The 138,781-nt window shown below is 48.6% G+C and overlaps 11 protein-coding genes across 19 annotated transcripts; all 11 read right to left on the reverse strand.

The window, feature by feature from the left end:
- Window positions 1–21,027: 21,027 nt before the first annotated feature.
- HOXA1 (homeobox A1) lies at window positions 21,028–23,477 on the reverse strand. The gene is made up of 2 exons (XM_082755289.1): window positions 22,790–23,477; window positions 21,028–22,403 (listed from the first exon to the last, which is right to left on the reverse strand). Exons 1-2 carry the CDS (start codon window positions 23,400–23,402, stop codon window positions 22,048–22,050), a joined length of 969 nt encoding a protein of 322 aa, XP_082611415.1. The 5' UTR covers window positions 23,403–23,477; the 3' UTR covers window positions 21,028–22,047.
- A 4,107-nt stretch (window positions 23,478–27,584) lies between these two features.
- HOXA2 (homeobox A2) lies at window positions 27,585–30,820 on the reverse strand. Its single transcript, XM_082755431.1, has 2 exons — window positions 29,421–30,820; window positions 27,585–28,694 (listed from the first exon to the last, which is right to left on the reverse strand). The coding sequence occupies exons 1-2, from the start codon at window positions 29,800–29,802 to the stop codon at window positions 27,949–27,951; spliced, it is 1,128 nt and encodes a 375-aa protein (XP_082611557.1). The 5' UTR covers window positions 29,803–30,820; the 3' UTR covers window positions 27,585–27,948.
- A 2,926-nt stretch (window positions 30,821–33,746) lies between these two features.
- HOXA3 (homeobox A3) lies at window positions 33,747–52,967 on the reverse strand. Of its 8 annotated transcripts, none has more exons than XM_082753969.1 (3): window positions 52,838–52,967; window positions 37,364–37,955; window positions 33,747–35,921 (listed from the first exon to the last, which is right to left on the reverse strand). In XM_082753969.1, exons 2-3 carry the CDS (start codon window positions 37,836–37,838, stop codon window positions 35,152–35,154), a joined length of 1,245 nt encoding a protein of 414 aa, XP_082610095.1. In that variant the 5' UTR covers window positions 37,839–37,955; window positions 52,838–52,967; the 3' UTR covers window positions 33,747–35,151. The 8 variants fall into 8 exon arrangements, with proteins under 8 accessions (XP_082610095.1, XP_082610092.1, XP_082610096.1 ...); XM_082753966.1 differs by lacking the exon at window positions 52,838–52,967 and adding an exon at window positions 49,155–49,232; XM_082753970.1 differs by lacking the exon at window positions 52,838–52,967 and adding an exon at window positions 48,667–49,098.
- Window positions 52,917–80,101, reverse strand: HOXA6 (homeobox A6). 2 transcript variants are annotated; one of them, XM_082753976.1, is made up of 3 exons: window positions 74,057–76,875; window positions 66,816–66,919; window positions 52,917–53,042 (listed from the first exon to the last, which is right to left on the reverse strand). In XM_082753976.1, exons 1-3 carry the CDS (start codon window positions 74,490–74,492, stop codon window positions 53,034–53,036), a joined length of 549 nt encoding a protein of 182 aa, XP_082610102.1. In that variant the 5' UTR covers window positions 74,493–76,875; the 3' UTR covers window positions 52,917–53,033. The 2 variants fall into 2 exon arrangements, with proteins under 2 accessions (XP_082610102.1, XP_082610103.1); XM_082753977.1 differs by lacking the exons at window positions 52,917–53,042; window positions 66,816–66,919 and adding exons at window positions 72,430–72,704; window positions 78,572–80,101 and having other exon boundaries at window positions 74,057–74,314.
- Window positions 54,454–56,846, reverse strand: HOXA4 (homeobox A4). The gene is made up of 2 exons (XM_082755290.1): window positions 56,183–56,846; window positions 54,454–55,673 (listed from the first exon to the last, which is right to left on the reverse strand). The coding sequence occupies exons 1-2, from the start codon at window positions 56,787–56,789 to the stop codon at window positions 55,345–55,347; spliced, it is 936 nt and encodes a 311-aa protein (XP_082611416.1). The 5' UTR covers window positions 56,790–56,846; the 3' UTR covers window positions 54,454–55,344.
- On the reverse strand, window positions 67,769–70,370 carry HOXA5 (homeobox A5). The gene is made up of 2 exons (XM_082753974.1): window positions 69,807–70,370; window positions 67,769–68,828 (listed from the first exon to the last, which is right to left on the reverse strand). Exons 1-2 carry the CDS (start codon window positions 70,366–70,368, stop codon window positions 68,578–68,580), a joined length of 813 nt encoding a protein of 270 aa, XP_082610100.1. The 5' UTR covers window positions 70,369–70,370; the 3' UTR covers window positions 67,769–68,577.
- A 140-nt stretch (window positions 80,102–80,241) lies between the features above and the next one.
- Window positions 80,242–83,207, reverse strand: HOXA7 (homeobox A7). The gene is made up of 2 exons (XM_082753975.1): window positions 82,730–83,207; window positions 80,242–81,641 (listed from the first exon to the last, which is right to left on the reverse strand). The coding sequence occupies exons 1-2, from the start codon at window positions 83,103–83,105 to the stop codon at window positions 81,358–81,360; spliced, it is 660 nt and encodes a 219-aa protein (XP_082610101.1). The 5' UTR covers window positions 83,106–83,207; the 3' UTR covers window positions 80,242–81,357.
- Window positions 83,208–89,086: 5,879 nt separating this feature from the next.
- On the reverse strand, window positions 89,087–92,577 carry HOXA9 (homeobox A9). The gene is made up of 2 exons (XM_082754567.1): window positions 91,429–92,577; window positions 89,087–90,332 (listed from the first exon to the last, which is right to left on the reverse strand). Exons 1-2 carry the CDS (start codon window positions 91,997–91,999, stop codon window positions 90,094–90,096), a joined length of 810 nt encoding a protein of 269 aa, XP_082610693.1. The 5' UTR covers window positions 92,000–92,577; the 3' UTR covers window positions 89,087–90,093.
- Window positions 92,578–96,735: 4,158 nt separating this feature from the next.
- HOXA10 (homeobox A10) lies at window positions 96,736–101,800 on the reverse strand. The gene is made up of 2 exons (XM_082754566.1): window positions 100,152–101,800; window positions 96,736–98,729 (listed from the first exon to the last, which is right to left on the reverse strand). Exons 1-2 carry the CDS (start codon window positions 100,969–100,971, stop codon window positions 98,455–98,457), a joined length of 1,095 nt encoding a protein of 364 aa, XP_082610692.1. The 5' UTR covers window positions 100,972–101,800; the 3' UTR covers window positions 96,736–98,454.
- A 7,995-nt stretch (window positions 101,801–109,795) lies between these two features.
- HOXA11 (homeobox A11) lies at window positions 109,796–112,757 on the reverse strand. The gene is made up of 2 exons (XM_082755091.1): window positions 112,051–112,757; window positions 109,796–110,591 (listed from the first exon to the last, which is right to left on the reverse strand). The coding sequence occupies exons 1-2, from the start codon at window positions 112,712–112,714 to the stop codon at window positions 110,359–110,361; spliced, it is 897 nt and encodes a 298-aa protein (XP_082611217.1). The 5' UTR covers window positions 112,715–112,757; the 3' UTR covers window positions 109,796–110,358.
- Window positions 112,758–127,536: 14,779 nt separating this feature from the next.
- HOXA13 (homeobox A13) lies at window positions 127,537–129,029 on the reverse strand (the record flags this gene model as incomplete). The annotated part of the gene is made up of 2 exons (XM_082754792.1): window positions 127,537–127,781; window positions 128,357–129,029. 2 exons carry the CDS (start codon window positions 129,027–129,029, stop codon window positions 127,537–127,539), a joined length of 918 nt encoding a protein of 305 aa, XP_082610918.1.
- Window positions 129,030–138,781: the final 9,752 nt, after the last annotated feature.

Raw genomic sequence — 138,781 nt, forward strand, 5'->3', positions numbered from 1 at the left:
CACAACACTAGCATTCTTGCACATTTATTAGTGCCATGCCTCTCTCATAGACCACAGGCATATACTTTAAAACCTTTGCCATGTCATCTCACTTGCAGGAAAAAAATGAGAGCTAGATTTCACTTTGAAATGAGGATGTCCAGTATGTGTCAAAACATGTTGCCTCTTTTATTAATTTCTTCCCATAAGCATTTCAACTACTCTGGTTTAAATTAAAATTCAAGAGTGAAATGATTTTGAATAAGGCATAGTCAGTACCTGCAAGGACACCGTCTCTTTAAGGTCTTGCAGTCAGCCCCATTAACATTCCAGTTTTATTGCATGTATCTGGTCTGAAGAGAGTCAGTAGCCACTGGGTGTAGCATAAATTTTTGGCCTTCAGCAAAATGAGCAGCTGAAATGCACACGGTACCTGACCATGCTTGTTAGGCTATTTGCTCCTTTAATCACAGGCTGTACTAGTGAATGCCTGCCATTCAATTATCTTCAAAACCTTCATCATGTCACTAGACAATAAAATGTGACAGGACAGGTATTACTGTGTTATGGTCATCTGATATCTAGAAGTGTCTAATTATTTCCTTCAGTGATTAGCTACAATTACTGCTTTAAACTAAGCATTTAAGAACATAACTAAGTGTTTCAAATATTCATCATGGGATGCCTTGTAAGCTGGAGAAGTGTTCACAGGGAAAGGACCACGGTAAGCACACCTTGCCTGTGCTGAATATCAAGTGATACCAGAGCTTTTAGGAAGGAGCCGTATGCAATATCCATCTTGGGTCATTCTTTCTTGCCCTAAACCACTCCAGTCAGGGCTGATGGAATAGTTGGAGGCCAAAGATTCAACTGAAGCACTCTTCTTCCACAGCTAATCCCACAGAAGCCACCAGAAGGTTGCTCCTGTATATGCAGGCTACGTTGGCCCCAAGGAAGCTGTGTTTCTCCTCTCTGGTAAAACAGGCATGCCTTGCCCCAGAGCTACTGCAGTTTCTGTATTTATTTGAGAATTTGTGTACAGATTTAAGATTTAGCCATCTTTTTGGTTAAGCTGGGGCAGTCCTGTCATGGCAAAGTCACTTCAACCAATTTAGGACTAGGGCAGGTTTTCCTGGCATCAGAAAACTGCAATAGGAAGAACAACCAAAAAAAAACAAACAAAAAAACAAACAAACAAAAAAAAAAAACCTGCATGATCCCACATTCCTTGAGTTTGGGTAAATTATGGAACTTCAAAATCTTTGCTTAATTCAAGCCACACCGTTTATGGTGAGTAGCAGGCAGTGGAGTCTTCTGTCTAGGAAGGGAGAGTCCTACAGGCAAGGAAGAGCAGAGGAGGTAGGGCTGGTGTTCCTGCAATAGGAAGGCTGTTTGGCAAGGCAAGGGCATGACAGACCCATGGTCTAACACTTCTCGATAAATCTAAATTACATCCAGGGTCAAACTAATGCTGCCTCTTTCCCTTTCACCCTGCTCAATGTGAGTCAAACTCTGACAAAGTGGAGAATTTATTGTGATCTTCGAGTTCAAAGGCAAGACACACATTTCACAGCAGGAGGTAGAAATAATACCTGCATAAAGCAGTAAACAAGAACAGCCAGCTTTTCACTGGGGAAAGATGGTTTCAAAGGCACATTGCCAATCGAAACCTCTCTCCCACTGCCATCGACAGTGGCTCCTCTGTTTGGTCTGCCTTCACATCATGTTCAATGTGACAAACTAATAACCACAGCTGGCACTGCTGCTGGCAAAGTCAGCCATTACCTCAGGCAGATGACTGGTAGGAACAGCAAAATAGCTTTGCTTTATCTACAGCAGAGCCCTGGAAAGATGAGTGAGGGGATGTAGCAGATGTCCCACCCCAGTGGTGCAGGAAGAGCAAGCTGGGCTCTCCAGGACTGGCCTCGATTCCAGCCCTTCCTTCGTCCTTCCCCATCCAGCAGCAGGACAAGCCCAGTCCTCCCACTTTGGGGCTGTGAAATTCCATTCTGCCAGCACAGCTGAGAGGCTCTGAGCTGGCCCCGCAAATCATGCAGTTCACTGCAAAAGAATGAGTTGCCAATTTTGTTTCTTGTGGTACAATGAAACTTATTTAAATAAAATCCTGATTAAGACAGGCAGACATGGACTTGATTCACAGCAGGGAAAGCTGAAAACTGCTTGCAACATGCCGTTAAATTGCCAATTTCTACCATTTTATTTTTAAAGCAGAGAGCTGTTTCTTTGAACCGGGAACAACACGGCATGCACATCGTTTTGGATAATGTTTATGCAAGGTCACTTTGTACATTTGTTTTTATCGAGTCCAAAGTAAGAAGTGCAGGGGACGTTTTACTCTCCAGTCCAGGAGTATTTTTGGATATGTAGACCTCAATGACCCTATGGTAGGAAAAGATCTGGCCCAAGACATGCTAATGGTAAAGCAAGGCAGCCCACCCCACAGTAGTGACCCATGGGAATCATGCAACTTCCACCAGCCATTCTCCTGTTCCGGGGATGCATCAATGAGGTGAAACAAACTTTGTAGTTCTCCCTTCTATTCCTCACATTTAAGTCACAGCCGCTACAGGGCACAGTTTGTATTTGCAGATCATCGTTTTCTGTCTCAGTTACAGAGGACCTGTTACAAATACCAGGCACAGATGGCAAAAGTTTAATTAGAAACACATTAAGATAGACTAGAACTATGCACCAAAAAATTAATTTAATGCTAACTGCAAATATCTTGTCACATTTTGGCCATATTTTCTCCAAAATCTTATCTAACTAATGACTTACCAAATTTTCCATTGCCCAGCTATGACTATTCTCGTGTGTCCATGCAGCTTTTCTGTAGCTGATCATTTCAGGTCATTTCCATTTCCCATTGGGATAAGCATGTGAGCAATCATGAAGCAAATACTCAAGGGTACTTCGTACAGATATCTACATACTTCATACTAGTGCTATCTAGAGACAGGAACACAAGGGCTTCCATGTGAAATGGCTATAAATAGAGCCCGACCATGAATTTAGAAATGTAACCACTGGAATTCGTATTTGTTAATCCTTTGAGTCCTTCTCAGATCTTCCTCAGAAATATTTTCTCTCTCATCAGCTAGCCTAGCTATGGGTTATGGGTCCTTTTTGTACTCTCTGTATTCAGCTGTGGCAGAAAGTCACAGGAAATGTGTACGATAGCTACTGCTTTGTGCTCATCTGCAGACAAGAGGAACATGTCATACATACTACCCCATGTAACTGTTGTGCTTGTTTTCAGTGCCCAGGCAGAGAATTTATGGTGTTGATTTTGAGATATCTAGGTTTTAAGTAAGTACGTTTTAGATGAAGGTGCAGTGCACAGCACAGAGGAGTTTGCATTGCTGTAAGAGTGAGCACTCAGCCTTTGAAACTCATCCTTGGCCTCTATGCTGATAAACCCTTATAGATGTAGCTGTATCCTATAATAACAATTTTTGGTGAAACCAGCTTCCCTCAGCAAAGCCATACTTTAAAGGATACTGTTATTTAAGTCATGTTCCCTTCCTCTGCAGAGTTACAAGGGGGCAATGCCAGCCCACTATCACCATCCTGCTGCAATTCCACTTGAGTTTATGATGCAGAGCAGTCAGCCCTGGCAGCTGCCACCTCAGAAAGCTTTCATGTTTGAGTCAAGTTAGGTCTTTCAGCAGTCCTAGACCTGGGGTTGCCTAAACAGCACTGATAACAAGCTGAAGAAATCTGAAGCATGCAAATGAAGAAGTGCTGTGATGAAACTGCTTGTTCCCTCTTATCAGATGTTTTTACTGGGCTTTGGGGAGTATCTATAAATCCCTCCTCTGGTGCCTTGTATTGTTATACCCCTGCTCCTTATCTCCAAGACATCTTACATAGCTGTTCATGCAAAATTCTGTTTATTCCATACCAAGAATTCTCAGGTAGCATGTAGCTATGTGTCTGTCTCTCCCTGGGAAGCCTTCTCTCCTCACCAAAAAGCCCTTTCTCCTGTGAAACAAGCAAACAGACAGAGGGATGAAAAAAAAAAAAAAAGAAAAAAAAAAAAAAAAGTCCTAGGAAAGCAGGGAGGGTGAGGTAAAAAAGAGAGGTAAACTTGCCAATGGAGGCCAACAGGGCAACACAAAAACTCCATGTCCTACTAGACACCAAGACACTGGTCAGTAAGTTAATCAAAGAAGTTATTTTCAGCTGACTACACTGAGGCATCTTCTCATCACCATAACAAACAGTACAGCAGCAGTGTTGATTATTTCAACTTAGTTACTTAGTTCTGCATCCAAGTGCTTGGCCGTGATGCCATGGCTTATGTTCACTGTACCTGGAATTTCTGTATGGTCATTTGAGTCCGCTGGTAAGGCCTGAGTGTGCTTATTTTCCAAAGCAGGTGAGAAACAAATTCATTCAGCTCATTATGGGTGAGGCTTGCTGAATTCTTTATTGTAGTAGTGCTTCGGTGGAACCCTGCAGCTCTGAGTGATTCCCAGCTAGGGACTCTCTTTACATGGCACTACTGAGACTTGCATTACAATAATAAGCCATTGGAAAAAGTATTTATTATATGTAATTAAGATGTTGGTTAACCATGACATCCAGAATGAACATTAGAGCAAAGACACTATGCTAAATTTGCAGCGGTATTCCAACCCATCAAGATATCAGTGTGACTGACAGATCAGATAATCTCCTTAGTAATCCTCTGAATTCTAAACACAGACATCCATAACTCATCATCAGATAAGAATATGCTACCGTTATGCTTTACTGTGATGAAGAATGGAGTTTCAGTTGACTGGCTTTATTGCCTTGCTGTTTGCACAAGGTTCTTAGAGCATCTCTGTTTAAAAATAAAGTTTAACTTTAACTTTACTAAAGTCTGGCATATTCATATCAATGACAAGTTCTTGCAGGGGTTCTGCTTTTTTTTTTTTTTTTTTTTTATAAGGCAGTAATGATGTAATAAAGATTAATTAATGTAAGTTATAGTGGCTGAAGTGTATACCTTCAAGCTGTTAAATGTGTCAGTGGAGATCCATTATGACAACAACAGGCATATTATTCTCAATAGGGATTGCTCTATTTGCCAGTATGAGCTGTGTGCTTGTTATTAAGACAAAACCAGTGAGGAGATCTCAGATCTGAATGCAGCTGAAATAAGAGCCTTGCTTTACACAGCATGATAAGCCTTGATTTTGTAAACACTATTACTTTGCTTTCATTACATATTCCTGCTGGTATTATTTCAGATCGTCTGCTATTTTATAGGCTTTTATCTGTCATCATACAAAATCAGGCCAACAAAACATGCTTAGCACTTTGCAGCTACAAAAATAAATAAAAGCATCGTGATGATTTATGAAGGATAAGTAGTTGAATTTCAAATAGGAACTGTGTATCCATATCAATATCTGCCTAGGCCTAGGAGGCCCATCAGATGAAATAGGTTCAAACTTATTTAGTTACTACAGCCAAGAGCACACTAGGGTCTGTTGGCATTCTTGGAAGAACATTCAGACACCAAGATTAGATATCCTTTTCTATGTTTTTTTTTTGTTTTGTTTGTTTGCTTGCTTACTTGCTTGTTTTTAAGTTGTAGTCTGTAAAAAGGCTAATTACCTTACTCTTTTGTGAATTAAAATTGGATCAAAGAAATTTTCTTAAGTCTTCAGCAGGAAAAAAAAAAAAAAAAAAAAAAAAAAAAGTCTTTTTATATCCTGAGATCAAGCATGAAAGCTTTCATGCTTCAGACTGCTTTCAGAGTCTGAAGCAACAGGATAGTTTTCCGTAGGTAGAAATCCAGAGTAATGCCTGTGCTTTGCTGTATATATGTAGGAAGGAATTGCCTGTGCTTTGCTGTATATATGTAGGAAGGAATTGCTAGTGTCACAGCCTAAGCAAGTCTGTAAGATTGGGTAGCACACCAAAAATTATTTCCCAGTACTGTCAGGAATTGAAGAGTTGGTGGACTATGGCTCAACAGAGCTATGAAAACCCAAAACATTGTGTGTACTTTACTGACTGTGATCTGTTTGTTTGATTAAGGTCTCAAGATTAAACCTGTGTAAGGGAGAAACTCTCTCCACAGAATCTTTCCTTCCTCAGAAACAAAGGGACTATTCTGACCTGTATATAATGAAATCATAGCTTCCTGAAAAAAAGCGTCAGGGTAACCAACCCTGCAGGAGCACAGACAGACACACTGAGAGTGGGCAGTGTTTGTAGATGAGGTGAGGGTTCCCCTGTACAGACTTGGCCACTGCAATGTGGCCGGTCCTGGGCCATCAGCCACAGCTCCCACTGATGCTCATTGAGCCACAGATCAAGAATGCTACCAAAGTGCCAGCATCTGGCATGGCTTTCTGTTACAGAAGAACAACTGGAATTACTACTGTGGTATCGATTAACCATCCCATTTGTGAAAGGTACTGAACAAAGAACCAAATATCCTTTCCTTCATAGGTTTAAATTTAAAATAAGACTTAAACTATCATAAGGTTTCCTACCTTGCAGTCTGTAGTCCAGGAATTAGCACATCTAAACTACAGCTCATGCTACTTTCCATATATTCATCATTCCTAGAGTTCAAAATGTTTTTATTTCCTTCATATAAATCCATTAATATACTGGCATGAACATGTATTTACTGAAGATCACATCTGTGCTTTGGCATATTTATAATTAGTTGTACAGTTTATCAGGCACTTACAGAAGATCTGTATCTAGCTCCAACCCACTTAACGATTCCAACCATGTAACTTCCCTTTTTTTTTTTTTTTTTTGGTAAAACAATCTTTGCTACTACTTAGAACTATATATTAAAAAATGCCTGAATTATGTGCATTTCACTATGAATGAACCTATTTCTAATAAAAGCATTGCACCTGTAGTAATTAAATAGCTGTAGAGCTTATAATCACAAGAGAAATTGAATTCTCAGTTAACATATCCAAGGTCCTATTGATGAAGATTCCTACTGATTACAATTCCTATTGATTGAAAATGATTTTAATCAGTTCAGTTGTTTTTCTAGGGGATTGACCACAAAATAAATACTCTTTTCCCCTATGAGAATATTTGCATTGCTAGGATCCATAAAGGGTTGAAGCTTAAAACTCAGTCTTGGTTTACCTTACCTAGCTGTCCCCCCTGAAAAGATAAAAACAATTCTTGTTTGAAGACACTCTGCACCAAATTTTAAGTGCATGGATGTATATATTCTCTATGGATAAAACATCATGAAATTTTAACATTCCATTTCTGGGATTGCAATAAAGCTCAGCCAGTACAAACAAGCCATACTTGCTTGAGTTCCTACGCATTGAGAAAGTATGGAAATTAACTATAAAAAATCAAAGCTAATGGCTTATCAAATTTAAAACTCAATTTCACTATGTAACAAGTAAGCTCTCTAAAGAACAACTAATTTGTTCATATTATATGCCTACAGTATTTTTTTTTTCCTAAGAAACATAAGCCCTGTACTTACAAACCAAACAGCTGCCTAGGAAACAGCTGCCTAGGAGACTTAGAGACAACTCACTGACTGACTCCATTTCAGAGGCATGAATTTCACCTCTGGAGCAGAAGTTTTGCCAGCAGCCTGCCTATTCAGGGGTACATGGAAGTAGGCTTCCTGAAAGTCATTGAAGAAGCAGCACTGAAGTCTCCACACAAATAAAAATTTGTCTTTAAGTCAGTCAGATCTAGCCTGTAGAATATAAGACCATAATATGTGGTAACAGCTGAGCTGATCTTGTCCTAAACCACAACACTTTCCTGACTTTTCCATGATCAGTACAAGTATAGTCAAGTCAAAAATTCCACCACAGCAGGGAGTACTCACCTTCTCTCACTCTTAGGCACAGTAAGAACAGACTTACAAAAATGTCTGTAACTGAAGCCCTGAAAACTCAAACTTCAATAAAGGGCCATTGTTAAAACATGGAAAACTTGTATTTGCCCCTAATATCTTAAATGGTTCCTTTGCATAGACAAATATCTTTGTTTAATAACTATAGTACAAAAGTATTCTTAGAAGGAACTTGGATAAGATGAGATAATGCTCTATCTTTTAATCTTTTTAGTACCTTGATTCCATAAATTGTTATTTGCTGACAACTCCAGAATACTTCAATATTGTGAATTCATCTTAGTGACTAGCACTAGGTGGGGGATGCACTTTGCTTCCCTCGCATTGTAGTGCTATAGCTGAGGACAAAAGGTATAACATCTGTAAGTGTTTTGATAAACAAGGTTCCTCTAAAGATACTTTTTTATTATTAAAAAAAAATATTATTGTTTTTAAATATTGAGTGAATTAAAAGCATTTGGATAGTCTGATAAATTATCAGAGAAACTGTGAAATACAGAAAAGATTCAAGATGCAGAGTCTGTCAATTTCTTTAAAATTTCACACAAGATGACAAACAGATGGTACAGTTAGGAAAATCTAGAAGGCAAAATATAGCCCCCATGTCACTTTAATGATGCCTCTGCTTATCACAGCCTATATTTTAGATCAACTTATAAAGTATTTTTCTAAATCATAGAACTCTCTTGAGCTCTATTTGCTAAAGACAAACTGGTCTGTAAAGATGCATCAGTCAAGCAGAAGATTAATTCCTGTTGTACCAAGTTGTTGTTTTTGGCACAGAAGTCAATATTTATAAGACAGAAAGCAGCTGTAGTGCACAAGTTAGCATAGTGCATAAATCTTTGCAGCAGGTTATAGCAAGATTATGATACTATCCACAGGTAATACGATGGAAGCACTGCCACAACAGAGCCTTCCTAATGGTGGTCATCCATTTACCAGTGTGAGCCGAGCTAATGAGGTCACGCTGAATCACTTTGTGTCGTTCCCCCTTTGGAAGCAATCAGCCCAAATATAAACCAGCCATGTATTAGGAGAGGTCACCCCGCGCAGCAGCTCTGTGAAGAGTGAGCTGTTTGTACAGGACTCTGAGCCAGGTTCAAGCTTGCCCAGAGCAATAGGACGTGTGGCTACTGACATGGGGGCCTGGGAAGCAGATTAACCCCCCATCCCCTCTGAAGCTGTTGGAGGTGAAGAGCCGCTCCCGGCCTTGCCTGCAGTGTGGTACGTCATCGCGCCACTCTCCTCACCCCAACACATCGGCCGGGGGGCAGTGGGGAAGGTGGGGGGTTAATGCTCAATTTTCCTTCTGCTGATTGAAGCCTTTGCCTCCTACCCGGCAGAGCCAGACCCTGGGGCAACAGAGGAACTGGGGCTCCACACCATCTGCGGCTCCAGCAGCCATGGTTGTGCCTTCCTCGCAGAGACTTGTCCTCCGACAGACATGATGCTCCCGCCTCTCTCCTGTACCACACCAGCAGCTTAACCACCTCAGGCATTACTAGCCATTTGGCTTGTTTTGGCAGAGACCGTGCAGCACTGCACTCCTCCTGGGTGCTGAGTGCTGCTCTGAAGCATCACAACACCCAGCCTCCCACACCTCTGTGTCAGAGATGGGACGTGGGCAGCAGCAGAGTCAGGACGTGGAGGCTGGGGACTGACCAGCCAAGTGGCTCAGGCAAACCTCTTCCCTCCCCAGCCTCCAATTCCACATCCTCAACATGGTAATTTCTCTCTTTCATGGCATACGATGAGCTCTACAGAGGGGAGGCTGGAGCTAGTCTTGTTTTTAATGTGCAAGGTTATAGATTACCACTGCCTGTGTCTCCACCAGCTGTTTACCCTGTACTGAAATGGTGGATATCAGATTCCTTGCTACAATATCTTATTCTTAAGAGTAGATGTGAAGGAAGTTCAGTGTGGAAAGTTACTCAGATTTTTCTCCTCCTTCTTGAGAACTCTGTCACACCAAATTGTGTTCTCCTGGCACTGCTCACATGAGCAGTTACACACATACAAGACCGTATGCAGTTTCAAGCCCATGGCTTTCTTTCTCCCCTGCTATTCCATTCATTCTGACATTCCCAGCCTCACTTGACCAAATTATATGTGGTTTTAGGCGAAGATGTTAGAAATCTAATGTCAAATAGATGCAGATTGAGCCCACATGGGAAGCAGGAAATACAATAGAAATGTGCAAGTCCATTATATGAATTTATCAGTGTACATTCTGCAAGCTTTATAAATTTTGCTAGCATGATCATCTGTTTCGTTCCTAGAAGAGAAAAAGCTAGCAAATATGAATTTCTTGAAATAGGCGGCAGAAAGAGATTGACTTGGAATAAACAAAATAGTTGAAATTAAATTTTCTTGGCAAGATTTGCTTGTGTTGTTCATCAAATAAATGTACATTATGTCTTGCACTGTTACTCAGCTGTGATCCTATAATGTGTTCTCTGCATCCTGTCAGACATATGATCCTTTGTCCCATAATAGACCCAACTATCTCACAACCAGCTGAGCTCAGGGTCATCCCAGGGGCAGGCTGGTTAAAGATGGCTGTCAGTTCACCGCCTGACTCACAGACGCACTTTAAATCACCTTTATCTTGCTTGTGCTGATGCTCTCCAGCAGCCGCCGTAGCGGGAGCATCTCTGTACAATGTAGGAAAACATTTCACAGCATCCCTGAAAATTTCTCTTTGGCTACACAAAGTTCAGTGCAACCAGCGTAAAGAAAGTACAGCCTGATGCATAATGTGGATCGAGGGCTATTTCAAACAGCATTTTGCAAAGTGGGTAAACAGTATGGTCATCATCCATCTTGCAAATGAAAACAAAAAATCCAGAGAGTGAAATATCACCTTTCAGATCAGAAATATAATTATTACTCAGCCTGAAATTTCCAGCAAAAAAAAAGAGTATTTGCATAAAAAGGTACGATAATCTAGGAAATGCATCACCTGATGTTTTTATTGTGATAAATACCTCCCTTCAGTTCCTGATGCTATACAACTTCTTAATGTTTGTCACTACTCTCCGAGGTATAGAAGAAAGACAGGCCTTAATTGTAAATTTACACATGCTTTATTGCCGGTGCAATGGCATAAGCACATTTAACAGGATTGTCATTCCAGTTAATTATGCTGATTCTGACATGCACCTATCACTTCTAAAATTGATAGTGCTTTTCGGCCAGTTAGTAGCATCACAATATGTTGTGTCTTTCTCTCTAAGGTTAAGCATGTTAAGGGCCAGAAAATGGCAGGAAAAGGAGTCACTGCATACTAAGCAAGCGCCGCTAGCTCAACCTCATTCTAGGAGAAAAGTAGGTAGCTGGAAACCAGCACATGTTCTGCATTTCTATGCAGAACCCAGCCCACCTGCCCCAGGCAAAGACAACAATCTTCATTATGCACAGTAGTAAACAACACCATCCCAGCCCCTCCAAAACTGTTGGCCCTGTTCACAACATGTAATACCAGGCACCCAAGCAGATGGTAACACTTATGAAAGATATTAAAGCCGAAGAAAGGACAGAAGAAAAGGAGGCAACTATTAGAAAACACATTGTGGCAAGGGAAAAAAAAATGTTTTCTATGTTTCCCCTGCAGCAGGAGTCTGAGTCTGTGAATTACAGCATGAAGGAATGAAGGGAAGTCATGAAACCAACAGCAAACCACAAACAAATATCAAATGAGAGTAAAACACCATCCTTGGCCTCAGCAGAGTTATTGTTGATCAGATCAAAGCATTGCTTTAAAACCATGCACAGAAAAGGCCAATAGATATCTGGGGAAGTACACAGCATCCTTTCCTTCCCATACATACACCCATGTAAATCTTTTGGGGCCTTCCAGAGAGGAAATGGAGGTGCATGCACCTTACATTCACACCTGACTGACTAGGGTAATAGTTTCAAATTGTCTGAAGGGGAGGGAGGGAAGACAGAAGGAAGAATGGCAAAGCAGAAGGAAGGTAGGAAGAAATGAACAAACAAATGAGGGAAGAAAAAAAAATGTTTGCTTTTATTAAAAAAATGGATAAAAACGTCAAGTCATTCATTTTCAGCCACATGACTTTTAAAAAAAAAGCAGTTTTTAAGTTACGCACAAAAGCACAAAACTATGGGTAATGGGAGCCAAGCTAGAGTAACCAGTGCAGAAACCTGGAAGGAAAAACCTAAAAAAATGATAAGATGCATTAAGGGACAACATTGTCTCATGAGATGCAGCTTAGAATACCTGACCATGCATCTCAGCAATTTCAGTGTGACCAGGAAAGGAGGTGATATCTCCTCAACCTGCAAAGTTGTCCCCCTTCTTGACCCACATCAGCTTTGCCTTTTGGCCACTCTAATCCTAACATGGATAAAAGCAATGGAAGTGCTGCACTACGAGCACAGGCTGGAGAAAGTAAGCTAATGAAGTCCTGAAAATACTTGGATCCTGCAAATACTTGGAGCACTGATGAGATCCTGAAGAGCTGGTCTCATAGATGTGGATAAGCATCTGGAAAACATATAGATGAATCTTCCTCCCCTCTCTACCTCCCCCAATTTCTTTTAAATACAAGTGTAAGCTGTATACAAGGAAAAATTCCTTTCCCCCCTCTGTCTCAGTAAGAATTTTTGCAAGTCTTCACCCTTTGAGTGTGTCCAAACTGGACAAGAAAAAGCAGTAATTTTAAGAGTGACATTCTGGCTAAGCGCACATACTCCTCCTCACAACCAAAGGGGTCTTCACACGTGCTGGCTGAAGGAATGTCTTGACATCTAGTTGACAGGATCTTTGGAGCAGACTGCCGTGCCTGCCGTGGGACAAACCCACCTTGGGCAGGTATGTTTCAAGACAGGGCTGCTGACAAGCTTCATTCCTTCCTCCCACCCTCTTCTCTTTGAGATCAGATATAGTTTACCTCACAGACAGTGACTCTGGGGCTACTTCCACTGTCCCATTTCTGACAGTTCCCATTGGAACTTCTGGGCCTTTTATACAGCACAAATAGAGCAGGAGCTAGCCTCTTGTGATGAAAGGGAATTTTCTATTTGATGCCTGCAAGCATTTTCTACTTTAAATGTTTTACTCCAGTGAAGTCCTACCCACTGAGAAGTGAATGATAAATCTTAGATTATTTAATCTTCTCTTAAATGCAGATTGTTTTTGTTTTTGTTTTGTTTTGTTTTGTTTCAAAGGCTGATGCTTATTCCTCGCCTTGGAGAATGTTTAGAGACAAACAAACCTGATTTTGAAGCTCAAACTGGACTCCATCACCTTTAGTGCTGCTACTCTGGACTGATAGGGAAATGCGCTAAACAAAATACCTGCTCCAAGGATTAAACCCAAATCCTAAATCCTGAAAGACACACCCATGCACCCATATATCACTGTTCATTCAACGTGGACCCTCCAGCATGCAAAGTAGCTACCAAAGATGCTTCACAGAGAAGAATGGCTGCTTTAATTTCCCCTATTGCTTAGCAGCTTTCTTCTCCCTCTGAGGCTGCATACCGGGTGCAGACACCAAGGGTGCAGAGGACCTCATGCAGCTGCACATCGACAGCAGGGCCACGGGGATGAATGCACACACTGCCCTCAAGGAAGGGGCCGAGCTCCTTTCGTCTCCCCTCAGCAAACGCACACCTGAATGCAGTTAATATTTCTCAGCTTTTCCATTCATCTCCTGGTCAGGTTTTTTTTCAGTTTCTAAGAGGAAAGGAATTTTATGAAATAAAGATCTAAGGGCTGAAAAAGTGTGTGCGGAGGAGGGGGAGTGTGACAAACCTCACAGCTCATGTGAAAGGTTGTTTTGCTTCTAGACCAAAGGGGAGGAGGCCTGATCCTGCTCCCTTGCTAGATAAGCAGATATCCTGCAGGCAAGCAAAGCTGGCAACAGGCTGAAATCATGGTGAGAGTTGAAAAGCTTGTTTTTCTATATGCACAACAAACCAGAATTGTTGACAGAAAAGCAAAAGAACATCTGCTCGTGCTGATCTATTAAAGCTTTCCCTGGCTCCATTAACCTCCCTTCTTTCTCTGCCTCTCTTTTCCACTAAGCTGAAAATTATCATTTAAGATGTTCGAGGTTTTCATTTCTCTATTAATCAAATTAAATCTCCTTAGCCACAGTTAAAATACTCTGTGAGGTGCTTTGACCAAAGATCATTTGCCTTGCAATTAGAACTCATTTTTAATACAACAGGAGGGAAATAGAGAACCGGAGCTTTAGAATCAATATAGCTATAAATTACATGGAAAAGGAAATGGTAGCATCCTCGCTTGAAACAACAGATTTATTATCAAAGGGGGTAGTATTGTATCGACAGAGTGCATAAGTTTTATAAAGAAAGAGAGAAGGAGACACACAGAGAGAAATCAATGTTAACATGGGCTCACTGTTGCTTTAAATGCTGCATTTGTGGTAACTAATTTTCACTTATTATTTTAAATTGCAAAATGTCACATTGAAAAATGGTTAGTGGCTCAAAAAAACCCTGTCTGCAGTATTTTCTAAGGCAAAACTGCACTGATTGTAATGAATAAGGTCTGCAGAAGAGGGTCCCATTATACATTCTGCATTTAACCCTGGTTAAGACTGGTTACCAAAGAGCCTTCTTCATTCCTGGATTTTGAATAAGATCATAGCTAAGGTTGCAGATCAGATTTTCATTTAAACCTCAATGATTTGCATTTATTTTGAATCACATGCACTCTGTAGGGTGAGCAAAAATGTCTTTTCTGGTAGCAGAAATTATTTTAAATGCTTTATCTTCCCCTTTCCAAGCAGTGCTAGATCACAAGTGCAATGCAATGCAATGCAAAAAAAAAAAAAAAAAAAAGAAAAAGAAAAAACTTGAGGGTCTGACCAGACCAGATTGCTTGTTGGGTTTCCATTGCTTGCAGTCTACAGCCTGCCCTGCTGCCTTCTCAGTGAAAAGCAGAGGAGAAATTTTTGCACATTGTTGAATATGGAGCTTGCAGTAGGTACTGATCCAGAGCTCACTGGAATGGTCATGTCTTGTTCTGTCTCAGCCTTAGTGAAAGTGGGAGGCAACCTATATGGTCAACCAGTCTCAAAACACACCACTGTGTTTTAAAGGGGGCTTTCATGGAGACTTTTTTTATTTCTATAGTCTCTTGTCAAATTTGAGATCATTGGAGAGGTCTCAGCAGAATTTTGTGTTTTTCTTTATGCTCCTTATGTGCTTTATCATGGCATTCAAAACCCTGGGGTGAGAAAGATCTAATCTGAAGAGAGAAAAGGTATCTTTACTGGGGGATTTTCATATTCTCTTAGCCTAATCTTTTGATTTGCAGACCAGTGGGGCTCAGGTGAGCCAAAACTCCCTGGGCAATGGGCCACAGCAGGTCCCACACAACACCACTGTAATCATGGGATCAGGGACAATCCTCTGCTAACATCTAAATATTTCATTTTATGAGCTGATTTTAAAGAAGCTAGGATGATAGCTTGTTAAATTAATCTATGTTCTTTGGGAAAACATGTGTTCATATATATGTGAGCTGGAATGTTTATCTTCATCCTCATCCTCATCCTCATCCTTTTCTGACCAGGGGATGGGCCTTCTCCAACCCTTTTTGCATCACTGTGTTTCCATGATCATTGCTTTGCCTCCTAGCACTGCTGGAAATGCCAAAATAAAATATATGGGGGAGGAGGAGGGAAATGTAATAAATTGCAAAGCCCCACAGAGTCTTACTTGTCTGCAATACCCACCTCCATGTCTAAAGATATTGTTCATGCTAATACTGTTTTCTGGAAGGAGGGTTCCTCCAATATAATATTTCTGCACAGTGAAATATGCATGGCTCTTCAATGGCTCAGCTCAGATGGGATCACCTTTCAGTTTCTAGACAGCCTTATTTTTTTAAACTATTTTTTCCCCAACACAGCATGAGGAACACAGCACTACCCCAACCAACACAGTTTGTTTTATGATCCATCTGTCCCCAGAACTATGCACAAATGTTGAATCCACTGATGTTACAGAGCAATGCTGCAGGGATTTTATTTCTTGCAAAACAGACTGGTTAAAGTCTCCATCTTTGCTGGGTGCTGGAGGGAATATTTTACAATTAAGTCAAGAATGTGAATTGAGGCTTGCATGGCATTTCCAGTGTAACTGATGTTTTGCATGGGAGTTTGTTTAGGTAGTAGACTCGATGCAAAAGTCAAAAAAAAAAAAAATGTTTTATTGGTACAAAGGAATTTCAGTTAAAACTATAAAAGTTCCTACTGTCATGATGGAGCCCCTTTTGACCTTCACCTTCCTAGGAAGCCAGTGAGAAGTCTGGGCAAGTGGTTATGCTCTGAGGCTCTTACCTCCCTCCTCTGCCGTGCTCACCCTGGTTTGTCCCCAGATGCAGTCAGACTCGCACAGATGTGCTCTGCACCTGAAGGCTCCCTGCGTGCCGCGGCACAGATTCCCACTCCCCCCGTTCCCACCGCTAGCCCCATCCTCACCCCCACCTCCTCTCACTGCTTAGCGAACCTGGTCTCCTGTGTTTTCTCTGCTCTTTATTCCGTGTCACCGGAGCTGAGTGACTGCTGAAGATGAGAGGGGATGAGGAGTGTGAAGAGGGAAGCTCCTGCCTTTGGTCTGAGCCTGACGGGGAATGATGAAAACCACATGGGCTATGAAAAAGTCCAGTCCAACCCTGTGTTTACCAAGCTCCCTAGAAACGTCAACATCTGTCACCGAGAAACCCCCAAAAGGGGCACCTCTTGCTGCAGGACCCTTGGTGGCAGGTCCCATCCCTCTTCCCCGAGCCCGGGCCGGAGCTGAGGGGTGTTGACAGAGGGAGAGGGAGGTTATCAGGGATTTGCTGATAGCTGCATTAATACACAAAGGAGCCCAGAAGCGCGATGCCCTTCTCTCGGTTCTGCGGTGCCACTTCGGGCTCAGGCAGCCACCGGGACGGGGACCCCCGGGACCTCCCCGGTCCCTCCCGGCCCGGCTGTACGCCTTGTCCCGGTGAAGACGGTGCATGCACCGGGGATCCCGGCCCCGCCGCCCCTCGGCCGGCTCCCTCGGTTCCTGTCACGGTGCGCACAACGAATTTTCCTTCTATTAGTCACTTCCCGAAGATCAAACCCGAGGACAGCTGTGAATGCAATCGATCCCTCCAAAAGGCGTTAGCGGAGCGTTCAATCAAAGTAGATATTTCCCGGGATTTATTTCTTTTTTATTTTTTTAATAATCGATACCGTATTACTCGGTTTTCCTCTGGCGGCCAGTGGCCTGCCGAGCTAAAACCAGAATAGGCTGGGATTAGCAAACACAGAAATACTTCTGCGCCAAGCCGAGCGCATGGGATGCCAGTAACGGGGAAGCCGGGGCAGGGCTGTCGCTCCCCGGCCGCCCAGCCTCTTCCCACAGCAGTCGCGAAACGCTCCGTGAGCCCCCGTGTGCTCCCCATCCCTCTGCTTTGGGATGCACCGCATCCTAAACCTACGTGAGCTTAGGGGAAAGTTCGTGGCTGAGATTGGCTCCGTGTCCTCTCGCTGTCCCCAAACGGTAGCGCCTCTCTGGGCTCGTTTGGGCTTAAATTTGTTTTTATTTGATTTTTTTTCCCCCGCTTTTACAGTCGTGAATGGAGAGAAAACTTCGCAGCGTTGAGTTTGTATTTATAAACTGAACACCCGCAGAAGGCACGAACTGTTTTTTGCTTTCATCGTCTCTGTTGAGGCTAGTCGTTATCCGGTCACACTTTTATAAGAATCAATAGTCCTGATTTAAATTTACGAGATATAAACTTTCAAGGAATGTAAATCGGAAAGCCAAAATAATTGTAAAAGTAATAGCTGAAACATTCTCCGTGTGGAACAAATGCTTAAAATATGCCACTGCCCTATAAAAAATAGCGCGGAAGCATTTTTCCGGGCCAATTTCTGCTCGTATTACTGAAATGTGTAATCCTTTTGAAGTTATATGGCAAATAGGGCTCCTCACATGATCAAAATCAACAAAGTTTGCCCTCAGATTCTTAAGCACAAGGGAAGACTTTTTTTTTTCCCAGAGCCCCCATTGATTTCAATGGTCTTTCTGAGCCTGAAACAGGAGTAACTGTGACCTGTAATATTTTATGACACATAAACCATAAAAGAATAATGTTAACAGTGCAAGCCGGCCAAGTAGTGTGCCTGGGGGAGAAAAGGAATGTTTGCCTTGGAAAGGGAGAAAGGGAGAAAGGGGAAAAAAAGAAAGATGCAAAGAAAGAAATAATTTGAGTCATTTTCGATATTATGATGTTATTTATATACTATTCATTGAATAATTTCTGTATTTCCTTTTTTATTTCTTGTAGTTTACTAAGCTGGCGCAGAATTGCAGAGGGAAAACAAGCAAAGAACGTTGTTCCTAAGCTTATGAGGAAAATATGCCGAAACGATTATTATTCCCCCCCCCAAAAAAAAAAAGAAAACGTCCCCCGGGCCGAGTGCGAGCGGAGGAGCGGGCGCGGTGCCCGGCCCGGAGATGCTCGGCCGGAGGGGTCCCCGGGCAATACCTCGGGGTGTCAGGGGGTCCTGAGCAGCAATTTGCTGGTGAAAACCCGCTGGCCCCTCCAGCGTGAGCTGCCATTAGAGAGGTACTAATAAATCCCCGTTAAGCATGCATCTATGCAGCGATTGCGTGAACTTTGGCCTCCGAAGGGTCCCTGCAATTAGCAGCGCTGCGCCCGGGTTTCTCTCTCCTCTTTGCCCAGGGAGGACTGAAGGGGGGCAGGCAGCCACCCGGCTCCTCCGGCCGCCCCAGCTGACCCTTATCTCTGCGGGGATAAAGCCCCGAGCATCCCTTCCCTTACCCCAGGACCCCCCTGTCACCCCTCTGGGAAACGCACGGTCCCCGCGTGGGAAGGTGCGGGGCAGCCCCGAGCGGTGCGGGAGCGGCCGCTGCCTCGGCAAAAGAGCGGGTGAGAGCCAAAAAATAGCGCTGGGCTGCAAGGGGAGGAAAGTTGCCGCTGCCGGGGAGACGGCGAGAGGGACGGGGAGAGAGGGATGGCTCTGTAATTGTTGCCTTTGCCGAGGCTGCGAGATTAAGCACTGGGACTTATTTTAAAGTGACCCATCACTGAATTCATTTCTGCTTGAACTTTCGGTGAACCTGAGATTAAAGAGGGGAGAGCAGCTAAGCAGTTTGTTGTTAGCTGCCTTTTCAACAGCCCTTTCAGACTGAGTAAATATTGATCGGTTTCAATCTGATTGCCCCAGAGGAAAACACCAAAGCATCTCAATAGCCTCCAAAAGTAAACTTTAAAGGTGAACAGCAGAATTGGCCTTAAGTATGATAGGAAGATGCTAAACTCCGTTTGACATTTGAACGCGGCTTGGTTGTTTGGTGGGTGGTTTGGGGTTTTTTTTGGTTTGATTTTTTTTTTTCATTTTTCCCCTGAGACTCTAGAGAGAAAAATAGAAAAAAATGGTGTAAAAACAAAAGGATCCCTACAACCTGAAGGCCAGTTGAGTGACTCCGTCAGGCCAAAGCACGCTCCGCTTGCCAGTGCTATTTCTCTGTTAGAAACCCCGCACGTGGGGTGGGCAGGAGGTTCTCGGTCCTCTCGCCCACACCACCTGCCCTGGGAGTTTGAATGCATCGAAATAATAACCATAAAATAAGAAAACGAGACAGGATTGGGAGGTTTGGGGGTGTCGTCGCTTGAAATTATTCGGAGCTGTGGAAAAAAAAAAGGGGGAAAAAAAAAAAAAAAAAAAAACAGGAGAGAGAGAAAAAAAAAAAAAAAAGAGGATAAAGTGAGGTTTCGGCTTGGAAGGAGAGAAGATTCTTTGCCGCAGCCCAGCGCAGATTGACGCACTGACAAGTGTCTCGTCTCCCGCATTTAGGCTATAATTTATGGCCGCTCTTTCTAGCACATTAAGTCAACACCGGGGGAGCCGAGTTGCAGATCCGGATTCCAGCAATGTTTAGATCCAGATTTCGATATTGAAATGCCCTCATTGGCATGCAAATGCCACTTTAACACATCCAAGTCCCTGGAAGAAGGCCATCTGTTTTGCTTTGTGGCTTTACACTAATAAACAAAAGGTAAACTATATGGCAGGCGGGGAAATGAAAGAAATAGAGGCAGTGGCGGGCGCCTTTGGAGACAGCCCCGCTCCCTCGCAGCTAGCTCGGCTCTTGATATGGCCGCCGCGCCTTGCAAATCGGGGCTTGTCTCTTTTGACACCAAAGTGAAGAAAATTTTCCTTGCCTCTCCGCGGGTCCCGCACGGCACAGCCTGCACGGGCACCGACCCCGGCCCCGGGAGAAGCCCGGGAGCGCTCCCCTGCAGATGTGCCGGGTGAAGGAGAAGTCACGAGTGTTTGCCCCGAAATGCGAGGGGCAGCGGTGACTTGAGACACCCTCCCCCGTGCAGCCCAGCAGGTCTCTGCTCTCTCCCGGCACCCACTTTCCCCACACTCACGCTCCCCCCTCCCCGACCCCGCGTTCATCTGACACCTCTTGGAAACCTCAAGCTATTTACCTGCGAGAACTTGCTTTTTATTATTTTTTTTTATTTTATTAGTTTTTTTTTCCCCGAAATAAAAAGTTGGTGTTTGGGAAATGGGCTGGGAGTTGCCAGAAGCAGGCTGCCAAGCACCTGGGAGCCATCTCCCTACCTTGGCAGTCCATCAGGATGGCAGCCGGGGGGGGGGAAGGAGGGAGAAGCTGGCCCAGCTCAGTGCCCGGGCTAATGAAATGTGCAGCCCTTGGCGAGGGGCCTGCGATGTGAGGAAAGACTGGCTGAAGACAGTTTCTGCTTTTGAAGCGTGCTCTGTTTATGTAAGTGTCAACATCCATCCCGAGGTGAAAAGGTTAGCACTTGACCCAGGAAGCTCTCGTGTTTGTGCTTCAGAAATAGATCGGGGTCATAAATTCCTCCCAGTTACAGTGGAGGGAGAGGAGGGCCTTATATCCCCTAAAAATAATATTATTTGAGCATAGAAAAGGAAGAAGGTTTGTGTTATGAGTCAGCCCGGGCAGCCCGGGAGGAGGAACGCTGGGAGACACTTCCTCCCCCTCCGGCCCTACAAAAGGCCCCAGCAGAGGAAAATTGGGGAAACCGAAGTGCTGGGCCCAGGCTGGGGCTCCTCGGTGATGTCACGCAGAGGCAGACACACGAGGTATACCTGAAAGCGGAATATATTTATTACAGACATTGTAAGGACCCGTAAATCCTGCCCTGGGTTCCAGCAGCGGGTAATCCCAGAGCTCCGATGATTGTACAGAAAATCAGGAGGTGTCGCTGACACGCGACAACTGATAGACCTCAGTGTACCCGGGGTACATCAAAGCACGGGGCGTCATGCAACGGTCCAGACACCAACCACAGAAATGATACATTCATTTGGCCATTCGTCACATTCACGAGAAGGTTGAAAAGACATCGAGTCTAAATAATCCGAAAACGGGAAGAGGTGAGGTCTCTCTCGGACGGGTGTACCCTTCGGGCGGGTATAACCCGGCACAGCTTTAGGGCGGGGGGGCAAGCACACCGGGTAAGGGTTACAAAACCTAGTGCAATTGAAGCCTTGCTTGTCACACGGAGAGGAACAGCGCTACTCTTTGAGGTATCTGCTCGAGCTTCACGCGTTTGCTTGATGCGGTCGTCGGCTTTTGGCCGGTACAAAAGTGGATCCGGTTCTGCGAATGCACTCACCCTGCTCAACCTGATCATCTAAACGTCATTTCTAGAAAAATCTGTAAAAAGATAAATCTCTCGGACAAAGTATTTACAAGCAACCAACTCATAGACACGAACAAAGAATACATTAAATTAAGGGATGAAAGTCCTGTAAGTCGTGTAAACACTCGCAATAGTGCAGCTCTTCGTGAGGTCGTGTACCCTATGTAACCTGCCTGTCGCTCGGGGAAGGTCAGAGACCCGTCCTTGAGCGGGTAAGGGGCTCCTCCAGCGAAACGGGACGGGGGGGGGACCGAAAAAGGACCTTTGGGAGGCGAGGTGCGAGCCGGCACCCCGGGGCCCGGCGGCGGGGGGGCGCCCGTGGGGGCCGCGGGCACCCGTGGGAGATGGGGGCACCCGTGGGAGATGGGGGAACCCATGGGAGATCGGGGCACCCGTGGGAGACCGGGGGAACCCGTGGGAGATCTGGGCACCCGTGGGAGATCGGGGCGAGCCCCCCCGTCGGGGCACGGCGGTGTCAGTTGGAGGCAGGCAGCGTGTCCGAGGAGGATGAGGCTGGCGAGGCGCTGCAGGGCGACGAGCAGGACTTGTCCGAGGACTCCTCCGCCTTCTCCTCGCAGCCCGTGGGGGTGGCGGGGGAGATGGGCAGCAGCCCCTCTTTCTCCCTCTTCTTCTGCTTCATCCGCCGGTTCTGGAACCAGATCTTCACCTGCGTCTCGTTGAGCTGGAGGGAGGCGGCGATTTCCACCCTCCTGGCCCTGGTCAGGTACTTGTTGAAGTGAAACTCCTTCTCCAGCTCGGTGAGCTGCTTGGTGGTGAAGTTGGTCCGGACGGTGTTGGGCTGCCCCACGAAGCCGTACTCGCCGGCCTTGCCTGCAAAGGGGACACGCGGCGTTAAGTGAGCGCAAATGATTTATAGGCGACGTAATCAATATGTCCACACCGGCTAAGCGATAGGGAGCGGGGACTTCGCAGGATAAGAGGGAAGCCCCGGCAGGGTGAGTGATGGAGTGCGAGGTGCTAAACTGGAGTCAGCCTCTGGTGTCAGAGGAAACTTGATAAGTGGGTTATGAATTACAAGACGTACGACCAAGGGAGGGGAGCGGGGGGGCGGCAGGGGCCGGCGCTGGCTCCCAGCGCTGCGGGCAGACGGCTCCGGGGCTCCCGGGGGCGCGGGGCACCTGCGAGCCACCCCCGGCACCCCGACGGCAGGGAGCTGCCCCGACCTCCTCCCTTCCCCTCCACGCCGGGCCACTGACCTGTTTTGGGTGGGTTTCTTTTAACTTTCATCCAGTCGAAGGTCTGCGCCGGCGGCGAGGTCTCGGCGGAGGGGGAGCGGGAGTTTTCCTGCTGGTGGCCGGCGTGGAGGGGGGACAGGGCATGGTTATAGGTGCCCAGGGGCAGGCTCTGCTGCTCCTGCCCGTAGGCGGGGGGCACGAACTGGGCGGGCGCCCCCGCGTAGCCCTGGTGCGGGTGCTGCGCGGCGGCGGAGGAGGAGAGGCTGCCCGAGTACACGGCGGGGGCGCAGGGGGGGAAGCCGGCGGCCAGCTCCGCGTCCTGCCCCAGCGGGTAGGGGCCGTAGGCGGCGCCGAAGCCCTGCGAGCCGTACGTCGGGGCGCAGCCGGGGTGCGCGTAGGACACCCCCAGGCCGCCGTGGTGCTGGTAGGCGGCGGGCTGGCCCGGGGGGTGGTGGTGGCGGTGGGGGCTGATGGGCACGCCGCGGCCCACGAGGAAGCGGTCCTCCCCGCTGCAGCTGCCGGCGCTGACGGCGCAGGGCTGGAAAGTTGTAATCCCGTGCTCGGGGTGGTAGGCGCGGGCGGCGCAGGCCCCCGCCTCGCCGCCGAGGACGGGGTACTCGAGAAAGGAGCTCATCCTCGCCGCGTCCCGCTGCTGTCACGCCGCCACCGGGTCTTCAGCGGCCAGCGGGGCCGCGCCAACTTTCCCACATCCTCCATGGGGCCGGGAGGAAAATGACACGAAGGTACCGCGAGCGGGGAGGCACGTGGGGGGCGGCAGCCAATGGCTGCGGCGCCTGCGGGACTTTCCCGGCTCCTGCCGCTGATAGATCGCCGCGTCGGGGGCATTTAAACGCCGAGCGCTCCGACGGCGCGGCACGGCACGGCGCGGCGCGGCGCGGCACCGCGGGGCAGGGCGGCGGCGGCCCCCCGGGGGGCGGGGGGGCCGGGCTGCTGCCCACCGGGGGACGCCCGCCCGCTGAGAGGGGAAGGCTGGAGAGAGCCCGGCGGCGGAGCCCGGCCCGCGGAGCCCGGCCCCTCCAGGGTGAGTGCCTCTGCGGCGGCCCCGGAGCTGTCAGGCCGGTGCCGGGCATCTCCGACGCCCCTCGCCCCCCGGTTTGGGCCCCCCGGGGGGTGCGGGGGGAGGTGGAGGGGGCAGCGCGGAGAGCACCAGCCCAGGGGACGCGGATGGGGATGGAACCGGGAATGGGGACTGCTACTGGGGATAGAGACGGGGACGGGGGTCTTCCGGAGGATGGAGATGGGGCCAAAGGACCTGGGTCCTGCCTCGCCGCAGAGCCCAGCGCGACGCGACGCCAAGAGTTAAAGGGGCTTGTCCAGCCGCAACACCAGGCGGCCGCGGGCATTAGCATGGAAATGAGGCGCTTTTGGGACTGACGGCCATTGTGCTCTCCCGGGCACACCGGCCTCCCCCCGGCCCGCATCCCCGCTCCCCCCGCACCTCCGCCGGGCTCCCCCGCGCCAGCCCGGGACTGGGGCAGGGGAGGGGGAGCCGGGGACAAGGGGGGGACGGTGACGGGGCGGGGACCCGCCGGGCTCCGCAGCCCATCTGCTGGGGCCCCGCGGCGCCGCTGCCGCCCGCCCCGGGCCGGGCGGGGGGAAAGCTGCCCGGGGTGCCGCAGGTCGCAGCCCGGCGGCCCGGGGAGGCGGCCCGGGGCCGGGGCAGGGGAGCTGCGGGAGGTGCGGGGCCCGCCGCCCCGGTCCCTTTGTCCCCGCGCTCCGCCAGCACCCGGGCCGGCAGCGGCGGGAGGTGGCAGATGGCCGGTGGCAGAGGCGGCCCCAGGACCCTTGGGAACCGCGCTGAGCATCGACTACAGCTTGCCCCTCCCCACCACCAACCCTCCCCCAGAAAAAGAAATTTAAAAAAAAAAAAGGTCCGAAAAAGAGGGAGGGCGGTGGGATGTGGGTTGCGACCCCGTATTCGGGTTACGTATGCGGAAAAGGAAAGGGGAGGTGAAGACCAGGCATCCGTCCGCCCCAGGGCACCCATCCGTCTGCAGGGAGAGGGGATGGCACCAACAGTCCTAACGATAACCTCGGGGAAGGACGGATGGGAAGTGGTTTTCCCATCCGCCGGCCCCAGGAGGAGCCGCCTCCCGTGCTCCTGCAGGTGCATTCCCAGCCGGCTCCTCCATCGCTGTGCTCTCGTGGTCGGCTGCTGCTCGTTTGGAAATTCAAAGGGCTTCTTCTAACCCTGCCACTTCTCTCTGCTCACCAACACACACACACACACTCACCCGCAAGCTCCTCCCTCCCATCTGAACCACAACATCCTCTCCTAGGTGCAAGCTCTCCTACTGCTGTTAGGTCAGCCTTTATCCCGTGCCATCTCCAAGGCCTCCCTATGGCCAGCAGACACCGAAGGGCTGCTCCCTCCACCACGCGTCTATCCGGATGCTCCTACTATTTCTATTTGTTCTCATTTACTGCACAGGCACGAATGGTTGAGGGCCCTCTGGAAAGGTTCCTTTTCTTAAACTCCGGGGGGGTCGGGGGGAGGACAACAGAAACAACACTCCAGAGGCGTTTATGGCATTATATTGCATCATTTTGAGCTATGGAAAGGGACATAAACATATTTATTTCATTCCTGTAAACCTGTTGTGATAAATACTGCATAAGGCAGAGGAAAAAAGGCAGGCCGCTGGGACTGTTTACCAATAAAAGAGCTGGCATCTTTTCAGCTTTTTTTTTTTTTTTTTTTTTTTTACATCAGCCGGCCAAGAATAATGTATATTTTACTCCAAATAGATTATTTTTACCCGTAAAATCCGACAAATTACAGCACCTCTCTTACAGGCTCCAGCATCCTGAAATCTGAAATCCTTTTTTTTTTTTTTTTTCTTCCCTTTTCCGTGCCATTTTTGGGAAGAGCCCCCGTCTCTTTTGTTGCATTGTCTCTCTCGCGATGCCTTGGGTTTTTGCTGCCGGTACCGTGCGTGGGGCAGCGGGGTAAGAGCCGAGGGGGCAATCCCCCATCCTCGGCGAGGAGAGCTGCCGCCCCCGGCCCCCGGTCCCGCTCTGCCCTCCGCTACTCCTCTCCGGGCCTGGCCGGGAACTGGCGTTTCCTGTCCGAGACTGGGGCCAACGGGGCGATTCCGGCGATTTAGGCTTTTTCGTGGGAGTTCGCCTCCGCCCCCAGTGCCCCCGCTGTGGCCGCAGGGCTCATGGGAGACTCTGAGGCGAGTCCTGATCTCCGCATCCCCCCATTTATTTAAATATAGAGAGCTAAAGGTTTGAGCCTTGTAGCGTATTTTTTTTCTCCCCCATACCTTTTTTTTTTTTTTTTAGTCCTTTTTTTTTTTTTTTTTTTCTTTTGAGTATTTTCAGCATCCAGGCATCTGGGCACAAAAGCGGCCCTGACCCGGCCGATGCAGCCCCGTGCCACGGGAGTTAAACTGCGGCTCGCCTTCTGCAGGGCTGGGCTGGAGCGGAGAGAAGGACAAGAAGCAGGGCCGAGGTTTCGCCGCGGCCGCAGCTCAGCCAACTGTTGTTTTAAAAGAGCAATAAAAATGAATTATGACTAAACGCCTTCTCACTTAATGGTTTTAGACGGGGATCCCCAGCCCCGGCAAATACGTAAGAGGATTTTTATTTGTGCATGTGTTCCTGCAATTGATCTCTTTGATGACATTCTCATTCATAGAAAGAGTTTGATTTATGACTTTCGGAAGAATTGCGTTCAGCCCTTCCAGCTATAACCCACGCATCCCAGCTCCACAGCGTGTTGCCGAGCTGGGAAGGCAGCAGCACTCCTCGCACGGACGGTGCCTTCCCCGGCCCCCGCTCCAGCCATTCTCTCCGGGATGCCCCCACTCTCTCCGGGATGTCCCCACGCCCTCAGCCCTTCGTGGAGAAGCCCCGCTCGCATCTGTTGCTCGCCCGCCGCCCCCGGACGGGGCTCGGTCCCCTCCCGAGCCCCCCGCCACCGCTGACCGCACGCACTTCGCCGGAGATTTTCTCCAAGCCTGGCTTTGCTGCCCCAGGGTTGGGGGGATGCCCGAGGAAATCTCAGCTTGGGAGTCACACCCGACCCTTTTCGGGAGCACCCCTTCGCCCCACAAGGAAGGGTTTAAACGGGAAAAACCTTCCCTCAAGAGGACCGAGCGGAGGGTGCGATTCCGCCCTAGACGCTTTTTTTCCTCGCTTTTGTGCCTTTTGATTTTGCAAACGCTAACTTCTTCTTTTTCCTCTCCTTTTAGGGCTGATTTCTTGGACCGCTCAGCACGTGAGGACTCACCAAGCGCACCCTCTGTGAGCTCTCGTATCTTTTAAGATCCCTGCATCAGCTTGCTGGCTAAGCGCTGCATTCTAGAAAAATATGCCCCCCCCCCTCCCCCCAAAAAAAGAAAAAAAAAAAAGGTTTTCTTGTATGTAACAGGCTAGTTTCTGCAGGAGACAGCCTCCTGAATCTGCCTCACGTTTGGTCTGTAACAGAGAAAGTGCTCGCTTATGCTTTTGTTACAGTTCAGAATTCCCAAGCTTGGTATCGGCACGGAGATAAGATGCTGCGTTTATACATTAAAGGAAAGAAATCTCCGTCAAATCTGTGAACGGTTTTAGTTTCCTTTTTTTTTTTTTTTTTTTTCCTTGTGAGAAACTCTTGCAATAAAGAATTTGAACGTTTTTTTTTCCTCTCTACTAAATGTCCTAAATTGCCAAAAGGGGAGAGATCGCAGTCAGAATGTTGGATTTTGATTATTAGTAAACAGTGGAAGGGAGTGGGAGAAAAACCCGTAGTGTTATCAGTGCTGGAAGGAGAGAGAGAGCAAGAGAGAGGCAAAAAGGGAAAGAAAAAAAGAGAAAGCTCCTTGTAGCAAACAAGAATTTATTCTACCAAAAATACTTATGACAACGCATCCTAATGCAATACAAAAATAAAAAGAAAGTGACGATACAATTCCTATATGATCACTTTCTTACAGACCTCATATATTGCTTTCATAGAAGGACCTAGAATGTGGCTAGGTTAAAATTGAACACAACTAAAACTTCGTAGGAAACGGTAAAATGGCACAGCAAAAGGGAGGTAATAAACAGAAAATACTGACCGGGAAAAGGGGTGGGATGGGGAAATAAAATTAATTCACTGAAAAAATAAAAATAAAGAGGGAGAATAAGGAGGAGAAGGCAGGACCCTTGGAGAGGACGTCTTTAATTTCTCAGTAATTCAGATGCTGCAAGTCTATTGTGGTGAGTGTGTCTGTAAAAAAGTCAAAACTGTCAGCTGAAATATCTACGGGACTGTCCAGAGATCCTGGCAAACTGGGGGAAACTGCATCTGAAAGCTGTAGGCAGGAATCTGTGGAGAAAACGTTAAAGTCCTGTAAAGAAGGGACATCTAGGGCCTCAGGACTGTCATTGTTTAGGCCAGCTGCACAGTTCTGGGCCATTGTTGAGAGGCAGTTTTGAACAGTGGGTGACTGATGTTGAAAATGTTTCAGATTTTTCTCATTGCTCGTTAAAGGCGAAACGGGGAAACTTTGGGACTCGCCATTGTGCGCATTCTGCGCCTGCTGCTGCGACAGTGCATTCTGCTGGAAAGCGTAGCCTTCCCTTTCCAAAAGAGCGCCTGAGACGTTGCTGAGGGCTTGCTCGAAGAGGGCTTTCTCCTCCTCCTCGTCCTCCGCCGCCTTCTCCGGGTCCTCTAAACTCTTAAATTTCCCCTCACTGTTTTGGTTCTCCTTGCACTGGGTCTGTCTCTTGTGCTTCATCCTTCTGTTCTGGAACCAGACTTTGACTTGTCTCTCAGTCAAATCCAGCAAGGCTGCAATCTCAACCCTCCTCGGTCTACAGAGATACTTGTTGAAATGAAATTCTTTCTCTAGCTCCAAAAGCTGGGTGTTGGTGTAAGCCGTCCTCAGCCGCCTAGATCCACCGTTACCACTATCGGGGATTTCAAGGGGGTCTGTTAAAAAAAAGAAAAAGAAAAAGAAAAACACCACCACCACCACCACCACACGCACACACCCCAAAAGCACCAGCACCAGGAAAGCGAAAAGCCAAAAAAAAAAAAAAAAAAAAAAAAAAAAAAAAAAGCACACACGCACACACACAAAACGGATAAATGCACGGATTGAATTTCAGCATCCGAGCCCATCGCATCCCGGGGGGGGGTGTGTGGAAGGGGGGGGAGCGCTCTCTCCCTCTCTCCCCGCGTTGGAAGCGGCTCTATCTATATGTCCACATAGCATAAACCAGCAACTGCAACAAAATGGCCGCCCTCGGGTGCTGCGAGCCCATTGTGTCGCCCTGCTGAGCGGCCGGTGCTGCGTGCCCCTCGGCCGCCTCCAGCTCGTCGCCTGCAGCTCGCCAACCTCCCCAGGCCAGAGCAAACTTTATATTAGCCATAGCGCAATTTATAATTAATGCATCAGCCGCCGAGCTGAGCGGGAGCAATCTATCACTCTTCATTACTGTCAAATACCCCGAGTCTAGGACAGCGAGACAAGAGAGGTCAGCTCCAACTCAAATAAATCATCCCGCGGCGGGGCAACTTGGGGGAAAAGTTTGGGGTTTGAGCCCAGCCCCGACGGCCCCGGCCGCCCCGAGCCCCCCGTCCCCCTTCGGGCCGGCCCGGGGGGCTGCGGGGAGCCCCCCAAAGCGGCCCGACGGCCAAAGTCTTGGGACTGACCTTTGTGGCTGAGGCAGGCAGGTCCAGCGGCTGAGGCGGAGGCCGAGGCGGGCGGCAGGGCGGATCGCTTGGACGCCTTTTTCTCTTTCATCCAGGGGTACTCCGGGGGCGGCGGGGCGCCGGCGGGGCCCGGGCTGCCGCTGCGGCCGCGGGGGCTCGCCTTGGGGCGGCCGCCGCCGCTGTGGCGAGGGTGGCTGCTTGGGTTCAGGCTGGGGATGGTCTGCTCAAAAGGAGGAGGAATCAGTGTCGAGTGTGAAAGCGTCGAGTTCTTGATTGATGAACTTTGAAATGTATCACCGACAGGGGGAAAAGATGTCAGGCACTCAGCAAGCGATGGCTGACTATTGATAAAACCAATCTCTCGCTCGAATTCGAAATTCATGGCCTTCAACTCGCAGCCCCCGCGGAGAAAAAGTTCCCTCGGATTCAGGGGGCTCGGGGGGGGGAAGGCCCAGGAAAAAGGAGAGAGAGAAGAAAAAAATATATCATAGAAGATCGCTGGTGGGGTGTTTTTTTTCTAATTCACTGATTACAGCCGTATGGGGACCGTGCTACTATTAAACTATTGAATTCATGGAGACAAGGTTGAAATTGGACCGAATTGGCTGTCACATGATTGCCTCTGCCCAATGACAATTTGGGCTTTAATCAAAAGAAGCCACTGTCTGTTTGATTGATCCAAAAAAGTCGGGAAGGAACGCCTCATTGGGGGCCAGAAAGGCTTTATTTACACTTTTTTTAAAGAGGGAAATGATATCTCTAGTATCTATCCCCTTGGCGTCCTAATCCGAAATGATCGGGGGTGGGGAGGGAGGTGCGGGTGCGTCTCTGTGTTTGGAGGGGAGGCTGCGAGTGTGTGTGCGAGTGTTGGTGTGTGTGTGCCAGCGTGTGTGTGTGTGTGTGTGTGTGTGTGAGAGCGGGCGAGTGTGTGTGCGGGTGTGCGGCTGCTTGTCCTGCAGCCTGCTGCCTCCCTCGCTTCCACCCGCGCACTCCTCTCTCATTGTTTGGGACTGTCAGGAAAACGCTTTGCACCTCACAAATCATTTAAGCACCTCAATCTGACGCCTTGAGTCATTAACAAAGTAATCCATTAATCTTCAAAGTTTTGACACCGCCAGGCCCCCACATAAGAAGTTGCACCCAGGCAGGAGTCTGTAGCAGAGAGTCTTGATTTTTTCCTAGGGAATAGCACTTCCTCCAAAACTACTTTATCGCTCCCGACTCAGCCTCCATTGGCTCCTTTTTCTTTTCTTTCCTTCTTTTATTTTTTGTTTGTTTGTGTCTTTTTTCTTTTTTTTTTTTCTTTTATCTTCCTTTTTTTTTTTTTTTTTTTTTTTTGTGGCTATCGGGCGTACAGTACGGAGAACAATTGGCCGCCGGTGCCGAGCCATTGTTTAACTGGATCTTCCTCAGCAACCTTGCTTCTAGGGGAAGAGTCACATAGGCAGCAGCCCTTGCGCTTCGTGACTTCCCTCTCCAGTTGGCTTCCCGGGATTGGACCATAAAACATACCCTAGGAATACCTCTCTGGGCGAGCCAAATCGCGAGGCTGCGAAAGCGTCTGGCTGTTGCCTCTTTAAAAAAAAAAAAAAAAAAAAAAAAAAAAAAAAAAGACCAAAATCCTGTGCCTTAGCTTGCAAACGATACTCCCGTCTGCTGGCATAATTTGCTTAATAACCGTAGTAGGCTGGGTCTGGTGAGTATTTTCGATTACCAGGAAATATATGGGCTGGTAGCGGGTTTGTTTTCACGGGGCCAGGCAGAGCGAAAATGCTGCGGGGGCGATAACTTGAGGCACGGCTCTCGCCTCCGAAGCTTGGCTCTCTGCCGTCGTTTCCATTTTCCTCTGCCAAGTCGAGCCCCGAATTTGGAAGGTTTGGGCACAATTTTCCAACCAGACCGAGGCGAGCGATGACAATGATGGCCATGGGAGCCAGCCCGATGAGTCCTACGGTCAGAGCCGGGCCGGAGCTCGCCTTCCCGCGGAGCCGGGCCGGGCCGGGGGCCCGGGGGGCCGGGGGAGGCCGGGGGGGCCGGGGGAAGGAACATCCGAGCCGGTCTCCGTGTCCTCGAGCAGCCGGGGACCATCGCCTGCGCGATGCGTTGCTGTCTCTCTTTATTTTCGGAGTTGCCAAAAAGGGGTCGGCAAGCGTCTTCGTATTTAAAAATAATAATAATTATAATAAAATAAAGAAGAAGAAGCAGAAGAAGGAAAAAAAGAAAAGAAGACCCCCAAGCATTCAGCGGATCAGTCTCCGTCCAGACTGCACGAAGTGCATTTAAAAAATCGGTTTTAAGTTAATGCACCCACAAGATGTAGCATATCTGCGAAGGCATTGGAGAGAGGGGGAGGGGAGGGGCTGGGAGGCTTTAAATGGGCTTTTTGGTGGTTGCTTGTTTAAATAAAATATAGAACGAGACTTGTCATTTAATCCCTCAAAAGGGATGCCTTACAAATATCGATGCTGTTGGAAAATGCGAGGGGTTTAATTTTCTTGCTTTTAGTCCAAACAAAGCTCTGGTGGTGTCTGCGCGCGATCAATCTTGGCCGCCAAAAGGTTTGACAGCTACTGGCCCTTAAGAACACATTTAAAGCTTCTTGCTCTTTCCAAGATCAAATGTGGCCGAGAAAAGAGGCAGAGCAAGAAACGCGAGTAAACAAGGAAAAAAGCTGCTTTTAAAATATGCTGGCAGAGGACTGCTCTGCTTGTGGGAAAGCCCGGTTTTATTTTGCTTCTCTGCGCCTACCTTGGGGTCGGGCTTTTCTTTTATTTTTATTTTCTTTATTTTATTTTTTTTTTCTGGAAAATATTGGGATTAACAGCAGGATGGCAAATAATAAAGAGAGAGGTTTGGACTTTAACCAGGCTTTGTGAGTAAAAACCTGCGTGGGTGTCTCTATTCTGCACATTTGTTTCTTGTGGTCATTCTAATACAAAAACCACCTGGAACAAAACCTTTGGAGAGGGGACGCGAAATTCTTGGGCAAATCAATTACTTCTGCCTCCAGAGGGATCTTTTAATCGGGAGAATCTTAAATGCAAAAATACAAATTCTTACTGGTAACGTAAAGCCTCTGAAGATGGGGTAGGGAACGGTTTCTGGAAAGAAGGGGCAAAATCGCCTGTATTTTTCTTTCTTCGGAGTGGGAGGGGGAAAAAACGCCAAATTCCTTCTCTTGAACATTTTCAGAAATGTTATTATTGCTGCTAAAGTAACCACACGTTAGGAATTCACCGGCTGTACCGTTACCTTTTGTTTTATCTAACGCAGCTTATCGGGGCGGGGAGGGGGGGTGTTGAATTTTATGTATGTGCGCTTATTTGAAAGGAGCCATGTCTTGTAATGTGGCAAAAAAAAAAAAAAAAAAAACATTTTCTCCTCCAAAATAATCATCAGTCGTTGGTCTGTATTGGGTAATAACCATGTTTCAATGAAAAATATCAGACTAAATAAGCCTCCCTTCCATGGTTACATATCTCTCTATGTAATAAACCGCATGGTATAAATATATTTACAATCCCTTTCTTTGACTGAGCATGCTTTATCTATTTATGCAGAAAAGCTCTATATAGCTTCGTGGATGCATGACAATGTTTCAGCATCAGGCAAGGATGGCTCTGGGAACAAGATAAAGCCCAAAGATTAATAATATTTCAGCATGAGACCAAAATGGCGACATTTTTTCTGTGCTCTGGAAGATACAGATGGTAAACAGCGTGCGTTGTTATCTACACAGCATAGGAATATGTCTTTATAAACGTGCACGGGTATATTTTACCTAGTCTATTAAGGTCCCTTTTGATTTATCTTTCAAGTTTCGATCTAAAAATTACGGACATTTGGCCTGAAAAGGAAGAAAGATGGGATTTAAACCCACGTTTCCAGTCCCTGCCATCCCCCTTGGACCGATTCGGCCCGGAGACCCCGGGGGTGCCCGTTTGGGGCCAGTGGCCCTCCCGCAGCCCGGTGTGCACCCCACACACACCCCCTAACACACGCACGCACACACGCACACCCCCGCGGGGGGGCAAGGATGGAGTGGGAAGGGGGGGGGGGCAGGGAGAGCGGGGCTCCCCTCCCCCACTGCTTCAGGCTGCAGCGGGGAGGGGAGGAGGCTGGGGAGAAGGGAAAGGACCCCAGCATCAAATCAAAAATTAAAAAGGAAAAAATAAAAATTAAAAAAAAAAAAAAAAAGAGAAAAGAGAGAAGCTGCTCGCTTTAGGAAAAGAAGCAAAACGGCAGGAGGGAGGAGAGGTGTCCAGAGGCAGCTGCGCCCGGCAGCCCCCCTCCCAGCCGCCTTTGGGGTTTGCCTGGGGGGGCTCAGGCACCCCCGCTGCCCAGAGCCGGCGGGGCTCAGCCGCCGCCCGGCTCCCCTCCTTCCTTCCCCCCGCAGGGAGCCCGGGCATTAAGCGGTCCCTCCATGCCTGCGCCTGGCTCTGTTCCGGCCTCCACGCCCGTGGGCTCGCCCCCGCGCACACGCGCGTGCACACCCACGCGTGCGCGCACCCATGCCCCGTCCCCCCGGCTGGGCCACGGAGGGGCGCGGGGGGGGGGAAGGATGCAGCCGCTGGCGGCTGTGAAACCCCGATGGGGAAAAAAAAAAAAAAAAGGAATGAAAAAAATGAAAAAAAAAAAAAAAAAAAAAAAGGAAAAAATCCACCATCCCTCTCTCTATCGCTACAACGCTGAAAAGGCGCTACGGAGCCGTTCGGGGGGGAGAGCCGGTCCTCGTGTGAGCTTCCAGACGAGTTACCGGCTCCCCACGTCATGAAGGGCTCTCCCTGCCCTTCCACTGCAAATAACATGTTCTTAACTCTTTATTATTCAGAATAAAAACTTTATTTTTTTTCAGAACGTGAGCAGCAAGGAATGTATAACTTTCAAAACAAATCTAGCCTTTTCAGCTTTACACGCTTTCCGCCTAGCTGGATGTTACAAGCATAAATTATTCAAACTGTGATCTTTTTTTTTTTTTTTTCCCAGATTTTATTGCATCGTCATCATCATCGTTACCATCACTTTGAATAAAGGAGTTATAGTTTCCTTTCAAATGATATTTCCTACGCGTGCCGATATGCCATCTAATGTATGGCCAGGTAAATACCTCCTGAATATTCAGGGTACAGATTTTTTATATATATATAAATATGAACAAATGGGGATAAATAAAATTTTAAACACTTAGATTATTCAATGTTTGCAAAAAAAAATATAAATAAATCTGAATGTTCACCAGCATACACACATTGAAAGACTTACACGTATTAATAATTGTCCAGGGAGTCCCTGTCCAAGCGCTTTTGATGTCTTTCTCGCTATTTAAAAGAAGTGCAATAAAAAAAATTGCTTCCCCGTGGGATCAATCATGTACGAACAAATTCACATTTAAGAATTCCTTTTATAGAAAATTTGTTCATATACCCTGTTTTGATAAAAGTGTAGAAGGTAAAGTATAAAGCCTATGTATACTCCCAAAGTGAGACACAAGGCTACAGTTCAAGAAGATAAATATCCACTAGTGAAACTATAGAGCAATTCAAGCAACAAATATTGCTACGTCACATAAACTAGAAAACGCTCTTACCAAAGGAAACAAAACAAACTAAAACGAACAAAAGAAAGAAGAAAGAGAGGGGAGGGCACATGGCAGGGAGGAGAAAGAGAGAGGAAGGGGTGAGTACTTCTAAAAAGTTGGGGGCTTCGTGTTCCACTTAGTGACTCCTGTCTCTTACAGATGGGTGAGTTTGGGCGCTTCCTGAATTCTTCCCTGAGAAGGATGGTGAGCGGTAAGGTCTGTGTATGTTGGGTGCGGATCGCAAGGTCCGTGGTGGTGATTGTTGCCCATTGGCCCAGCCCCGCTGTAGTCCATGTTGGCAGAGGGAGGATGAGGGAGATGAGTTAGACCAAAGATGGAAGGCCCAGAATTGGTCATGGTCTCCACGTAGTTGCCCCCTACGTAGACGGGGCTTCCCTGTATATGTGGATTCCCATAACCGTTGCCTTGAAGAGGATGAGTATCGTATTCAGGTGTCACAGCTGCTGTCCCCGTGTATCTCTTTTGAGGAGGTGGGCAATTATTAATAGGAGCGGTATACGATGCAGGGATGCCATAGGTGTTTTGATGAGGCTTGTTAAATGGCGGAGGCGACTGGGGCTCGTAGGGGACACTGTTTACTAAAGAATGCATAGAGTTTAGATATCCCCCCGCGGCTGGAGGGACAGGGCTTCTGCTTGGGGACTGTCCTCCTGAAGAGGTCATCATGCCCTTGCCCTTTTGATCCTTTTTGTATTTCATCCTGCGGTTCTGAAACCAGATTTTGATCTGTCTTTCTGTGAGATTGAGCAAATTGGCCATCTCTACCCTTCGTGGCCTGCAAAGGTATCTATTGAAGTGGAACTCCTTTTCCAGTTCTACCAGCTGGGCACTTGTGTAAGCTGTACGGGCTCGCTTAGAGGAGGCTTGCCCTGGAGGGCTTTTATCACCAGCACAACTCTCACCTATGTAAATCACACAAAGAACACAATCAGATGGTGAACCTGGACACAGCAACCACAGACAGCACCCTACAACACCAGCACCTGCACGGTCCAGCTCTTGGCCATGAGATGCCCACATGTGTGATGAGTACTTGCCCTGGCATGAGCTCAGTCATGCCAATCTACAAGCCTCAGTAGATTTTCTTCACCTCATTAACATCATTATATGGCTATCCTTGCTCCCTGTAAGAATGACAGCACGCAACATAACATGAACACTGCATAAAAGAATAAGAGAGGTTCAGAGAAATAAAGCTGAAAGTTTTAGAACTCAGAAGGTGAATCTATGGCTTTGCTTACATACCAGGCTCAAGCAGCTCTTCAACAACTACCTGTCTTCTTCACTACTGTGAAGATCTCCAGCCCTCTTTTTCTGAAAACCCTGATGTATACACATCAGCTACAGAAGTTTGCAGGTCAGGTATCCACATATAAAGTTATAACATATAAAACTGACAGTATACTGTTTCTAGGACATCTAGCATAAACATATGGTAGTAATTGGGAAGTATAATGCACATAAGAACATACGGTGGCTATGCTTGCATAAAGGCATACAGACATATTTAAATGTTATTGCTTTTTAATAAAATAAATACATGATATGGAAGGCTGTAAACAGCAGTGTTACCAGAGCTCTAAAAAGCACACTGGAGAAGACATTCGCTAAAGTTTTGGACTCTATTTCCAAGGCATGTTTAAGAGAAGAAGAGGAAGAGGTTAATATAAACACAACTCCTGGGCATTGGAGCTAGCACTGGTGTTATCGATTTGGGTTTCCTTGAGTAATAAAAGTGTTAATATACACTTCCATCCCTCAAATAATATTTTATGGGCTTACGTTTATGGCACTACATAAGATTTTTGTTTACCAGGCTTGTAACTTTGCCAATCAGCCTGTTAAAATAGGAAGAGGTTCTGACTGCGTGCAGGGCATTGATCCTGACTGCACATGATTATGAGCTATTTTATTTGTGTTACACTTCAGCAGAGATAGGTCACTGTCTTATTAATCTAGCAGCACTGTGCCAACAAAGTACTTGGGATGGGCCTCTGGCTTAAGGCCTGGGCTGCTCCGCACTGACATGATTTACTGGAGTGGGGATTACCTACGAAATGCGATAGACACAGGAGGGCACAAGTACTAGAGCTGCAAGGAAACCGGATCACTTCGGATCCATCCTGCAAGTCTGGGAAAGTTTCCCAGGGGGGTGATCTCTCACTGAGCTCCCACTGCAAGCAGCAGAAGCTCCTCTCCAAGAGCCCAAGGGGGTCAGCTCAGAGAGGAAAAAAGTACCCCTCCCTTCCCTCCCCGTAGTGAAGGTGGCCAGGGCTGCCCTCCTCCCCGCAGGACATGTGGCTAGCCCAGGGGCACCCAGGGAGCAGAGGAGCATGGTTCATACCTGAACTGGAACTGCTGTTTTTCTGCTTTGTGTTTTGCCGAGACTCTTTCATCCACGGGAATATCTGTTTGGACATGGTGGGCGAGTTAAGAGCCGGGCTCTTGGTGGGGTTGGCCGGGGCAGTGTTGCTGCTGGCATTTTGAGATGGCGAGGCGGAGGACGGAGGTGGAGGAGGCTGTGCCTGCTGGGCCGGAAGCGGCTGCGGTGGGGCCTGCGGGTCCGCGAGGCCGGGGGGCTGGAGAGGTTGGCTGGGGAGGGTCCTCATGCAACTCTCACTGATGTCATTGGCCTTGTGGTGGGACACGGAGCTGCCAGGGGACTGGAGGGAGCACGCGGGGCGGTGGTACTCAGTTTCCACAAGTGACGAAGACGGAGGATATTGCTGCTGACTCGCATTATAAGTGAAACCATTTGCTCCTTGGTAGGGGTAGGCACCATAGATTGCAGAGCTGTCGTAGTAGGTCGCTTTTTGCATTTCGTTGTTTCCCAATATTTATTTCGCAAACTGACAGGGTCTTGACACCCTTGGAGAATAACATTGGCACCCCTCTGTCACGTGGCACTCTTCCTCCAATGGCCTCTCCGGGCAGACCTGGGGTGTGGGGAGAGCAGAGCAGGGTGAAGAAATGGTACAAATCCATCTTACTTTCAATAGCTAAGTGACATGAAAGCCATAAAAGAAAAAGTGGTCAGCAATATTTAGCAGCATGACTTGGCCTCAGGCACAGAGCATTTCGATATAAAAGCTGCCTGGATTTACTGGCAGCTACAAATATGTGCTTTGCTGCACCGGGATAGGGGCTTTCTAGGGTTTTTTCCTTTCTTTCTTCCTAAGAAACAGAGCGGGGCACCACACGGCACACGGGTTGATCATTTATCACCGTGAGGCTGTTTTAATACCGGTCTCTGAGATAAGGGTGATCGAGGAATCGCTAATGCAAAGGGGCTGGGCTATGCCTTCATTCCAGCTCCAGGATCAAACCCTCTCCTGTAACCGGCGTCATTTTATTTTTAGCCTTTCTCTCCAGGTTATGGCTCTCCATCCAACTTCAAAGAAATACATGAAATTGTTCCTGTCTACGTGTGGCAGGGGGCAGGAGAGGGGTGGAAAGGTTTTCTAGCCAGAAATATTTACACACGCCGATCCCGAGTGACGGATTTTGGCTTGTCTATGAAACGCTCGATAGGAAAATAAACAAAGCCAGCGCCTTCTCCCCTCCGTGCTCGCACACCACCTCCAGCCGCCCAGGTCAAGCACCCTGGCAGCAGCGGTTCCTGCCCGGGCGAGTCCCCGCACCCACCCCGCAGCGGCTCCTGCACGGCCCCGGAGCGCAGCCGGAGCCCCCGGCCCTGCCCCCGCAGCCCCCACGCCCGCTCCCACCCGCGAGGGGCTCTGGAGCCTCAGCTGGACCTAGCTCCATGCAAAGCCCCTTCAGCAAGGCCAGCAGGGGCAAGTTAGGCGCTTTGGAGGTTGTTGTTTCGTTTTTTGTGATTTTTGTTGTTGTTGTTATTTTCAAGACACTAACTTTTTGTGGAATCAGCCAGATTCTACCTGTTAAAACATGATGGATTGGAAAGAAAAAAAAAAAAAAAAGAAAACAGGAACCTGAAAAACCAGCGTTCATCTCCATGACCACGGCTTGAACTTTCCTTCCAACTTAGCGATAATAGGTTCTGTCTTGGAAACTGCTATGTAATTTGATGTATGAGGGTCACTTGGCTGGGGAGAGGGTGGACACAAACCCAGAGAATGCTTCTCCTGCCCGGGCGAATCCCTTTCTCCTCCCTCTCTTTTCCCCCCAGTCCTTCTGTTCTCACTGCTATTCTTCAAATTAAATTCTACTGCTTACCTGCCTGAAAATAACCAGCTAAAGAATTGCCCGCACTAATGAGAGCAGAGACCTATGCGCAATTTCGGATCTAGCAGCTCTTTCTACATGCACACACATTGTTCCAGAAATTAAATGTGTTGCTCACCGTCCCCCTATCCTCTTGCTGACAAACAACTCCGTCTTTTCGGGAGTCACATCAGCCCTCATTTCTTTTGCCACTTCCCCTGCACTTAAGCAGCTGGATATTTTCCCCAAAAACATCTAACGACGACAAATGCTTAGGGGCGAAAAGACTTACACAACACATACACCAAACGATCTCATTCTAAGCCTTTCAAGTTATACAAGTTCTTAGAAAACAGTATTCCCTTTGTTATAACACAACAAAATTAAGGTAGCACACCTACAGCAGGGCGGCTGCCCTATTATTGCACTAAGCAAGCTCTCTGGATGTTATTAAGCTAATAAGCCGATGGAGATCTGAGGCGCGCACACAATTTCCAGCTCCTCGCCTCCCTTTCCTAATGATATCTTCTGGGCCTGCTGTGATTTTTCTCAATTCCTTTGCTTCCGAAAAAAAAAAAAAAAAAAGAGCACCGCTGCCAGAAGAGAATGAGGAGCCAGCAGCGATTTTTTACAAAAGGCACTCGCCTTGTACGGTCGCGACATCAAATATTTCGCCCTTCCCTGAGCTCTCCAAGTTGGGGCGAGCCCCGCACCGCGCCGGGGGCTGAGCGCCGCAGAGAGCTGCGCGCCCCGAGCGCGAACAATGGGCAGCTCCCCTTCGGAGGCAAAATGCTAGTGAATCTTCGGCCCTCTGCCAGAAAAGGAAAATCGGCACCCGCCTTTGGCTGCGAAAGTTAATCACTTCCTACAAAGTTATAAAGGAGCGGGGTAACCTGAGGAGCGCACGGCCATTACTCGCGAAAAGAGCACTAGCGGGATTTATAGCGCCAGGGATCACGATAATAACAGCGCCCTAGCGGGAGAGGAGGGGGAGAGAAAGTTTGCCACCCAAACTGGTGCTTGGGATGGGAAGAGCTCTCCTCTCCCCCATCAAAGACAAAAGGCCAGCTCTCGCCAACACAGCTGGGCCCCCAAATTTTCCAGTGCCCGTTTCAGCGGCTCCATCTCCATTTGCGCAATACACCTCTCTGCCCTTCACCAACCTCTCCCCCCGCCAGACAGACCGGAGACAGCAGATGAAAGCTGCCTGGGGGAGGCATGTCCCCCCCGTCTCCCCCGCTCCTCAGTTCAGCTCTCCCCTACCCTCTCCTTCCTCCCCCTTGCCCGTCCCTAAAACCACCACATCTTTTCCCTCTAACTCCCAGCCGAGCCCCAAACTCTGACTCCAGGACGAAGAAAAAAAAAAACAGGCAGCCCCCCCGAAAGATTTCCTGAAAGATAAAGACAAAGTTGAGAGAAGGTGGGGGGGTTGGGGGGAGAGGAGAGAGAGCTGCCTGAACACGAAGTGTAAGGGTATCAGTCACTGCCTGGAAGGAAGCCCCAGCTTGTGAACTCTTCTTGAACCGACATTTAAGTCTACGGTCATAAATCACTGGGACATAAACTCCGCCATTCACGACTGATAGCAGCGTATTTGTGGCCTGCTTACCTTAACTTCTGACGACTGAGGCGGAAGCCAGCATGCTCTCTCTCTCTCTCTCTCTTTTTTTTTTTTTTTTTTTTTTTTTTGGAAGCTCGGCGACACAGCCCAGGGAGAGCAAGGACTAGCTGCCCCAGCCAAGTCCCTGCGGCTGCGGGATGGGCACCGGCTCAGCTCCTCCGCACCCGGCCGGGAGGGGCGAGCCCTGCCCCGCAAGGGATGGGGACGGCTGCTCCGGGCACCCGCCTCCCCTGGCCCCCTCCCGCTCCACGCTGCCCACCCTGTCCCAGCCCGTCCCCGGGCTCCCCCTGCGAGGGGCACCGGAGGACGGGGACGTTTCCCAGGGCTGCTCCCCGCGCCTGACGGGGATGGGAAGGAGAGAGAGGAAAAGAAAAAGAGGGGGGGGATAGGGGAAAAAAAAAAAAAAAAGACAAATTAAAAAAAAACAAAAAAAAAAAAAGGAAGGAAGAAAGAAAGGCGGCCGCCTGGGGAAGCCTGGGGGCTGGGGGAAGGAGCGGAGGAGTGTGGCAGTGAAGGAGTGCGGCCCCCCCCAGCACCCGGGCGTCACCAAAGTCCAGGAAAATTATGCTAATGAAGACAAACGGCGCTCACAAAGGGTTGCTCTCACCAGCCTCCGGGGTTGCTGTGGCGGGGTTGTTTGTTTTGTCCCTCTTACGAGTGGGGTTTGGGGGCGGCCGTGGAATAGCCCCGCCGCCGGGAGCCCCACGAAGCCCGGGAGGGGAGAGGCCCGGAGAGCCGGGTCCGGGGAGCCAAGCAAAGCCCACCAGGAGCCCCGCTCTGGGCAATGCTTCCAGAGCCACGCTGGAAATCATTAGAGTTACTAATTATTAACTCATGCATGCGTGAGCGCGCACACACACAGATGGACGCCCGGACACCCCCCTCGCCCCCCCAAATCTCCCCATTGCCCGGGACGGGCGCAGAGGCGCTCACACCCACCCACATGTGCTGCACAGGCGGCCCGGGGTGCCCGCAGCCTCCCGGGGGGGGGCGGGGGGGGCCGTGGGAGCCCTCTCTCGCCTCCCGCTCCTCGGCAGCTCCGGGAAAGGCATTCGCCTTTATTCTTCCAGCACCCCAAGCTGCGGGGGGCGGTGTCCCCCCTTTTTCCCTACAAGAGAAACCCGGGAGCGAGGGCGCAAGCCGGGCTCTCGCACGGGAACTTCAAGCAAGTGGCAGCCGCTGCCCCCCAGGCATGAGGGACTGTGGGCTCCGCGCCCTAAGAGGGGGCTCCGCAGAGTGCCTAGGTGCAAATTTGACGTTACTTGGTTAATGGAGGCATTAAAAATAAAACTTGTCCGTTAAAAGCACGAGGGAGCCCGGCGTCATCTTAAAGCACAAACAAAGCGAGGGGGAAGCGAGAAATAAAAAGCACTATAAGGCTGGGGTGGCCTCTTACGCATACCAATGGTTTTTGTCATTTATGGCTATGCAAGATTTATGACTTCATGCACCAAAGCTGTAAACAGAGCACTAAAACAGAAAACACTTGCTCCTTATGGCATAAGTGAGAAGGCACCACATGAAAGGGGAAGCGGGCAGCGTAGGAGGAGAGGAGAGGCAAAAATCCCGCGTATGCATTTTGCTTCAAACAACCCCTTGAATGTTGCATCGGAAGAAAAGTCTTTTTAGTCAATAATCAACCCCACACTTTCTTCTGAAACTGCTGAGCCGCCATTCGCCCTGTTTGCCGACCAAAAAGCCAGAGGCACCGCTGAGCCCCGACGGAGCCCTCCGGGATAAAGAGGAGAGATTTGGCCAAGGGGGAACCGAGGACTGCAGAAACCTGCGGACGCCGGGGACCGGGCCGGTTTGGGGAGCGCTGCCGAAAGCTTGTGCCATCTTTTCCTAGGAGTGCACTGAACCGTCGGAGCTGGCTATTCGGGCTGCATGTCTGTATTTAAAAGCGGGGACGGGGAGGGGGAGGGGGGCTTTTTAAAACTGGAGGGATTTGCAAGGGACTTTAATTGTAAGAACCGAAGTGGCTCCTCGCAATACTGAAGTATTTCCTCCCTTCGTCTCACTGCCTGCAAAGAGTGTTTGCCTCTTAGTCCCGTTTCCCCACGCCCCCTCTCTCCCCAAAGAGGTCATTTTAAACACGAGAAGATGATTTCTTTTTTATGTGCCTTATGATGGAGGGATAAGTGTCCCAACGCACAGATTCCTGCTGCTTTTATCTGCCTTTCCCTCTCAGAGGCCGAATATTTTCTTTCTGCCACATTCCGCAGGGAGCGATAGGGCTCTGCTCGGGGAGGGACGGGGAGCCTTTGGGGCTGATTCCTGACACGGGAACGAGCCGCGTTTTCTTCCAAAAAGTCTCGTTTTCGGGACTGTCCGCCTTCGTGGAGTTATTCTTAGTTTCCAAATAAAATAATGCCCGGAAAGCGCTTTATCCTGGGATGCTCCGAAGAGCGGCCAGCGCTATAATTCAAGGTTGATATGGGGGAGGCTTTTAGGGATGAAAGGGCAAGGCTGCAGGAGAACGGGACAGACTCTGGAAGCTGTGTCTCTGCGAGTCGTTAGGGAGTTAGCAGGGGACAGTAGAAGGACTGGGCTATCGGACAGTCCAAGCAGACGTGGTTAATCGCGATTATTGTTTATGTTCTCTACCAGCAAAGAATCGCAATGGACAATTCGCTATTCGCTCAGCAGACCGAGGTTATTTACACAAGCCGCCGAAATGCCCCACTCCTACAAAACTCTCCTCGCTTTCTTTCGCTCCAGAGCAGGACTGTATTATTTATGAGTGTTTTAACTGGGTCAATATGCATCCGAACTGGGTCATAAATCAGAGGAAACGCTGCCAAGTAATTGAGCTGCAATTAAAGCTTACATTTTATTTTTGAGGCGCGTTTTGGCCCGTTTCAAAACATGGCAAAGCCAACCTCGGCTTTTAGACATGCTAAAAGAGCAAAGCAGCTCTCCTTCCCTGGCGTAAGAGATACGCTGTGTCTGATAAAGGACAACGTGCTTCAGAATGGTCTGAAGGGGAAATAGGGAGGAATAGGGGGGAATATTTGGGTCAGTTCTGTCCTGAGAGCGGTTTAAGGAGCAAGAAAGCGAGAAATCAGCGCTAGCATCTCGGCCCTGGGGGTCCCTGCACAATGGCCACGAATAGGTTCAAGGGAAATACCTTTTTTTTGTTTGTTTGTTTGTTTTTAGTAGGTTTTTTTCTCATCCTTCTCTTTTCTACCTCTCTCCCTCCCTGACCCCTTAGAAGACGATTAATTGCCAGTACCTGGTAACAGGGGACAAAATGGTACAGCAGAAATAGGCGCTGACCAAATTGGAGGAAAGAAAGCCTCGGCGCTGTGACCTTTCCCAAAGCCGGGACCCACCGGGGAAATGTCTTTTTTTTTTTTTTTTTTTTTTTTTGTAACACTTTGCCCTCCTTGGATAACCACGTAATTCTTCAATACTCGTCATTTTAAGTGCATTCCTTATAATGTAATTACATAGACATATTTATACATACATGCATATACTCAAATATTTATACATACGGGTATGTATATATTTATGTAAAAGACAGTACGAATATGAATTTAGGACTAGTATATGTTATCCTAGAAGATAATTTCCACTGCTATCCCTGTTATTCTCGCTTTCCAGATCCCCGTTCAGAGGGGAAAAAAAAATCAACACCACATTTCCAAGGCTGATTTATTGTTAGTAGCCATGGCTGGCTCTTGGTTCAGCTCCTTCTCACCGAGGAGAAATAAAGAGGAGCCCCTGGCTCATTTGGAAAGGGGAAGCCACAGAGCTGAGCCCTCCGCTCCCGGTAAACAAAGTACCACTAAAGCATCATAAATAAAATGGCAGCACAATTGCATACTCATCGATTTCCAGAGCGGCAGCGGCCGAACAAACACACATAAAACAACAACCGCCGCACACTCGAGCGCGACCCCAGCCGAGGAGCATCCCCCCCGCGCCGTCCTCCCCGACCTCCCCAAATACATCCAGAAATAAACACACAAATATCAAAATTAAAAATTAAAAAATAATTTAAAAAAAAAAAAAAAAAAAAAAGGAGCCCGGCAAGAAAACAATACAAGAGGCTTTCCCATCTCTAGCCGATCATAAATAACGATAACATGGCAATCGAGGGGCTGGAGCGGAGGCAGCTGGCCATCAACAGCCGTGTGGGATCTCTATGGAGAAAAATAAATAAAGAAGCAAACTCTCCCTGCTCCGCTCGCTGCGAGGGGAGAGTTGAATATTTACCGCAGCAAATTGAAACAAAGGGGGAAGCAGCCTGGCTCCGGGTGCACACACACGCACGCACACACACGCACTCGCTTCAGCCTTTTCTACTGACCTTTGCCTCGAACAGCAATAACTCACCACATAAATGAACAATCAACGGAAATACCTTAAAATAAAATCCATCCTTTCTAACGAAGCATTTCGTCCTCTCGGCTCGACAATAATCTTTCCATAAGGAACGAAAGCTGTCAGCGAAATGGCCAGCTCTTGCGGGGACGGTGATGGGGGCAGGAAAAAAAAAAAAATAATAGAAAGCAGTGCTTGCTCTGAACAGAAACTGGAAAAGCGTAATCGCAGACGGAGCCAGACCGGGTCTCCACTCCAAATGCCACAATAATGCGCTGTATTATGTGCTCACGTGGTCATACGTCAACTTAAATCCTTTTATTTGAAATAGGGAATCATTGAAGGAACAGGGTTTCTTAGAGCGAGCCTTGGCTTTTTAAAGCCTTAGCCCGGTATGTTGAAGAAGAGTTTTAAGGGAGGGAAGAAGAAAAAAAAAAAAAAAAATCAAGAGATGTAGCTGACTAAGGGGGGAGATTGGTTTGAGTCTTTTTCCTCCCACATCAATATTTCTTTATACAAAGCCCATTGGAAAGTAAGAGGAATCCTTCTCGTAACATGGGATTACTCTGCACTTTGCTACTTAGCCTAATTAACCGGCATTTGCTCCCCAGGCCCGCCACTCTGCTCCACGTCGCGTGTCCTCTGCAACCCCCCGAAGAAAGCCCAAACCCTAATACCATTATTTCCAGCCCCCTTCTACACGGAACGACCACCAACCTCCCCCCACCCCCAGACGTCTTTACCCTGCCATTGTACAGGGCTTGCTCAACTCCCACACGCTACATCAGGGCTCCTGTAGAAACTAAAAAGACCTATAATTACCTGACAAAGGCAAAAAAGAGTCTCTTCTAAGAGGCTAGTTGATTTTTGTCCTTGTAACACACTATGAAGAATACACCTTCCTTCACTGGCGTGCCTCTGAATTTTGCAAAACCTTTTGGGACCTTGCTGTTAAACCTGTGCTTACGCATTTCCTATACAGCTAGTTTGAGTGATGCACAAAATTATAGGTTTCTAACGATGAAAAAAAAATGGGAAGGGGGAGCTCTCTGCCTAAGGGGGGGAAATAATAATATATATATATATTAAAAAAAAAAAAAAAAAAAAAAAAAAAAAAAGAGCAAAGCTCTATTCGGTCCCCGAGCCAGCCTACCACGCGAGCCAGCTTCGCCTGTGTGTGAACACACTACATCTTTCCTGCAAGATTGTTTAACTTTTGCTATTGACACAATAAGCTAAACAAACAAAAGAAACCCTAAACTCACATAACTTTTCTGGCTAGAGTCAAAGAAAATCAGATAGTTCACGCTTTTAACGTGTTTCTGACCAAGTTCTGTGAGTCCAGCATTTTGCATCATGATGTATATACCTTATCCTAAATCTTTCCACCACCCCCCATAAGCTCGAAGAAAATTTTCAGCTAACTGCATATCCCCTCTTAGTGTTTCACCTGCACTTCCTTGAACAGAATGGAAGGCGATTTCTTTTTAAAGGTAACTTTTACAGTTACAGGCGTGTCTTCCATACCCTCACTTGGACTGCAAAAGTGGGCCACTGGAATTTAAACCCATCAGTAACAGTGTATATGAGTGGACAGTGCAGCAAAGTCAGCGTGACATTACAACAGAGGAAGAATTTGCAATTTTTCATATTGAAGTGAGCTCCTGACAGGAAATACATATATTACCCCTCACTAAGAACTGGAATAAAAATTATATACCTCTGAACGAAAGAGAGTATTATCCACACACAACATGTCTAAGGCTGCAACTATCATCACGACTTGAACTCCATTGCCCTCACACTAAATGCAAACCAAGACTGTTATTTACTGGATGTGATGAATTCGTGGCTCTTTTAAATCCAGTGCGTTTAGATCTCATAAAAGAAACACAGAGAAAAGTTCTTCTGCAACAATGAAACCGAAATTAATGGGGAACGGAGCAGATGTTGAAAAAAGCAGAGCAAGACTTTCTTGGGTCTGTTGTAAAAAGTTATCGACTGCTTTGCGTCAAAAGCAGAAAGATGGCTTTAGAAGTTGCAGTCCTGAGCAAATAGAAACTACAAAAGCAATAAATCACAATCATAAGTCAGCTTAAATGCCTTAACGCTAGCTATGGCTATTGGCTTCAAACCCCTGTTTCTATGAACATCTTTATTAGTATTAATGGTCAAGTTAATGCTAAAACTACTGTTTAACAATTAACTTCGTGTATGTAGCGGGGAAACTAATTAATTCTTAAGAAAAGTAACTTCTTGACGTGTGAATACCTTACACAGGGTGTACTTTGGGAGGGCTGAAGGGGGAGTCTTCCTAACTTTACACTGTCCTTGGTCGCAGCTGAAAATGATTCCCTTCCGCCGAATTTGGAAAAAGCTTTCTTTGCTCTAGTACTATGATTATAAGATTTCAAATACGAATTCAAATGATCTTGTAAGTAGCAGACGCTAGATTTCCCCCGCCAACCCCTATATTGCTTTGTTCCTGTTCCTGGACATTCAACATTGTGTTTTATTACCTCGATGATTTGGAGACCTGAAACAAGGTTTCTAAGAGAAAAAAAAAAATAAAAAATGTGGCGTTTATCAGTAGGTCTGCTTCTGATTTTTCTGCACTTTATACACATGGCTTCGAGCTGAGCTGAAATTCCAAGCTCAGTAACAACAAACAGATCTGGGTTCATAAAGTACATTCATTAGGCGAAAGCCTTTGTGCGAGCTCTGGCACTAATAGCCACTCTTAGCACTAATGCTATTTAAAGTTACCTTCAATACAATTAGATTTAGGATTTTTGCCTTCTTTCATGTTTACGTTTATGCCAGTTGTTAAGAGGTAAGGTGTCACTCCCATGTGGAGAAGACATAGGAATGACCATACGACACAAGCATTTATTTTCTTGCTTCCTCGAAAGACTGGAAATCTGCTGGGATGCAGAACTGTTTACCTACATCTGTGCGTCTGATAGAGATAAAGTTGCTCTTTGATCACTTCGAAGCAGATAAAGAGTAGAGCTATCGACTCTGCCCTCGTGGAAGAAGTTCTGCTGGGAGTCAGCTGAGGCTGGGAGCGCTGGGTCAGTTTAGGAATCCCAAATATCTCTGCACGAAATACCGTGGACGCATGCCACCGGAGGAAGGTTCCTTCGTAGCGTGTTCTCCCTTTTAATTTCCTAACGTAAGCGTGAACAGACATTTGCAGCGCCTTTTTGTAGTTAAGATTTAAGCAGCCCATTAAGCCAACACAAAGAGCCCTTGTAGTCCTGTAATTTATGGCCGCTTTTAAAAGGTAGTAAAATATACTAATTGTACATCAGCGTCCAAAAATAAGCAGGTAAATCTAGCAGGAATTTAAGCTAATTCTCTGTAATCCTCCCTCCTCTGAGGCTGGCTCTAGCAAATGCTCGCTATGAGAAGCATCGCGTTCCTCCTGCCAGCGGAACAACCGCATCCAGGAGGCAGGCACCAGCCACCACCCCACGGCCGGGGCGAGGCAGGCCGGGACGGACAAATACCTGAAACTTATCTGCGGTCCATTCTGGTGCGTGCACTCAGACAAAAGGCAGGTTTTTCTAGGGTCGCCACCTGAACTCAACCTTTTCCCGTCGCCAAGCGCGCAGGGCTGGCGACACCGCTCCTCGAGCAGGAGGCAGCAAGCAGCGCCGAGCCATCCCGCACAGCCATGCCTCCCGCTATCTCCCTCGCCCTTTGATTTGGGAAGGAGCTAAGAAGGGACAAAGGCATTCTCAACCTCTTTGGCTCTTCCAATGACTTGCATCCTTCCTGTCCCCTTTATAAGGCCGGCTATCACTCAGGTCCCGCACGCTTCTTTGTCTGCCCGGACACGCGCATTCACCAGCCGCGGAAGATGAATAGAGCCAATCCAGAAAAATCCCGGCTGGGTTAAATATTTATCACACCAAAGCCCGGCTCCGGGGGGCTTTTCCCTGCGCGCAGGTACGGGGCAGCGTCTCCCTCGCCCCCCAACCCCCGGGGCTCTTACCTCGTCCCACCGCGAAGACTGGGGCTGAGGCTCTCCCGGCTGCCGCCGCCCGCCCGGACCGGCTTTCCTGGGTGCCCGGGCTCTCTGAAAACAAGCAACAAACAACGCCTTAACGGGGAGCGCAGGGGGAGGTAGCCGCTCACTCATAGGCGACACCGGGCTCGCCGGGAGAGCCCCAGCGCCGGGCGGGCACGGCCGGAGCGGGCGCGGGTCCGAGGCGAAGCGGGGCGAGGAGCGCTGCTATCTGAGAAATAAAAGAGGGAGGCTTTTTTTTTTTTTTTTTTTTTTTCCCTTCTTTCTTTTTTTTTTTTTTTTTTTCCTCTTTCCCGTAGACAGCTATGCCTTCTGTCTCCAAGTGTTTGGAAATATTGTCATTCCAAACTCTTGTTACATGAATGTCTGCTTTATTTTCCTCTGGGAAACCTTTGTTTAGGATCATTTAATCAAGAACAGACATTAAACACAACTAGTGGTGTTCATCTCTGTTGAATAAAACGCGGAAAGAGTTCCAGTTCTAATGCGGGGAGTATTGTGGTTGGGCTTTTATTCAAACAGTTAGCCAGGGCCCGATCCTGGCACCACCAGCGCAATAAGAGACTAACAGTTGACTTCACTGAAACAGCATCGGGCCCGAAACTTTCCTTTAAAAAAAAAAAAAAAATACACTGAAAGCCATTGAAGGGGGGTGGAAAACTGGACAGTCTCTCTTCGCCTAAAACAAACAATATTGCACAATCCAAAAAGACAATAGTCAGATTATTCGGATGCCACTTACTGAATCACGTTTACATATGAATTTGTCAGATATAATAACGTACCCCCTGTATTCATTCTCGCTAATAAAAGCCATCTAACGCATCTTAAAATTGTCAGTAAATGTAAATGCTAATAATTAAATAATACAGTTCTTGTGGAAGGATGTCATCTGAGCCTTGGAAATATTAAGTCTGTCTTGGGAGAACTTTTCGAGCAGATACTTTGCTTTGGTAATTTAGTAGTTCCGTAATTACTCTAATAATTTTAAATTTGGTGTTGAACTCCAGTCTACATAAAATCATGCAATAATAGCCTACTAAGCTGTTTATTGCCGTCTCATAAATTTCAGAGCGCTGACTGTTAAAATCTACTGGCAAACACAAAAGAAAATGGAAAGTTCAATCTGCGATCTCTGAGCCCGGGCGCTGTTGCCTGGCGTTGTCCTTAGCTCTACCTTGCTCTCCGCTCAGCTCCGGAGCAGAGGGAACCCCCCTGGCATTTTAGGCTCCAGCTCATACCTTAGCCGTTTTGATCCCTAATCAATAGTCATGTTACAAGCGGCAATAAACATTGATCAAGCACGCCGTGACTGTATTGCCCCACTCGTGTTAAATATGGAGTGTGTATCTGAAAACGGTGCCAGCGACTTTCTGTTATTTATTTTGGAGCTATTAAGCCACACCACCATATTTTACACTGCCACAGTCCTTTAAACTATGCTTCTTCTTGAAAGAGTTGCTAAGTAGCAATAAAGCACTTTACAAACGCTATGACATTTTTTTTTTAATTTGTTGTTATCCCAAACTCTAATATTCATTGCGGCACTTTAAGTTCGTACATAAATCGTTCAGACTAATGAGTCATAGAGAAATTCGCCCATGACTTTTCCTTTACAATGCTCACTGCCTTTCCATTGCTTTTTTGGCCCTGCATTAGGAGCCGGTGATTTATTAACGCCAGGAAAATTGAACAAAGCAGGTCCTCCTGCACTGTGGCACCCAGCCTTCCACAGTGTGAATTAGAACATTATCAAATGTGTTTGCCTCGGTAACGCTTAATCACCAAAAGCCGTAATGTGACCACAAGGCAGCTAAAACAAAGATTTAACATTTCTAAATATTAAACTTGTTAAGCAAATGCTCAGCAGACAAAGCAAGCACAAACAATTAAAGTCATCAAGCTAGAAATACACACTACCTACTTACCAACACAGACCCTACTGCTTGCTTAAGAAGTTTAGAATCTTTCAAGATAAATCAGGTGGGATTTTTTTTAAGGGAAAAAAAAAAAAAAAAAAAAAAGGAAAGAAAGAAAGAAAAACAAACTCCAGTAATAAGGAGTTGAGTTTCACTTGTGAGAGAATCACTCCTAGTGAGGACTGACGGCCACAGATCCATTCCTGACTATCTGCATTAATTATTTAATGAGTCACGTGACCCTAAAGATTAAAATTTCAATATCTCCCCCAGAACAGACGCAACACCTTTATCTGCGAGCGCAGGGATCCTCGTACTTGGGTCCCCTAATCTCTGCTGGCTTTGACAGCTCCTCAGTTTCTAGGGAGAGCTCTCGGACATGAATAATACGGGTTTGTCCTGCTCCGTAGCGAGATGGGGCAGCCTTGCAACCCCCCCACCCCCCCGCAAACACACGCACACACATCAGCGAGTTGAAGCCAGAGCCTCATTGTATGCGGCGTGGTGTACTAATGCCGGGGGGGGTGGGGGGGCTCAGGATGCTGCTGCCCGGGGGAGCATCGGGGCGGTACCCGCTCCGGCCCCCCCACGCCCCCGGGCTGCCCTCCAAGGCACGGGTCAATCCTGCCTTCGTGCTGCCCCGGGCGGAGCCAGGAAGGCTGCCCGGGGCCGGAGGGGGGGGGCGGGGGAAGGCGGCCGCCGAGCTCCCCCTGCCCACGCGGGGAGACCCGGCCCTTGGCCCTGCCGGGACACGCGTGGGCCGGGCTTGCCCGAGGGGACGGCCCCGGGCCACCCCCGCGGGAGGTCCCACCCTCCCCTGGAGAGGCTCTGGCGGGGCCAAGGGGCCCGGACCGCCCGGATCGGGCCCCAGAGCGGGGCCAGGGGGCTGGGGGGAGACACTGGGAAGGTGGGGGGTGCGGTTATTGATGGCGAGGCTGCCAAGATCTCTGCCTGTGTGAGGGCTCCCCCCATCCCTTCCCCGTTATAAACACTGAGGAGCAAGTCCATGGGGACGGCCAGCACCCTGAAAAAAAAAAATATAATATATATATATATAAATAAAATCGCAGGATTGGGTAACCCTCCGATGCAGAATGGGTCTAGTTATTAAATACCGCAAGGCGCTTGTCACAGCTGAGTTCCCCGTGTAATAAAACACCAGGTATAGCAAGAGATTGCGGGAGAAACGGGGAGGGAGACCTTGGAAAACTCCCATTTTTCTTGCTGGGTGGAGGGGAGGTGGGGAGCGGGGTTAACGGCGTGGCGTTCCCTGCGGCCATTAAATTGACTCCGAGGTGATTTTGTCTTTCTTTGAGATATTGACAAACTTCCACTTCCAGCGTTTTGGGCCGCGCTCGCCTTTGTGGCCAGAGCAGATAAATACATGTGTGAGAGACACCGGGAGAGCGAGGGAGAGGGAGGGAGAGAAAGAGACATTTAGGTCCAAGTGCCGGATTAAAAAGAATACTGTCTTTAAAGGTCAAGGGTTTGAAGGGTCAGTCTGCTTCTCTAAAAAAAACAATTAATGGGATAGAAAATTTGTCCTCTCGGTGAACTCCTGGTTGCCCTAGCAAAGGGAGCACAATGCGAGAATTTAAGCTGGACGATGTAATTTTCGAAGTTATTGTAAGACGGGCGGTGTGGAAGCGGGAGCAGAAGGCTCCCAGCCCGGGAGCACCGCGCTGCTCCCAGCGGAGGCGGAGGGGGAAGGGGGGAAAAAGGAAAATTTACCTTAAACGACGAAAATCTGCCATGGGGTATTTTGCAGTCCGCTGTTCAATCTCCACCAAGAGCGTGTACATTTTTTTAGCAGACAGCCAAGATGCTGTGTCTTTACACATGACCACTTTTTTTTTTTTTTTCTTTCTTTTTTTTTTTTCCAGGAAAATCCTTTGCGTCTTCACAGACTTTTCCAAGAGAATGCCTTTCAGAACCGCTGTTGAATTACAAAGAAGTATTTATTGTAGGAGGTGATTAATGATTCTCGCTAAAATTGCTATTTGCAGCGTGATTTCATTTCTCTTTTCAATGGGAGCAAACAGGTTTATACGCATAGGCTGCACACCAAAGAAATCCTGCATTGCCAGTTAATACGTTTCAGCTGGAATTTTGCTCGCTTGTGCTAATGTGGGCTCTAAGTATATGGAGGGACTCTCGAGCAACGCACAATACACGCTTGCAGATAGCAGTCGCCTCACTTACAGCTATATTCTCCCCCTTTATAAGGAGGCAGCTGGCAATTTAGGGTTTAGCAAACAGCAATACGTGAGTGCAAGCGCGCTTTTCAGGCCTGCTTGCTGGTCGGGTTCGGAGACAGCGGTGTTTGCTCAGCGTATTTACAACCGCCATATCTCTGATGCTGAACATACTCTGCCAATGACACGTTAAATTTTTCACCCGGGCGCTACGTGCTCCTCGGACAGGCAGGGATGCTCAGCATAACCAGGGCCTGGTGCAAGGCACCCGAGGGGTGGCGAGGCACCCACTCCTCCGGCCTCCACCACGTGAAGGGTCCAAAAACCCCTCTCGGATGTGTTTGGCTAAGCAACTAAGTCTTGGCCTTCGGTGGTGCTTCCCTGGAAGATTTACTAGCGCTGGAGCTCCTTTCCATGTTTTTTCCTGCCCAGCTCGGTGCTGGTCTCAGAAAGAGCTGTGAAAGCCCGCGGAGGCAGCGAGGGGAGGCTCCGAGCTGCAACCTCTTGGCCCCCGGTTCGCCTCCATCGTTTGGAGGATCTCGGTTAGATAAACGGTTCGAGTTGGTTGTGCCTGGCTTCGTGTCACTGCTAAGGCTTTCTCTAAACGTTTCGAAATGGTCTTAAAAAAAAAAAAAAAAAAAAAAAAAAAAAAAAAAGGAAGAGAAACAGAAAAGACAGCTAGAGAAACTTCAGGTTACCGCCCATGTATTTCCCTTCGAAGTGCTAGCCAATTGAGAAATCACAATCGGATGAAAATGAACGAATAAATCACGACTGGCTAGAGATTTAAAGTGTTATCATGGGGAGCATGTGTGACTTCTCCTCCAGCAAAATCCGCCAGGGGAGCTTATTGGCTCCCAGTAGAAGCTCAGTTTCTCTGTGCTGCGGTCGAAAACAGTCTCAAGCCCAGCGATGAAGAGCCGGATTAATTTTGCCACAAGTCTGCTAGAGAAGACCACTCACCTACACAATACAGCAAGACCTTTCCTCGTCCTACTGTGCCTTTTTTTTTTTTTTTCTTTTTTTTTCCAGGCAGGCACTTAGGATTCAAGACGCTTTGCACTATATTTAAAGCAACCATTACCTTATTGACAATATTAATCCAAGTTAAAACAATGCGTTAAACCGTTGTTTTCCGTTCCTGGTGCCAACACCAGCGAAGCACAAGGTGTAGGAAACAGCACTGAGGGGACTTGTGTGTTTCAAGCGTTTAATTCTTTTGTACAGGATAATCTTTATTACCAGCATTTGGCACTGTTTACATTACACCAAAAATCCACAAAATTGTACATGGACCCAAACGATTGAGACGGTGCCAAATATGAAGACAGCAACAGCCTTTATAGCATTTTTTTGTTTAAATAAATGCAACAGGGAACGTGGAGAAAAACTAATATATCACAGCTACAGCGGGGGCTACACTTAAAACCAGTTAAGTTACCTTTGATACATAAAACACTTCCCTTGAGACAGCGTGAGGGGACAGTTTTCTTAAGTTTTTGACCTCCGTGAACGTGTTCACTCGCTTTCCTGTGTTGGCGTGTGTGCAAACGTGTATGTGTACCCTCACACGCACACACACGCACACGAGAATCCACGACCACGCCACGAAACACCGCTATTCAAGTCAATGCCTTACACAAGTGTCTCACGAGGTCTTGGCTTTGTTTTAACCGTCTTTTTATTTTTTAAAGTGTTCTCTACAAAAAAAAAAAAAAAAAAAAAAAGTCCGTCTTAGGTACAGAGAATTCGTCCGTGACAGCATCCAGCACTCTCTTACACCGAGGGCAAGAGAGTGTTTCCATAAATAGAAAAAAAATGATGGGCATGGAACCATTATCTATATACAATGTAGACAATCGTCCGGGTTTTGGTTTAAACATGTGCCCGTTCTTGGGCACGTCTCGTCTTCCTTTTCTGCTCCTGTTTTATTTTACACAGTTGTTTGGTCCAAGCGGCCAACCACCAGCACGGGCAGCTGGAAAACCCCAATAGATAGGTAAATATATATATATTAAAAAAAAATAATAATAATAACCGTATTTATAGCGCGGCTGCGTTGGGTGTAGACCCATCGAGCGGATGGGGGTGGCCCTGTGTCTGTGCTTTGGACTGCTGGCTCAGTGTGGACTGGTTTGAGGAGCGCATCTTTGTGTTAGGCAGTTTATGGTCTTTCTTCCACTTCATGCGCCGGTTCTGGAACCAGATCTTGACCTGGCGCTCGGAGAGGCAGAGGGTGTGCGCGATCTCGATGCGTCTCCTCCTGGTCAGGTAGCGGTTGAAGTGGAACTCCTTCTCCAGCTCCAGGACCTGCTGTCTGGTGTAGGCAGTGCGAGACCTCTTGGGTTCCCCTCCGTTGTAATTGGGATTGACTGAACGTGTACACACGGACACACACACGCGGAGGGGAAAGAAAAGGGGGGGGGGGGCGATGGAACATAATCATTATATAATAACTTGACACCAGGTTCAAATAAGATACATAACGGCAAGAAAAATTGTTTCGCAGCCTATCGACAGTGGGGACAATCGAGGAGCAATAAAAAATGGTGATGGGCATTTGGGTTAGAAGAAAAGCTTCAAAGACACATGGCCCAGAGCCACTGCAGGGCAATTAAATTTATGGGGGCTATAATTACTGCCCTAACAGTTTGGCGTCTCGTAAATCTTTTGATAAAGGACCCCGGATACAAAAGGTTTCTCACTTTTTTTTTTTTTTTTTTTTTTTTTTTATTAGGAAACGCGGAGGGAGAAGGAGGGAAGGAGGAAAAAAAAAAAAAAAAAACACACGCAACGACCCGTCCCGGCCCCGGCAGCACCCTCCCCCCCTTCCCTCCTCTGCAGGCTCATCCCAGCCTCCCCCTTGCCCGGGGCAACTCACCCGTGCTCACATGGATCTTCTTCATCCAGGGGTACACCACCGGCTCCTTCCCCTTCAGCCCGGCCAGGCTCTTGTCGGGCAGCAGCGGGCACCCGGCCCCGGTGCCGGCCCCGGCGGCGGGGGCCGCTTCGCAGCGGCGCTGCAGGGCATGGCCGGGGAGCAGGGGCTGGGCCGGCCCGGGGTGGCCCTTGGCGGGCGGCGGCGGCGGCGGCGAAGCGCCCGGGGGCGGCTGCTCGGGGCCCGGGGCGGCGCTGCCGGCGCTGCTGTAGCTGTAGGGCGCCTGGGGGTAGGAGGGTGCCTGCGCCGGGTACAGCGCCTCGGGAGGCGGCCCCGGCGGCCCGGGCGGCGCCGCGGGAGCCTGGTAGCCGGGCTCCCTGCGCGGCCGGGGAAAGTACTCGGGCAGCGGCGGGCCCGGGTGCGCGGCGGCGTGCAGGTGCGGCGGCGGCGGCGGCGGCGGCGGCGGCGGGGCGTGCGGGTGCGGGTGCGGGTGCGGGTGGTAGCTGGCGGAGGAGCTGCCGGCGCTGCCGCCGTGCTGCGTGTACTCCTCGCAGGGAGGGAATTTGGGCTCGATGTAGTTGGAGTTTATCAAAAACGAACTCATGGTCATTAATTTGTGAAGTGCAAAAATACTAATTTTTCTCGCGTTGTCGTTTTTCTGGGCTCGACGAGGCCCCTCCCCTTCCCCCCCCTCTCCCTCCCCTCCCTCCCTCTCCCCCTCCCGCCGCTGTCAAGTGCTCGCCGCTGCCAAAGTTTGGGCCTCCAGCTTTCTCCCCCCCCCCCCCCTCCCCTCCGCACTCCCCTCCCTTCCTCTCTTCCCACCCCTGGAGCGCGTACAACACACACACACAACACACGCGCACACACACACACACACACACCCCGACACACCATCACCACCTGACCGCCAGCGCCAATTACCGCGCGGGGCCGCGGACCCCGGATCAGGAAATGGAAGGAGGGCGAGCGGCCGCAGGGCTCGGGGCAGCTCCGCACCCGCGGGCCCTCCGCGGGGGCCGCTCCCGGCGCCGCCGCCGCCTCCGCGCCTCCTCCCGGGGCGGCCCCGACGGGGGCTCCCCCGCGCCCCGCGCCCGCTCCTCACCCCATCCCATCCCATCCCATCCCATCCCCGCCGGCTCGGGCCGTCGCGGTGTCAAGCGAGATAAAACTAATCCAGACCTGACAGTTTCGTGTTTTTTTTTTTTTTTTTTTTTTCCCCACAACACTTTGGGTTCGATTTTTTTTTTTTTTTTTTTTTTTCCCCTATTTAGCGGAGCGCAGCCCAGCTGCGTGATCCGGAGGGAGGCAGGCGTTACACGGGGCGTTGCACGATCGGTTTAAGCGAGCCCATCTCCAAATAGCCTCGAGTCGGGGCTGCCGGGCTGCGGCCACCTCCTCTGCTCCCCCTCCCGCCCCCGGACCGCGGAGGGCCGGCAGCCCCCGGCCCCCAGCGCCTCTGCAGCCGCGGTCGCTGGAGGATGAGATGCAAAAGTTAGCGTGGACGGCGAGGGAAGGCCGAAGACAGCCCCTAAGTGTCTTGTGGGGCAAGGGAGGGATACAGCGAGGCTGGGAATAACGGGGAGGAGAAGAGGAAGGGGGAAAGGCAGGCGGACACGGAGGTCCCTAACACTTCCTACCGGCGGCTCGCTGCTCCCTTCCCGCAGAGCAGCGTTTGCCAAACTACGAATTTAAGCCCGCCGCTTTGGTGTGCGTGGTGCTGGGTTTATTTCTGGATTTCTAATTCCACGAGAAATCGCCTGAGCCTTCGCAGAAGTAACTCAGAAACCCTGGTGTAGGAGGGAGAGGGGGAGAGGGCACTCGGGCACTTCTGCCGTGCTAAAACTGAGGCTGTTAACGATATTTTCAGCTCAGAGGGAGAAGAGGCAACCGCCCTGACCTTAGGTAATTGAAATTTGATGGTGAAACTAATTACACTCTTATTCTAAGGAGAAAAAATACTTATTGAACGCCATCTACTCTCGTAGATTGGGAGTTAGAAGCGAACTTCTCGGATTTTTTTTTTTCACCTTTTCACGAAAGCATAAAACCACGTATAAATATTTACCGCACCCCTCGCGAATATAATTGCTGAGTGGGTAATCTCATCCCCTGGTATGGGAAAATACATCTAATATATCAAGCATAAATACGATACGTTTTAGATCTTGCCCTCCTAAAGATATTACATTAACAGTTAGCCTGGTTTAAATTCAGATTATTGCCTTTTGCAGTTTTATAGATAATGGATACATGCAATAAAATTCTATTTGAATATATATTCTATCTAACTAGACACACAGCGTATCGATTTATATTTTCTACACACGCACACACGCACATTGCAGGCGGCTTGTAATATGTTAGAACATTTCCAGCACTTGGGTATACTGGGGTACTTATCTAAACAATCACTCATTTCCTGCTCATATCGAATGTCTAATTTGTAAAGAGAGTTAAAACACATTTACTTACTCATTTCCAACAGCACATCTATGGAACTCTTTAACTGGTGTAATAGATAAGTTTCTCTATTTACTCTGCATGGAGAGGAAATGCGGTTACACACACGCACCCAGAGAGAGAGCCGCAACTGTGCAGCAGCACCCATTTGACGGGAAAGGCGACATTGTTTTATTAATAAACAAGCAAACAAACAAACAAGCAAGCAAAAGCAACACGGCGACTCATACTGTACAAGACTAAAGCTCCCACCTACGTTACTGTAAAAAATGAAAGATTGTCAGCGACCCCCGCGAGCAGAGAGCAGTTTCCCGGCGTCCAGGAGATGCATGCACGCACACAGACACACACGTACAAATACCTGCTGGCCAGCACCAGATGAATTACACTGGATTACCGTACCCATTATCCTCGGCATAAGGGACAAGTCCTGAGACACTATGGCTAGAACACTACAGCAGATACCGTGCTCCCGAGCCACGGTAAAACACAACGAAAACTGGTGTCCTGATTTGTAGGCTGAGCGCTCTATTCGGAGAGCTGACCGCGTTCTGCTTCCTATTATTTACCGTGATTAGATCTCAAAGTATACTTGTTTCACTGCACCTCTTTCTACTGTGTATCTCTGGCGCTCGGTTAAACGGAGAAGGATGCGATTTTGTATACGACTGTAAATCTGCAAGGTGACCTGAGCTGCGCGGCTGCAGTCTGTTTTTTCGTGTGGTTCTATTAGTCTGCGAAGATGTGCTGAGGCAGGACCTCCAAAAGGCCTGTTCCATGTCTTTGTGGTTTTGTTATCATAAACAAGAACCCAGCCAAGACCACCAAGTGTTATCTTGCACACGGCCATTTCGACATTTTACTGCAAGATTTATGGCTGTAATAAACAATCTCAGAAACCCTTTTTTTCCCCCGGTACTTCCCTTTAACAAACTTGTAGCATCATCCTAACCTCTCAAGGAAAGAAAAGGAGAGGAAAAATAGGCCAGGTCCCTTATTTTTGCAGGAGGATTGAAGGCTCGGTTTCGCTGGTGAAGGAGACTTTAATCAGTTAATAGAGGAGCCAGAGTTTCCTGGCCGAGGCTGGCCGAGGAGGAGATGGGGACTGCACTGGAATGAAGTTGAGAGGGAGAGAGTTAATTGCCATGCACCAAGAAGAGCCAACCTCATGCATACCCAAAGAGGGGGAGAGGGGGATCCCCCTTTTTTCTAGGGAAACGTCTGAGCACCCCTGCTCCCCTCCACGTGCGCGGCTAAACCGTAATGACAACGAAAGAGAAAATAATAACAAGAATAGCAATAACAGCAGCAATAATAGTAATAATAATAATAATAATTCAAGTCAACCTTTCGCCGTGCCCGGGCACCCTCCACAGAGAGAGTGGTAGGAGGAGGAAGAATCGTACTAGCAGCCTGGTTTGAATTTGATTTGAACCATTTTGAATATATTTAGCCCCAGCTTTCCCCTCTTGAATGCGAGGCTGTCCCAAGTTTCAAAGTGACCGAAAAGTGACACCGTGTGCATTTTGTTTCTTATTAATCTTACACATTGACAGTCTTTGTTAAATAACAAGGCGTGCCCTTCACCAGGCGACATTTTCATATTTGTTAGACGCGGTGACCTGAAGTTCACCTCGGCCTTGGACTTAGTTTTTCTAAAAGGTCTATAACAGTGTCTTTTAGATAGCGGGGTGCTTTGCCCAGGTCACTACTTCTAAGGGAAAATTAAGAAAAAATCGCGGGAAAATGTAAACGTTATGGAATGTATCGACTGTATTCCCTCCTTTGTTCCTGGGAATCATAAAGCCCCGAGGCAGCTACTGCCTTCCGCGGTTGCAAGCACTCGCTCTATATGGTCGCTACTGGGGCAATGTTCATATTTTTGCCCAAGTTCATACTTTTGTGTAAGCGGGGACTTCACTGGCACTGGCTCTCTTCTTAACAACTGGATGTTTGGCGGGATTTGCTTGCTCTGTCCTGGCATGGTTAAATAAACACATAGAAAATGTGATTTGTGCCCGGATTTGAAATGAATGGTCTTTTGACCATACCTTCCATACCAGAGAGCAGTGTGCTGAATGCAGAGAGTGAAAGGGGAGAAATAGTTTGTCTCAATTTATTAACTTTTTTTTTTTTTTTTTTTTTTAAGGAATAATCTAGACACCGATTCAGAAGATTCAATATTCGCTGAAGTTTCAGCTTCCTTGAAAATATTCCCATTATTCCCATTGATATTTTTATTCTAGACTGGATTGAAAAATATGGAATTCGAGAGGCTAATTGTTTTGGTAAGGAAGCAAATGAATTTCAGTCACCTTCTCTTGAGTAACCCAGTTATAGCAACAGCTTTCATTCTGGGTGTATCAAAGACGCATTGTTGTTCTTGGAAACAATCTGCCTGCTATTCTTTAACAAAATAGATATTTGGCTATGGCTTTTAGCTTGTTATCAGGCTTCGCTCTTACACCAAATAAATACTCTAGATGTGAAAGGTTAAACAATATCTCCGGTGAGGGAAGGCTCCCCAAACGCGCAATGCCAGGGCTCTCTGCAAGTTAGCAGCAGCAGGGACATGCGAGCAACGTCTACACGCCGAGCAAATACTTGCATGCACACCTTTTCTGCGCTTCGGCAGGTACTTCGGGCAAAATCTCCAATAACAGCATTGGCTAATCTGAAATCTAACACCTCGCAAATTTCTTCCCAAGAAATATCGCCCGGCTGCCACGATCCAGCTGGGTCTGTAGCAAATAATTCACGCGTGCCCAATGCATCGAGGACGGTGTAGCCTCCTGCCTTTGGGGTCGAAAGGCGTGGATGGCGGCGAGGTGCGCTCCTTTTTGTGGATTCCTCATGGCATTGTCCCCTCCTCCACACCTTTCACAGAGGTTTATCAATATTTTGGAATCTCCTTTCCCCCTTCCATCCTCATCATTGCAACCTGAATCCGGCGGCGCCTTGCAGTGCTCTCCCCAAAATGCAGTTCCCTGTGCAATATTGGCCACTTCTCCCTCCAGACCCGCCTAGCCGAGGAGCTAAAGCTTCAACACCGAGGCAGCACTGGGAACAAAAAATCCCAGCAATGTGGAAATAACTCTCTGCGCAAAGAAATTCCTCTAAACTTTTTTTTTTTTTTTTTTTTTTTTTTTTTCTTGGCGGGGGAGAGGAGGGAAAACATCCCTTCCTGCTCCCCATTTCACTGGCAACTGCTGCCTCGGGTAATTCCAGTAGGCTCTGAGGTCCATCCAAATCACGGAGCCGCGCTGGGCGCCAGCTTCTCCACAATATTTTCCATCGGTAGCACAACATGGCCCCATCGCTCCGCGGTTTTAAGCGAGCTCCCTCGGACTAAACATATAACCCGCCTGTATTATCTGCAGCATGTCCTGTTTAAGCACAGTTTAGTGGTCGCTACAGAAACGAGAGCAAAAACAAAGACGCGGCTAGGATCGATACACACGTTAATAGCTTTGCTCCTATCTTATCTTCCTGCCATTTTGCAAAGTGAGAAGGCTTAACATTAAACCTCTTAAAGCGGGTTATTATATAATAAACAAGGGTGAAACATTTTGCTACCTGACTCTCGGAGGAGGCAGCACCAGCGGCTGGCGTGGGGGTAACATGCGTGTTTACCTGCCGCGCCTGAACCCGAGATATTCAGACACAAATGTGGCCGATAATTCAAGATGAAATACAACGTGTATTACTCTTGAAAAGAGGAATTTTCTATCCTTTCCTCGGTAATTGAGGTCATTCAGCCAGTAGGGTTCACCTGGAGTCCATACTGTGATACACACGTAACTCAAAGCTATTTTATCTTTTGTGCTGATAGTCAAGATCTCGGCTATAACATTGACATCAAACTCTGTCTGGGCGAATGACTAAGAGTGGTGCAAAACGTAAACTTTTGACCCTCAACTTTTTGACCTGCAGTTGTAACGCCCTTAACCACAAAGATATACAAAAGCTATGCAGCTTCTTTTAGGAGTAAGAGACTCGCACTGTTTGTTTCAATAGTTCTGCCGTTTCCCCCCGCTTTCTAAGGGCTTTTTTTTTTTTTTTTTTTTTTTTCTTCTTGCTGTTGAGAAATCGGATACGTTTGCATTTTTAATTATTGCTTTTTTTTTTTTTTTTTTTCTTTAATCTGGCAGCTTTGTAAAGTGCTGTTAAATCAGTTTGCACACCCTTTCGGCAGCGTTGGAGGAAAGCCTGTTACTCAAAGGCGCTATATGGTTACAATTGCAGGTGAAATGCTGGGTAAGTTCTGGGCGTGAGGTTGGAAGGATGTAGAGACTGGCGTTGGGGGAAAAGCTGCAGCTCTCTGCTGCTAGGGTCTTAGTCATTTCTCCTTGATTTAAACATAAAGAAACAACTCTAATTGTTTGCGAAGCCTTGTCTAGGCAAACGAGTTGACTGTGAACTTGGTCTAAAGCGAGCTCTGCTGGTGATTCCTAGGGTGTGCAGATTTATCTTTTCTGCATTTACTTAACCTGGCAGTGAACTGCACGGGCTGCCATTTGTTATCTAGAGACAGACTTCACCTCAAGCAAGGACTGTTCCACAAAATTGCAATAATTACCCAATAACCTTCATAGCAAATATTATTATTGAAAAGACATTTTTGGGGGGTTATAGGAAAGATTCCTTATGCGTGCTATAAGGCGAAATCCTAGCAAATTTTACACGCTCTCCGTGTCAGATTTGATATTGTTTGTGCGTGTAGCTACACGAACATGTGACTATGATGGTCCATGAGTATGTGCCTTCCAGAGAGACGTTAGTGGGGATGCTTTCATTTGAAAGGAATAATATTTTCGAAGATGATCAGGCGGCTGTGGGAGCTGTATTTTTTTTTTTTTTTTTTTTTTTTTGCGCTCTGGGTAGCAACTTTAACAACAAATTGAGGATATTTTAAGGGCAGGCAAGAGAAAGAGCTAAGAAAGCAAGGCGATGCCTTGACTTGGTCAGGAGATTTACTTATGTCTGCCTTTAATGCGTTAAATCTGTATTTGCGGGGAGGGAAAAGGCATTGCTCCAGTATCCAGGGTTTGAAATCGAAACCTCCTGATCCGCCCCTCCTGATCTGTTCCATTCAATTTCCCATGGAGCAGATTGCAAACCCTTCTATTGTCACCCTTCCACAGATACACACTTATTAAACGTAAGGAAATGGCAGAATAATAATTTCCCCGTAATGTTCTGCAATTAGGGCGTTTGCGCGGCTTAGGAAGCGCTTCAGAACTGTAATTTACGGATGACTTTCAAGCGAATTGTTCTACTTCTGGTTTAGAGAAAGTTACGACTTACAAAGTCACTAGTTACACACATTAAGAGAGTTGCCTAATCTTTAATTGGCCTAACGCTTAGACATGACACACTACACTCAAGTATTTCTTTCAGAGGATTAAGTAAACTATATTTCAGTGCGCTCAACGCCACTTGCCATGCCTAAAGTAAAACAAACTCGCACGCATTAATCCCCAAAACACAGCAGAAAAATAATGTGCGCAGATAAGACCTCTCTCTCGATTCCAGGCGATTATTCTCCATGACATTTTTCACTCAGAAAACAATTAGGACCTGGGAATATTTTTGTAGAGTTCGGCAGTCTGGAGTTGTTTGAATTTAAAATTTAAAAAGTGGATTATAAAATCTTAATGAGCTTCTGGTTTTGAGTGACTTCGACTGCTCTGCTTAGAACAAGGCAGGGCCAAAAATATTGAGAAGTTGTCATTGCTAGCTAACTTTCTCTTGTTTTTAGTGTGCTTCTTGCAGTACGTGCGTGTTTATATGCTTATGGGTTTCGTGATATTTTTTCTTTCACCATAGTTCTTGAATTTCTGTTCCCATCATTACGAGAATGTACTCTAGAAAGCACATCCAAAAATGTGAAAGTAATAGGACCAAATCTTTCGCTTTAGACCATTACAGCGCGGGGTGATATCCAGGTTCCAAAAATATTAGTTGAAAGGGTGTGGGGGTGTGTTTGTGTATTCACCAGATAATTCAAATAACGCAATGTTGTCGACTATTGAGTAATAGTGAATGGTTCGCGCCTAGTATCATTCTCTGTAACAAGAACAGGATTTTCCTTCAGAAAAGGACACGTATATGAATGAAGCCCAAACTTTTAAAGTCCTTTCATGCCTTTGCCTCGAACTATCAATTTTTTATGGCACATAATATAATATAATACACGCCTATCATAAAAAAACTTTCTGGTATTCCTATTGATGAAACTGTGACAGCTAGTGTACTATAAAATCCCCAGCTGTTTATTACGGAAATAATTTTCAAATCTGTATTTGGATATGCGCTTTTAAAGCCTTTCCCATTTTTTGAATATAAAAACATATGCATGTGTGTTTGTTTAGTGCTCACAGAAAGATCCACAGACACAAAGGCTTCGGACTTCATTTATCTTACACAGGAGGCTGACTACAAATATTAAATATTTGTAAAACTTGGAAATCTTTGAGCTGAGCCAACCTTATATACTACCGTTTCTTTAACATGAAAGGGAGACAGATTTAAGAAAGGGATCAGTCGGCAATGTCAGTCGTGGACCCTGTGCAGACCTTGCAGAGGTACGCGCCAACCTCACCCTCCTGTACCCCTCTGCCTTCCTCTCTTTTTGCTCTCAGTGCCACATATCGTCCAAACTGCAGCTTTCAGGCTGGGTAGCGCTAGCAAAATACAACAAAGCCTGTCTCCCATCTCGCATCAAACCGCCCAGTTCTTCTTGAAACTCGAGTTTATGACACATCGAGGAAAACAATGCAACCTGCAGAAGCGATTGCGTTGAATCCCTTCTGATCCGAACCTGAGCGGAGATACCCACAACTGGTTTGCATACAGAAGTATTTTGGAGCTAATTCTCAGATCTCTTCCCCAGCCCCCGAATAGTCCATCCACACCCCCACGATCCCTCTCTCTAAGGGTAAGGATCAGGCCTTAAAGCTACCCAAAGAGAGACAGAGCTCCTTTCACCCTTTCATTCAAGTCCTGGAAATTCAAAGACTAAAGTTAAATCCGGCCATAAAGTTTATTGCTGAGTAATCACACTCTAGTGAGAACAGTCCACTTAAATAAAAAGAATGTGGAAGTAAACATGCAGCTGGGGCCTACCCCACAATGGCAGCCAGCAATATAAGGCAGAGAGGGAGAGAGCAGAGCTATGGGGATATTTACAATCTTCAATAAACCAAGCCCGTATTTCATAATTTGCAGCACTCTAATGACCTGTAGTCTCTTGTATTAATGCTACAAGTTACAGTCAATTGGTTCGCTTAAAAAAAAAAAAAAAAAAAAAAAACTCGCAGGAACATATATATGTATACACACGTACACACCCTTTGTATGCATAAATACACCGGTATTGGATAAACAGATGCATGTGCCTAGCTTTATACAGGCGCATATGTAGATTTGTACAGGCATGCACACGCGCACGATTCACATATATTTATATTTGTATATTTACACGTAGGAGCTGGAAAAAGTTACAGCAATGTTCTAAATATGCTCACTCACAAGACACTACACACTCGCGGATGGACGTATACACATAGCTAAAGCTTTCTGCACGACCCATCGCAGAAAATAGGAATCTTAAGCACTCCAGTGCAGTCCGTGCCATTTTAATACTCGCTCTGATGTGCAACATATTTTGCCAATCCAAAGATTATTACCATATCAGCACGCCTCCACCTCTATCATGCTTATTTAAGACACTGCCCAGATAATATCAAGCCCTATCTATTTTGTTTCCCTTTTTTTAATCGCCTGCAGTAACTAGTCCTTGCTAAACAAAACCTCTCCAAACTTGGAGAGTCTATTGGAGCAAAGGAAGTAATTATCTTCTGCGGTAGTCAAAGTGATTAAAGCTAGGCCCCAAAATCCATCTCTGCCAAAGTCGCTTATTGTGGTTTACTTTGATTTGATCGTTAAAATACAGCGCTAGCTGCTGCGAGTGAAGGGATGGGGGAATTTGCAGCGCAACCTGTATCATTAGTGGTTGCTCCTGCCTCTCGGGCTCGGTGGGACAGTCCTGAAAGGCTCGAGGCGGACAGAAAGGGAAAGAGAAAGAGAAAGAGAGAGAGAGAGAGCGAGCGAGCGAGAGCCTCGGCTCCCAACTGTACAAATAAACTTTAAGGAACTTGTGCACAAAACTTACCTTGACTTGCAAGGAGCCATTTTTCATACAGTACTGAGAACTTGTGGTTTGGATACTTCTGTACCTAAAACTGACAATTTGAATGGCCAGGAGGCACACGTAGCCTGCAAAAGAGTCAAATGAAGTCCAGCGTCAGTGAGATTATATGTTATGTGGTATATAATGTTGGATGTCAACTCCCCAAAACCATAAAACTTACTTTAATGGCACCACGTGACTTTTTATAGCCAGTGAGCCTATCTGTCTGTGCTATGGATGATTTTACGATCTAATTCATAGACAAAACCCTATTCATTTGGCACCCAAATGTCATATAGCCGGAACTGGGGCTTATAAAGTTTACTGTTTTATAACTTTTAAGGGAAGGCATCAATGTAACCAGTCAGTAAATGTGCAAATCTTTAGTTGCTCTTAGAAGCTCAGAAGAGTTAACCATTCAAGCTCTGATGGGGTAAGTAACATTGCGTTTATAGAAAACTAATCGTAGCGAAGAAAACCAAAAAAATCTGTAAAGGGCGAAAAGTGGGAAAGTGGCTATGGAGTGTTACTAATAGACGCAGAAGGCTCTAACGTGGCTGTCCTGCAAATATACTTAATGAAACCACAGGAGAAAATCTAGAGCGATGCAAACACGTCTTGGAGTTAGCAGGGTGTTTTAACAAAGCACATGTTTTTTCAACCATCAGCAAACAACTAACAGTTGATTCACCCACAAAGGGTGTTGATTGTGGTCCTGCAATGCAGCTTTCCACCTAGCCAGAAACCATTAAGGAGGAACTTATGGTAAAACTTTCAATTAAAAATACTGGTATCGGACAAATGCAGCTCTACCTCTTACAACGTGCAGCGTGAGCCAGGTAAAATATTATTACAAACTCTGCACGGGTTAATATTTCTAAGAGGCAAATCAGGAAGCACAACTTCTTGCTTTGCACAAACCAGATCACGAAAACTTTACAATAGAAAGTTTATTTTTTTTGTTGATTTCCAGTCAGTTTTTTTAAAAACAAATACAAAAAAAAAAAAAGCTGATCACAGTTTGCTCAAACAGCCAGACTTTGACTATATTTGTAACTTTGTTCACAAAAAAACATACATCACAGAAGCTGCGCTTAATAAGAGCCACTTCTAAGAGTTCGTGCAAAGAGTCATATACAAAGGCACAGCAAGGACATACTGCTTGGAATCACAGTTTTCGTCACAGATTCACTATTCACTACACGTAGGACAAGTTCAGTTGATTTCATCATTTCACCTCTACAACAGCATTAATTACACAGGAATTATATAGGTAGTTTGAATAAAAATATTTTTAACAGCTTGGAGCTATACAGACATTAACACTTGACCACACATGCACAGTTAAGCAGGTTGAGTGCAACACATAACATTTGTACTAAACCGGGGGAGGGTTTCTTTCTCTCTCTCTCTTTTTTCCTTTTTTTTTTTTCTTTTTTTGTTTTGCTTTTTTTTAACAGTTACTTCAAGTAACACATCTCGCTTCATATAAATAAGTTAAAACATCTATTATTTTTTTCAAGACAAAGCCATTCAAGACAAAGAAATGTACGATAAAAGCAGATCTACTTATACACGCGAGAGAATGGTAATAAACAGGCTCATGATTAAAAGATGAATAAGGGCGACAAGAACAGGGTTTCTTCACAGAAGTAACACAAGGAAGTTTTAGAAAGTCAACTTAGTACTGACATGAGACGCAGGGTCAGCTAATACTGCTCAGTACTTTTAATTGATCAAATGCTTAGGGACGGAATGCCCCTCCTGCAGCTGCCATGCTCATACTTTTCAGCTTATTATCCTTTTTCCATTTCATTCTCCTGTTTTGGAACCAGATCTTTATTTGTCTCTCTGAGAGGCAAAGAGCATGTGCTATTTCAATCCTTCTTCTGCGGGTCAGGTATCTATTGAAGTGAAATTCTTTTTCCAGCTCCAAGGTCTGATATCGGGTGTAAGCAGTCCGAGCCCTTTTCCCTTCTGGTCCCCCTATGTTGTCTGGAAGAGAAAAGTACATGATTTAGATTCTCAGCAGCGACTTGGAGCCTTCGTGTCTTATTGCAGCCACGAGCCACCAGGACCGTTATTCTCAGCCCTGCTCGGTTTTGGTTCTGGTTTGGATAAATGCTCAACAAGTTTCCCCCTTCAGCCCCTTTCCGAAAAGGCTTGGGGGAGGGGGGCTTTGGTGGTCGTGGGAAGTTTTCGCTCGGATTTTGCTTTCGATTTCCCCCAAAAAGAGAAAACTACTCTTTCATCGAGCGCTTAGTGCTCTCCCCCCCCCCCCCCAACGCCTCCCCCAGCTAAGCTGGCGTGGAGGATGCCCGCGACGCTCGCCGGGCTTTCGGGGCTGGGCGAGCGAGGCTGAGGCTTGCAGCCCTTTCCCACGGCCGAGCTGGGGACGGCTCCGGGAGGCGGCGAGCCCCCGGCTGCTCCCCCGGCCGCCAGGGCACGGCAGGTAGCGAGGGCTGGGGGCTGCTCCGCTCCCCCGCGCCCCTCTGCCCGTTCCCCCGGAGTCTGGGGGGGTGCTCGCCCCCCTCCCCCCTGGCTTCCCGGCAGTGTAAAGTGCCCTCCTCGCCCTCGGCTATTCTCTTTTTACCACGGCTCGGCAAAAGAAAGGGGGTCGGCAGCGCTGTTCCCACTGGAGGATCCCCCTGGAAGAGCAGAGCCAGGGGCAGCCCCCGCTCTCGGTCCCCCCTCCGGGAAGGCGTCTGCTACTCCCCCGCTCCCTGCGAGCCTGGGGCCGGCGGTGGGAGCCGGGCGGGCTGTGTTCGGGGGGCCGTGCGCTTTGCTTTCGGGGGGGACTTGCCCAGACAACGGAGCGGGCTTCCCTGCGAGCGGAGTTGTGCGCGGAGGCTGCACGCTTCTCACGCCCTCCTCTCCCCCTCTCCCCGACCTTGCTCGGCGCAGACACCCGGTTTACATTAAAGGCTGCTTTTCCTCCAGAGAAATAAAGAAAGAACAGGGTATTTGCTTTACCATGACTTATGTGCAGTTTTCGCATCCAGGGGTAGATCTGGGGCTGTGAAGGCTGGGCTGTGCTTTGGTCGGTCGGGGCACTTGCCTGCTCGCTGCTTGCTGGAGTGTCTTCCTCAGTCCCAGACGAGGTGCCAACCCCGTCCCTGCTGATGTGCGTGTTGCTGCTGGAATTGGACGAAGTGCTGGTGGAGTTGGCGAGGGAGTTTTTCACCCCGTGGTGATTCTCGCTGACAGGCGAACCGGCCACGGCGGTGCAGGGCAGAGGGTCAGGGGGAGGCGAGTGGGAAGACGTCGCGGGCTGGTTGTACCTGGGCTCTGTCGAGGCAGAGGTGGTGTTGGCCGGGTAACTGCGGGGTCTCTCATTGGCACCAAAGTGGGTGGAAGCAGAGCGCCCGACGCTGAGGTCCATGCCATTGTAGCCGTATCCGTACCTGCCGGAGTGCATGCTGGCGGAGTCCCTGTATTGCTCGCTCACCGAGCTGTGATCTCCATAATTATGTAACTGGTAGTCCGGGCCATTTGGATAGCGACCGCAAAATGAGTTTACAAAATAAGAGCTCATTTGTTTTTTGATATGTGTGCTTGATTTGTGGCTCTTGGTCGTTTTGTGCGTCTATAGCACCCTTGCACAATTTATGATGAATTATGGAAATGACTGGGACATGTACTTGGTTCCCTCCTACGTAGGCACCCAAATATGGGGTACGGCTTCAAATCACGTGCTTTTGTTGTCCAGTCGTAAATCCTGCCTGATGACCTCTAGAGGTAAACTCGTGCACTGGTGGGGGAGCTGGGAGGGCGCGGGCGGCCCGGGGCGCGCCGCCGCCGCGCGTCGCCGCCGCCGCCGCCCGCCCGTCCGCCGGCCTCGAGCGCCACCCGCTGGCGGCGCGGGGCACGGCGGCGGCTCCGCGGGGTCGGCCCGGGGTGACGGCCCCCGACGGCGGCGCGGAGAGGAGCTCTCCGCCGGGGAAGGGAAGGGGCCGCCGGACGGCGCTTCCCCGCCGCCCCCCGGCGCTTCCCCGGCGCCCCCCGGAGCTTCCCCGCCGCCCCCCGGCCGCAGCTCGGCGGGGCTCCGTGCCCCCCGGCCGGGCGAGGCTGGGCTGCGGCACGCACAGATCCTGCGGGATCCATCGTCGGATGCCGGCCGCGGGCGAGTCCCTGTCGGGGTTCCTATGATCGTCCCCTTTCTCCCCCGCAGCGGGTTTGGAGAGGCGAGCGGGTCCCGCCGGCCGGCGGTGGCAGGTAGCTACGCGGGCAGGACACGGCGTTTTTCCTAGCTAGGGGGGCAAATTCCAGGCGGCTGCACGGTCGCCGAGACTTTTCCTGCCTCCCAGAAAAAATACGAAGCCGGTGGTAGCCATTTTGCATTAGGATTCTCGAGATGTGGCTTTTAAAATGTTTAGAGCGGTCGCCCAAACTGCGCTTCCTTGCAAACAAAAGAGCCTCGATGCGTGTACAAGTGGATTTGTACACAGCTTCACACGCACACTCACACACGCACAATATAATAGGGAGAGCTATAACGTATATATTAATCAAAATTTTCACTGCGCCTATATTACTTACACAGAACTCGACATGGAACCATGTTATCGCAGCTACTTTTCCTTAGAGTATCTATTTATTTTTTTTTTTTTCTCAGTGCGAGGAAATGCGAACGTGAATCAAGATACCAGAAAAGCTGGGGAGAATATCTCCGAGTTAATCCGACAGACACTTTTCTTTTAATTCAAAATAGGAAGGGGAAAAAAAAAAATAAAAAAAAAAAAAAAAAGAAGACCGACCCAAGCCCACAAATCCCCAAGAAACGTAGTCCATAATTCAAAGCCCCTTCAGTGTACAGCCGAGCTCACCGAAATCTCGGTGTAAGCTCAACGGGAACCACAGAAATTCGCCCGCTTCAAAACCTCTTCCCTCGCTCGTCCTAAAGTTGAACGCCGTGCTCTTACTTTAATACCAGTAGTGCAGATTAGAGTCAGTTTAGCGGCATTTAGAAACCTCCCTGCAATTCATTTTTCGCTTTAACTGCAAGCTTATACGCAACTTTTTATACAACGATTTTTTTTACAGTATTTTTCTTCTTTTTTACTATTTAAATATCTTATACGTGTGTAAAACTTATTTTTTTCTCCCCTACAGACCATAAAATCCCAAACATAGCATAACGAGACGGCCCGCCGTAGCGAGAACTAGTAAAAAGATAAAGCCAAGATTTTCTAAAATCTCTCATATTTCTACAATATGCACATTCATAATCACACACACACACAAAAAAAAAAAAAAAATACTAGCTTATCTGTTCTCACACAGGCACGCCAGGGACACTCACCCACACAGACATGCTCCCCTCAAATATGTAAAAATCTGGGCCGTGTCTCTAATACTTTAAGCAACACCATTTACGCTTTGGAAAAGTGGCTATGTATATACATGACCGCAGCTCGAAAGCTAGGACTTCTACGTATTTTAGAGAAAGTCACAGTTGATTGCAAATGTACATCTTTTTCACCAAGCCTTTTGGGAATTAATAGGCTGTGACAAACCTATAGGATTTTAGTAGCAGAAGGAACACAAGGTAAATAATAATAGTAACAGTAAGCGCTAAGGAAAGGCCTGGTAGCGTTTATTAAACATGGTTCTACTCCCCTGACTTTTCCTCTGTTTCTTCGCTGCTGGGTTGTGTGGAATTTATGAATTTGTTTTCCTTTTTCCATTTCATCCGCCTGTTTTGAAACCATATTTTAATCTGGCGTTCAGTAAGGCAGAGAGCGTTTGCAATCTCAATGCGTCGTCTTCTGGTTAAGTATCTGTTAAAATGAAATTCCTTCTCTAACTCTAGCGTTTGGTATCTGGTGTAAGTTTGCCTCCCTCGTCTCCCATGAGTTCCATATACTGTACCTGTAGAAGTAAAGACAAAACGATCGCATTGGACAGGGCCCAGTGATTTCAGACCAGAAAGAGCGGTTAGTATATTCTGCCTCCTTTCGTAGGCACAATCTCATGGGGGCGGGGGGCTGGAGGGGGTGCTCTGATTTTCTGGAGGCTTTTTTTTTTTTTTTTTGGGTCCCTATTTTTTCCTTTTCTCCTGCCTGAACAGCTGTAAAAGCGGACGTGCGTCGTGCTTCTGGGGTAACCGTGATACAAAGCGAGTCAGTAAGGTGGACCTAGGGGAAGCGAGGTAGGTAACACCCTTATAAATCGCCGAGCAGGAGCTGCCCTCTGCATGCAGCCAGCCTGTGCGCACACACGCACACACACAGACACACGTGTGCGGGCCGGGGAGCTGCACGCATGTGTGCGGGTGGCTGCGGGCGTGCATAGATGCGTGTGTTTACACAAACACGCTCTATCGCCGTGGCTATGGCTACGGAGGGTCTGTAATTTAAGTCTCACGATAGACATCAGCTAAAGATCATAGAACAGCCTTTGCCATTTGCTCCGGAATTTATTGCCCTCGACTGCAAAGCAGCATCAGAATGGTCTTGCTGAAAGTTTAACTTTCCAAAAAAGAAAGGCAAGCCACAGTCCAACAAGCGTAAACCCGGGAGGGGGAGAGCGGGGGAGCCATTAGCGAGCACTGCAAGGAAAAGTGTTAATGGGATGATTCCAAATAAGTGCCAGCCCGATGCAGCCCCCCCCCCCCCTCTCCTCTCCACCAGCACCACTCCTAGACGGAACAGTTCGGTTCTGTGAAGTTCACTTGTAAGGCAGAGAAAATCCGCCGTGCCCTGGCGGTGCGCACACGGCCCCAGAAACGTGCTCCCAATATCCAATCCTTCCACGCTAACGAGCTGGGGGAGGGGGGCGAGGAGGAATGTGCCACAAACGCATTGCATCCTCAGCGCAGAGGGCATAGTCCTTACATCGCTCTCTGACAATGAAGGAGCCGAGCAGAAGCTTTGGGGTGGCTTTAGGAGAGGGGCGAAAGCTCTCTGCTCCCTCTCTTGTGGTGGTGTTGTTATTTTTATTTTTTTTTTTTTTTGCCTGCTTCCCAGGGGTACCGCAGTAACTTTCCCCAGCGGACCCCCGAGCAGGGCTCTGGCCACCGCTCGCAGGGTGCCAGTGTGCCAGGGCTGAAATAACCTGGGAGGGTTTCACGTTACACGCTGCCCTGCAGAAGCCATTTCTCTCCAGCAGCCTGGACTCTATCTAAGGGGGAAAAATTTTGAAAAATAACAAAAATCCGGGGGAAAGAAACTTTTCCTGTCCCCCCCCCGCACCTCCCCTCCCCGTTGCATTCAATGCCTTACCAGCACAGGAGTTCATCCGCTGCATCCAGGGGTAAACAGGGCTCGTGTACTTCCGGTCGGTGCCTTCGTCATTTACAATTTTGGCTTGCACGCCGCTCGATTTGTACTGCTGCTCGGGAGAAAAGTGCGGGTAGTCCCCGTGTCCCCTCTGCTTGCCACTGCCGGAGGGAGAGGCGCTACTAATTTCCTTGTCCGAATAAAAACAAGAGGCTCCGTACTCATAGGAAGCCCGATTGCAAGCAAGGACGGTGTTGGACTGTTGGTAGAAACAAGGTGAGGTGTAAGTCTTGTCCTGCAGGCTGCTTGCCCCGTACGAAGCCGGAAAATGCCTGAGAGCATCATAGCCCGCCGGGTAAAGGGGGATCTGCCCGAGGAAAGAGTCCTGGCCACTGGGCAGGCTCCCAGGGAAAGTGGGATTCACGAAATAGGAACTCATTTGCTCTCCCCTCGCCCGGCCCGTGATTTGTTGTGTATTAGTACATCTGGCTATAACTATTAGTAGTCATCGAAGTGGTTTGTTTCTGGATGGCCGAGCGCCAAAAGCGACAGCAGAAAATAGGAGCAGCTGACGGCGGGGCGGCCAATGGGAGAGCGAGCGGCGCCCGCTCCCCCGGGGCCGCCGCCACCGCGCCGCGAAGTTACCGGCAAGCCCCGGCCCCGCCGCGCCGCCCCCGGCCCGCGGGGACCGGCCGCGCCCCCGGCCCCGGCGGCGCCGCCCCTCTCCCGGGGAGATGCCCTAAGATCAGCAATAATAATAATAATAATAATAATAATGATAATAATACAGCGAGCCGCAGCGCGCCGTGACAGCGGAGGATGGGGACGCGACCCCCCTGCCCCCGGCGGTTTAATTAGGGGTGGGGGGTGAAGGGGGGCGGCCGGTAAAAGTTGGCGACCCCCCCCCCCCGCCCCCCGGGAGCCGCGCAGGGTGGGAGAGCCGGCCCCTGGCCCTCGGGAGGAGGTGATGGATGCTGCGGAGGGAAAGTTTGGAGCACGTGAAAAGGGGGAGCTGGGCTCCGCGCAGCACCGTGCAGCGCTGGTGGTTTTTTCTTTTTTTTTTTTTTTTTTTTTTTGGGGGGGGGGGGTCTTGCCGGTGTTTGAGCCCCCGTGGCCGCCGCTTCTCCCTTCATCCCACCGCCATGCCACGGCCGCGACCCTCCGGCTTGGAGGCGATTTTCCGCGGCTGCCCCTCGGCTGAGGCTTCCAGCCCCAGCGCCAGCTTTTGTGTCGGGGGCTGCACCTCCTGCGTGGGTGAGGTCTCGTGTCTTAATGAACGCTCCGGTAATTAACGCCGAGGTTTTGGCTGGGGCAGGAGGCGGCGGCCTTCTGGGGAAGGGGATTTTTGGTTTGCACCAAGTGCCCGGGAAGGCCCTGGGAAGGGCCGGGCGAGCCCTCGGAGCCCCGCAAGCAGCCCAAATAAACTTCCACGTGTCTGCCTTCCCTGAGCCCCCCCCCGCCAAAGTGGAGCTGAGTGAATCAAACATTCAAATTCAAAAACGAGCCAGTAGGACTATTGCTAATTAATATAGCCCCGCTAATGAGTCAGCAGAAGCCAATCGGTTTCGTTGTTGCTCCAAATAATTGGATCAAGCGCGGATGTGTGTCTTTAAGAGGGAAAAAATACATGAAACAAGCATTTCCACGTTCATTTTTCAACATGGCAGTTACCCCATAGCGGAAATATAATTCTTGGCCCAGGGCAGGGACAGTAACAGTGCTGATGAAATTCGCTGAGACGCTTTTAATTCAGCCGTAACCCTGCAGTTCCTGGGGATAGCACGAGGTTGTACATTGCAAGCTGTGTTTACTCATAATCCTTTCCCATTACAACCGATTGAATAGCCTAATTTTAAACGTGCTCTGGCAGAAAGTGGTATTCATGCGAGCCCCGTTTCTTAAAGTAGCTTTAAAAGGCGAATTTTGTTGTTGTTGGAGGACTATTTATCTCATTTCCGGGGGCGGATTACGATACCTATAAAACAGTAGTGAGTTAAAACATCTCTCCACAATAGTTTGTATTGTTCGCAGTCTCAGCTGGACTTTCACATTCAGATGTTGATTGCCTCCGATTTTTTTTTTCAACTTCCTTAACCTCTTCATCCCAGCTAATCCATAAACACACCTGGTAGAATTACATCTCTCTAGCTACAGGCTTTGGGAGGTCATTCGAGCAACGTGTATTTACTGCAAGCCAGCCTTCTCAAAAAAAAAAAATAGAAAAAGAAAAAAAAAAGTTTTATGCTCTCGGCAAACAGAGTTATAAAATGAGGGGAAGGACAGCAAACAAGCACACAACACGGCAAGCACAAAGAGGTTTTAAAACGAGCAGATTTTTGCCAACGTGGGTCAGAACGAAAACGCACCGTGAAAAATCAAGACTTGGGGCAAGCGAAGCCCACCGCCCCTACTTGAAAAAGTTGTGGCCAGACGGCCTTTTGTTTGAATCCATCGCACGGAGACCAAACTAGAAAAATCGCTCAAGGCTTAGTTATATTTACATTTTATAGCATTGCTTACGCACTGATTTATTTCTCTCTCTGTCTTTTTTTTCTTTTTTTTCTTTGACTCTTTCCTTATGTTTCTCAAGTTCTTGCTCGCATCCAAATCAAACCGCCCAAAGGCCGACCGCGGGCAGCGAAAACATTTCTTCGTTGATCCCATAATATTGTAAGGAATTAAACGTGCACGTTTGCCTGGCTGGGTCGTGTTAGAGTGCTTACAGTGACAGCTAAGCAATCTGCACTGCAATCTCCGCTTCGGTCACATTCATGCGTCCTCTCCGCTCCTCCCCCTACCCCCAGAAAACCCCAAATTACACCGACCCGTTACCCCCGAGCTCTGGCCCTCCCGGACACATTTCGCAGCACTTTTCCTTCCCGGAAAGCCAGCCGGCGCGTTTTGCCACCGCCACAAAGTCACACTTTGCCACGGCCACTTATCCCATCCGCCTTTTATTTGTTTGCGGACTTCCCCGCACGGCCAGCGCCTCCTCCACCAAGCATTTCGCCTTCCTCCCCGCGCCGAGATCCCCGCCAGCGGCTCCAGCCACCCTCGGATGCAGGTGCGGGGGCAGTTACCCTCTTAAGCTTCAAAGCCTCCTTCTCCTCGTATACAAATCCACTTTACAAATCCTTCTCATGCTCGGCAGCGTCCCCAAAAACAACCTTTAACTAATAGCTTCTAATCCAAACAGTTTGGGCAACGCGACCCGGTGTTTAGACTGGAGGGGTATTAGGGAGCTCGCTGGGGGGATTCGGGCTCGTCCTGCCCAGCGTGATATTTCGCAGTTGACACACACACCGAGGGAAAAGCGGAGGGGAAGGGGAGGGGGCAGCTGCCGGAATACCCGGGGGCGAGCTTTGATGCTGCCATAGAGGTGAGGTAGGCCGGATTTTTTTTTTAATCTCTCTTTTTTTTTTTTTTTAAGTATGATTTAAATTTCAGTCTTTTTAAAATAATTATTATTTTTTTTTCCCCCCGTGGGCTCCCGCAGGAGCGCTCCCAGCGCTGCCCTTCGCAGGGGCTGCGGGGGCCGCTCCGCTCCGCGCCCGCCTCCGCCGCTCGGCCACGCCGTGGCAGCACTGAGCACCCGCGGCCCCGCAATAAATAATCCGCCGCTCCCTGCAGCTCCACTCCGGCGGATACCGCAATGCAATGCAAATGCGATGCTTTTAGCAGCCCGGCTGCACAAACAGCGCACATTTCCAGCGCTCCGAGCCGCTCACCCGTGATGGCTGGCACCGAGAGGAAGGGAGCGGGGAGGCGGCGGGGTCCCGGGCTCCATCCCGGGGGTCGTTCCCCGCCCGAGCCCCTCTTCCGAGCCGAGGGGAGAAAGGGAAAATCTCCGTCTCCGGCGCTGAAATCGGTTTCACCGCCGCCAAACCCGCTCCGCGCAACCGGGGCGCGCAAAGCTGCCGGGGCGCTGCTCCCACGGCCCCGCCGCGGGGCGCGGAGCTGCTGCAGGCAGCGACCGGGCTGATAAAGAAAATCAAAGCCACATTCCCCGCTCTAGAAATAACCTGAGGAGACATTGTGCTGATTGGTGTGATTTTTCTTTCCTTCCCCCAACCCCCCTCGAAATAATCACAAATAAATTACATCTACAATTCAGCTGCCGCAAATGAACTTTAAGCTAATGCTGCGAAAGACAAATTACAGCTTTTATATTTCTATATAATTTTTTTTTTTTCATCCTGCGGGGGAAAAAATATTAAATATCTCCTCGGATTGATATTGTAAACCTGAAAATAAGCTGAATGTCACAGCAACCCCCAGGCAAATGCAAACAGAAATAAACTTCGTGAAAAATCCACGGCTTCCCTATTAAATAATAGCAAGTAGACATTTTATTTAGGCATATTTTTGCATGCACTGGTTAAACCGAAATAAGCTGAGCTGTGGCCACATCTATTTTTGGCCGGTAGCATTTCCATTTGGTTTAATTGCACATGTCTAATATTTAAACGTATTAAACCATGTTTCCCTGCTTACGGTAGTGTCATATACATTTCTCACCTTTTAGGTTCTGGCTCACAGGAGCCCCTGCGACTTTGACAGCTGTCGCTTTGGCTGCACAGGAGACGAATCGCCCTCCTTTTGGTGCCAGAAGAAGCAGGAAATTAGCCAGGTTGCAAGTTGAAAATCTGCCACGCCAGTGCTTTGAATCCAATATGCCACACCTTCCAGCGGGGGAACTGGAAATTGCCATCCCGGATCTGTGTTCTAGGCGGCTGCTTATGCCGAACCTCCGCACACTTTGTTCACTATTGCCTTACAAAGAACAAATGAAATGGGGATTGAAAGCCAGAGAGATCCGAAGCAGGACAGAGCTCAGCAAAAGAATGCGGCTCTATTCTCGCAAGGGAAATTATAAAAAAGTTCATGTTCACGGTTACCATCCACATGACCGACAACGACCAATGGAAAAACCGAACAACTCATAAAGTTGTATTGCAAAGTTGTAAATTTTCATAAACAACAACGGATTTATGGCCTTTTCCTCATCACTAAGAAGAGGCAGGTCTTAGAGAGGCGCCATCTTACCACAGAGGCAGCTCTGGAGTTTTTTAAAAGACCTGGAGTTTGCACTAATTTTATTAAAATTACAATTAGTACGTTGACCAGGAACTGAGCGCAGCAGAAAAAAGGAACTTCTGCGCAAATGATGCTTTCCTTCTACCTGTATTTATCCGGTCGAATAAAGGGACTTATCGGGCTTATTTTTTTCTTATTTTCATTTTTTTCTTTTTTTAATGATTGAAAATATTTGATCAACTTGGCGTTATGTGGTACACTGAAAAAAAATATCTATTTTTAAAGCAGGCTTGTTTTTCCCCTTTTTAATCCCATTCTCATATCCCCCGCATCTAGAAAGCCGCCGGCGCGTACCCGAGCATTTACACTTGGAAGTTTCGCATCGCACTTTTTGTTCATTACTAAATATTATTGCACTGCCTACGATTTCGGCTTGGTCACGGGCCGCCTGGGCTGGGATCGCGATTTCAAGAGGACACTGGAACACGGTGGAAGGAAGCCCTCCCATACAGAAGGCTTTCCGCTTTATTAATCAACTGCGCTAGGGAAAAAAATCATGAAGTCGAGATAGAGAAATTGACTGATTCCTATCCATTCATCACTTTAGATTTTATTTTTTTTTCATACCGATTACGAAAAAAAAAATAATAATGTGGTCTAATTTCTTTATTTGTCCATGTAAATTATTTTTTTATGCTTCCTTCGAACTGTATCACTAATAAAGTAACACAATTCATTGTCAACAAGCATATTTATTTTCTGTGTAACATAAAACACATTTATCGTGGGAGATACTTGAACACGGTATCACTTCCAAAGAGAGTTCACAGACATTTTTTTTCCACTTCCAATACTTACACGGCATATCCAAATGTTCACAACGAACACATCGAAACACATTGTAACATACAATTTTTTGAATAAACTTTAGCCAACCTTCGAGACGGATTTATACAGAGTTCTTAACGATACATCATGCTACAAACTTTCCCAATTAATTACATACTTCCCAATTTATGACATGATCTTACAAATGAGCTCCAAGACAAATATAAATGACAAAAAAAAAATTGTTCAAATATACAGTATCTGCTATTGTAGGAAAATTCACGGTATTACATATTAACACATTCGGATAATCAGGACAAACAGTTTTTGTTTTTGTTTTTGTTTTTTAAAGGTGGTTACATGGTCATTTAAATTCACTTTTCAAAGAACACTTTCAGCTATATTAAGTAAGATCAGCCTAGAATACGAAAACGGCCTTTAGCTGAGGCAGCCTAAGGTAGAAGCCAACGGAAGATAATAAACCGCTTTGTACAATATTGGCATGTGTTTGCTTCCTCACTCGGAATAGTAAAGATTTGAGAACAAAGATATATTGCAGCATATGGTTTTCATTTATAATTGCTTTGGAATAAATATATTATTTTAAATTTAAATATATTCAGCCTTTTCGGTACCAAATTCTATACCAAAGCTATTGATGCGTGCTTTTCGAACAATTACACTTACGTTTCTAAAAGCATTTTGCGATTCACATTAGTACGTTATCTTCTTTTGACTACTAAAATACAGTATACTTTCGAAGATAGGTAGGCGGAGCAAGATATATAGGTAGTCTGGAAAATAGGTAGTACAAATCATTGCTGTAGACTGTAGTGGTTTGTGGAACATCTTTTATTCCCTCACTTGCTGTTTAACATTTTGTTAGTGTAGCTGTTAGTTATGATATTTTTCTAACAATAATAAAATTAAAAAAAAAAAAAAAGAAGAAAAAAAAAAGAAGTGCAGAGCTACTTATTCAAAATTAGGTAGTTTTTCTTAATGTGAGCCTAATGCACTTTTCCCCTTAGAATATGATTGGGACTGTTGAGTCAGGTAGTTACTTCGGAAGGTCACGTTTACTTTATGTGCAAGCAGCAGTTCTCCCACTGAAATGTCCCCTGGACAAACCCACCCAAACTTGGGTGAACGAAAAATAAAATGATTGTAAGATGCGCTTAGGAGATACTACCGAAGAGTTCGGCACAGGGTAGGTTTGGGGAGGACGGGAGAGTGGAGAGAGGGCTGGAAAGCCAACCCAAGAAACGCTTTAATGTTTGCAAACGCTTGCTTGCAAGATGATTATTAAAGGGAACTGATTTTTTTTTTTTTTAAATAAAAACAGTGAGTGTCTCTCTTTTTTTTTTTTTCTTTAAAGGGAGCTTTTATAACTGTCACGTGCATACATTATAGTAAGAGATTGCTTCCTCGAGTGGGACTCCCTAGTCTTCCTCTTCTTCGTCTTCTTCCACTTTCTCAACAGACGGTGCTGCTGACGTGGGCTCGTTGGGAGCTGGAGTGCTGGAGCTCTCTTCCTTATGCTCCTTCTTCCACTTCATCCTCCGGTTCTGGAACCAGATTTTGATCTGCCTCTCTGTCAGGCAGAGGGCATGGGCGATCTCTATCCTCCGCCGCCGAGTCAGATAGCGATTGAAGTGGAATTCCTTCTCCAGCTCCAGGGTCTGGTAGCGGGTGTAGGTCTGGCGCCCTCGCTTCCTATCTGGACCTGAAAGCAGGCACACACGTCCAGGAGTTAGGCAGGAAGAGAAGAGGAAAGTTTTCTTTTTTCTTCACTATTTCTACTTTTTTTTTAAAAAAAAAAAACAGCAACAACAACAAACCAACTAGCCAACCCACCAAAAATTAAAACCGGCCAAGCGAGAGTGAATAATTTCCTTCTCTCACTTCCACCCCACACACACACTTTACCCTAACAAAGACATTTCAGCTACACGACTTGTCCTGCTCAGGCAGGGCAAAAATTAAGTTGCCTGAGACATAGGAAAAGTGAAGAGAAAGCATTCAGGAGAGGAGGTGGGGGAGGAAATTGCTTTTGGGAGGAGGAACTTTCCCCCAGGCGATGTATTTCCCTAAAACCTTCCAGACTTCGGCGTTTCACAAGGGGAAATAAAAATCTGGAAGGCTGGGCTGTATTTATTTTATTTTAATGTCGGGGGCTCCCTCCACCCCCCACCCCCTACCCCGCCCGGCCCGTAAACAATACATCGCATTTAGCTCCAGAAGAGAGCTCTCGTTTTTCACACACTCTCGCCCCCAGCCTCCCTCCAGCCTCTCCTCCTCCCCCCCCCCCTCCCCGTTTTCCTGTTAGTCCATTTCTATAGATTCTTATCTCCGTGGAAAGGGCAGGGGGACGAGGGCGGCGTGGCTCAGCGGCGTGGGCCGGCGAAGCCCTCAGCAGCCCGTCCCCCGCTCCTGAGCGCCCCTCTCCCCTCTGCCTCCCCCAGCAAGCGGGAGATTTCCTTGCCCGACATGGGCAGAGGGCAGGGGAGACACTCACCCGAGGGGGCTCGGAGAGCACGCAGCCAACTCTCCACGCTCCTCTAGCAAACAGCGCAAATAAACTCGATGCTAAAATTCCATAGCGAATGGAGTTAAATAAATTTACGAGGCTAGAACCCATTAATTGGGCAATAAAAAGTTTTATGATACTCATTTACATACAATGCCACGGGCTTTCTACGCAATGGCGCCTCGGCTATAATTAAAACCATAAAGGCTGTGCTGACAGTAATTTTGGCGACACGCTTTGCCTGGCTGCCACAGCTCCAGCCCTCTTTCTCCGCTTGCCCCTACCTGAAGACCTCATCCAGGGGTATATCCGGAAATTAGCCTCAGCCTGGTTGTGCAGGTTGCTTTCCTCCGCTTTCTCACAGCTGGGTTTGGTTAGGTCATTGCAGAGGACGGGAATGTTCTGATCAAAAGAGGAACAATGCAGGTTGTAGGCATCAGAGCCCAGGCTGTATCCGGAAGAGAACGGGCTTTGATATATGGTACTGTTCACATTGTACAAGCCGGGCATGGAGGAGGCGAAGGCACCCGCGCCTGGTCCATAGCCGCTTCTCTGGGAGTTGCTTGCAAAGGAGCAAGAAGTAGGCTCTGCATTTTGGAAAAGAGAAGCCCCCGCCGTATATTTGCTAAAAAGCGCATTCACATAATACGAAGAGCTCATAATTTTGACCTGTGATTTGTTGTCCGGCAGGCTTCAGTGTCGGTTTTACGAGGTAGCGTGATATATGATAACATTACCCCCCCAGATTTACACCAAACCCCATTTTCTTTTGGACTGAGCTGCCTCCAGCACGTGACCGGTCATATGACGCCGCCCGCCAATCCCCGCCCGCCTCACAGGTGGTGCCGGCCGCGGCCCGCCGGTGCCCGGCCATGGACGGGGCCGCCGCCGCCCCGCGCCGTCGAGGCGCAGCCCCCGGCCCCCCGGCGGTCCCCGGCGGCCCCCGACGGCCCCGCCGCCGCTCCCGGCGCGGGGGAGGGCGCTCAGCACCCCCCCCCCCGCCCCTCTCCGCCGCCGCGGGGAGGGCTTAAGCCATGTGGTCCTCGTTAGACGGGGAGGGGGGATTAAAAATAATAATAATAAAAAAGCTTTAAAGGAGTCAAAGAGCTGGGTGTTGGTATTGCTTAGTCTTATTAGCGCTCTCTCGTCCCTAAAATGCTGGGGGGCTGTTGGGGTGTCCTCCCGGCCCCACCACGCCTGCCGCCGGCGGTCCTGGAGCGGAGGGAGCAAAGAGGGGAGCACTCCTCGAGGGACCCCGAGCCTCCCGTCCCCCCTGGGAAACAGCACAGCCCGCCCCCCCCAACAGAAAAGTAAAACAACAAAAAAATTGAGGAAAGGGAAAGTATGCGGGGAGGCAACTTTCTGGACGCCTTAAAAGAAAAACACACACAAAAAAAAAAGGGGGGGGGAATCCCTAGAAAAAAAAAAAAAAAAAAAAAGGAAAAGCAAACTCCCTAAATTAAAGGAATCGTCTGCAAATCGCCTCACTTTTTATTATTATTATTTTTTTTTCTAAATGTCCCCTTTACCTTTCCGTCGTACGCACCTTCCAGTCCTCAGCGAGAGGCGGCAACGTTACGCGCAGACCGCGGGGAACGTTGCTGCTGCTTTTCTAAACACTCGGCTCCCCAACAATGAGAATGGCTCTCCATTGAGGATGCTGCACCGTGCCCTTCCTTTAAACGGATCGTAAAATGAGTTTCCTTCCCTCAGACAGGGAGTCCTGGTAAAGACAGCTTTTACTGCCTGCCTGTATTGCACATCATAAACTGGAAGGAGCACAATGGAATTGCCCCGGAAATTCTCCTTTCAATTATAGTTTGGTGCCCCGTGTACAAAGACTTTCTCACCAGTTAAAATTGTTCTTGGTGATATTTCGCACGGACCCTAAACTTTACGTTTTGTAAACGTGGAAGCCCCTCTCCCCCCACACACACACCTCCAGCACGCACGCACCCTTTGGGACTCTTTATGCGCGGTTATTGCAGCCCCATGAATATAGGATACTGACAGAAGCGAGTAAATTCTCTGCGGCGAGGTCCCTGAGATATTGGTGCTTCGGAGTATGCAAATGTGGCGGCTCTATCTAGATATTTGCCAAGTGTTAAGCACGTGAAAACGCAGTCGTTATTCGCAGGCGCAAGGGGGAATCTGCAGAAAGAGGCTCCTTCGTTCATTTATTCCAATATTAGACGATATCCCTGCGGTTGCGAAGTGCAAGGGGGGAACACGCCGGCAGAAGAGGCTGCTGGAAAGGAATAAAGGCCCAAGAAGTTAAACGAACGCGAAGCAAACAAGACGACGACTTAGAAGATCAAAGAGGCTGAAGTAGATGACATTAAACCAATAAATTGCTCCTCTGGTGACAACATACCAAGATGCAGGAAGAAAGGAGCAGCAAATATAACCAATGTCTAGACTTAAATATTGATAATATAGAACCGAATAGATTAGTCGGGCGAGTGTATTTCGGGGTCTCTGTAAAATATGCGCCTTCATGTATTTAGCTTTACATGTCTGTTTTGTACCGCCGCCTTTTTTTAATATTTCACTTGCAGCTTTATTTTTTTTCCTTTCTTTTTTTTTTTTTTCTTTTTTTTTTTTCCCTGCCAAGCCGTCAAAAAAATCTCAAAAAGCCTTCACCGAATAAATCTTAAAAGGAGACCCAGACATCGGTCCCCACCGCCTTATTTACTTCCCCCTCCCTTTGCGTGTTGGTCAAACAGCAGCATAACGCTGCCTCTGAAATAGCCCCCCGAAATATCTCATTTTGTCGCCTATGAAACAACGCCGGATCCCCGGCGTCTGAAAATGCACTTTTCATTTGAATGCACTTTTTTATTTTTTTTTTTTTTCAGTCGAGGAAACAGCGAGCGAGCACAGATTGCAAGGTTTCCGTCACCGCAATATTCTCACACGCTTTAAAAATAATCCTCCGGGCGGGATTCATTGTATTTATTTTTTTCGTGGGAGAGCTGGACTACCTCTCTTTGCATTCTGAGCTTTTCCGGGAAGTAAAAGGTAGTGATAAAACGGTGCTCATAAGTTATAAGCGACCTGGGAGCTCCACGGTTATGGCTTGTGTGTTAAGCAGTATCTTGATGTGGTTCCTACTAGACAGGATTTTGTTGTTTTGGAATCTGTTCTCGCCGTAATTTATCCACGATTATAATGGAGCACGCTGTGCCAAGTTATTACTTAGTATGACGATGCATAAACACTTTTTAATTTTAATATAATTTTACTGCCCAAGGAAAAAAAATAATTAATCATAGTAAGTCTAACAATGCCATTGTAGACAAACATTTGATAGGAAGGCTCTTATTAGAAAGCAGGGAGTGGCAGTTACTCTTCATCCCTAGAAAGAATTAAATCTTTGAAATAGGGTGGGGAAAAAATAGCACAGTGCTCGCATTCCTTTCCGATGCTGAATTTCGATGTTAAGATATTGGCTTTGATTTAAGGAAATGTAAATAAAACGCAGAAAAAGTAGTTCTCTTACGGGGTACTATGCAGCGATTTATTTACTTGTCTGACTTTAACTTGAAAAATACAACGTTCATACTTCAGACCACATTTTATGCTTCCTTCCCTCCTGCCTCTATTTTCTTTCCAATTACTTTTTCCCCCTCTCTTTTTGGCAACCAACGTCTGAAAATGCACCAGAGTTCCCACTAAATCTCATTCTCGAGACGCGAAAGCCAACAAAAGCAAAAGGGAGAAAAACTACGAAAACGACCGGGGGAAATCAAAATAGCAGGGCAGCAGAAGTTAGGAATGACTTTGAGAGACCCGTCAAGTTTGTAGAGCATGACTGCTAGCATCTGTATAATATAATTACAACGGGTCCCACAGAGCTGAAATTGCTGAGGACGCAAGCGGGGCTTTTTTATTTGGATCAAAGACAGCTGTTGAAAATTTTCATTCGCCGGTAAATAATTTTCAAATTAAAGCTTTGCAGCGCTGCCGCCTCCCTGCACGGCTGCGTCTCCAGGCACGCCGGGCGGGTTTCTCTCGAAACCCCTTCGCCTTGAGACCCTCTCTGCGGGCAAGGCTCCCTCCTCGTCCCCTCTCCTCCTGGGCTGATCCACGCAGACCCAAGAAGCACCGTGGAGCCGTGATTTTCTTTCCGTCCTGCCCCAAACCTTCAATTTCCCTCAGTTTTCCAATATTTCCTTTTTCAACCAACCCTTCAGGACACCCTATTGGCAGGCTCAAAGCTTCACCAGGGAAGGGCGAAGGTTTGAGGACAGGGGAAGGTGAGCTGGCACTTGTGTGACAGGGCTCCATGCGGCTCTATGAACTAGTAGGTAACGCATGGGGGGCTTTGAGAATAATAAACGCAGGATACGGCCGTGGTGCAGAGCAAGTTTTTACCTTTGCTGTTGCTGCACCGAGTGATGCCATCCCGCCCGTGCCATAATAAGCGGGGAATAAGGGAGAAAAAAAAAATAAGTGGGGAAAAAAAAAAAAAAAAAAAAAGGCAATTATCGGCCTTAGTGGGGAAGAAATGAGCGTGTTCAGCCCGAGTTATGCTCCCGCAAAGTCGACATTTTAGGAGCTGTCGGGGAGGCGGCCGAGCGCTTGATGGCGGGCGGCGGGCCCGTTCCGCGGGCTCGGAGCGCCACCTGCCGCCGCCCCGCCGCCGCCGCAGCCCCGCCGCCGCCGCCCGGCCCCGCGCCCCGGCCCCGCCAGCGCCCGGCAAGATAAATGTCCGCCGCCCGGGCTGGATTTAAGCAGGGGAAGGCCAATAAAAGGTTGTTATTTCCGCTCGCCCGCTTTATCTAAAACAGCCAGACAAAACAAATGAAAAGGCTTTTGTGGAAAATCTTAATTGTGGCTGGACAGTTGTAAACTCATTAAGAGCCGAATTCCAGACAGTTTGCAGACCCGTCATTTATTACACACTCTTAATGCTGATTCTTTGAAGTTGCCTCTGTCTGCAACAACAGAGGGCGTCCCAGCATCCCCAAATACTGGCTCAGGGATCAATTAGGGGCTTTTTGTGTGTGTGCACACCAGAACGAGCTCCCTTTCACTAATTAGAACTCATCAAATCTTAGCCCGGATTTCTTTTATTTTTTTTTTTTTTTTAAGGTGAAGCCGAAAGCATTTTTTTCCCCCCGCAGTTCTGCACATCTGTAAACTTCTTGCCGGTTCCCTAAGTTTTGTCTTGAGCCCTGCAGCGTTTTACACCCCATAAACGGTTACAGCAGTCATTTTCTTTTATTGCACTGTATGGCTCTGAATTTTCCTAACAACAACTTCTGCCAAGACCATAAGTGTGTTCCGTCTTATTTTGCTTTAAATACATACATAGGTAAGTGGACGTCCGTAAACCCAGGCGGCTTTTATTGTTATTCGACATATTTGCAAACACGGGGCGGCGTGGCGCAGGAGCGCGCTGGGGATTAGATTATGGAGGACATTCACCCCGAGCAGTAAGATGTCTGCCCAAAACAAGGGAAAATTTCAGCAAGCTCACAGACTTCGCTATTTTCTTTTGTTGCTGAGCTTGGTTTGGCTTGGGGCGGCGGGGGAGGGGTGGGTGCAATGGGGATGTGTGTGGAAATCTTCCGCTCCGAAGAAACCTTCCTTCTGGTTAAAAAATTAAAATATATATATATATAAAAAATCCTATTTTGCCTTCTCCGCTCTCGATGTCTGCCAGCCCTACTCTTTCCTTCGGCTAAATCACCGAGTAATATTGACACCATAAATTCCACCATAATTGTCAGAAAAAATTATCTGTACCTATATCTATATACATACATATATAATCTGAGGCGCTAGTAAAATGCAACGGGTTGTTTTTATTTGCCACGGGACATTTAAAAGGAAAAAAAAATCCCAAACGTGAAGGCAAGGGAAGGAAAAAAATGGGTGGCGTTTTAAATAGCATATTTTGCATGGGCAATTATGTCTAGAAGGGAATTTAAAATGAGCACACGGGCAAGGCGAGCCTTTCGCAAAGCCTACTGAAGAACACTTAGTTCTGGACATTTTCTCGGATACTAATTAACCATCTCGGTTTAAATGTCGCTGCCTAATCGGATTTACACTACTGTCCGCACTCTAGGAAGTTGGGCATTTTGGTTTGATCCGAGCCCCCCCCCTCCCTGCCAGAGGAATTTATTAAAAACGCGTTAACTTCAGCCTATGCCCCCGCTCCTATCTGCCAGCGCTTCCTTTTTACATCGCTAAACGCCAGCTTACGAAATTGTATCCGGGAGCGCGGAGTTATGTCTCCTCTCCATGAAGGCAAGGCGTTTAGGACCCACATCGGCCCGTTTAGGACCAAAATAAGTCCCATATTTTCCCGAGCTGCGTTTATAGGGCGGTAAATTTGCCTTGGCTGAGGCTTAACGAAAACGCTCGCCTCGCCTCCGCAGCCTTGCCACGTCTGCTGGTGATTTTCGGTGGGACATCGGATAACCCCTTCTTAATAATCTTAAAACATCACAAAATATAAAAGAATCAATATATTTTATTTGGCAAAAAGTTAAATATCATTTCAACACAACGATTTGGTCAGTAGGCCATGAGGTAACCATTTCAAAATAGACAGTGTACGTTCTGCATCGACATCACTTCCCAGATTTATTTTTTTCTAAACGATACAAATTTACAATAACCAAATGTAGGTTTTTATAGCGTATAATTTATTATCAATAAAATTAACCTTCATTACAATAACCATCAAATTATTCGATTAAAATTAAAACGTAAACCATAGGTAGTTACCCTTTTCACATATACGTATAGCTCCGAAATCTGATAACTGCTCACTGGTGCAAAAACAATATTTAAGCTAGTCTGTTTATTTACTTTTTAATATATAGATTATATATACAACTGACAAAGACAGTACTATATATATATCAACTGTGCATACTAAAACGACTTGCTTCGAAATATTTTGAGAACCGTAATTCCCAGACATCCCGGACAAACTTCTTTTCTACTTTTTTTTTTTTTTGTGTGTTTAAATTGGGATATATATAATATATATATTTTACAATCAAAGGTTAACTGTCTAATTATACAGAAAAGACTTAATACACTACAGAGCTATACTCTATGCAATTTTTATAATAAACAACCTGAGTTCAAATTGAATTCTAGCTTACACAATTACATCCGGTACAGCACCCAAGCACATAAATTGAGTCACAAACATAATTACCACAATAAAACACAGTGTTCAAGTATTAAAGCAGAGATCTCTCTGCCGCGCAAAGAGCGAATAAAATTAACTACGTAGACTAAACTATACAGTCCGTAAATAGTTGTGCATTATGAAAAGGTAGTTTTTTCTGTTCTTTTTTTTTTTTTTTCTTTTTTCATAAGTGAAGAAACAGGTAGATTTATACAAGCCAGCTAGACAGCCTTTTCGTGCTAATGCCCCCTTTTTCTTTCCTATTAGAAAATTAAAAGTCTTACTGTACCTCTCCTGGCAAACTGGCCTCTCCATGCTACAGTGACAATCAAGGTACAATCATAAGCAGAATATGCCATGGAAAAAAATGAGGCCTGGACCCAGACGCATTGCATGGCAGGGCTCGAGGGGAGGATTTTTTGTTGTTGTTGTTTTTAACTTTGTTTTTGTTTTACTGTACGCATTTTCAGTGTAACCCGCGTATCACCATCATTCGTCCTTCGCTCGGTCTTTGTTGATTTTCTTCATTTTCATCCTCCTGTTCTGAAACCAGATTTTCACTTGTCTCTCAGTTAAATTGAGGAGTCTGGCCACCTCGTATCTACGGTCCCTAGTGAGATACATATTGAACAGAAACTCCTTTTCCAGTTCCAGCGTCTGATGCTTGGTGTAAGGGCATCTCTTTTTCCTGGTGGACCTTGCGTGGAGCCAGTTTGCAGCGGGGTTATCTGCAAGGGAAACAGCGGGAGAAGTTCAGGCTCGGGGGGGGGGCGAGAGGGGGCTGGCGAGAGAACAGCACGCAGGACCACCGAGGGGTGCCCTGACTTTTTTAGGGTCCCGCCTAGGTGTCCTGATTTGGGGGTTTACGACGTGGCTCTCGTTGCCCCAGACATGCGGGACGGTGGGGCACAATGGGCTCAAAGCAGAGAGAGGTCACACAGAACCACACGCAGCACAGCCCCGCCGCCCCCGCCTCCTCTCGCGCTTTTTTATTGTTAGGAGGATGCAATTTTAAAATCCTCTTTCGCCTCCTCTCCCTGCTAGCTCCCTCCCTCCTTCCTGTCCTCCCCACACACTCCCCCCCCCCCTCAAACGGCCAGCCCGGGGAGTGCCCAGCCAGAGCAGCGTGTCGTCGAAATTGTTTCTCTTTTTAATTTTCGACCTTTTCCCGTGTCATCACTGGCACGATGCAAGGAGCTGGCGAGCCAGTCTGCGGCCGGCACAATTAAAGCCTGGGCTGCTTCAGAGCTTTATTTGCATAGCGTTGTTAGCAGTAGCAATTCCGAGGTGCCCTGCTACCGCTCCCGCAGCCCTGGGAGCACCCGGCCCAGCATTTTCCACCGAGGAGACGGAGCGGGGGGAGGAGGGCACCGAGTCAACGGCGAGGTTTCTGCTCCCAGCCCCGCGATAATCCTTCCCCCCCCCCCCGCCCCCCAGGTCACAAAAAGATCAGATTCACATCCAATGCTTCCCAGGCACCCTCTCCCCGTCCCTCGCTCACACCCGTGAGCTCGGCGCAGCAGGACGATGCGAGCCCGTCCCGCGGAGTTTGCTCGGGTGCTGGGCTGGGGATGAGGGGGGGCTTTATTTATTTTTTTTCCCTTTTAAGTTGCAGGGTGGGGTTTTTGTTCCCCTTGCAGCATGGGAAGCTGGAGCCGTCCTGGATGCCAGCAGAGCCCACGAAAGGCAGCGCTGCCTTTCCCGGGTGGCTCCCAGCTGCAGCAGCCGGTGCTCGGCACGTCATTAGCCCCGGCACCTCGACACCTCCCCGCGGCCGGCGCGGCGCCCTGAATGAAGTCCATTGCCCTTCGCGGTGCCACTTACTTGGATCGATCTGGGGTTTCTCTCCGTTTGCCTCACTTTCTCCATTGCTTTCAGAGAATGCGCCTTCGTGGCTTTGCTTATCCCTATCAACTGGAGGAGAACCACAAGCATAATCAGACAGAGACAAAGTGTGAGTGTCAAACGTGGTACAGTCACCCCTTCTGGCCGCCAGCGGTTCAGGTTTAATGCCGTAATGCCTGCTGGTAGGTAACCCGGGGAAGGACAAGGAGCCCGGCACAGGCTCAAGCCACGAACGCATGTACCTGCCGTCGGGCGGTGCCACGGGCGCCTGGTGGTGCGCGTAGGGGTGGTAGACGGCGGGGACGCCGCTGGCGCCGCCGGGGTGCGCGGGGCTCCAGGGGGGGCCGAAGACGGGCGCCTTGGGCTGGAAGCTGCAGGGGGCCAGCTCGGGGTGCTCGCCCAGCGCCGCCGGCCTCGGAGGAGGAGGAGGAGGAGGAGGCGGCGGCGGCCCCAGCGGCGGGGGGGCGTAGCGGGGCGCCGCCAGCTCGTCCCCCTCCGGCACCAGGAAGGAGTCCACGTAGTAGTTGCTGAGGGTCCCGGGGGCCGACATGGCGCGGCTCGGCGCGGCGGGGGCGCCGGACCCGCCGCAATTCGGGGCTGCGGGGCTTCCCCGCACCAACTCGGTGCCGGCGGAGAAGTAGAGTCAGTAATAAGTTGGGGGCAGCCCCGGCGCCCATTGGCTGCCCCGGTCACGTGGCGGGGGGGAGCAGAACAATAAAGTATAAATCAGTCCGCGGGCTATTAACGGGGCAGTGTTCTCCAGCCATCATTTTTATAGCGAGGCCATATGTTTTTATGCAAAGGGATACGCGAGTTATACGGCGGAGTTTGTTTTAATTGCGGCCAACTGAGATTAAAAGATCAGATTCCGCCTCACGGCCTCTCCCCCTTTTTCTTTGCCTCCTCCCTCCCCCCCCCCCCTTTATTTTATTTTTTTTTTTTTTTCGTTTAAGCGGACTATTTTATATCACAATTAATCATCCCATCAGTGGGTCGTGTTCCCTGCGAAAAAAAAAAAAATAAAAATCACAAAACAAAACCCCTCCCGATCGGAGACCTTCACATAAAATTATACAATAATTGAAGCAATAAAAAAAAGGAAAATAGCAGTTGCGGTATACTGTATTTAAATATATATTTATTATATTTCATAAGGAGTTATTGTTTCGGGAGCCACGGGGTTGTTATTAAGTCAGTAACTATGAGCGCGCTCATTTGCATCGCTGTGTTTCACAGCAGTAAAAATTTACGAGTGCTCGGAAAGGTTAAATTATACCATTGTGTTTAGTTTGGGAGCTCACTGTAAATAATCCCGTTCCGTTCAGTCCCGGGCTAAGCAGAGAAAAGTCAAATTCAACGCATCCCCTTGCCGAGGCCGGAGGAGGACCGGGGCGGCCGGCTGTGGGCTCGCCCCCTCGCCGGGCTCACCGAGGGCAGCAGTGACCGAACCAACTCCTCATCCTCATCACCGAAGCCCCCTCCTCATCCTCAAGACCGAAACACCCTCCTCGTCCTCCCCGTCCTGCCCTTGGACCCCCTCGGGGAGAGGGGCCGCGGGGCTGGCCGGGCTTTCTCGCCACGATTAATCCTTCAATATGCAGCGAAGCAGCGGGGGGAAAGGGGAGAAAAAGCCCTGTCTTCCCCGCTGCCGAAAGGCACCCTGCTTGCCGGGGCGGCTATAAAAAGGGCGCTTGCATTCGCTCGCACCGCATTCTGCCGACCCCAAAATATTTATGTGCGAATATAGTTATTTATTTGCTGCAGGGCACACGCGAGCAGCACCAGCCCCTAGGCACCGGGCTGCGGTCCCCCCGCGGAAGGAGGGGAGGGCGAGCGGGGGGAAAGTAAAGCCGCGGCCAGATCCAAGTCCAGTGTTAGGAATTAAAGCAGGGGCTGAGCTGCTCGCAAACGTGCCCGCGGGTCCGGGCTTCTCTCCGGCGGCCACGCAGCCCGCTTCTCCCCGGGGCTGGCCAAGAAGCCTGCGAGATCCAGATGGGGGGCACGAGAAAAATCTCCTCTCGATTTAGTCGAAATATATTTATTAGAGCCTCGCGAATCGCAGGGAAGGCTGAGGCAATAATTAAAATCACGTGTAAATATTGTGCGTGCAAAAGTGTGGTTCTAATTAGTTTTACATCGCTATGTGGGCTGCCTCTTCCCCTCTCCCTCTCCCTCTCTCCCCTCTCTCTTTCTCGCTTTTTCTTTTCATGTCTTCCCAACGGTTTAATCAGAAATCTTACGGAGATCCTATTTTAACAACGCCCTCTCTCCATTCAGGATTACAAAGGCCCATAATGAAACTATTATCCCATATTAGAGTTAGAAAATTACAGAACAGTTACAAGATCTCCGCAAACAGGGAGCCCGTTATTTTCTAACCATTTAAAAAATGCAAATAAAGATCGCCTCTGTTATTTTTTGTGGCCATTGTATAGACACGCCGTAATAGAAAAAAATAATTGTATTTCTTTCCTGGAAAGACGGAACTCGACGTCATTTGTATTTATTAGTACGGAGTCAGCTGTGGTGAAATGTGATTGTAGAACTTCCTTTTTCCATTCAGAAAAAAATAATCTTAGCTGCAGGAGTCCTGGATGTTTATATTCGAATTTGGGTTCTCAACTTGCAGCGGGTTTCATTTTTTTGGTTCCTCACCAAAACTAATAGCAAATGAATAACAATAACAATAACGTCTTAAAGAACGCGCCTGTATTTTTATTTCCCTGTAAAATTCTGAATTTGTTCACTGCCAGCAGCCAAGCGGCGGGAGAGGGAGTACAGAAAGCAAGAGTTAAAAGACGGCAAATAATTACAGACATTTTTCACGCGGTCATGTTGCAGATAATAACACTGGAGCATTCGCCTCCTTTTTCATCCTTTTAGACCCAGTTTTCCCCAAAGTACATTTTGCATACGAGCCACCACAGCTCGTGGGGGGTACCACGGGCTTCGTACCCTTTGCGTTGCGAATTATTTCGGCATTTTGGCCACTTTACACGCTTGGGCGCAGCACACCCCAAGCAGCCCAGAAATCGCCCTTCCCATCAAATCGCAATACCAAATCGCACTTTCCAGGAACGAAGCCCTGCTGTACCTCTCGCGGCTGAACCCAAACGCTCCCTGAGCTCCATCCCGGCGTGATCAAAATAGTGGAGCTCCCACGCCGTTAGCAGTGAGCCCCAGCTCCGAGAGGAAGGAGGACCCCGGGATTTTTAGGCTGGGGGCATCGGTGCGCACAGCTCCAGCAGCAGCCCACCGCGGAGCCCCGGCGCAGGATTGCGCGGCCGTTTGCGATCTCCGCTGAACGGGAAGTTCAGGATCGCCTTTTCCTGCCGGTGCTACCAGCGCGCAGAGGTATTTTGGCAAGGCGGGCAGAAAAAATGATTCAGAGTTTGGGGGAAGCGGTCCAAAAAATCAGAGTGATGCGATTCAAGTGGACAGAGGCGAACCTGTGTGTAAAGGCTGGAGAGGCACGCACGCACACACATGTGCCCTGTAAATACACCCGCGTATGTACACAGAGCCAAGACAGACGCGCAGTGTGTATAGAGGCAGACACAAACACTTATATTGGACTGCAGCGTAGACATCTGCTGCTGACCCAGCCGAGACGTCTCCTGCGAAGATCCAGCTAGGGTAGGTCTGGCTAAAATCCGCTCTCTAACTACTCCGAGTGCCTGCAGCCCAGTTCGGACTTTCGAAAAAGTTTTTTTTTTTCTTTTTTGAACAGCAAAAATAATCAAAGTTATTAGTTAAAAAAGAAAGAAAAAAAAAAAAAATAAAAAAAGACAACAAGACCCAGACGCGTGACTTTTTCTGCCCTTTTCTGCATCAGCCTTTCCGCTCTCCCGGGCACCCCGGTGGCGGGGCTGCCCCCCGGGCGGGCGGCAGGCAGCGGGCCCGGAGGAGCGGCCGGGAGGCGGACACAAAAGGCGGCGGCGGCGGCGGAGGGCCCGGAGAGGTCGCTGTTGCCCGTTCCGCCGCCGCGGAAGAGCGGCCCCGGGCTCGCCACAATCGTGATCGTAACCGAGGCCTTGTGGGCCGCGGGGCAGCCGCCGCCCCCGGGCGCCCAGCCCGCGGAGAGCCCCGGGGGAGCGGCCCCGACGGCGGAGCAGGGTTTCGGAGCCTTTCCGCCAGGGTTCCCGAGGGAACCAGCGGCCAGCCCGGGGGGGGCTGCGTGGGGGAGAGCCGCCGGAGGGGGCCGGCAGCCCCTGGCACGCGTGGGCCTTGCCGGCGTTGGTGCGCGGAGCGGTGCGGAGCGGAGCGGAGCAGGCAGAGCCGGGCTCTCCCCTCCCCCGGGCGGCCGAGAGCTTTCTGCTGGCTGAGTTTTGATAAATCCGGACACGAAAAGAAAAGCAGCCCCCCCTCCTGTCCCCCTCCCGAGCTCGACCCGGGCCGAGCAGAACGCAAAAACGCACCTGACCTTGAATGCAGCCTACGAGACATATTAAAATCCCGCAAGCAGGCAGGGACTCGCTTAGGAGCTAGCTAACCTTGAAGAACTTGTCAAGCTTCCCCCCTCGGCTGCCGTGTTTATCTGAGGAATCAAAGGAGCCTCCGTTGCAGATGGGGAACAATGGCATTGGGACTTGACGCCTACAGATAACTTCAGCGTTAAGATTTCTTCGGGCACAAAGGACCCTCGCACCAAGCATACCTGGTGATGATATCAACTGAAGTAATTAAGGCAGTTTCGTGCTGTAGAGAGAAAGGTGGAGCCCCAACAACATGAAACTACCTAAACCACAGAGCAGTTCTCAGGCGCTAATTATTACTTTCCCCATAGCCGTGGTCTTTAACGCAAGGATCCCGCTACGAAAATAAAACCAGAGACGTGACTACAGCATCCCTCTCACCCGCCCGCCCGCCCGCACACCCCGCCGGCGCCCCCTCCGCGCCCCCCGGCCAGACTCGGGTGGGTTAATGAAAACGAGAGAGAAATATCATCATAACCTCCCCTCCGGGCAGCTCTCTCCTCTCCATGCAGATGCAAACGGGAAGAAAAGGCCGTGCACGACAATGTTACATCATAAAAAGCTAACGGCTCCCACTAAGCCCGGGTTCAAAGTCTACCCCCCCCCCCCCCCTCCTCCCAGCATACACATACCCGAGAAGAAAGCATTAGCTGTCGCTCTTCTCCCAGCCCTCGTTTTGCCTTTCCTTTGTGCAAGACTCTGCTAGCTAAGCATGCAGCAAAAGAAGGGAGGATGCAAAAAGCAGCCCGGGTGGAGTAAGCTCTCCCGCATGCAGCCAGGTAGGGAACAGCCTTGTCTAAGGGGGGGTGGAAGCGGCCCGGTGGCACGAAGGCGACTCTCATGTCCCCCGTCCCCCCCCCTCCTCCCCATGCGCTCACCTTTACGGTTTCTTCTGAGCCCTGAGATAAAGCTAGGTTTTGTCACCGTCCTCTGGAGCTAAAAGATCTCCGCACACTCGTAGGTGCTTGATTAAAAAAAAAAAAAATCCGTTCCCGACCCTCAAGAAATAGTAATTTGCTTCCTCAGTCTATGCAGCTCCTCAGTCAACTGAAACCACTCGTTCAAGACAGCAACAATCCAGATATACTAGCAAGTCATAAAACTGAACAAAAGCCGACAAACCTTAGAGCACCATCGCTATATGGCCCAGACAAATTACGACCGTCTAGGTAATATTTAAATAGATTCCTAAAGTAATTGCAGGGGGTTTAGGCAACTATTCCTGTTGTAAAAGTTCTTGAAGACATAAAGTAGAACCTGAGGATAAACAGTCACAAAAAGAGGTAAAATTAAAAGGATTCATTCCACTTTTTTTATTCTTCTATGAGAACATAAACATCGTCTTTTTCACGCACAGCAGCATTACAATATTAATTTATTCCGATTTAAGGTAAGAACTAGATATAGCTAGAACTAACATTTATAATAACGATAGAATGCATTTGCTTAAAACAGTATCGGCATTTTAATAATAATAGACATTTATACATATCTGTATTTATAGTTTTTCCCCTTCTTTCTTTTTTTTTAATCTTTTTTTTATTATTTTTTTTCACCTATATGCTTGACCCTTTGATGCATGTAACTTCACAGTATAAAGGAAGACGAACATATTCTCCCTCGCTATCTTAGACTCTGGCTCAGAAAGTCCTTCTGATGTTCAGGATATACACTTTGCAGTGAAATTAGTGAGGAAAAAGTGACTATTTTTTTCTCAAGGGGCAATTGTTCTGTGCTTGTCCTGTGTTACCAAAGGTAACGTTATTTATAGACAAAAAGAAATCACTAATTCCACATATTTAAGCAAAACTACATTAAGTAAATATCTACAACCAGAAAGAGAGAGAGAAATTCAGAGGTAAGTGTCATAACTTAGTCCATGAGCAACACGAACTCTTTTATACCTTTAAAGAGAAGAGATTTCATTTTCCTGGCCAATTTTAAAGCTGTAATGTTGACTTTCAAGGTAAAGGGGGGAAAAATCGCTCTTAACGCCAGTTCCCATGAAGCCCTTTTAAAGGATGCCTGCATTTCATTATTGTAAGTCCTGCTTTTCGAAGGAAAAAGGGGGGAGGGGGGAGAAAAGGAAAGGAAAACAGAGGGGGGAAAAGCTGAGCTCCCAATATATAGAAATATGGCAAGGCTTAAATTATTCATTCTGAAGCTACATACAGTCCAAGTTACACCGCCTATAATTTAAAAGAATGCGCCTTTAACCGAGCTCGTTTACTTTTCGGAGAGATATGAAGGGGAAAGATATTTGCAGCTCCTGAAATCATATTTCTGGGTTTCAAAGCTTGAAAGAAGAATTCGGGCCCGGGGAAGCCTGCAGGAACCAGGGAGGTTCACACATGGCATTTTGTGCATTAGCATGGCTTTCTTTCACCCCCCCGCCACCCCAAAGTAGCTATTAAGAGGTTAAGGACATATTGAGAACGTCTAAAATCGTTAATCCATACAGGTGCAGATGACTACAGCCTAGGAAAATGATACTGGCTCTTTAAACCATAAAGATGTGTTTATAGGTTCATCAAGAGAAATTAAAGTTGGCTGTGAGCTCCCGAATCCTATTCTCTCTGTTCATTTTCTTCAGTTTCATTCTGCGGTTCTGAAACCAGATTTTAACTTGTCTGTCTGTGAGGTGGACTGTGCGGCTGATCTCTAGGCGACGCTCACGAGTCAGGTACATATTGAACAGAAACTCCTTTTCCAGCTCGAGAGTTTGATGCTTGGTATAGGGGCACCGTTTCTTTCGGCCACTTTTTGCGGTTAGCCAGTTTGCTGCATTTTCTCCTTTTGAATTGCCTAGTTTTGAGAAAGTAAAAGAGGGACGTTACCAGCGGGTAGGAGGCAACGAGCTGGGGAGCGAGAGGGGGAAAAGTGTGCGTGTGTGTGTGCGGCTGTGCGCACAGGGGCTCGCTCCTGCAACTGCGGCCTCAGGGCATAGCTGAGATGTGGGGAGCCCCGGGTGGGACCTCGCTTCCGAGAGCTTCAAAGCGGTTTCCTAAAGGCCCTGGAGCTGGCCGGGAACAGCCTTGCCTCTGCTGGGATGCTCGGCGGGGAGCGTGGCCCGCTGGGCAGCTCGTCTCCAAACCCCCAAAATAGGCTTTTACCCGCTCCGACCCCATTGCTGCTGGAAGGCGACTTAGTGGATGTCCTGGGGTCTTTTTTTCACCCTCCCGAGACACCTGTTTCCCCTCAAAAAAACAAACAAACAAAAAAAACCCCTGCAGATCTGAACTTTGTAAATGTGCTCTGGAGGCTGAAAACAAGGTGAGCTGCAGAGCAGGAGCCTCCCTGCGTCCTGCCCCTGCCGTCCCAGGAAGCTTCGCCATGGCCCTCTCTTCTCCAAAGATTTGGGAGAAAAATACAATAAAAATAAAAGAGAAAAAAAAAATAATCACCCGTTGCAGGGTGTTTATTCCTATCGCTGGAAGCGGCTGGGAAAGAGATAAAACCGATCCCTCGGTGGCTCGGAGTGTTTCGTTGTTGTGGGGGCGACTCTCTAGGAGTTTTTTTTTTTTTTTTTCCTTGCTTTTTGTTTTAATCCTATTATTTTCCAACGGGGCGCCTGAAGGAATAACAGGGCGTCTGAAACGCAGCCAGAGGGAAGCGCCTGAAAAGCCTGCAGCCCAGGGAAAGGGAGTTATTTTTTTGCCATGGGGACCAGAAAGGGAAATAAATAAGCAAATGAATAAATAACAAGCCTGTTATCTAGTGTAGACGCTGAAGGATATTCGCGGTGCATTCATCAGTCTAATTTGATAGCAGTTCATAGATGGCACATTTCAGCGCGGCTGTTATTCCGAAAAGCATTCTGGATCGTAAAATATAACTTACCGCGTTAATAGGTTTATTTATTGGCACTGCCTATTGCTTATTTTGGATGCTTTACAAACATCTCTGTTATCTGGTAGGCACCTTCGCATCGCAGGGGAAAGATTGATCTCGCTTTGCTATACGTTTAAGCTGCATGCAGGCTAAAGTTGCCCAGAGCGGAGGCTCTAAGGGTTTTAAACTATAGGACGGACATTAATTTTTACGGCAACCCCATGCCCGAATATTACAAAGTTCACAAGGTCAGTGTGAGCAGCGCTTCTTGGCAGCCCCGCAGGGCTGCTGGGATCCTCCTTTCGCCTTGCCACGCTCCTCGGCCGCTTTTCCTTTCTCATTACCACCGCTACCATTCCTTAAGCCTCACCGCCACCGTCACCGTTATTTGCTTACCTACGGGCTCTTTCTCGGGAGAGGCTTTGCTGCTCTCCGACGGGGCTGGGGAGAGCTCCTCGGCGGTGGAAGACGAAGCCTGGGTCTCGTCCTCCCGCTGGGAGCCGCACGCCAAGGGGCTGGGGGAGCGCTCCTCGTCCTCCTTCCTCCCCGCGTCCGGGACGGGAGGCAGAGATGGAGGCGTCTGGAAGCGGCCGGGGGGCTGCGGAGGAAAGGGGGCAGCCCCGGGCGGCCCCGCGCCGTAGCTCTTGGAGGTGCCATAAGCCTGGGAGAGGCGGAAATAGCCCGGGACGGGAACCCCGGTGCCGTTGCTTGCGGGGCTGACCTCGGCGCTCAGCCTCGGGAAGGGAGCGAGGTCGGTGGCGGCCGAGCCTTTGGGGCATTTCTCTGAGTCATAGAGGCAGTAGGAGCTCTCCTCCTTAATGTTTTGAGCGAAGGAGCACGAGGTGGCCTGCTGGCTCTCCGGCTCTTCCATGCGACAGGACCGGGGGGGGTCTAGCCACACTTCCATCCCTGACACGTAGGGGTGCGAGGTGGGGACCATGCTTTGAGAAGTACCTTCATTGCGTTTGCTCAAAACGGGGAAAAGTCCGCAGCTTTGCAGCCCGTAGGACAGATCGGACGCTTGTGGCAGGTAGATCCCACTGTTGGGATAGTAGCCGCCTCCGCCTCCGCCTCCGCCTCCTGCTCCCGCCGCTTCCCCTCTGCCCGAGCTGATCAAGGAGTCTACCAAAAAAGAGTTTGCGGCCGGGCTCTCTGAGCATGACATTGTTGTGGAATAATTTGGCGAAGGGAGCAGATAGCCCTTTCTGGCTGACATTTCTTGTGCAAAACATGCTGAATATGATTAGAGATACCCCCGCACCACGGCGGACGCTTGCAGCCAATGGAAGCCCGGGCCTCCCCAGCAACCCCTCCCCGTCTGGTTTCGTATGCACCGAGCTGCTCTCAGGTCGACCTCTGAATTTGGGATATGGATGTATATTAATGCGGGAGATGGATTTCCACCCGCACGCGCGGCGCACATGGGCGAGCGCCTGCGCCCATGCGGGAGCTGCGCGCCGGGGAAGGGGCAGGAGCAGGGCTGGGGGGCACCCACCCCGAGCCGTGCTCCCCTGCTATGGCCCGCACAGCGATAAAACAGCCCCGGCCGCCCCGATGTTTATTGTACCTAGGCTGAGGCTGCATCCAGATGAAGTTTTTATTAGCGCTCCTCTCCCCGCGGTTGGGCTTGCCGGAAGCGATGCGCGCTCACCTCCCCGCGCAGCCCGCGTGTGTCGCGAAATTAATAAAGCCGCGGGTTTTATGGCCGGGCTCTGCTCGTTTTATTTGATTGTCTCGTTTTTTAAGGAATAAAAGACGTGTTATTGTTTATCACGGATCATTGGGAACCGTAAAGGGGCCTGGTGTCTCTTGCGTTAAAGTGCCGGGGAAGGGGCTGCTTCCAGCCCAGCATCACCACCACGACGCCAGGCTGGGCTTAAATTTCCTAGAGATAAAACGCTCGCTGCTGCGCTCGGGGATCTCAGAGGGAGCAATGCCACTCCGGGAGGATTAATTGTGCGGTTGCAGCTTCTAATGCTGTAGTTAACGCTGGATTCTTCCCGAGGTCTGATTGCCATTTAAAATCTAAAGCCAGACATATGCCACAGAAAGAATTCAGACGCGAGCAGTTCAAATGGATTCTCGCATGATGCTGCGCACCCTGTTTATTGACGTGTTTATATTTGGGCCGTCGTTTTGATTTCTCCCTCCCTCCCTCCATTAGGGTCATTCACGTTTCGCCTCTTCAAAAGCACCGTCTCTGTCACAAGCACCGTACTAAATAATAGAAAGAAGGATAAGTAGATGAATCCTGAGATACTAGACAGCTCTGTCCAGCCAATATGTAATTGTGGCAGAGGGAGCAGACAGATAGCAGACAGACAGGCACGCAGACAGAGAGACAGATAGATTTTCTAATGAATCGCTTAATGATCGCTTGCTTTCACTTCCATCATCTCTCGCTTATGCCATTTGTAAGTCGCCTAACAGCCTGCCCCGAGGAATTAAGCCTCCTTCAGCCTAAGCGGAGCCTGGGGCTCTCAGGGCTTTTCCAGCGCTCGCTGCCCACCCCGGAGGAGCCGGCCTCGCTCCTCTCCCCCTCGGCAGCCCGGGGAAGCGGAGGCGGCCGGCTCCCCGCTCCCTGCCGGCTGGGCGAGCGGGGGCAGCGCCGGCACCCGCGGGGCCTCAGCGCTGCCCCGGGCGGAGCCACCGGGCCCGGGCACCGGCTCCTGGCTCTGCGCTCTCCAGCCCCCGGTCCCTCGGTCCCCCAGCCCCTCGATCCCCCGGCTCCTCGGTCCCCAGCCCCCGGCCCCTACCCTTGGCTTTCGCAGCGCCCCGCAGGCGGCCCGGGGCAGGCTCTGCCCTCCGCCCCGCGGCTCTGTCACGCCTCACGTGGTCGCCCCCGCGAGCCTTTGCCTTGCCAGGGGGAAATTCTTGTTTGCCACATTTTGATATTGGCCCGGACGAGTCGCTCCGTGCTGGAGGCAGCGGGACGTGCCTGTCAGCTTCCGCAGGCGAGTTAAGCTGCTGGGGCCCTCCCGGGGCTCCGTCCTTCGTCAGCTGGGGCAGGGAGAGGTTGTTACAACTTTGCAGGACCCATAAAACCTTGATGGAAAGGCGTCTTATTTTTCCAGCCTTCTCGAGTGAGCACCAAGGCACCTCTCCTTTCTGAGCGCTGTCGGATGGGGTGATAGGAGCCGGTCCGACAGCCTATAGAAACCCTCCGAGTTTTTCCCCGCATTTCCTCCTGGAATACTGTTTGTGTTTCCCAAAGTCGGCTAAGCCCACGATGTGTTAATGTGTGATGGACAAACCCTTATCAGATTCCTATGAGGGCCGTATCGCTGCTAACAAAATTAATACCATATAAGGGACCGTTTTATTGGCCAGTATACAGGAAGGCCATTATCAATAGGCTTAGCGTTATAAATGCAGATCTAAATAAAATGAAACGTGAGCCCCGACTCCTCGTTCCCAATACATTTCTCTACACGAGGCAGGTATAAAAATTACTCCGGGGAAGTCCGCTCTTGCGGTATGTTTATTTTGCATTTGCCAAATTAAATAGAAATGGATTGCAAACCCAAAAACCATACGGAATCGAGGAGTAACACTTGAAATCCTTCCAAAGCTGTTTTTAAAATAAGCAGCTCCCTTTTAAAAATCGGATTAAAGGGGGGAAAGGCCTATAAAAGCACGTTACGATCCTCGTCAGCCTGAATAAAAAGGACTCAAAATGCATCGCAACAAACACGAGCTGGCTGCTTCTCCTCCTCGGAAGGCGAATGCAGGCAAAATCAGACAAAAGGTGCGGAGGCCGGGGACAGCTCGGAAGAAGAGAACCAGGTTTTAGAGTAACATTCCCTTCGCTCCCCGGCCAGGCCCCCGCGGGTTTCGTAGCCAAAGGTCTGGCGATGCAGGGGCTGGGGTTCAGCCCTCGGTCGCTATGACCTAGGGGAACGCACAGGACCGGCAGGAACCGCCGGTCGGTGCCGCCGGTCGTTGTGCTTAAAATAACGCCTGGTGCCGGCTTGATGGTCAAGGCACTCCGCCTGGATCATGAACTCTGCTCGCCGTTGCATTCTCCCCGCTTTCTTTAATCGCTAACAAGGCCAAGGCAAATAGTAACCAGCATCATCAAAGCCAGTGGAGTAAAACTAATAACGTTCACTTGATTCTTAACTATAAAAGATAATGGTCAATTCTGCCTAAACTGAACTAATTTGGCATGCATTGGGTGTTGCTACCGCATTTCCAGCGCTTAACAATGTGTCCCTTGGAGCTTAACCCCCATTTAAAAGAAATTTTAAAGAATATTGTGGACGCCAGGGGACGAGAAATGCTTTCTTTTTAATTCTGCTCCCGTAAGGAAAGCTATCCCAGGGTCTATAAAACCGAGCAAATAAAATTCTGATAAATATCAAAAGCAGCAAGTAGGTGATTTCGCGCAGAATCTAAATTCGCGGCGTACATAGACAACACTATCAAAATAAAACTTTATTGATCTAAGAAAAATATAATAGATGCATTAATAGCGTCGTTAAGCCGTTTTATTGGTTGGACTAAAATTAAAAACAAAAAGGGAATAAATAAAAACCGACAGCTCAGCCTAAGCAAACTCTGACTGGAAATTTCAAAACGCATCATGTTAAACCGTGATTTATCTTTTTATTATTAGCCCGTATAAACCAAAAGATCAGCACTGTTAATCCAGAGACCCATTTTGTAAGCTAATTAAAATATGCTTTTATTTGTAGACAGGGGCAAACTGCAATTTGCGAAAATGTAAATGGCCTTGCAGTTTGTTGCAGGAGTGCATGCGCCGCCTATCTGAGAATATAGCTGCAGATTACATTTTATACATCTCGAAAAATTAATGCAATCAGGGTATAGTTATTTAATATTGGAACTGTCAGTTGTCAGGAACATGCATGTGTGCCAGATTCCTTCTTTTCTTTCTTTCATTTTTTTTCCTTTTTCTGGATTTGCTCCAAAGAAGGCGGATTTCAAACAGGAGGTTTAGGAACTGCGTCCGTGCCAAGTTAGGTGACAAATGACGGCCCCACTAATTTTATCTTTACTAGAAATTCTTTCACGCTGGGGGGGGGGGGGGGTGTGTAGTGAAGGGGAACTGGCTTGTTGTGGCGGATTATCCTGTTAAAAATTAGGCTGAGATTTAATTTTATTCCAGCCATCCGGAGGCTTGTTCTCCTAACTATATTTCAGACTGTATGTGTATCAGTTTACTCATTTGGATTAGGAACATATTTTGCAAGTAATTTTGACGAGCTCCGAATTCTAGTATGCGGCAGAACAAAATACACCCTGACCAATTAATGAAGGCTTTATCTCCTCGCCATTCCTCCGGCACTGGTAAGGAGAACGGTGCTTTCTATTGTCTGGAGAGCCCCAAACACCGTGCAGAAGCAACAGCGGTATCGGGTTATATCTCTATCGGTAAAATCTTAAATATACAAATCTGTCTTTCAAGTGTACCCTTTTTGTCGAGAGAGATGGGCCGCACAGCTGTATTAAGCGTTTGAAACTGTATCCCCTCTCCTCCTTTTTGTAGCCCTATTTTCTTTAATATCTGGATGCAAGTACAAATATATTTTTTGGTTGCGGTATAGCTTGGCTCTCAGACACACACGTTGGCTTGAAGTTTCGATTTCAGAGCATTTAATGAAAAGATTGTGACAAAAAAAAAAAAAAAAAAAGACAACAAAACACAAACCCAAAGAGCTTATGAAAAAGCCTCCCAGGGGTTTGGATGTGGTATGTGAACTGAAGTTGAGTACACGATTAATTAAACACAGTGTAGACACTGAGTTGGCTTCGCCTCTTCCCTCCAAAACATGCAAACCCAAATCATGTGAAATAATAAACAGTTATTGTAAGAAACAAGCTTGTTTTTTTAAAATATTATCCTATGACCGCGGCCGTCAGTAAACAATTCGTAACCAGAGGGCGCTTTAACTGCTGCTGGGGTCCCTTTGATTTATTCAGTGGAGTATTGAATGGGGCAGGGAAACAACAAGGGGAAAAATAAATATTTGATCAAATATGCTGAGTTTAACTCGACTGGTGTAAAATGAAATGTTGCAAAGGGACCCTCGGCAATTGCCCTGCTCCTTCTCGAGACGTGACTTCTTACGTCCTGGCGTTTCCGAGGGGAGGTCAAAAGAGATCAGCGTGCCCGAGCTTTTAATGGAGCATCTTTGATGAAATCGATAGGTTCCGATAATCATCTGAAAAATGCTCTCTGCCGACTGAACATGTGCTTTTAACTACGCTTGCAACAGTTCCCCAGGAGCACAATTTTAAAGGGCGCTCTTTTAAGAATACTGCAGGCGAGTTGCATTAGTTTACATACGAAGACTCCTTGGAGAGCAAGGACAAAATGATTTTTTTTTTTCCCTCTGATAATTAAATACGGCATACCCTCTCATAGGAAACAAGCGGATTAAAATATGTAGCCAAACCAGTATCTCCATACAATACCACCTTTCCTCCTCCCCCCTTCTCAAATGGAGACATAACAAAAACATGTGAAACTTTTATGGGCGAGAAAAGTAACCTGGAGTTAGGGATACTCGTAGCGAGGATAGAGTTTCAAAGCTACAACCCCGAGCAACCCTGAGTACATGAGAATGTGTGACTGTTGTTTGTTTACAGCACATGGTCTAGTTCGGATGGATAGATGGGTAGATAGATACCCAAATCTGGTCCTGCACGAGCATTGACTTAACGTGCAACCGCATGCGTAGTTTTTAGCACAAATGTGTCAAAACTTGTTTACCACAGGCTGTGTCCAGCTGCGAGGAAGCAGGCTATCCTTTTAAGTTACCAAACGACCCTAACCAAACTACAGTTCAAGTCCAATAAGATCGTCAGAATTGTCTGTCATTTGCAGTCTGGGTTGCCATAGATCTAGTTGATTGAAGACACCTACTGTTCCACACATAAATGTCAAGTTTCATAATATTTCCACCGCTACAATTTTTTATAACTGGAAGAAATCTACAAGTTTCTCTGAAAAATATTTCCAGATCCCCTGGATTTTCCACGCCGCTGGCCAAAACTTTATGAAGAGACAGAAAAAGGTCAGCTGCGACTTCGAAAGTCGCTGAAATATTATTGCCCGGGTTTAAGCCCTGAGTTTTTTTTTTGCCTCGCTCCCCCTGCCCGCGGTTCTCCTCCAAGGTGCCTGACGGAGCCAGGTCGGGGCAGGGGCCACCCCGGCGCCCTGGTGACACCCGGGTGACAACAGCACACGCTTCGCAGGGCACCCGGCGAGCACTTACCTTCGCGCATTTCCCAACCCACAGCCCAGCGGCTCTACCTCTCCACCTCTTCCTCCCCTTGACTTTCGCAACGCGGAGCCCGGAAAGTGCAAAGAATTGAACGTGCGGCTGCAAAGTGAACAAAGGCCAAGATTTCGCAGGGCTGCTCCCCTCGCCCCGGGCGGCTTTGACATTGATCTGAAGATCGCCATCTTGTGGCAAAGCGGCCCCGACGCCGCCGCCGCCGCCGCCGCCGCCGCGGGCGGCCCCGGCTGCAAGCCGTCGGGTGGCGGCGCGGGGCGCCGGGCAGCGGCCGCTCACCTCCCCTCGCCTCCCTCTGATCCGCAGGAGCAGGAACAGCCGCCGAACCGCCGGCCTTTATAGCGGGGCATTCCGCCTGTGCGAGCGGACAAGTCACGGACACTTTTTATGGCCGCATTGTCACAGCGGCACAGAGGATGCGATTTTATTGGGCTAGGAAATCAAACCCCGAGCAGAAAAACTCCATGGTTTAACTGTCTCTGGGATTGGCCATGAATGCCAGTTAATTTTTAACCGGGAAAGGAAGCTCTCTCGCTAAACTTTCATTGCCCTTCAGCTCTCCATCCGTCCCTCTGTCTCTCTCCCGCCGCCTGTCCACGTCTGTCCGTCCATCCGTCGCTTTCGAGCTCGCCTTTCCCCCAGCACGCTGGACAAACAAACAAACAAACAAACAAAGTCTCCTTTCCCCCCCTCGCTCTCCTAACGTTTCCTTCGACGGGACGTCGCCTGGCTGGGTGGCGGTTGTCAGCAGAGGCCCCAAGTCAGTAAGTCCTTCACCTCAAGGTTATGGGTGATGTCCAAGCAATACAGAAGTTCAAAGCCAGTAAACAATGCGAAAACGGAATGTACTTTCTTCTCGCGATTAGGAATAGGGTCAACATTAAAGATCCTAGCCCTCTTCCCCAAACACATTCCCATCTCAGCTATTGTTTTGCTTTGGTTTTCCCCCCTCCTTACTTTCTCCCTCCCCCCGCCCGCCTCAGCCCACCCCCTCCTTGCCTTGGAGATCAAGGACAATTTCAAACAGGCCATTTCCACCACACTGCCATGCGGATTTTTTTTTTTCAAAGACAACAGTTTTCTTAGGGCTCTCACGCTCCTCAGCACATCCATCGGCTGGCCCGGACCTTCCCTTTGGTGCTGGGCACATGAAATATGCCCCAAGCTCTCCCGACACCGCGACCACTTCCAGAGCAGCCCTCCTGGCTGAGGGTGCTGGGGAGCAAACAACAGTGTCACAGCAAGCCCTCCACACAAGACCTTGCCCTACCGGCACTGGCAGGACAAGGGAAGGGCCTAGCACGTAGCCAGCTATGACCATGCTTCATTTTCCATTCCTGAGCCGGCACGGTGCTCGAACAAGCAAGCCCAGGTTCCCTTGTTTACGCTAGAGCAGAAGATTTAGCAGCGAGGGTTCACAAAAGGATAAGCATCTCTCCCGAAATGACTGACCAAGGTCAGGAGGAGAAACTCGGGTCCCAAAGCTCCATCAGGCAAAATAACGTTGCAGTAACGTAACACCAGAATGAAAAATATAAAGTTTCCATTTTTTTATTTTCCTTGTGCGCTGTTCCACTGTATACATGCAACCAAGTACTTTCGCATATTAAAAGAAAACTGTATATACATATAGTCGATACATATTGAAAACAGTGATGTCATATAAAGATACTGCATTTTGTGAACCGAGTCAAAGAAATTACATCCATTCAGTAAATTTATTAATCAAAAAACATTCTTATCACCACTTTGTTGCACATGTAAAGAAACCCCACACCCTCTAGCCCCAAAGGAAAAAAAAATCAGGAAAAAAAAAAAGCATTCGAACAAAATAGGTCATGGGTTCTTTTTTTATTATTTACAAGTCTTGTAAAACACCGTTCCTGTATGAAATATACATTCAGATATTCTCAACAGCAAATTACCTTAACGATAGAACACCGTATCCTTTGTAAACTGATATAGAATTTTAAATATTTTCCTTTTTTTCTTTTTCATTCTTTTTTTTTTTTTTTTTTTTTTTAATTGCATTTTTTTTTTCACGCTTTGGTTCCTGCAGGGAAATATATATATTTATAGATATTTAAAATAACTCCAAACAACTCTCCATTCTTTGCATATGTCGACTGGGCGACAAAGTCGAGCTCGTGACATTTAGAGTAGACAACAACAAAATTACCATATTTACATTGTTTGGCTTCTGATTAAACTCCTCACTAGCCACCTTTAAAAGAACAGGCGATTGAGCTATTTTAATGATCCAATGTGAGTGCATTGCACAACTCCAAGTTTCAATTAAGTGTTGTGTGGTATTTGCTAAACTGTCGTTCTCCACAGGTATTTCCTGAAGAAAGTTTGTGAGCCAGAAGCCAGAAGGTTAGTTTCCTTTATGTATTTTTTTCTTCTAAAACGCTGAAATTCACACTTTTCTTTTGCCGTGTGACTTTATTTTTAGCATTTAAATATGATTTGTCTCCAGAAAGATGGCAACGCGTGGTCAGTTGTCATAAATAAAACGAGAGCTAGTTAAAATTTGCTAAATCTTTGCGCTCTTTTTTTTTTTTTTCAGTGATTGTTTCTTTACGATATATGGCAAATTTATACCTGATTTTTTTCTTCTTCTTCTTTTTTTTTTTTTTTAGTAAATATTTCTTTCACTTAGTTTTCTTTCGTCCCCCTCCCCCCTTGCTCCCACCCCCCCCCAAAGGAAACACTATTATACCCATCACTACATCCATATTACAACTGCTCGTGGTTGGCCTCGTGAAGGTGTAGGCTTGTCACCCCCCCCTTTAATTTTCTCTTCCCCCCCTCCAATTCCCGTCTCAACCCCACGGGCGATGGTGGAGAGTAGCCTGCGAGATAGAAAATCGCCGCCAGGAAGGGCAGGAGATTATTTCGGAAAGTTTGCCTCCTGCAGCGGTCCTGGTTGCGGGAGCAGGGCCCGACGGTGTCCCCGCACATGTTGGGCACCGAGGGTTTGGGGTAGGGGGCCGGGGGCGCCGTCCCCGCCCGCGGCTGCCGAAATCGGGAGCAGGATGGGGCGCGGTGCCTGGGAAGGTAAAAGGTATGGGCTTGGCGCTCAGAGGTGACGTGCACGTTAGAAACGGATGCCATGTGTGTCAAAATCAAACCGATTCCAGTTGATATGTAAATATATCTATATATATATAAAAGAAATCGTCGTGGAAGTCCCAGAGCGGATTTACATGTATGTAAAACCTCGGATTCTTCTAGTCCCGTCAGATACACACCTCCTTCCTCCGTGTAACCCCGTGGCTTGACCTTGTCAAGGGCGAAATCGGAATTTAATCTCGTCTTGAAAAACCCTATGAGTTTTAAAGTAGTGGATTAGCTGAGTAATATTGTAATCGGTCCCTGTTAATTTTTTTTTCTTTCATTCTTCTGTTTTGAAACCATATTTTTACTTGGCGGTCGGTCAGATTGAGCATTCGGGAGAGCTGCAGGCGTTTCTCTTTGTTTATGTAGACACTGAAGAAGAATTCCCTTTCTAACTCTCTAATCTGGTATTTGGTGTATGGGCATCTCTTTTTACGTGTACGTTGTCCACCTGTGGAGCGAGAAAAGGCAGAAGGGTTTGTCACTCGGCGCTGCCGCTGGTGGGGGCCGAGGAGGGCCGGGGAGGGGTTAGGGGGACCGGGACACCGGGACAAAACACATTCATATGGAAAAGACGCGTTTTGCCCGCTCCGAGGCCGCCCTCGGCCGGTCCTCCGCCTGGGCGGCTGCGGGGGGGCCCGGGCCCGGGACCCTCCGGGACCCTCCGGGACTCGGCGGCTCCCGCAGCGCCGCGGCCCCCGGCACCGGGCAGGGCGCGACCCCCGCCGGGAAGCGGGGCTGCGGCCTCGCTCGGCGGGAGGAAGGGGCAAAAGGGTCGAGGGGACGGCGGCCGCTGCTCGGCAGAGCCGGGAGCGAGCCTTTGTAGGCGGCCTCGGCGGGCGCCAGGCTCACGGAGGCTCCCCGGAGCAGCCTCCACCTGGCTGCCTCCAGCAGCGGCCCGGGGGCAGCGGTCCCCCGCCGCCAGCCCTGCCGGCTCCCCGCTGCTCCTAGCTCGGAGCCCGAGCCCTGCCGCCCGGCCCCAGCCCAGACACAGCCCCGGAGCCCCGGGGCTGCAGCTGAGCGCCGCCCGCTCCCCCCAGCCCGCCGCCGCGAAGCACAGTCTCGGCTCTGCCGAGGTCTTCTCGTCGCGATTAGCCAGCACGGTTTTAAAGTTCATTAAGCGGAATATAAAAGGTTTCAGGGTTCAGGAGCTCTTTACATGAAACGCAGCCGCTATCCCTTTAAAAACTTCCTTTTCTGGTACAGTTCATTGTCGAGGTATTTTTTCCCCCAGCCGTATACTAGCTTTGCCTTTTAAAAAGCCCACATAAAAAAATCAGACTTTGACAGATTGAATAACAATTGTAAGTAACAAACTGTTGGACAGAAGGCAACACGTAATTGCCACAGCGCCTTAGTAAAATGGCTTCCTTTAGACAAAAAGGCCAGCTTTAGGTTAATTTGTTTCTTTTAATATATTGCTACAGTTCAGGCGGCTACTTTATCTGTTAAACGCTATTCTAGCGCAATCGTTAAAACGGCGATGGCTTTGAATTCGGCTCCTAACTAGACTCCTGGTGCAACACATGGCTTTTATAAAATCACTGGATTACATCGATATCAAAGGAGTCGGGATCCCCCCTTTTCGCCGCATTTACAGGCACCGAACGTCCGTTATTATATTTTCGAGAGCTGACCGCAGAGCCCCTCTTTCTTCTTATTAAAAAGAAAAGAGGAAGGAGAAAGAAATTTTTTTTAAAGGCATCCATTGCCCGGTGGGTATTTCACGGCCAATTTCAGCACTAAACACGTGATCTCGCCTTTTATAACAAAGTTTTGTTGGGGGAAATCTAAAGGCCCTTCATAAACCTTATATGCTTATAAAACAGCATATAAAAATTTAACAGCGGCGGTGCGCTAGATTTCAACCTCCCTTTCCTAAAGCGCTCGGGCGCTGCCTTTATACGTACTGGAGCTGCCGGATTTCTCCTCATTGTTGCCGGAAGATGACTCGGGGCTGCTGCTGCTCTCCGGCCGCCTCCTCCTCTCCTTCTCCGCGGCCACCGCCGCCGCCGCCCTGCCGCAGCCGCCCTCCGAACTTGAAGTTGCCGCCGTCGCCCCGGCGGCCGCGGGCGCTTTGTCGCCGCTCTTGTCCAGCGAATAGTCCGCTGAGGACAGGTTATCCGCGGTGCCGTAAGCCGTCTCGAAAAACTGGTCGAAAGCCTGGGGCAGGACCCCGTTCCTGCCCACCGTGCTATAGAAATTGGAGGAGACGTTGGCGCTGGGGTGGTAGACGTTAGCTGTGTTTTTGCCGAACATCTCGCCCATGCTAGCAGTGGTGGTGGAAGGCAAGCAGTCTCTGTGCATGATCTCCTCTGCGGAGTAGCAGTGGGGCAGATTGTTCCTGGGGTGCCATTTACTGGAGGGATCAATGGCATATTCCCTGAAGGTAACTTCTCTCACAGGTTGGACCTGGGGCAGGTTGGAAGAGTAGGAGTATGTCATAGGGCGAGAAGACGGGGTCTGGGGCAAAAAAGAAGGGAGGCTGGAAAAATCAGGACCCGAGACGTAGTAAGTACAACTTGGCAAATACATGTTAGAGGAACAAGGAACACGCTCATCAAAATCCATCATTAGGGCTACCTCGGCTTCTCCGCATTAGCTGAGCTTAACATGATTCTCTAACGCAGCTGCCCCTTTGAAGCGGATCCGTGAAGGAGGAAAATTGGGAGACGTCGGCTGACGTGGAGAGCTCGCCCCAGCCCGGCAGGGAGGTGCGGTCACGTGACGCCACGCCAAATTGACAAGCGGCGGCTCCGGGCCCTCGCCCCTTCGGAGCCGGCTCGGGGGATGCAACAGATCGGCACGGCGCCGGGCTCCCCCCCCCCCCCTCCCCGCCTCGGGGTAACGCAGCCCCCCTCCGGGGCATCGCCCCCCGCTCCGGGGGATGCCCCCCCGAAGGGTACGGCACCCCCCCGGCCGCCCTGTTCCCCGGCGGAACGGCTTAGCCATGCCCGCAGGGCTAGGTGAGAGCTCTCTGTTTGTTTGTTTGCTCGCCGGGCTGGAAAAAAAAGAAGAAAAAGCAGGGAGCGAGCAGGAGGAACTCAGCGCCGAGCCCTTCGAGGAGGCTGCTGGCTAGCAGGAAGCTCCTCAAGGAGCGGCCGTGGCTTTTTGCTTTTTTTTTTTTTTTTTTTTTTTCTTTTTTTCTTTTTTTAGCTCGCCTCGGTTCGCTTTGCCTGCCCACCGACCCAAGGGAAAAAGAGGAGAGAAAAAAAAAAAAAAAAAAAAAAAAGCCCTCGCCCCGCAGGGTTTTGCTGGAAACGTTACTAGGAAGAATGTGCCAGGGTCAAGTCTGTACTGATTTTCATGGTGAATAGATTACATGCTTGCATTCATGTTCACTTCCGAAGCGCTTAGTGTCTTCCTTCCCTTACTTACATATTAACCTCAAATACCCCGCGCGGCTTCATCCCAGCTTTACTAGAGGTAGCTCCCGAGATTTCACTCCCCGATCGCAGGTTCCCTTCCCTCGCCCCCCCAAACCCTCGCTCGCCTACGTGCGACGCCAGAAAGCCCTTTAAACTGCAGACCGCTGAGCTCGAAAGTGTTTGCTGATCTCTTCGCCTCCGTGCTGCTGCTAAATACTTGGGAAACCAGGGGATGTTGGGCTGCCCCGCTTTGACAAATATTCGGGGTTTAATTGCCAGAAGCCTAGTTAAAATGATTTGACATACTATTAACCCCTAGGAACAAACTCGCCGTACCGAGATACTTTCCTTTTAGCCTCGTACCGTCGCTAAAGGCTGAGACCCAGGGAGACCTATTTTAAAAACGTGGTTAAACTTTTACTATTGTTGCATGAAAGGGATGATATAGAAAGCGGATTGTACAGGGCAGAGACTAAAAAGCACTTCTCTGCCAATAAAAATGCACACCCCACCGAATGAGCAGAGCCAAAGAAAACAGAGAAATACGCCAAAGAATACAGCACCTTTTCAGGCATGGACATCCCTCGGCTGTTGGAAAAAAATATTTTTTTGCTAGTCTGATGCTCGATTTCAGAAAAGAAATATTTGGGTTCCGGCTGGATTTAATCAAAATAGAAAAACAGAACGGCAGAAGGCTATTGTGAAGTCGGTGCTCTTATGAAATTAGACGTGCTTTGAGATCCGTCCCCCCGTGGGCTTGGGAGGCTAGTGGAAGGGAAGCTAAAATGCTAGGGAAATAATATTTGGATTTTCCCTCCCCTCTTCCTCTGCAGTGCTGTGGAAGTATTTATATATCCGGAGAAAGTTCTATAGTAAATTCTGGAGATCTTCGGTATTTAAATGTCAACATCGATTTGTTTATTTATTGCTTAGCTTATCGTAACTGACTCAATAACAAATCTAATCATGTTGTGCACAGAAAAAATATTCTCATTATGTATTTTCCTTACATTATAGTTAACTATTACATTTGAATTCAAGCTGTAAATTCAATATTATCAAGTAATTACTTTGTAGTGGAGTAAACTAATTTATTAGCATTAATGTTTATATGCCTTTTTCTTATTTTACAAGGGTTACCATTCACAAATCAAATGCTCTGGACGTATCCCCGTAATGAACTCTTTATTTTGGTTTGCTGCAAGAACTTCTCATGCTTGCTGCATGTCTGCGAGCTGAACTTGAAATTAATGAATTAATCTTCAAGCTTGACATATTTGCTAGAAAGTGGATGGAAAGAGATTGCATGTCGTCAAAACCGCCAGCAGAAGACTGCATTGTCGTTTAGGGATTGTAAAAGCGTTTGGGGATTTTCCCTCCCTCCCTCTCTCTCTCCTCTCTCTCTCTCTCTCCCCCCTCCCTCCCCACACAACTTGGGCTTGTGGGGGGGTGCAAGATCTCTGGTTGGCTTTTTCCTTAACTCTATACTTCTGCTCGCATCTCATTTCTCCCCCAGCTTTTGTCGGGGGGTGGGGTGGGTGGGAGTCCTCTTTTGGTACCCGAGCGCTGTTTATTTTTCCTCTGTCCCCCCACCCTCCGACTCTGTCCACGAAGAAATCTCCCCCCACACCCTGCTCTCACACAGACACCCCCCCCCCCCCGAAACAAAAAGGAATGTATAAGGATTTCAGTGACTTTGAGATAACAAAGGCGCCACCATTGCAGAGCCTCGCCCCGCCTCTGTGTGATGGCAAACAAATTCTTGCACTTGTATTAGGGCTTTTAAGGCTATAATTGAACACGACGCGTCTAGGAGAACCGAAAACAGTTCTAGACTGACCTGCGGTTTTATAGCACTTTGGCAGTCAACTTCAGCTTGTGTCAGAGCAGACATGACAGAGCTGCCCGGCGCTTAATCGCGGGACGCCACCTACTTGGACTCACTGCAGCCCCCCTCTTGCACTAAATAAATTTTAGGGCTAGGAGTGGGGAGCAAAAAGCTGGCACAGGTTTGTATGCGGCTCTTTCCTGCACCTCCCTGCGGCCGGGGCTGCCGAGCCGTGCGGGGCTCGGCCGTGCCAGAGGTCGGGGCTGCCTCCGGGAAACAAAGGGAAATTAAGGCAAGAGGGGCGAGGAGGCACCAGCAGACCGGCCACCCTCCTGCGAGACCAGGCGTGTGTGGGAGAGTGTGTGGGCATATGTGTGCTTGCACAGCCTGCACACGTGCAGCCCCGATGCCTGCTTTTGTGTTGCTCTCGGGCTGCACCCTCCCCCCCCCCCCAAAAAAAAAAAAAAAAGGGAAAAAAAAAAGGAAAAAAAAAAAAAAAAAAAAAAGGACAACCACCCCAAGCAATGTATTTACTCGATCCTGCTTGCAACGCGAGGGGACCCCAGAAATCAGGGAGGGTGATGGGGAAGGCTGCGAGGGGCGCAGCGCGTCTGGGAGCGAGTAGACACCCAAGGCACACAGACTTCTCTGCTTTATTTGCTGTTAAGTGAAACAGAGATAATGTACGCTTAAAGCCCCGGAATGTGTGGGTAATTGCAGGGAGCCTGCTGTTAAGTTGCTGTGTTCAGCACAATTATCAATGTTGATTATTTGGTCTAATGTTGAATTGCTCTTTTAATACAGTAATTGGGACTTCCGCGTTGAGGAAGGGGGGAAAATCGAGCCTTCCCCTTCCTAACCTCAGTGAAAACAACATCAACAAAGGGAGGCATTTCGTTTTGAGAAGCAAAATGCATTCGTTACGCCTTCCCGAGTATTTCGGCCGGATTAGAGAGGGTAACGTGGCTAAAAACGCTATGAATTTTGCAGCTCCGCTGCAGCACATTTTGTGCAGGACGAACGTGGCCAAGAGGTGGGGAGGCTGTGAGCACATTTACCCATTTAGCTAAGCTAAACAAAGCGAGGAAAAAGCTACATCTCTCCTTTGGAGGAATATAAACAGAGCTTGGACGCCTCGATAGCCCAGCTTTTATATATACAGATCGCGTGCAAAGGGAACTGTTTAACTTACTACCGCTGTTCTCCAAAAGGTCAAGTTCTATAGTATCCAAATTGTTGTCTTTTTTTTTTTTTTTTTCGTACTGCGTTTTCTTTTAAACATTTTCAGCCCACCGTTTACCGTGCCCATAGGGTGGGTGCCTGTAATTAACAGGGGAAACGTGTGCTAAAAGGAATTTGTGTCAAGAAGAGCTAATTAAAATATTGCCCGACCACTGCTTTAACTTTCTTACTCTCCCTTCGCCTAGGCACGGCGAGGATTGCTGCGAGTCAACCACAGGAAAGTATCTCAGGAATTAGGACAGCGTTTTGCAAACTTACGAGACGATTACAGTGTACAAAGACTTATAGGAAAAGTGTAATACGAGGGACTTCAGAGCGTTTTTGCCTACGAAAGGCACGTCCCCTCCCCTTTTTTTCCAATGAAAATAAGGCCATAAGGCGATAATTCTTCTCAAAATTTGCCAGGAATGTAGCTTCAGAAACGCACGGTGATTGTTTAGATTTAAAATATTTCGGGCTCTGAAGGTCTTCACCGACGTTTTTTCTTTTCTGTGCGCTTTTTATATTTTTTTAATGTTTTTTTTTTTTTTTTTTTCCTGTTATGGAAAGGAGCTATACGAATCCATCTATTAGAAAAAAAAATCTAAATACTTTTCCTTCAGCACCGTAATAGAAGGAAGTGTAACAATAGCTATCTACGATTTTTCAAATATTAATTTACCTCATAATTTGAAGTGATTTTTGATAACGGCAAGGGGGAACCCTTGTGCTGTGATACGGAACAGGCTATGTATTGTCCCAAACCTGAAGCAGTATGGTTGTTATTTTGCTAGGAAACTGCAGAATACGTGTAAAGAGAAAGGGCAGATTTAAACAGAATCCAAGGCAAGGTTATTCTGACTTTTTTGTTGTATTTAATCTGATTGCGTTATTTCAAAGACTTGAACTTCTCTCGAAAGGCTGTGGTCATCTGGGAGTAGAAAATTTTAGATTGTTTTTTAATATCAGTTACCAAAACCCTTTATTTACTCCGTCACCTCTCTTTTTAGTCGCAGAGATGGATAAGTTTTAGGTGGGTGTTGATTTTTTTTCTTTCAGCCTCCCAATCCTACCATTTAGTTTGAACATTACAATAAAATGGCTTCGGACCGAAAGAAAGAAATCTACCCTGGTCTGGAGATAAACCACGGTAATTTGCATCCCTTTGCAACGATGGACCGGTCCATCTACAGTCAGACTCCGACTCCTGTAGTTGCAACAAGCAAAAATATTGGGGGAGTTTTTCAAAACAGGAAGCTTTTTCCAGCAAGATAGCTTCTCTTTCTCGAGCACTATTTTCTTTCCCTTTAGCAGCCAAACTATTTGTTGTTCTAACACACTCTCAGCATCTTTACAAGCGCGGAGGGTTTCTCATAACGCTGTGTGTCCTAAAACCCTGCCTCTCCAGCACTCTGTGCCCCCCCGTTCTGCTTCGCTGAAGCCCTTCTAAAATTTAGTTTGTATTTACTGCTCGTAGCTTGCTGCTGGAAGACAATAGAGGCAGATTTGTCAGTAAAGGGGGCGTAAGGAATTATTATCGTAGACGGTCAAATATTTCAGAAATTGACCGACTGGCGATGCTGCCATAAATGTCTCTTTTTCTGCACATGAATGCTCTGCGAGGCTTTCCCGACACGTGAAAGTGCGCACTCATTCGTTTCTTTTTTTTTCCTATGTACCCAGATACAGGTGCAGGAGACTTCTGACAAAGCCAGGGTGCGGGAGAGGGATGTCTGGACCCAGCGGCGGGCTCTAAAACGGGTGCGAGAGCCAATTTCCCTGGTTATCGCCTCCCGATACCGAAAACCAGCCACTTCCTACCGATTCCCACCCAGACCCACTGGGATCTAGGTCATTAGCGTCGGTGGCAGGAAGCAGGTTCCAGTCACCTTTCATGTGCCAGTATTTTATGTGGGATTAATCCGAGCGGTGGAGGGAACATCCCCAGCGATTCCTTGAAAGTGCGGTGCTATTAAACAATGAGGTTATCCCTGCGGCCGGCAACATCTCGGGCGATGTTCCCATGCAAAGTTCACCCGCAGCCTGGAATGCCGCTTTACACGTTTAAAAAAAAAAAAATGAAATGAAAAAAAAAAAAAAAAAGAAGAAGAAAAAAAAAGAAGAAAAGCCCGCCCAAACATTCCCATGTCGACTTACATTTAAAAGTATTGCTACAACTGATGCCTTGAACTTGACCTTAGATTTGTTAATCCAGGAAATATATTCAGTTAAGGAAAAAAAAAAAAAAAAAAGAACTCCAATCGCGTTGCCTCTGACAAACGGGGATTCTTCTGCCTCCAAGCTCAGGATGCAAACAACGCAGGCGGGTTATGAGATATATGACGTGCCCTCTGCATTAAGGGCAGAAAGCTACAGAAAGCGAACTGCCCCAACGCCGAGACAAGCTTGTTGTAGTTAGGGTTTTCTGTGATGCCAGGCTCCAGAGTTTGCCGCACTCGGTACAGAAATTCGAGTCAAGGTAATCGACCGGGATTCTCAGCTTAATTGAATTTTATAGGATATAATGTTCTCGCTAACGCACACTGAATGTTAACAGTGATTTATAAAGGCTCTTTATTTTTTATTTTTTATTTTATTTTGCCCAACTCGCCACGAAACACATCGGATTTTACTGTACCACACCGCTAACTTTATAGGAGAGCCCTTTTCCCATATCGTGAAACCCACCGAGGTAAAGAGGTTTCTCCATCAGGATAGTTCCCGGGGGCGGGTACAGGAAGTATCACTGTGCCGGGGCTGTCAAATCAACGACTTCAAAGCCCCTACTTCATATTTTGATAGACTTTCCGAAGTGCATTGTAGCGAAGGTACCTGTACGTGGGTAACCTTTACAGGGATGTATTTGTCTAACACGAGCTGAAAACATGCGAGGCGATTCGCAACGCGGTGCACAGAGCCCTGGGAGAGCTGCTCGACGCCTAGTTTGTGATATGTCCCGCAAAGATACCCATCCAAAGAGCTCTCCCTCTAAGCCTAACATGGCTGCTCTCGGCCGTGCCGGGGTGCGCACAGGCTCAGGGCAGCGGTGCTCGCCTTCCCCGTTAAGATACCGCCACCGCTCCGGGTGGTACCGCCACCGGTCCCCGGACAGCGGCGGCGGAGGCTTGGCACCGCCACCCGAGGCCGATCCGGCGCAGTGTGCGGCTCATGCCTCCTTTCTCTTTCGTTTTTGTTTTCCCTTCGAGTGCCCAGAGAGCACGGGGTTTGCATTTTGCAAAACCGGGTGTATTTAAGCCTTAGCCAGTCACTAGCTGGAGACGGAGCAAGATCTCTTTGTATTAAAATCTAACATTTTTCATGCCTATCCGAACGCACGTCGAAGCCTAAAATCAGAGTGCCTTAAAACACCCTGCTTTTCCATTACTCCTAAACCAAGCCGGCTGTAGAGGCCGATTTATACGGTCAGGAATAAAAAAAAGCACTTTGCTGGATGCGGAATGGAGGCGATTACGACGCGGCTCGGATTAATTCAAACTGGCAGGTTACACCGCCCGGCTGGCATTTTTTCCCTCTGGATACACACACGCACAACAGCAGGCAGGTTAAATAGCCTCTCCAAGGGAACACATCCTTCCCCCGCTTCCACACAGACCCTCCTCCCCGTCTCGCGAAAGAGTAAAATCATTTCGGAGGCGACCACGCACAGACGGCCGGGAATAAAATCCGGGATAAATTTCCAATGCAGCCCGACCCAACTTTGCAAGGCGAACCAGCACAACACAAAGCACAAAGCCAAGCAAGCAGCAGCTCTATCTGCGAGTCTGCCCGCATCTTGGGCGCTCACCCCAGCCTCTCCTGGCCCACTTGCCTGCCAAGAGGCTTCTTTGCTTCCCACCTATGCTGGACTGGGAAACAGCATCGCTGGGAAAGGTTGAGCCAGGCTAGGAGAAGCAGTCTTACTTTTCTAAGCGGGCTCCTCGTCCCAAATAGCATCACCCCAGACAGCCTTCCTCCTCTCTCTCCCAGGTCCCCGCGGCAGCAGCGGTCCCACTGCTCATAACAGCGTGGGAGAGAGGGAGCCGGGTGGGTGGGTGGGCTCGGGGAGGACCGGGGGCCTGGGAAACCCTCCACAAAGGCCTTCCGAAGGACTTCGCCCCAGCCATGCACGGGGCTTTGCGGGGGGACAGGGTGGGTGTTTGTTGTTGGCTTCTTTGCTTAATTCACCACCGAGCACGGGGAGAGGACAAACATTCAGCCGCTTCCAGGAAGAGCACGCAAATCTTACCCCAGCATCCAGACGTCTCTCGCCCGTGCAAAAATATATCCCCACGGAGACTGACAGCTAGGATCCCGCGCTGGGCTGGAGACCTCCAGATCAATGAGGATGGACTGCACAGTTTTTGGTTTCCTTCCCTACAGCTTAAACATACCCGGTCCACAAAACATTCCTTCTCTTCTCCCATTGACTTGGGTTGCTGTTGATTTGGGTTTTTATTTGTTTTCTGCTCTAATTCTCGGTTGTCTGCATTTGAGCGGAGAGAAATGTAGCCACTAGGGCACATCGTCCTTCCTACCAGCTCCAGGCTGTCTACAAAATGCAGCAATATGACAGGCTAATTATTATTATTGCTGTTATTATGACTGCTATTATTGCTGTTTATTTTTTTCCTCTCTCTCTGTCTCTCCTGGTCCCCTAGGAATTCCGATGGCGATTTGCACACAAACAAGGTGATTGCAGGAGGCTAAAATGCTGTCTAATTCCTCGGATTCCCATCGCACGAGAAGGAGGGGAAAGAAAAAAAAAAAAAAAAGAAGAAGAAGAAAAAAAAAAAGAAGTCCAAGTGTTTTTGATCACGGGACACCCGGCCGTTCCTCCCCAGTACACCCCGGGTCACAGTACAGTAATGACCGTGGGTTGTGCGTTGTAGGACTTGACCTTTCCTACGTAGAAGAGGGCGCTTTCCTCTGCGCTACGGGGAGGGGAGGGAGGGGGGAGCGGCGGGAGGAAGGGAGATGCTCTCTTTGGGGATGTTTAATCACAATTCAGATCTAGGAACGGGCAAAGCTTCTGCCTTTCAGCACGCCATGTTGAAGCTATTCACTGGAAAAAAAAAATCCTTTTTTTTTTTTTTTTTTTTTTTTTTGGGGGGGGGTGGGTGGGAGACGAGAGGGAGGCCGGAGGGAGGAGGAAAGACTTAATGAACATTTGCATTTCGTAGCCTAGTTCATGAATCAACTGCATTCAAGGGGGAGGGGGCCCGGGGTAGTGAGGCAGGGGGCAGGGAAGGGCTCGCAGCGTGGTTAAAACACCCGCGGCCCGGCCCGGCCCCCACGGCCCCGCCGGGCCACGAGGGACAGCCGCCCCCGAGTCCCCCCCTTCTCCTTGGACTCCTTTACCGGCCGAGGACGCGCAGGGCCATCTCTTCAAATCATCATTAAAGTGCATTAAAACGCATCTAAAAGTTATGAATGGCAACAACCGACCTTTTAGCGCCTGCCAATATTTTTTTTGTATTAAACGCTGTCTTGATTTTATTGCTAACCCTGCCCACGGAGAATGCTGAAATGCACGAGGAGTGGGGTTTTATTTAAGCATTAGCCAGTTCTTTTTTTTTTTTTTTTTTTTCCTAAACTTTAATTTATAGGCTAAAGGCCGAGATGCTTACCCGTTTCGTTCTGACGAATACAAAATAAAGTCGCTGCTCTGGAAACGCGGGGCGTTTTTATTTTTTATTTTTTCATTTTTTTATTTTTTTTTTTCCCCGAGTATTTCAATATTGAACACCATATTTTTTTCCCTTCGCTTCAGAAGGACTTCTCAGCTAGCTAGCATTTTTAAGCGGAAGTCTTTCTGAGAAAAAGAAGGCGAAAAAAGATACAGCTTTGCAGTTCGACTTATCATTCTTTTTCGGAAATATGCTCCTGTCAAGGTTTATTTCCCATAGCAAACCACCTTTGCTACTGCCAAGAGCTCGAGGCGCGGATAGATTAAATACCGGATTATTCTCTTGGTGGGAAAAAATACAAAACATTTGCTCTGCCCTTCTGTCCGCATCCAAAACGTAAACCCACGTTTTGTCCATGGGAATTGCAAATTGCAGGGACCAAGGACGCCGAGGATTAGGTGATTATAAACCAATATATCCAGACACTCGAAATTAAAGTACACGCCGTTGAATCTTGCAACAATTATTTGAAGTGAAACTGAAGTGATTTTTTAAATCTTTAATTATGCTTTGCATTTTACACCGGGAGTGAAATATTGCTCTGACATTGATGTTTCAATAAATACGTTAAATATACAGTAGTAACATGCTCCTTCTGTCCCCTGCGTCCCTCCACACAACCACTACTATACACAACGTTTTTATTTCTAGGGGAGCTGAAAATATAGAGACTATTTTGTTTGCTCACGGTTCGTTTTTTAATTTTGTGTTTGTTTTGCTTCCGAATCCTGCTTCCAGGACATTTTTTTCTTCATGTCTCCAAATCAAAGTCCTCGCACGTATAACTCCACAAAACAAGGCAGGCACAATAAGCTGCCCACCACCATTTTAAAGCATTCTCGGTAGCGCGGGGAATATAAATAATATAAATAATAATTCTCTCGCAACCGCGTGCATGGACGTGAAGTAATGTATCACGGCGGCTAATTATTTTCGTCGGTGATATATTTTCTTATAAAACATATTAGGGACGTATTTCAGGACGCTGGCGGCAGATTGGTGAGAGGGGAATATGTAATACAACAGCAATTTGTACTTGAAAATGTATGTGCCAACAGCTTTTGGACGGTAAGCGAAGGCAATAAATAACGCGGACACACACACACCTACACGCCCGCTCCCCCAGGCCCCTTACACCCGGCGGAGGGACTGAGCGATGGGTGCGTGGATGCCGGCAGAGGCCGGGGGGAGGTCCGGGAAAGGGCAGCAGGCACCAAACCCCGCAGACCACGCATCCTCCGCCGCTCAGAAAACCGCAGGCATCCCCATCGCGCCTCCGGGCCGGTGCGGCGGTGAGCGAGGCGCGGAGCTGCCGACTTCCCCTCACCTGACCGAGCCTCTGGGCTCCGTGGCCGGGTCCTGAGTGGGGTCCCGGAGCGCTGCGTGGGTCCAGGCCGGAGGCAGTGGGGTCACCGAGTCCTCCCGGCACCAGCCGCAGCCCCCGCCGGGGCGGCCGGGGGAGGCACAGGGCGGCCGGGGGATGCTCCGCGGGCCTGATCCTGCTCCCCGGGCCGGGGCTCTCGGCTGCCAGCCGGGAAACACGACCTGCTCCTCCTGCCCAAGCCTGCGAGAGCCTCGACGCTGACTTACATGGTAGCGGGGGTCCGATCCAAAATGTTACCTTACTCCTGCCAGCGGTCGCAAGTCAGCCGCTCCCCTTTTTGCCCTGTGAAATATATATACGGCGCAGCTATTTGAACGGTAGTGGGAATTTAAATTCGCTAATCCACGGTCTAGAAATGCTTAGGAGATTTGAACGGTAAGCACTTCAGTGTGAAAACATAATCTTCAAACGGTAGCACAGATGGAGAATTTACTTTTTTTTTTTTTTTTTAAACTGTTATTTTACTAAAGTCGGCCATATTCTCGTTGAGGTTTTCTTTCAAGGCGCCCCTGAATTATAACGCTCTGGGGCACGGTGTGAAAATAGAAGATACTGCCTAAGATAGGCAACACAAGTCACCACGGGCTCGACTTGCGCGTATCACCCTCATCTCCGACCTGAAATGCATGCAATTTGCGGCGTGTCTCATGCCATAATTATACACGTTGCGAAATATAACGGAATAAATAGAATTATCCACCCGGAGCGAGAACAAGTGTAATTCACAAGTGGCTTTCTCCAGGCCATTTAGCTCCTGCGGGAGCAAGCGGGGCAACGAAGCGGAGAAACTGCGCCTGGCCCCTGCCTGCCGCCGCGGCAGGTATCTGCCCAAGAAGGGCAGGTACCGTCGGTGGGGGCTGCTACCACCGGTCCCCCCCCGTCCAGTCCGCAGCCCCCGACCTCCTCGCAGGATCCCAGCGCGGGATTTTGCAGCTAGAAGCTGAAAATCCGCCCGAAGCCGGGCAGGCCGCCGGGCTGCTGCGGGGCCGCGGAGGCTTCCCGGCTCCCCTCGGCTTCGGCGGTGCCCCGGTGGGGTTTTGCCTCGTAGCCTTGCCGTCGGGGCTGCCTCCTCTTCCCCTCCCGGGGTCACGCTGTACCCCCAAAGCAGAGCCTGACTGCAAGGCCTGTAAACCGGCCGCCGCGTCGCTCCGTCTCCCCGGTTGTTTCAGCAGCGGGGCTAGGGAAACCTCGCTCAAAAAGTCCCCGAGCGGCCCCCGGAGGGATGCCACCGGTGTTCCCACGCTCCGCGGCCGCAGGTCACCCACCCGAGCATCCGCAGCGCTCCGCGCCCCGCGCAGCCCCAGCCCCGCAGCCAGCCCGCAGCCAGCCCGGGGGGCTCAGCTCCAGCCTTGAGCCAGGAGCCCCAGGCACCGCAGCTCCCTGGAAAACAGATCTCTCTCTCCTTCAGGTACTTTTCGTGGAAGTTATTGCACGAATGCGTTACGCTCAGAGCCGAGCGCCAGCAAGCTCCCCGCGCTGATCCCCGACCGAGGTAGGCGCTTTTGAATTTCAGAAATGTAAGGCTAGAAGTCTACACTTTGCGCGGCACATGATACCCTCTAAATGCACCGTAAAGGTTCCCCGATAGCTCTAATTAGAGCTGCAGACCACCTCGGGAGACAGGGCAGCCAAAGCGAGCCTCCCTTTGTGCCCCCACTGAAGCCGGCCGCCGCTCACACCGCCACCAAGCTCGCAGCACCGCGCATCACGGGGGCTCCCCGAACAGGGCACCCCGATTTCACCATCCGGACCCCCATTTCACCATCCGGACCCCAATTCCACCACCCGAACTCCACCTCGCACCTCCCGCCGCCCCCGGACCGGGGGGGAGCGGGTCGCAACCTGCCCGGCCTCGCAGCCCCCTCCGCAGCACGCCCACGGCCGCGCCGAGCCGCGGGGCTCCCCACGGGCCGCGCACGCCCACGCGCGGTGCCGCGGCCGCGCAGCGCTGCGCGGATCCACGGGGACGCGGCGCGGGGGCGCGGGCGCGGCGCGGCCACGAGGTGGCGCCGTCGGCTCGCGAATGCCGGCGGCGCCGGGAGCTGTCAAAAGTCAAGGTCACAAATCGGCTCTTTTTTTTTCCCCTCAAGGTCAAGGTTTCGGGCCTTCCCCGTCCTGTCATCGCCGCGAACGCACCCACCTTCCCGCGGCCGTCCCCGCGTCCCAGGGGCTTGGCAGCCCCGCTTCCATTTCCCGGCGAGGGCTGCAGCGCTGCGCTGGTATCATCCTCCTCTTCCTCCCCCTGGCCCCAGCCCCTCTGCAAAACCTCTCCTTAACGTTACAAAAACATTTCGAGGAAGGCTGGATACCAGGCGTGCCTGCTCCCAGATAAATACCGTGCAGGAAAAAAAAATATCCACATATCCACATATATACATACGTAAGCATATATGTGTGTGTATATACATATATATATGCGTATCTATATACATATAAACTACATAAAGAAAGATAACAATATCACAATTATATGACAGATAGATACATTATGTATATATATATACATATATATATACACATATATATATATATATGTATTTCTTATGGAATGCACGTAGGTACCGAAAAATAAAGAGTATTTCTTTCAGGTTTTATTACAGTGACTATTTTATTAACAGTATTAATACTACTATACCTATCTACACGTCTTGGATTTTCACTTTTCAGTAGAAATATAAAAAAAAAAAAAAAATGAGGGTGCACAAGTACATTTTCACAGTGCGCTGATTTTTTTTTTATTATTTACAAGATAGCTTCTTATAGTGAATAAAAACAAAATAATGTGCTGGTTGAAATAACTGATTGGATTAAAAGGTGCTGTAAAAAGAATCCCTAAACGTTCTACTGCGGCCTCATAACAGACAATAAACAAGGAGAAACGACTAATTACTTATAGATCAAAATATAGATTATATAAATCAAAATACTTCTGGGGAAAAATGTATTTCAGTTCGAAGTTCTCGGATATTTTTTTTTTTCCAGAAAGGGATATATATATATTTTTTAACTATGAAGAAATGCCAATGCTCACGTTTTTGTATCCACCCAGAGTCAAACATTTAAAAAATTTCCGGGGACTTAAAATATTAATTCTTGAAGATAGTTTGAGGTTTAAAATAGGCAGAGTCCTTTAAAAAGTATCTATTGTACGGTCTGCAGGAGAAAAAAAAAAAAAAAAAAAAAAAAAGATGACAAGAAATCATCTTTTGAAAATAAAAATTAAAACCAACAGATATCTCCAAGCAAATATTTTCCCTTCTATCCCCAATAGTTTGCGATGTTTCTAATTTGCTATCAGGATAGATCCTCCACAGAGCTTCCTTCATTACTGATGTCTCTGAAATCCTTATTCAGTACCTTCGAGGTTTATTATTACTTTTTTTTTTTTTTTTTTTTTTTTACATTAAATGCATTGCTTAAAAACATACAGTAATTGTACATTTTTTTTTTTCACTATGGTTTACCTGAGCAGTCATTCAACATACAGTTTGGATTGCAATGGAAGAAAACAAGCTTATGTGTACACATCGACCTCCTCACGTCAACCAGCTCTCACATCGTGGCCACGAAGAGTGTTCTGAAATAGTAAGGTCATAGAAGTACTTACAAGTTTCTCAGAAAACTGTGTGTCTTAATTGAAAGTGTATCTCTCGGGGCTGGGCATGTGGGCTTTACAGTTTGTCAGTTACACTGTCTGCTTGGGATTTCAGGAGAACTGTCAGTTTTAACCATTTGCTACAGCAATATTTTAAAAAATGCTATAATTCCAAGGATACAGATCTCTTGTTCTGAAAGAAGAGGTTCATTGTCTTTTCTTTTTTTAATTATTATTAATAATTACTTTAATCTGAACAACAAAAAAAAAAGTTCTGAAACTTTCGAGCTGCTGCTTCTCCATTTTTAATCCATTAACTGGTCGTCTTCAATTTGTTGATGACTTTTTTCTCTTTGACCCTTCTGTTCTGGAACCAGATTGTGACCTGTCTCTCTGACAGATTCGTGGTCGCCGATATTCTCCGCCGTTTGTCTTTGGTTATGAATTTATTTGTAGCGTATTCCCTTTCGAGTTCTTTTAACTGAACCTTTGTGTAAGGCACTCGCTTCTTCCTCCCCCGCCTGTACGAGTTCGCATCGGAGGGATGCGAAACGACGTCTGGAACAGAAAAACCGTGCACGAAAGCGTTAGGAGAGCGTTACGGGGACCTCCCGGGACATCTTGGAGCGGCGCAGGGGGGAGAGCCCCGCTCCTCGCCCCGCTCCTCGCCCGCCCGGAGCTCCGCTCCCGCAGCACCGCCCCGCACCCGGGGCTCCCCTCGCCTCTCCGCTGCGGGTGTTTTTCCTTCCAGCCGGGCAAAGCGAAGCCGCGGAGCCCCTCGGAGCCCCCCGGAGGGGACACCCACGACTCCAGCGGGAGTTCCGCGGAGCTGCCACCGCTCCCCTCCCTCCCACCCCGCTGCGGAGCTTGTGGCACCTGGTGGCCGGGCGCGGAGCCCTGCTCCCTCCCAGCGCCCTTCTCAGCTGTTTCCTCTCCCGGAGCCTCGGGCGGGATGCGCCGGGCGCCGGGGAGGGGGCGGCACCGGTGCCATCCCCGCGGCGCCGGGGCGGGCTGGGGCCGGGGAGCGCGGGCGGGGCGGGGACGGCGCGGCCCGGGGGGAGCCCGGGGGGAGCGGGGCGAGGGGCGAGCGAGGAGGGGGGGGGAGCCGGGGAGCCATGCAGGTGTATTATTACCCGGGAGGGTGGACTTCCAGAGGTGAGGCGGCTGGCTCTGCTCCTTGGGGCAGTACACTTGCCCGTTCCACCCGTTGGTGATGGCCCAGGGCTGGTAGCTGTCCATGGGGAGGAGGGGGTCGTGCCGCGGCTCGCCGGGGCCGCCGATGGTGGGCACCACGGGCATATCCAGGTAGCCGGGCACCGGCTGGTAGGGCCCGGCGGCGTAGCCCTGATAGAAAGCGAACTCCTTGGCCCGCGACGTAAACTCCTCGCCGGAGACCGACGTGTCCATGTACTTGTCGGCGAAGGTGGAGGCGGGCTGGGCGCAGGACTTGATGGCGTTGTGGTGGGTCATGCGGCACGGGTAGTAGCCGCTGCCGAAGTAGCCGTAGGGCAGCGCGGCGCCGGAGGAGCTCTGCACGGCGGCCGAGCAGGGGCTGCACTGCTTGACAGCGGGCTCGGCCATGCCGGCGGCGGGGGCCTCGCTCGACGTGTAGGCGGCGGCGCTGGGGGCGGCCAGGGGCGCGGGGTGAGCCATCAGGTTGCGGCAGGGGTTGGCCGCCGCCGCCGCCGCGAAGTTGCTGCCGGCGTGAAACCCGTCCATGTTCTTATTGATCTCATCCAGGCTGTTGTCGTAGAGGAACATGACGGGCTCGATCCAGCGGGGGTGGAGGAGCACGGAGGCTGTCATAGCCCGCTCCGCATTGAGACTAGTGGCTCTTTTTTAAAAGCCCCAAAGACTGAAAAAAGAGATACTAAATCTCCGGGACTTGACCAAGGCTGACGCGCCAGTGTCGCGCCAGGCGGGCCCTCATTGGGCCGCCCGCCCCCACGTGATATGCAAAGCAGCTGATAAACATCGGAAGGAATAAAGCGGAGATAATTAAATAATGCCACAACCGCGCGGGGACGGCTCCCGGCCCGGGGGCGCGGGCACGGGCGCGGGCACGGCGCGGCCCGGCCGCCGCCGCGCGGGGCACGGGCGCCGCGGGGGTGGGTGGGGGGGGGGGCGGGGGGGCCTGCCCTTCTTCCTCCCTCCTTCCTCCCTCCTTCCTCCCTGCCTCCTTCCCTCCCTCCTCCCCTCGCCACCGAGGCGTGAGCGTTTCGGCCCTGTTGTTGCCGCGGCGCGCTCCCCGAGGTGCGCGGCTCCCCCCGGCACCCCGGCCTCTTCCCCCCCTCCCCGAGCCACATCCTTGCCCCCTCCCCACCCCGGGAGCAGCGGGAGCCCCAGCGGCCCCCTCCGGCCTCTGGGAGGGCCGCCCCCAGTCCCCCCGTCCCTCTGTCCCCACGTCGCCCCTCGCCTCTCCCCGCCCAGGTACCGTGGGGACCCCGCGGGGACCCCCCCACCCCTCCGGCCCCCCACTGAGGCTCCCTAAGCGGGGTGTCCCGGGGGCCTTCCTGGGTGTTTTCCGCCTTCCTTCCTGCCCGTCGAAAGCCCAAGAGCCGGCTCGCTTCTCTCGCCACAAAGCCTCGGCAGCCAGATAAGAGGAGCGGAGCAGGAAATCCAGATTCACTCTGTTTACTGATTCGTTTCAGGCCGGACTCGGGCAGCGGGAGGGTTAACTGGATCTCCGCCGTAACTCTGCTCTATTATTTGTTACTGTAATCATAATAATAAAAGCCGGGGCCTACAGTTCGGCTTGCATCTTCTTTGGCCGTAAAATAGCACGTCGGCTTGTATAGCGTGCGGACGGACCCACGGCGCCTTTTTGTGCTGGGAAAAAATGGTTTATGGGCTGCTTACTTTTTTTTAAGGTCATTCTTCTATGCGAGCGAAGACTAGAAAAAAAAAAAAAAAAAAAAGAAAGAAAGAAAGAAAGAAAGAAAGAAAGAAAGAAAGAAAGAAAGAAAGAAAGAAAGAAAGAAATCGCCTTCTCTTTTTCACGGCAAACGCTGATATTTTTCATGGGGCGAAATGACCCCCACTTTTAATATCCACCGCACCTCCCACCGGCTCGGATGCGTTTCCCCCCAGCTTTCAGCTATTTGCGCCCAACCTTGAACCCGCAGTGCTCTGCCACGGAGCTCTCAATAAACTTGACCCAAAGAAGCGTTCGTCTCATCGTTAACAGCTCTCAGCCCTAAAGTGTGCGGGCAAAACACCCCCAAATGCTGCCATACTGAAAACTAATTTTTGCAGTTGCATGTTGCTTTGTTTTGTGCCTGACAGCTCGGCGTATTTATTAGACTATTGTGCTTCCCATTGACGTTGTAGCATTGTTTTGCCCGCATTGCTACGAGCGCAGAGTAGTCCCGGGACGTACATTGTTACCGAGCAGCCTTTTCCTTGCCTATCGCAGCCGGCAGATCTGCCAGCCCTGAGAAAGAGGCGACCATCTATTTTTCCAGGCGATTTTTACGTGAGATGGGCTGGGATACCTGGAGTCGCTGTCATTCCCCCCGCTAATCTGGCAATGTTTTAGCCCCATTTTTTCCTTCATTGTAGCCAATAAACGGTTCCCATTTTGCCTTAGCGTACTCCTTTCCGCATTCTTCCTCATGGCCAAAAGCAAATATTTATTCCCCGCATATTTTTCCCTTTCTTCCAGGCTCCAGTTTTGAAACCTGTGGATTCCCCCGGCCAAACGTTGTGCTTGACTGGCACGAATCGGGCCGGTTTGTTTTTCCCTGCTTTCTCGAGCTGCTTCTCAAAATCGCCCTGCAGCGGGGCGGGGGGGAGAAGGGGGAAGGGGAGGCTGCTCTATGGGGCAGCGCTGTTTTACATACGGGTTAGACACGGCTAGAGGCCAAGGTCAAGTTGAAAGTTGCAGTCTAGCCAATGTGAGAACTGTCATTCACAGCCCGGAGATCTGTCTGATTTGTTAAATCGGGTGGCCGTGAGAGCTGCAATCTCTCCAGCTCGCCTCCCCCCCCCCAGCCCGCCCCCCTAGCCGAACTAATTCTCCTCTCTCGCAGCAGCGGAGCTCCGGTTCTCGCTTATCTGCCCCGACTTTTCCAGCCTCTTTCCATAGGGAGGGAGAAGCCATGTGAAACTGCCGCTCGGAGACCCGGTGCAAACTGTACAAGTGGTGGAGTGGAGGGGGGGGGGGGGGAAGAGCGGAGAGGGGGGGGCATCCGGTCTGCTGAGTTTTGGTGGTTGTTTTTTTGTTGTGTTTACCCACTTGGATTTGCTCCAGCTCTGTGTGCAAAAGGGAGAAGGGAGATCAGATTAAAGAGATCTCTTTTCTCTCTTACACGTATCTCTCCCTCTATTTCTCGTTAGGGAAGAGGGCCATGCTTCTCGGTGCTGATAAGGGCGGTGATGCAGCTCTACCCTTCCCTTGTTTGCTGTGACGTGGGTGGGAGTCCTGTAATGGTACCGTTTTCTCAAAATAGTCAAAATGGCATCTGCAGGGTGCGTGTGCAGCCCCAAAAAAGAAGTTATTATCGGATAAGAGAGTTGATGCGTTTGTTTTCCTTCCCGAATTTTGTCAGGACTGACTTTTAATAAATTATTGACACCGATAGAGGAGAAAAGCCTCGTCAAATTTATTTTTTTTTTCCTAAAATAATTAAAAAAAAAATCATTCCCCATCTATGAGGCTATAATTCCTTCCCGCCTTAATGGGTATCTGCCATTAAATATCAGAAAGGAACCGGGAGGGCTGAAGGCATCGGGCAGAACAGATGTTCTTCGAAAATCATGGACCCTGTAATGAACACCAGGGATAAAAATATGCTTGAGCCTATCCCCCCCGCCTTGAACATACATCATTCTCTACCAATTCTTGAAGAGCTTTTATTTTTCGCAAAGCAAGCTTGGAGATGTGCTAGCTAAATCTACCAAAACTAAGGAATAGTTTACTTGAACCCACCGATTGGATTTGGCCATTGTCTACAAAGACTTAATTTTGGGAAATTAACTTGGTAATCGAAGGCTTCCATTTATGCAACAGAAAGACCAGTAGGATTTTCTTCTTTTTTGCCCCCTTTCGTGTAAAGTAAGGTTAAGATACAGCAAATACAGAATGATGATAGAGCGCCAGCATTTTCCAGGAGATTTCATGCAACCCCCCGAACCACTTTGTATTTACATAGCCTGTAAAGCTTCTCGGAGAGAAATACGTCTGTTAAGTCGTTTCCCCTAAAATGAGTATTAATTCCTCAGGGAGCAAGAGGATGAACAACCGTGATCCGCAGGAGGATTTTAAAAGGTGCAGAATCCTTTCAGAGCCAGACGGTTTTAAACTGGTTTTCAGATTCACCGCAGTGCCCATGTGAGATATTGCGATGTGCTTTAGTGGCACATTCATCCCTTGGCTGCACTGCGAGTGGTGACCCACCTCGCAGGTGTAAGCAAGGGCAGAATTTGTCCCTTACAAGGCACTTTGTGCTCCTGGAGCCACGAAGCCAAAGATAGCCTTGCCACAGGGAGGACCGCAGGATTTTGGCCTTAAACGGGAAAATATAAACGATTTGTAAATCTCCCTACGTAACAGGAATATGGCCATTCATTTTTCTGAAGAGGCCTCACAACTTCTCTTTGCCTACGCTACCAAAAAGTACGTTCGGCTTAATGTCAGGTTTTGCAAAAACCGAGTTTGTCGGCACAGATTATCTAGACAGCTTTCTTAAAAAGCAGCCCTTTGTGTGATAACACACACGTTCCTGCTACAGGAGTGCCCCACTGAGAGGAGCTTTAATTTCTTGTAGGATAATCAAAATCGTACGAATACAGAAGAAAATGCGTAGTCAGAGGAAATCCACTCTTACTTTTCCCTCCATTGTTTAGAGCTAATTAATGAGCATTAAGAAAAAAATTGTGACTGACTGCTGAAAATATGTGTTTGTCGCAGAGTTAAATCCCTCTAAACCCGCTAAAAGATCTTCGCTGATAATAGAGAGGATAGAGGATCTTAGTTACTAATATTATTCTCCGTCCTTCAGAGTCCAGAAGTTTTTGGAAGATGCAGGAGTAAAATGATAGCAGGAGCGAGATCCTTAATCGAATTTGATTTTCATGAGCAAATGAAATTTACCTGCCAGAAGGTTAATTTGGACGCGAACTGTCACCGCTGGTTTCGTCCATAATTTCTAAAGCATCAAGGTTTGAGATAAACATTCCTGAGCCCGTTTTAAAGACACTTTGTATTTCAGGATATTCATGTGTTTCTAATGGAACTGAGCAGCTTTACGAGCAGGGTTCGCAGGACATCTTAACTCTCTCCCTCCCACTGCGTGCTGGGGGGGTCCGAGATAATTGCAAAATAAGAAGAATTCGTAAAAGGAAATGCAGAAAGGGAAAACGCCGGGAAGATTTGCGAAAAACTTAATCCCACATTTCTGCTAGGTATAAAAAGCGTCACAAAACCCCTCAGCCGCACAGTAGGTACGGACCTACCTACTTCAGTCTACCCAAACTTTCCAGTTGCCACCTCCTATAAGTAAGGTGTGCTCGAAAATAATGGAATTACTTTTGCCCGAAGTGTGGGACACAGAGTAATTTTTGTGGAGCGAGTTCTCAGATAACTCCTCTCTGTATTATTTTTCTTGTTTCATTTCTAGAAAACACGCAGGAGGTATTTCAAGCGCTTAAAGTGAAAATGGGAATGATCCTGATTTCTGTCTCTCCGACAAGGTCTATTTTCTAGGTTTGTTTTGTTTATTTTACTTTATTTTTTGTAATATTTTCACTAGCGTATTTCAAGGGGGGTTGAGATTATTTTCTGTTTGTATTTGGCGGCTGAAAGTACAAGAAATCTGTCGTTACATGTTGGTAATCAGCAAAAAATCTTTCTCTTAAACTGTCGTGTAAATGCACCGATGAACAGAAGCCCTTGCAGGCTCTCTGTCAGCCGCAGACTGCTTGAATGCAGTGATAAATCCCACCTACAATTTCAATTAATTTTGCCTTGCCATGCAAACAGACGGATTCCTTCGCAATCAGCTATCCCGGTTCGCACAAAGGAACCCGAGAACATTTTTATTTTAGTCTTAGCAAATTCTGATAAGCGAGGAGGCCAGGCTGTCTGAGTAGATACCCACTTCAGCAGTTTTTATCAGGTCAGATACATCTTCCAGTTAAAAACTTTCTAGTACGGCCGGGTAGTAGCAATGGATAATACAACGATAGTCGAGTTAATCTTTCTTGATACTGTTGGGCTACCCTCCGGTTTTCAGGATTTAGCGTTTGGAGGGTAAAATCATTTTTCGCCTGATAGATATATCAGTGGGTCATATTTTTTGAAAAAGAAAATAAACCCAGGCTACAGTGAGCTGCAATGGCATATCCTCTCTCTATTTCTGCTGGGAGCTTGTAATAATTGCTACCACATGATCACATGGTGTATTGTTGCAGCCTGATTACAATTAAACTTATCCCTCCACCTTTTTCATTACAAAAAAAAAAAAAAAAAAAAAAAAAAAAAAGTTCTTCTGAGCTTCAGGCCCACTTTGCGCCGTTTTTATTTCCCTCTGAAAGGCTGTCGGAGGGAAGCTGAAGTCGCCCTTTCCCCAACAATGCGGGAGAAAGCATTTCCACAAAGCCTTTCTCACCATAGCATTCCTGTACTAGCGTGACATGTACACAGCGTCCCTTTAGGAGGGCTCAGTGGCAGCAGTGGACGCTGCTGTCTCCTGGAGAAGTTGCAGGGTCTTTATATTTATTTATTTTTTTGGATGCAGACGCCAAAGCCGTATCTTCACCTAGGGGAAACAGCGAGGTTTGTAGTGCTAAAGGCAACTGGGCGCAGTATCTAGAGAAAGAAAGAAAAGGGAGAAAAAAAGTCATACAGGAAATATTGGACATGTTTGCCTTTACTGGAAGACAGCTGTTTGAGTACATTCTCCAAGAGTTTTTTTTTTTTGGTTGCCTTTTCAGAAGTGGTTTTAGCGATTAAAATGTTGACTTGATGGAGGCAGTTTATCTCTAATGTCTGGGTCTGTCTAACAGCTCTTTTTCCTCACTTTTCCAGTCCTTTGCTCAGATGAGACTGTACATACGCGGGGCTATAATCACGGCTATCTTAAGAAATACCCTTCAAGGGCCGGGGGCTCACACACCCTGGCAGGAGCAGAGATTTACCTTCTCAGGACACCCTCAGTGGAAGTTACCCCAGCACGGGTGGGGATCTTCTCTGCGGAGGGAAAAACAACCCCTCAGATACAACACCCTGCATCTGGCAAAACTCTGCAATTGTCCCAGGGCTTGAAAGAAGGGGCAGAAGTGGCTGCCCTTCCCCTCGGGGGCCCCATCTCCATCTCCATCCCTATCCCTTCCCCGGGCAGCTCTGCCTAGGCCAGCCCGGTGCGGATGGGAGGCAGCAGGGGCACGGCTGCCCGACACACCTGGAGCTCCCCGCCCCGCCGAAATCCCTGCCAAGCCAGCCCGGCCGGCCTTGAAGAGTGCTGGACTGCGGCCCCAAACCCGGGGCTGGGCCTTTTATACCGCTACACCTGTGCCGGGCTGCTGGCCCCGCCAGCCGGCCGCCCTCCTGCAGCCCTGTGGTGCCCACAGGAGGCATCTTCCCACGGCGTGCACCCACGCAGCCAGCAAGAGCCCACACCCCCAGTGGATGCCGTGTACACCTCAGCCCTTTCGGTGTGTGTGTGAGCTTGTGTGCACGGCCACACCCATGCCTTTTGCTTGGCACATTGTGCTTGTATCGAGTTTGGGGATTGAGGCACCCCTCCGTCCCGGGATGGGGTTCCCATCACCCTCCCTCACCCCCAAGCACATCCCTCTTCGGGCTTGGCGACAGCCTTCTCCCCTCGTGGGTGGGATCCCATAGGGACAGCCCTCGGGGAGCGCTCCACGAGCAGCAAGGCGCCGTCTGCACGGCTCTGCGAGCGGGTTCGGGGCAGAAAAAGCCAGCTGGCTTCGGCTGAGTCCTCGGCAGCACTGAACTGCCCTTGCTTTATGCCGTGGGTGCTGCCTGTGTCAGCCACCTCCCAGCAGAAAGTTACCCGATACCGTGATATGATCCCGTGTTCTCCAATTAGCTTTACATTTCACCACGCACACGCATTTCTGTTAAAATTTTATTCGGTAAAAAGCTAGTAAAACCGGGGTCTAGAAAATGCTTTCTAGCGCCTACAGTACATTTCTCAGGTATATATATTACGTGCTGTCTTTAATAACAACAGACGTTTGCTACTCTTCATGTTAGATGGAACTAATGTTTTTCCGTCCATACCGTGAACACATTCTCTAAATAGGAATTATACAGTGTTTTCCTTTAAACATAACACCAGCCAAATGCACACTAGCTGATAACTTGCATCTCAGGGTGAGTATATTACTCCCTTCATTTTTGCTGAATCATGAATTTTTCCAAAGCTTATTGTATTTTATGTCTTCTCTAGATAAGCAGTTACATATGTGGCCCTGTGGAAGGCTGAATCCGATTCTTACATACACGACAGCTGACTCTACTTCCAAGAGGTTATTTACTCTGGAATCGACTTAAACCTCTGCGTTTGAGCCTCGTGGTTCCTCGGGGAAGGCGGGAGCAGAGTCGGTCCTTACTGACCCCGCACGCCACCAGCTCCAGCTGCCCACACCTGGGCAGGGCGGCGTGGGGCACTAACCAGGACTCCTCATTTGGGGCAGGGACTTCATGGTGGGCGCACCGGCTCTCCTTTTCATCGCCGTCCTTGCCCAGATGCCACAGCCTGGCACTGCCACCTTGTGCCCCCAAATCCACGCGCGGGTGTGCACGGAGCTGGAGACAATGGGCCAGGCTCTCCCATTGTCTCCGGGGCAAGAGGGACGGGGCCGAGCCCAGCACAAGCAGCCGGGGAGATACCCGGGGAGAAGGAGGGATGGCGGTGCCAAGCGGTCGGAGCGGAGCCGAGGGCACACGCCAAGGTTCCCACGCTCTGAAGACAATTCGCGACGTCCCAGGAGCCAAAGTATATTTAGTCCAATAATGGCACAGAGAAAAGGGAGTGGTTTCGTAGCAACCTCTGCGACATGCGAAATAACGAGCGGCTAAACAATAAAGGTTAGTCGCTAGTCAGGCATGCCCCTTGGTCTTGTAGCACAGATACCTAAAGGAAGAAATTCCGCAGTCCCCTTGCACGCAACCCGAGGCCGCTTTCCTGCAGATTTTACTGCCGTTGTGCCAGCGACCGAGTATCCTTGCTCAGAGCCACTTCCTTCCCATTGTGAGGAAGATCCTCGCTGCCTGCCAGTAATTACCAATTGTCATCCACTTTCACAAAGCCATATTTCTTCGCAATTTCTCTTGCCGAGTGTGTGGGGACTGTCTGTCATCTCCTGGCGCAGCCCGCTGCCAACCCGCCCCCCTAAAAAGAATTAAAAAAAAAAAAAAAAAAGAAGAAAGAAAGAAAGAAAAAAAAAACAAACAGCTGGATGTAACATGGGTTCCCCGTGTCCTCTGCTCGACAAATCCTTGGTCCGGGGACTCGACCTGGAGAAGTCTGTCACGGCCCCGGTCTGAAACCCCACGAGAAGATGTGCGGGGAAGGCTCCTGCCCCTGCAAGGCTGGGAGAGCCCCGCAGGAGCCGGGGGCACGTACCGCAGCCCCGGCCTGGGAGCCCACCTGTGGCGGGGGGGCGCTTCGCTCCCGTAACCCTTCCCAAAGCGTTACCCACAAGGAATAACTCCTCTGTGAGGTGATGAAGGCACGAACAGACACGTCATCACCACTTCGGATGATGTAAATATTTGGCAAATAAAGGAGAGGCAGCGAGTCGAACCCATTAACTTTAGCTGGGGACTGCGGGGGGAGAGTTTCCGCGTCTGTGAGTACCCCGGGGGTCACTAAAAGGGAGGTCACAAGTTTGCGGTGAAGTTCCCCTGGAGCTCGGACACTGCCGATCTAACCTAGTAATCGTCATTTCATCATTAGCTTTCAATAACGTTAATTATGCATCTATTATCAGTATGCATATTTTATCATTACGCATCAATAAGGTATCTTCAGTAGGATGGCAAGACCACGGAAAAATAAAATTAAAGAAAAGAAAAGAAACAAAACCCAACCAAAAATAATTTGCCACTTCAGCTGGGAAGAAGGCGTTGTGCATACAGCTACTCTTGTGAGAGCATTACCATGAAGTTGCGTTTATCAGGAGGGGAGGATGATGGATTGTACTTTTTTTTTTTTTTTTTTTTAACAATAACCACAGGACCGAAACCTTAAAAACTGTGAGCAAGAATATCCCAGCTAACATAAAAGTTGCCTATATATAAAAAGAGAATCCCATATAACTCCACAGCGGAAATCGGTTAGCAAGTATCTTCTGCCCGTTTGCAAACATCAAATGTTCCTGCCATATGTCCATTCTTATTTGTATAGCGGCGGAGAAACCTGAAACGTATATATGCGATATTAAAACAAAACATGAAAGATTTTCTCAGAAATCTGTGAGAGGGGAATGTAGGTCTGAGGCGGGGGATAAAGGAAGTGAAAAAACAAGTGATGCGATTGCCAAAAACTTTAATATTGAACAACACAGCTGAAGCTTTTATCACG

Source organism: Aythya marila, assembly GCF_965140915.1.
Source record: "Aythya marila genome assembly, chromosome: 2".
Taxonomy (NCBI): Eukaryota; Metazoa; Chordata; class Aves; order Anseriformes; family Anatidae; genus Aythya; species Aythya marila.

Bases quoted from the DNA above. Each gene is read 5' to 3' on its own strand.
- HOXA9 (XM_082754567.1), bottom strand. From the start codon at position 91,999: ATGTCGGCCCCCGGGACCCTCAGCAACTACTACGTGGACTCCTTCCTG. The intron at 90,333-91,428 runs GTAAGTGGCACC...TTTCCCTTGCAG, and splicing joins GAAACCCCAGATCGATCCAA to ATAACCCCGCTGCAAACTGG.
- HOXA7 (XM_082753975.1), bottom strand. From the start codon at position 83,105: ATGAGCTCTTCGTATTATGTGAATGCGCTTTTTAGCAAATATACGGCG. The intron at 81,642-82,729 runs GTAGGGGCAAGC...GCCTGCTTTCAG, and splicing joins CCCCTGGATGAGGTCTTCAG to GTCCAGATAGGAAGCGAGGG.
- HOXA4 (XM_082755290.1), bottom strand. From the start codon at position 56,789: ATGACCATGAGTTCGTTTTTGATAAACTCCAACTACATCGAGCCCAAA. The intron at 55,674-56,182 runs GTGAGTTGCCCC...GTACACGTTCAG, and splicing joins GAAGATCCATGTGAGCACGG to TCAATCCCAATTACAACGGA.
- HOXA5 (XM_082753974.1), bottom strand. From the start codon at position 70,368: ATGAGCTCTTATTTTGTAAACTCATTTTGCGGTCGCTATCCAAATGGC. The intron at 68,829-69,806 runs GTAAAGCAAATA...TTTCTCTTCCAG, and splicing joins AAAACTGCACATAAGTCATG to ACAACATAGGGGGACCAGAA.
- HOXA10 (XM_082754566.1), bottom strand. From the start codon at position 100,971: ATGTCAGCCAGAAAGGGCTATCTGCTCCCTTCGCCAAATTATTCCACA. The intron at 98,730-100,151 runs GTAAGCAAATAA...TCTCAAAACTAG, and splicing joins TCCCGAGAAAGAGCCCGTAG to GCAATTCAAAAGGAGAAAAT.
- HOXA1 (XM_082755289.1), bottom strand. From the start codon at position 23,402: ATGAGCTCCTTTCTCGAGTACCCCGTCCTCGGCGGCGAGGCGGGGGCC. The intron at 22,404-22,789 runs GTCAGTGGCCCG...TCCCCTTTGCAG, and splicing joins AAGAAACCCACCCAAAACAG to GCAAGGCCGGCGAGTACGGC.
- HOXA6 (XM_082753977.1), bottom strand. From the start codon at position 78,764: ATGGCAATTTCCAGTTCCCCCGCTGGAAGGTGTGGCATATTGGATTCA. The intron at 74,315-78,571 runs GTGAGAAATGTA...GTTTCTACCAAC, and splicing joins TGTGAGCCAGAACCTAAAAG to AGTCCAACACCGTCCTTGCT. The intron at 72,705-74,056 runs GTAAGGCATTGA...TTACTTCTACAG, and splicing joins GCGGATGAACTCCTGTGCTG to GTACAGTATATGGAACTCAT.
- HOXA2 (XM_082755431.1), bottom strand. From the start codon at position 29,802: ATGAATTTCGAATTCGAGCGAGAGATTGGTTTTATCAATAGTCAGCCA. The intron at 28,695-29,420 runs GTCAGTCCCAAG...TTTTTTTAACAG, and splicing joins TGCCTGCCTCAGCCACAAAG to ACCCCCTTGAAATCCCCGAT.
- HOXA11 (XM_082755091.1), bottom strand. From the start codon at position 112,714: ATGATGGATTTTGATGAGCGTGTTCCTTGTTCCTCTAACATGTATTTG. The intron at 110,592-112,050 runs GTACGTATAAAG...CTCGCTCCACAG, and splicing joins GGAGAAATCCGGCAGCTCCA to GTGGACAACGTACACGTAAA.
- HOXA3 (XM_082753969.1), bottom strand. From the start codon at position 37,838: ATGCAAAAAGCGACCTACTACGACAGCTCTGCAATCTATGGTGCCTAC. The intron at 35,922-37,363 runs GTATGAACCATG...TGATTTACATAG, and splicing joins AAACAGCAGTTCCAGTTCAG to GTGAGAGTTGTGCTGGTGAT.